This window comes from Mustela nivalis, assembly GCF_964662115.1.
Source record: "Mustela nivalis genome assembly, chromosome: 6".
NCBI lineage: Eukaryota > Metazoa > Chordata > Mammalia > Carnivora > Mustelidae > Mustela > Mustela nivalis.
In genome coordinates this window covers 155,823,106-155,964,141 of record NC_139025.1, presented here as the reverse complement: position 1 = coordinate 155,964,141, position 141,036 = coordinate 155,823,106, and the positions used below count along the sequence as shown (strand labels likewise).

Here is a 141,036-nt window from a genome sequence, read left to right as displayed (position 1 = left end):
CCGCAAGTAACAGCGGTCCTCAGAGAGCACACAGAGAACAAAAGGTCACCTGAACAGGGCGCCTGGGGGCTCAGTGGGGGAAGCCTCTGGCTTCAGCTCAGGTCATCATCTTAGGGTCCTGGGATCGAGTCCCACGTCGGGCTCTCAGCTCAGCAGGGAGCCTGCTTCTCCCTGCCCCCACTGCCTGCCCCTCTGCCTGCTTGTGATCTCTGTCTGTCAAATAAATAAACAAAATCTTTTTTAAAAAGATTTTTAAAAAACAGATCACCTGAAAAAGGCAGGCAGGCATATCTTGGAGTCACTGCAGGTCCAGGTCCAGACGACTGCCAAGAGCCCAACTACCACAGTAAGTGAAAAAAAAAAAAAAAAAGAAAGAAAGAAACTCAGTATCCTCAGGAGAGCTCTGGGAGAAATGGTATCTTAGCAAAAACAGGAGGTTAAGAAAAGAGGGAGCAGCTAGAGAAAGAAACGACTGTTTAACAAATGTTTACATGATAGGTCATTTACCATTTTAACTTTTTCTAAGCGCACAGTCCAGCGGTGTTAATACTACCACCCTGCTGTACAGCCACCACCACCGGCCACCGCCAGAACTCATCTCACCTGGGGAAGGGCAGGTCTGCACCCACGGGACACCAGCCCCCCCACCCAGCCCCAGGCGCCACCCGCTGCTTTCTGTCTGTAGGGGTTCCACAACAACAGGGACCTCCTACAAGGAGAGTCGTGCAGTGTGTGTCCTGTTGTGACAGCTTATTTCTCTAGCACGATGTCCTCAAGGCTTGTCCTTGTTGAAACAGGTGTCAGAATGTCCTTTTCTTTTTTTTAAAGTTTTTATCTGACAGACAAGGATCTCAAGTAGGCAGAGAGGCAGGCAGAGACAGAGGAAGGGAAGCAGGCTCCCTGCTGATGTGGGGCTGGATCCCAGGACCCTGGCATCATGACCTGGGGTGAAGGCAGAGGCTTAACCCACTGAGCCACCCAGGCACCCCAGAATGGCCGTTTTTAATGCTGAAAAATATTCCATTGTGTGTGTGTGCCACATCTGTTGATGAGCACTTGAGTTCTCTCTCCCTTTTGGCAAATGTGAATAATGCTGCTAGGAACACGGGGTATGCAAATACAAAAGAAATAATTTTTGAAATTAAAAAATATACTTGCCACCATAAAACTTCAAATAGATGATTTGGAAAATAAAGCTGGTGAGATTTCCAGAATGTGGAACGCAACATCCAAAAGAAAAATAAACAAGAGGAAAGGTAATACTGAGAGGAGTAACTCAGGAAGTTCAACATCCAATCAGCTGATGTCCCGGAAAGAGAGCAGAGAATCCAGGAACTGATAAAAGCAACATTCCCAGAGCCACGGTTGGCCACGCTGAGGCCCTACATACATCACGCATCACATGGATCCTGGCATTAATACGGGCACAGTCCTGCCCCATCCTTAAAAACCTGGGGGAAAGAGAGAGAGAGAAGCAAGCAGTTGCATAAACTCATGTACAGTTGAACTCCGGAATACACACCCCAAAGGAGGCCATGGAAACTGAGGCCAGGGCAGGGCTTCTGAGACGGGGACACCTGAGCTCAGGGAAGCGGGCAGGAGGGATGGAGGGCTGTCAGGGGCAAAGCCAGGGGGAGCGCATAGAGTCTGAGGATCTACAAGGCCGCGTTCTGGCCTGGACACTACAGGACCTCTTCTTCATAAAGCCATTACTCTCAGGAGCAGACACATACCTGGCTTCTCTAACACAGAGAAAACAGAGACTTCGACAAAATAACAAGATGGACGATTTCATCCCAAATGAAAGAACAAGATCAAGTCATGGCGAGAGATCTAAGAGAAACAGAAGTAATACGCCTAGTGTCGAATATTTTTTTAAAGATTTTATTTATTTGAGAAAGAGAGAGCACAGAGAAGAGTAAGAGGGAGAAGCAGGCTCCCCACTGAGCAGGGACTGGACGCGGGGCTCGATCCCAGCACCCTGCGATCACGACCTGAGCAGAAGGCAGACACTTAACCGACTGAGCCCCCCAGATGCCCCACTGAAGCAGAATTTAAAGCAGAAATCATAAGGATATTCACTGGGCTCGAGAAAAGAAGAGAACACACTGGGGCAGCTGAGTGGCTCAGATGGCTGGGTGCCTGCCTTCAGCTCAGGTCATGATCCTGAGGTCCTGGGATCCAGCCCCACATCAGGCTCCCTGCCCAGTGGTGTGTCTTTCTCCCTTTGCCTCTACCTGTCTCTGCTTCTCATGAGTAAATAAATATAACATTTTTTTAAAAGAATAGATGACATTGGTGAGACCCTTACCACAGAGATGAAAGAGTTAAGAAACAATCACTCAATAATGAAAAATGCAGTAAATGAGATTTGAAACAGACTGGATGCAATGAACTCAAAGAAGGAAGAATCAGAGGAAAAAAACAGTGATATAGATGATACTGAGTGGAAAATAATGGAAATAATGGAAAATAATGAAGTTGAGCAAAAGAGAGAAAGAAGAATTATGGGCCACACGAACAGACACAGGGCACTCTGTGACTGTGTCAAAATCACAGGGGTCTCAGAAGAAGAAGAAGAGAAAAGGGGGCAGGAAAATTATTTGAGGAAATTATAGCCAAAAACTTCCCTAATCTGGGGGAAAGAAACACATATCCAGATCCAGGAGGCACAGAGAACTCCCACTAAAATCAACAAAAACAGGCCAACACCAAGACATATTGTAATTAAATCTGCCAAATATATTAATAAAGAAGAGATCCTAAGAGCAGCAAGACAACAGTCCCTAACTTTCAAGAGAAGACCCATCAAACCAGTGGCAGATCCCCCCACAGACACTTGGCAGACCAGAAAGCAGGGGCACGACACAGTCCATGTGCTGAAAGGGACAAACTGCAGCAAGATGCTATCCTGTAAGGCTGTCACTCAGACTAGAAGAAGAGATAAAGAGCTTTCCAGACAAGCAAAAATGAAGGAGTTCATGACCACCAAACCAGTTGTGCAAGACATATTACAGAGGACTCTCTGAGTGGAAAGGAGAGACCAAAACTGACAAAAACTAGCAAGGACAGCAAATCTCCAGAAACAACGACAAAATAAGTAACAAAACAACACAACATTCCTATCTTTCTGAATCATCACTCTCAATGTATGTGGACTAAATGCTCCAATCCAAAGACACAGGGTATCGGGATGAATTTAAAAAATACAGGACCCATCCATATGCTGTCTACAAGAGACCCATTTTAGACCTAAAGACATCTGCAGATTTAAAGTCGGGGCATGGAGAAACACTGGGCATCAAAAGAAAGCTGGAGTAGCCATACTTGTATCAGACAAACCAGATGACGAAAACGGGCACTATATCATAATAAAGCAGACTTTCCAACAAGAAGACCTAACAACTGTAAACACTTATATCCCTAACTCGACAGCACCAAAATACAGAAATCAATTAATAACAAACACAGAAACTCACTGATAACGATACAGTAATAACGGGGGACTTGAACACCCAACTTAGAGCAATGACCAGATCATGTAAACGGAAGATCAATAAGGAAACAAGGGCCTTGAATGACACATTGGACCAGAGGGACCTCACAGATAGGCTCAGAGCATCCCATCTTAAAGCAACGGAATATGCATTTTTCTCGAGTGCACATGGAAACTTCTCCAGAACAGATCCCACAGTGGGTCACAGATCAGGATTCAACAAGTACAAAAAGACTGATGTCATTTCATGCATATTCTCAGACCACAACACCATGAAACTCAAAGTCAACCACAAGAAAAACTGGGAAGGACCCCAAATACATAGACGTCAAAGAATATCCTACTAAAGAATGAATTGGTGGGGCGCCTGGGTGGCTCAGTGGGTTAAGCCGCTGCCTTCGGCTCAGGTCATGATCTCCGGGTCCTGGGATCGAGCCCCGCATCGGGCTCTCTGCTCAGCAGGGAGCCTGCTTCCTCCTCTCTCTCTGCCTGCCTCTCTGCCTGCTTGTCATCTCTCTCTGTCAAATAAATAAATAAATAAATCTTTAAAAAAAAAAAAAATAAAGAATGAATTGGTTAACCAAGACATTGAAGATGAAATTTTAAAAATACATGGAAACAAATGAAAATTGAAATGAAAGTACAACAGTCCAAAACCTTCGGGACGCAGCAAAGGCGGTCCTAAGAGGGAAGGACGTAGCAACACGAGCCTTGCTCAAAAAACAAGAAAAGTCTCAAATACACAACCTAACCTTACACCTCGAGGAGCTGGAAAAGGAGCAGCATATAAAGCCTGAAGCCAGCAGAGGAAGGGAAATAGTGAAGATTTCAGCAGAAATCAGTGATACGGAAACAAAGAACCCAGTGAAACAGATCAATGAAACCAGGAGGTGGCTCTTTGAAAAAATTATTAAATTTGATAAACCCCCAGCCAGACATACCGAAAAGAAAGAACCCAAATAAGAAAATCATAAATGAGAGAGGACAGATCACAACCAACACCACAGAAATGCAAACTGTGAAAGAAAATTATGAAAAAGTATATGCCAACAAACTGGGCAACTTGGAAGAAATGGACAAATTCCTAGAAACATATAAAACTGAAACAGAAAGAAATAGAAAACCTTAACACACCCACAACCAGCAAAGAAATTGAATCAGTAATCAAAAAATCTCCCAAAAACAGAAGGGCAGGCCAGATGGCTTCCCAGGGGAATTCTACAGACATTTAAATGAGAGTTACTACCTAATCTTTGCAAACTATACCAAAGAATAGAAATGGAAGGGAAATTCTCAAATGCATTTAATGAGAGCAGCATTGCCCTGAGACCAAAACCAAACAAAGACTCCACTAAAAAAGAGAATTACAGGCTAGGGTCTCTGATGAACATGGAAGAAAAATTCTCAGTAAGATGCCAGCAAATTGACCCCAACAGTGCATTAAAAGATCATTCACCTTTTTGACATCGACTACAGAAGCTTCCTTCTAGACACATCTCCTGAGGCAAGGGCAACAAAAGCAAAAACAAACTATCAGAACTTTATCAAAATAAAAAGTTTCTGTACAGCAAATGGAACAGTCAACAAAATCAAAAGACAACCAACGAAACGAGAGAAAATATTTTTGCAAATGACATAACATGAAAAAGGGCTAGCATCAAATTCTATAAAGAACTTATCAAACAATACCAAAGAACAAATAATCCAATCAAGAAATGGGCAGAAGAGATGAACAGACATTTCTTCAAAGAAGACATCCAGATTGCCAACAGACACATGAAAAAGTGCTCCACATCACTCGGCATCAGGGAAATACAAATCAAAACCACGATGAGATACCACCTCACACCAGTCAGAACGGGTAAAATCAACAAGTCAGGAAATGACAGATGCTGGCGAGGATGTGGAGAAAGGGGAACCCTCCTGCACTGTTGGTGGGAATGCAAGCTGGTGCAGCCACTCTGGAAAACAGCATGGAGGTTCCTCAAAAAGCTAACAATAGAGCCACCCTATGACCCAGCAATCGCAGTACTGGGTATTTACCCCAAAGGATACAAAAATAGTAATTCGAAGGGATACATGCACCCCAATGTTTGTAGCAGCAGTGTCCACAACAGCCAAACTGTGGAAAGAGCCCAGATGTCCGTCGACAGAAGAACGGATAATGAAGATGTGGTGTATATATACACAATGGAACACTACGCAGCCATCAGAAAGAATGAAATCTTGCCATTTGCGATGACGTGGATGGAGCGAGAGTATTACGCTGAGTGAAATTAGTCCAAGAGGGACAAATACCGTATGATTTCACTCATATGTGGAATTTAAGAAAGAAAAAAAATGAACATGGAGGTGGGGGAAGAGAGGAAAACCAAGAAATAGACTCTTAACTGTAGAGAACACACTGATGGTTACCAGGGGGAGGGAGGTGCGGAGGGGAGGGGAGACACAGGTGATCAGGAGTCAGGAGGGCACCTGTGATGAGTGCCCGGTGTTACGTAGATAGGTTCAATCACTAAGTTCTACCCTGAAACTAATATTACATGGAATTCAAATGGAAATTGAAATAAAAACAACAAAGAGAAAGGATTATAAATAGTTTCAGTGAGTTAAGTACAGTGGTACTCCCGATGCTTCTACTAGTAGGTTCTACTAGTAGGTTCACAACTACTTATATCTTAAAAGAAGAGGTTACTTGAAAAACATATGCGTGTGCACGTACGTGCCTGCGCAGGTATGACACATGGAGGAAGGCAGGCAGGAAGGGCAGGCAAGGAGGGAGGAAGGCCGGCCTGTGTGGCTGCAGCTACCCAGCGGCCTCACGGGGGTGTGGGGGTGAGTGGTGAGCAGACCTCATGGGCCCCGAGGGTCCAAGGGCAGCAGGAGGCCAGGTCCCAGAAAGAAAGCACGTCCCCAGGGAGACAGGAAATGCTTTCCAATCCTTCTGGACACCAGGACCACGAGAGAAAGAGCCTGCCCGCTGGCTCGGGTCCTGGTGGGGACACCCTGCTCCAAGGGAAAGAGCTAATTTGGCCCACGGTGCTGGGAGCGGCCCCCGAGGGAAGCACAGCCTGAGCCCTCACAGCCTGGGCACAGGCCGTGGGGACATCCGGGCAGGTGTGGCCCCATTCAGTCGGCTGTCGCGCCCCGCCCGAGGTACAACGGACCCCTGTGTTCATTCTGCACACGCAGCCATTCCTTTGGGGTCCGTTTCTAGAAAGGGGATCTCTGGTGCAGAGATGGGAAGTTTTTAGGATTCCCGCCCAACACAGCAGCTGTACATTTCTGGCCCCAGAGGCAGTGTGTCGGCGTCTGTGCCCACCGGCCGGCTGGCCGTCGCTCCCGCGGGTGCAGTTCAGCAAGCTGACCCCAGCGCTGGGGGCTGCACTCCCTCCTCCCACCGCTGTAACGGTCACGGCACTACTAACTGCCCCTGCATTTGCTCGGCCACGCCTGCTGGGGGACGTGTTTCCTTTGTCGGATACACACTGGCCTCGCCCGGTTACCCTTTGTTTAGTGACCTCACGCCGTTTTCCACGCTCGCAACCTTTCACTGTCACATTTTGCTGGTTTTTGCTCTCAATGTTAAGCTTAGGAACTTATAATTATAGAAGTATTTTCTCCTACTTTATTACCTTTCCAGTATCACCTATTACATTCAACTCTTCATCCCATTTGGAATTTGTGTTAGTATGTGGATCGGGAAAAAGAAAACCCTTAATTTTCCAGCCGCATTTATGCACTTCTTACCCTTCTGAAGTACCCCATGTGTCCTATTCTAAATGAAGTATCTTGGGGACCTCGGAATATCACAGCCTCCTCCGTATTCTTTTTCTTTCTTCCAATATTTATTTGACTGTTTTCTCCCGGTTACTCGTAAGTTTTAGAATGAATTAATCAAGTTCACTACTACTCTGCTCCCCTCAAACAATGCCTTCACGTACCGACTGGAACTCACGAATTGACTTGGAGATAACGTCCCACTCACACGTTGTTCTCTGTCCAGCTCCAACACCCCACGTGAGAGCATGTCAAAAAGAACCAAGGTTGGGGCGCCTGGGCGGCGGCTCAGGTCATGATCCCAGGATCCCGGGATCGAGCCTGCATCGGGCTCCCAGCTCCGCAGGAAGCCTGCTTCTCCCTCCCCGACCCCCCTGCTCGTGCTCCCTCCCTCGCTGTGTCTCACTCTGTCAAATAAAGAAATAAAATCTTAAAAAAAAAAATTAACTAAAGACAAAAAATACCAAGGTCAAAGGTGGTGGGTCCGGTAGGCTCCTGTAAGCCCTGTCTCCCTCGACCCGCCCCAGCCTTGAAAGCTGTATGGGGAGGAAGCTGTCCCTCCCTGCATCTTCATGACCCCTGTGCCCTGAGGGCCAGGTCAGACAGCAGGAAGGGCCTCTGCTCAGCTCCCCACCGTGCCACCGGCCGCGGCCTCCGGCCCCCAAGCAACGGACAGCTGCAGACCCTGCACATCGGGGGCTGTAGGGAGAGGGAGGGAGCGTGCCTGCCAGTACCCTAGGGTCCTGACGGCAGGGGTGGGCTTCCCTGGATAGGACAGGAACACAGACGTCTTTATGTCATTGGCAGGACAGAGAGAACGAGATTAAGCAAGGTTTCGAAACACCAGTAGAAGCTGAGTGAGAGGGTCTTTCCCCCGAAGACAACACATCCCAGCTACCCGGACCTCAACCCCTCCATTTCGCTCCTCACTGCCCAGCCCGCTCCGGCCCCACGGCCAAGGCTCTCCTGAAAGCATGGCAGGTGGACCAGCAGCAGCCACCCTCCCCAGAAACCGGTTAGAAACCCCCGGGGCTCACACCTTCCCAAGCGCCCTGTGGGTTGGTGGGGGGCAGCGCTGAGGTGCTGGGAGCGGACTCATCACCAGGGTGTCACCTCTACAAAGACTCTGTGTCCGAAAAGTGTCACTCTCAGAGGTCCCAGGTGGAGTCAAATGCGAGGTGGACGCCGGCTGCAGTGGGGAACAGGCTCCTCAGTAAGAACCACGGCGACGGCGAACGGCGAACGGCTCCCCAGGTCACCGTCAAGCTGTGGAGGTCGCCAGGCATTCCCGGGGCGTGGAGGGGTGAGCTGGGCCCCGGCAGAGAGCAGACTGGCTCGCTGGAGAGGCCAGAAGCCAGCCTCCGTGAGACAGGAGGTCCGTGCCCACAGCAAGGCGCCCACGGGCACAAGGAGAGTGGGGTCACTGCCCTGAATGTCTATGTGCCCGCGGCATGGCTCCCAGGCCCTGGAGAGGGGGTTCTGGGAAGCGGAAGACGCATCAAAGAGGCAGAGAGGATTCGTGTCTGCAAGCTTTCCAGAGTAACTGCCCGCCCAGGAGCAGGGGGCTCGCGGTCTGTCCAGCTCCAGGTTCTGGCTGGAGCACACTGAATTCCCCCGGCAGCTGGGGGCTTTCCCTGGCTGGTCCTGTACACAGGGCCGGGGACACCCCGAGATGTGGCCTTCACGGCTAGAAACTCCACGGTTGTTCAGGTCTTTCCCTGTGGGGACCAGGGGTTGGCACAACCCTCTGTGCCGAGAGTCCGCAGGCTGTATAGGGCAAAGTGGAGGCCCAGATGGAAAGAGGAGTCGGTCGGGGAACCTAAGTGTGGGGGAGACACCATCCAACCCCGAGGCCCCTCACTTTCCCACCTCACCACCGACTCCTCATTCACCTGGTGACCCAAGTCCACGCCCAGGAGCCATCCTTGACCTGCCCTGCCCCCCACCCTCCCACACGTCCAGCCTCCAGCAGAGCCTCCGGGCAGCTCCACACCCGGCCAGTATGTTTCTCCCCACCTCGGCCTCTCCTGTCCAGGCCTGAGCCACCAGCCACTCTAGCCTGGGCTCCCAGGAGCCTCCTGACTGGTCCCCGCCGCCACTTGGGATCCTTAGCAGGATCGTGAAAACGATTACATCGGACCATCGCGATGGAACAACCCTAACCCTCCCGCGTGACTGCGAGGCCTTCCGTGAGCGGTGCTCCGGTCGCGGGTCCGCCTCACCACGCTGTGCGCTGCCCCCCAGGTTCACGCCGTACTCCACGCTAGAGCCCCGTGTGCCGCTCCACCCGCTGGAGCCCCGGGGCCGGCCCTGCCCCCGCTGCCTGGAACACTGCCCCAGCTCCACAGACGCGGCCCCCCGGGTCACAGGGTCTCCGTGCCGGCGCCACCCACAGCGCCTCTCCCTGTCATCATCCCCCGCTCCTGCGCCCCCTGTCTCGGGCCACCCGCCGCCACCGCCATCCCGTCCTCTTCATTCACTCCCTTACCTGCTCCCCACCCCCGAGGACGCGTGAGAGCTGAAGATCTGCGTGTCCTTCCTCCAACCCCAACGCTCGGCCGAGACTGGGACAGTGACCGAGGCAGAGCCAGAGAGCACGTGCTGACCGAGGAGAGAGCCAGGCTTGCTTCTGGCCCCGTGAGGCGCTCTCCCCAAGGCCCACCAGACTGTCCCTAAGATGGGCTGCTCACCACAGCGGCCCAAAGCAATGGGTCAAGATCGCTTCCCGGCTGTCCGCTCCAGATGAATGGACCTGACTTTCCGGGGGAGGGCCGCTGCTTACAGGGCCAAGGCCTGGCTCAAGCCAGGCCCCAGAGGAAGCATCCCCAGTCTGTGGCTAACCACAGGCGCTCCCGGGAGGAGAGTAATGGCCTCCCCGGGTCCCGCTTCATCCGGCGTCCGTGCCTCGCGTGCAGGGAGCCCTTCCGGGCCATCAGACGGGAGGAGAAGGAAAGGCGTTCTGTCTATGGCAGACACAGTTTTCCCAGTGCGACGGGGGGAGGCGTGCCACTGGTCTGTCTCGGAACCTGGAGAACTAGGTTTGTGCCCCAGTTTTGCTGCCTCCTAACCAAGCAGCCCCTGACCTGCTTCATGCACTGTAGACAGAGAGTGACAGGACTCAGACCATGGTTAGTCATACCCTAGTTGTACTTTCGGCATCCCAGGACTAGCAAGGGGACCGGAAACTGAGAAGGCAGCAGCCACCGCGGGGAAAAATGACGCCTGTGTCCCCAACACCAGAAATGCCCAGCCTGTCGCTGCCGGCCGCTGTGGTCTCAGTAAGGCCCCAGTGATGCAGGGGGACCCGCTCGGGCACGCAGACCTCCATCAACCTCCTTTCCGTCCTGACACCTCGGGCTTTATGGGAATAGCCCTGGGACTTCCACGCCAGTTCGGACAAGGCCGCCTCCCTCAGAGCAGGTACAGGGTAAGACCACGTTCCAGACCACACGTCATCACCCACACGTCCACACAACACATGCGTGTTGGGGAGTCTCCCGCTACTCCTCTCGGGAGCCAGAAAGGAAACCAGGGCTACGAACCCGCGCTGGAGGGAGGCTGGGAGTTCGGTCCTGCAGGAGCTGCTGCTTGGAGGGGCCTGTGGGCGTGTGGGCCTGGGGCCAGGGGAGCACTCTAGGGGCGCTGGAATCTTGGGCAGGGTCTCCCAGGGAGGTTGAGAGGACACGTGAAGACGCAAACCACAGGAGCCACGGGAGGCAGCAGCAAACAGCATCCTGGTAGCTCAAGGCATCGGGACAGCCATCCCGCAGGAGAAGAGACACCCCTGCACCCCCCGGGCCGGCTCACAGTGTGGCTGGAAGAGGAGGACCTGGCTCAGCCCCTAAGCCCACATAGCCCACCCTGGCCCAGGTGCCCAGGGAAAGCTGGACAGGCTGTGTGCGGTCAGGTATAAACGTTCAAATACTGATAGGAGACGTATTTCAAGAGCTGAGACCGTACACACTGGGAGTAATCGGGGCAGGCTTCCTGGAGGGCACATGGGAAGTGACCCCTGAATGCCCACGCACGTGTGACACACAGGGACAGAGGAGGCTTTCGGGACAATGTAGGGCAGACACTTGGGACGTAAAGCCGGGTTAGGAGAGTCTGAGACACAGACCCTGAGAGCCGAGATAGCAGGAGTCAGCAGGAGTCAGCATCACCTCGTGGAAGGGAAACCCTCCCGGGAGCACCACCTGCATGCCTGCACACCAAGCGGGACACAAAGAGACGGAAGAGGTGACCAGCCGTCTTCTGAGCTCCTCGCGCCCATCATGGCCCCAGCCCCGTGGTTCCCAGCCTCTTCTCTCACGTGGCGAATCCGTGGTAACTTGCCCGGCACAGGGCCGAAGTTACAAGGACCTGAATCCAAGTCCTCACGCTGTCCCTGCACCACGGCTGCCGTGGGGGCATCGTCCAAGCACCTGCAGAGGCCCCGGGACTATTCTTCACCTGAGCCCCCTCTCTGCCCTCAGGACGGCCCCACACACAGGGACGGGGGCAGGGAGCAGTCTGGAAGCCACAGAGGGCTGGGATGATGATAGAGAAAACCCGCCCCCCCATCCCGCTACGAGACAGGGGAGGGCACCCGGTGTCCAGCCAGCAGCAGGGACTGACCAGGCCCCGGGCCAGATGGAGCCCTCGGACACACCTGGGTGGGGGCTGGCCAGAGCCAGAGGGACGCGCCGCTTCTTGTCTCCCGGCCCTTGGCCCTCGGGTGGGTGGCTGCACACACAAGGTCTCGGGTCTGAGTCCGTGTCCCCAGGCCTGATCTGCATCCCCAAGCCCCAGCACAGAGCCTCAGCTGTGCCCACACGGAGCCCACAGGGGAGAGGGAGCAGGTGCAGGGAGAGGGAAGTGGGGAGGGGCAGGGTCAGAGCAAGGGCCACAGATCCGACAACGGCCACCTGGAGCCCCCGCAGCAGCAGGCTGGCGGGTGGAGGGGCCGTGGGCACAGTGCCTGGCCATCCTGGGGCCTAAGAGCAGCTCCACAAACCCCCACCCCTGACTTTGCTGTAAAATGTGCCAACAAAGACTTGTGAGGACAAAACGCAAGAATGAATCCTAACGTATCCAGCGCCTGGTAGAGGCAGACCACTGTGGCTTCCTCCCCATCTGCCCTAAGAAAGGAGGGTCTCAGACCCCATCCTGTCCCTGAGGCCCCTGCATATGGGCAGGGGGCAGACTCAGAGCTGCCAAGGGGCAGAGAGGAGGGGAGGACATGTCCTGGCCCAGGGCTGGCCATGAAAGCCCTCCCACCCGGAGGGAAGCGCCAGCGTGCAACCTGGCCAGAAAAAGACCCCCTAGATTTATTTGAGGAAGTAGACAGCACACAGCTGGGCCAGGCCACGGGACACAGAGGGCTGAGAAGTCGGAGAAGAGGCCACCAAGAGGTCAGTCTGCAAAGCCACGGACAGCCTGCCATGCAGGACTGCCAAGGGAAGCACCAGGGGGCTCTGTGGGCTGCTGTGACTCCCCGGGTCTGCCCTCCAGCACCGGGTGCTGGGCAGGGCCAGAGCTGGTCAGCAGGGTCAGCAGGCCGGAGGAAGAGCCAAGCCCAAGGCACTGCTCCAGCCATCAGTGAACACAGACCCGGGGCGGCCTTCAGATAGGAACGACGGCCTCCTCTCCCTCCCAGATGGCCTGCGAGCTCCCCTTTCGGCCCGCTCTGCCCCAGAAGCAAACAGAGAAGAGGGTTCTGGAAAACAGAGTTCCACGGGAGTACACGGGCTGGGAGGAGCCCGCACAAAGGTGAGTTCACCAGTGTGTGACCGGCACCTGCTCCGATCCCCGGACTCTGCGCCCTGGAGGAAGCCCAGGCACCCGCTCAGCCGGGGGTCCCAGTGGAGGCTCTAAGTAAAGAGGGGGTCCCGGGTTTGGGTTCCGAGTCTTTTCTGTGGGCCGTTACTCCAACCGCTGCTCCTTTACAGTCCGAAGAAGAGGGTTCGAAATGGCATTCTTCAAAGGACGAATTTAACTCTCCCGCCCCAAGTCTTTCCCCTTCGAATTCGAGAAGGAGGAGACAAGGCTGCCTTCTTACAAAACAGGGAGAGAAGGTCGGTGACCTGCCCTGAGACAGGTGGTCACCTTGAGTCCACGACACCAGGCAGATCTGCATTTCAAACGAACAGTGAGGACACATTTGGTCTACGTATGTCCCGTGTGATACCAGGGTCCCACTTTTGCCAAATTTGACGACCTCCATGCCGGTCGTTTGGAGGAGCCCCGGAGACACCGGAAAGGACAGTACTAGTGGGGGGGGGGGGGGGGCAGTGTGGAGCGAGGGAGCCTGGGGGGTGTGCCCTGGGCAGCACCCCCGCCCTGTGCCAAGAGTGGCCCAGCAGCAGCCGCCCGCCTGCCCCTGTCCCCAGCCCGGCACCGCAGAGAGGTCCCCGGCGGCAGAGCCCTGCAAGGCCCCAGGGCTCTGACCCCCTCCTGCTTCCCTTGAGGCTCTGCCTGCAGGGCTGTCCGGGCTGTCGTCCTGCACAACGCCCCACGGAGGAGACGTTTCACGGGAAGACGGCACCTGTCCGCGTCCTCCCACACACGCCGCTGAAACCCCAAAGAGGGGCCCCTGGGAGGTGAGACGCGTGGGACGGGTCGGGGCCCTGGTGTTGGTTTCTGCCTGACACACGCCCAGGCGGAGCGCGCGAGGCCGGCCACCCGGCCCGCGGACAAGAGCCCGCACGGAAGGCCGTCCTGCCTGACCGCACCCCGACCCCACCGCGGGGACGCGCACCCCGACCCCACCGCGGGGACGCGCGGCCCAGCGGCCCCACAGGACTGTTGCCCCCGCACACCCTCCAGACGTGGCCTCAGCCCGCCCCCAACAAAGGCCTCCCTCCCGGGGCACCCGCGCCCTCAGCCAGGCTGTCCGCGGGGTCCCCGAGGAGGAGGACAAGCGCCCCCCCCAGCCCCGCCGGACCGGGTTTAAGCGCCCGAGCCGGGACCTCGCCGTCCCCCGCACTCAGCACCGCGACAAAACCGCGAGTCCCAAAACCACAGGCGCGCACGTCCAGGACACGCCTCGGGCCTCGCCGCGACGGGAACCCGCGCACGGAGCTGCTCCCGCCGGGCACGGACACGCGGCGACAGCGCTTCCGCCGGGGGGACGCAGGGGACAGGGACGTCGGACGTTCCCCGGCGCGCGTCGGGCCTGCGCGACGACCTGACACCGAACCTACCTTCCTGCCCCCGGGTCCGTCCGTCCTTCCGCGCGTCCGTCGCGTCCTGAGCCCGCGGCGCCACGTGCTCTCCCTGCAGTCGGGTCGGGCGGGCCCGGGCTCCTGCGGCTGCGTGCGCGCGTCCGTCTGCGTGCGGCCGTCTGTGGGCGCGCGAGTACGTGTGCGTGTGCGTCCGTACGTCTATGTGCGTGCGTCCGTGTGCGTGAGTACGTGTCTGTGTGCGTGTGCACGCGGGTACGTGTGCGTATGTCCGTGTCCACATGCGGGAGCCCATGTCCGCGTGCGTGCGTTCGTGCGTATGTGTCCGCGTGCGTGCGTCCAGTGCGTGCGCGAGCGTCCGTGTGCATGCGCGTGTGCGTGAGTCCGTGTCCACATGCGGGAGCCCATGTCCGCGTGCGTGCGTTCGTGCGTATGTGTCCGCGTGCGTGCGTCCAGTGCGTGCGCGAGCGTCCGTGTGCATGCGCGTGTGCGTGCGGCCGTGGCCACGTGCGGGAGCCCATGTCCGCGTGCGTTCGTGCGTATGTGCTCGCGTGCGTGCGTCCAGTGCGTCCGCGAGCGTCCCTGCGCGCACGGACACGCGGACGGGAAAGGCCCGCCGCACCGGGGCTGGAAGCCGGGTTCGGAGCGCGGCCAGCCCAGCGCTGGGAGCGCGGAAGAGGCTGAGCCAGGCAGCGGCCACGGGCCTGCGGACCCTCCCCGGCCCCGGGAAGACCTGGCCAGACCGCGCGGACCGCAGAGTCCGCCGTGTCCACGCGCACGAGAAAGCAGCCCCGGGCGCCGCCGTCCAGCCGCGGCGGATCCTAGGCGGCCCGGCCGGCCGCGGGCTCCCAGCGCGTCAGCCGCGGGCTCCCAGCTCAGCGCCGGCTGTCGGCCTGGCCCGCGGACCCGCACCCAGCAGCGGCCGGCCTCGGCCTCGGCCTCGCGCGGCTCCGTCCACGGCACGTTCCCCGCCCGCCGCGCCCCCGCGCCCGACCGCGGCCTGTCCTAAAGCCTCCGACGGACGGTCCGCAGCAAGTCGCAGGAACCTCCGGCTTCCTCAGAGCCGTATTGGCCTTCGTCCTTTCCTCGGTTGAAGAGATAAAGCACTTTTTTCCTTTTTTGCATTTTTAAAAATTTAACTGCAGTGGGGGCGCCTGGGTGGCTCAGTGGGTTAAAGCCGCTGCCTTCAGCTCAGGTCATGATCTCAGGGTCCTGGGATCGAGCCCCGCATCGGGCTCTCTGCTCAGCGGGGAGCCTGCTTCCTCCTCTCTCTCTGCCTGCCTCTCTGCCTACTTGTGATCCCTCTCTGTCAAATGAATAAATAAAATCTTAAAAGAAAATTTAACTGCAGTGGCGTTACTGTACTGTTGTGGGACTGTCCGGTGTCCCTCCAGCGGTTCGGGATCTCTCATCACAGCACGCGCCCTCCTCCTCCCCATCCCCGGCCTCCCACCCCCACGCCCCGGGGAGAACTGGAGACCAGGAAAGCCCCAGAACCGCTCTCCAAGCTCATGCTTCCTCCTGGCCCCGGCGGCAACTGCTGTGAATTTAGAGTTGATCACTCCTGCGCAGTCTTGACTCCTCTGCGACTTTAGTCTCTATCTTGAAACATGGCTTTATTTTTTATTTTATTTTTTGACAGAAAGAGATCACAAGCAGGCAGAGAGGGAGGAGGAAGCAGACTCCCCGCGAAGCAGAGAGCCCAATGTGGGACTCCATCCCAGGACCCTAGGATCATGACCCAAGCCGAAGGCAGGGTCTTTAACCCCCTGAGCCACCCAGGCGCCCCCTGGTTTTATTTTTTTAATATTTTATTTCATTTGCAGAAAGGAAGTACAAGCGGGGAGCGGAGCAGAGGGAGAAGCAGACTCCCGGCTGATCAGGGAGCCCAGTGCTAGCCTCCATCCCAGGACTATAGGATCGTGACCTGAGCCAGTCAGGCGCTTAATCAACTGACCTCTTCTGTCTTGAATACTTAAATACACTGTGCATATGCCCCCGTAACGTGCACAAGACTGGTACAGAGTATTCAAAACTCACTCCTTCCTCTCACACTATGTGGCAGAAAGAACTTGTGTTACTAACGTAACTCTAGATCAGGGATCAGCAAACCTGCTTTGTAAAAAGGCAGCTAGGAAAGAGTTGAGGCTTTGCCGGCCACACTCGGTCTCTGTCACACATTCTTTGCTGGCTGCTGTTGTGATTTTATGGTCACTTCCTGATGCAGAAACCTTCTTCCTCACTCCACACCGTATGAACGCAGGCGTGGGCCACACTGGGCTCCACGTCCTACGGGAGTGTATGAATCTCCCACAGATCATTCCTCTGGGTTCCTGCAGGTGGAGATCCCAGGGGGTCCAGACAGGATCACACACAGGATTGCGCACATCACGGTGTGAGCGTGTGAACACACATCCAGAGGTGGAAGGGCTGGGCACTGAACACCGTTGTCTTCGACGTCACGAGACGGCACCGGCTTCCCCACAGACGGGCAGCATCCATTTCCTCCGCAGCTCCTATTGAGGCCGAACGTCTGCTCCTCCACCTGCACGCCATACAGGCTTCCTCTCCTGCGAATTACCTGTGTATGGCATATGCCCGTTTTTCTTTTTGGTTCATTGACTTTAAAAAATATTACTGCGCAGGGGCACCTGGCTGGCTGTGTCAGTTGGGCGTTCGCCTCTTGACTTCAGCTCAGGTCATGATCTTGGGGTCGTAGGATCGACCCCTGTATATGGCTCTGGGCTCTGTGGGGAGTCTACTTCTCTCCCTTTGCCCTTCCCCCCCACTGGGAGGCTCTTGCTCTCTCTCAAATAAATCAATGAAATCTTTAAGATATTAATGTGTATAGGAATTCCTTAAATATCCTGCGGTGTATCCTCTGTTGACTATATGAGTTGCTAAGATCTTCTCCCAGTCTGGGCTTTTCTCGAAACTGAATTTGTAGGATGTTTGGTTGGAGAGAAGTTCAAATACTTGCGTGAAGTCGAATCTATCATTTTTCTCTGGGGCTTCTGTTTTTAGCATTTTGTGCTAGATACTGCTTTCTGCCTATTATCTCGGGAAAGTTTGTGTCCTCCTAAAATTCATGTGTGAAGCCCCAGCCTCCAACGTGGTGGTGTTAGGAGGGGTCTTCTGGGAGGTGACCGTCAGGAGGGCGGGGCCACTGTGACTGGGACCAGTGTCCATATGAGAAGAGACCAGAGAGCACTTGCTCCCTCCCTTGCTCTGCTCTCCACCATGTGAGGACACAAAGAGAAGGGGGCTTCCCTAGAAAGAGCTGTCGCCAAGAAGCCACCGGGCTGGCTCCCTGATCTCAGACGTGCAGCCTCTGTCACTGCGAAGAAACAGTTTATCAATAAACAGTGTTTTATCGAAGCCACTCAGTCCTCGTATAGCTGCCGCGTCCGAGACCCCTCCTCAACCACACTGATGCTCTCTTCCATGTCCTCAAAGGTTTTCACGTTTTTCCATTTCACAAGCAGATATTTAATCAGCCTGGCGTTTCTCTCTGATAAGATGTGAGCTGGCGATCTAAGTGTATTTACTTTCCCTAAGGAGAACCCCCCCCATCCCAGCGCCCCACACAGAATATTCTGCCCTTTCCCACTGATCTACAAGGCAACCTCTGTCTCGTTTCAAGTGTCCGGGGGCTGTGGGTCTATTTGTTAACCCTCTCGACAGCACTCCCCTGTCTTAACTTCTACGGCGTTGTGTCCGAGTAATAAACCCCTCTTAGTGAGTTCCATGGAGAATTCCACTGGGATTTGTGTGGGAGATGCATCACATGTATAAATGTGGTGAGAAGTGATGTGTTTGTAATTTGAATCCCCCATTCAGAAATCTGTATGCTTCCGGTTAGATCTTCCTGCGAGTCCCTGAGTGATTTTTATCCCATTCTTCATGAATGCTCTTCTTGATCTTTCTCAGACGTACTCTCGGGGTATTTTGCTATTTCGAATAGAATCTTTTTTTCTGTTACATTTTCTAATTTGGTAATACTCCTGTATATGAATGCTAGTAATTTTTTTACAGTCGACCTTGAATCCAGCAACCCTACTCTCCTACTAACCCTAATAATTTATCTCTTGGAGTTTCTATATTCCCTTGGATTTTCTACACAATCATATCATCTGCAATTTATCTCTTGGAGTTTCTATATTCCCTTGGATTTTCTACACAATCATATCATCTGCAAATAGGGGTAATTTTCCTTTCCAATTTTTTTTTTTTATCAGAGAGAGAAGGGGGAGAGAGCTAGCACAGGCAGACAGAATGGCAGGCAGAGGCAGAGGGAGAAGCAGGCTCCCTGCTGAGCAAGGAGCCCGATGTGGGACTCGATCCCAGGACGCTGGGATCATGACCTGAGCCGAAGGCAGCTGCTCAACCAACTGAGCCACCCAGGTGTCCCTTTCTTTCCAATTCTTAGGGTTTACTTCTTTTCTTTCTTTCTTTTACAGATTGGATCTATAAATTGCTGATGTGAAGAAGTCTGTGACCTAAAACAACATTAATATAATTTAACCTACATTCCCTAAAAACATTGCCAAGCCAGTATAATTTAACCTACCTTCCCTAGGACCTTCAGTGCAATGCTGACTAGAAACCACGCTAGGAAGCACCTTTGTCTAAGTCCTGACTTCACCGAAAACTGCTTCTGAAGTTCTACCATTAAATACGATCACTGCTACATGTTTACTGGGTCAAGGAAGCTAGCCGGCTAATAGTTTGCACTGAATGAGTCATCTGTTAGGGTAAGCATATCCCATTAGTGAGTATCTGATGTTAACTTACTCTTGCGTCCTTGGAATAAACCCTACTTTATCGTGATGCGGTATTTTTTTGTGTACACTGTCGATTCAATTTGGTATTAGCTTATTAGAATTTTTGATTCTTAATAGCTAATAGCAGCTCACATATATCAGGTGATTTGTATGTTCGAGGCACCATTAAGTCGTTTCCATTAATTGTTTCATTTCAATCTAGAAAGCTTAGCGGGAAGGCTATTTCCTCTTTTGAAATATGAGAGAATAAGGGCACGGAAAAGTCAAGTCACTTCCCCAGGGAAATTTGGAGAAAAGCTGCGAGGACCCTAAAAAGTCCTCTTTCTCACTGCATCATCCATCCAGCTGTGCTTACAACACATCGCGCCCCATCATCTCCGGTACTTTCGTGTACGTTACCAGCAAGATATTCTCCGGTAACATGAAAATACAGCCCTCAAAGCAGAAACGAACACCCAGGCGTTACTACCGTCCACCCCTTGGGCCCCGTTCAAGTTTGGCCAGTTGTCCCAACAATGTCCCAACAGCAAAAGGACCCACTGCAGGACCACGTGGGCTGTCTCTTCAGTCTGCTTGGCTTTCATAACCTTGATGTTTTTGAAGACAACAGTTATTCTGTAGAATATCCGTAATTCTGGTGTATCCAACGTACCCTCATGGCTCAGTTCGAGTCCTACATCTTTGGCAGGACTATCCCAGAAGAATCCGAGTTCTTCCTGCCACGTCCCACCAGGCGCTATGCCCTTTGGATCTCCCCCATTCCTGATGGAGTTACTGTCGACCTCGTGGTTAAGGCGGTCTACTAGCTTCCTACTTAGGCTGTAACAAATGACTACAAACGGAGTGGCTTGAAACAACACAACGGGGGTTTTCTTCTCTTACAGGTCTAGAGATCAGAAGTCTGACATTGGTGTGATAAGGATGAAACCAAGGTTATTGGCAGGACTAGTTTCTGCTGAAGGTTCAGAAAGAGAATCCATTCCCTGCCTCTTCTGGCTTCGGGAGGCTGCCTCACTCCAACCTCTGCCTCCCTTTTCATATCACCCCACCCCACCAGGACCCCTGCCTCCCTTAGGTAAGGACCCAGGACCCCATGACCGCAGCATGCCCACCAGAAAAACCTACCCATGCTAACTGCCCTCATTTAATCGTGACTGCAAAGTCCCTTTCACTATATAGGATAACACTGAGAGGCTCCGAAAGGAGGATGTGGACACCCTTGAGGGTCATGCTTCAGCCTACTGTGGGTGACACCTGCCAGGCTTCACACCCTGGAGAGTTAACTCTTTTTCCCCTTGTAATTAGTAACTATTTTGTGGGAAGGTACTTTGAAACTCTGTAGGTAACCCTTTTCTTACCAAACTTCCAATCATATATTTACTCTGATATATGCTTAGTTTATTGTATTCCGAGAGGGTTCATCACTGATGAGCTGTACTTTAATGCTCAAATTGCCCCAGATGTGCTTGGTGGTGCCCCTTCAAGATGGCCCACGTGTCCCTCTGTCCTGTCCCCATCATCCTCCGAGCCAGTCCCTTCCTTTCTGGCCCAGCTGTAGGCTGTTTTGAACGGGTGTTGTATTCTCTCCCTCACGGTCCTCCTGCCCTCACACCTGTGCTCACCTAACTTACAGTTTGGTGGCTGCTTCTGGGAGGGCATTTTTAAGCTGCATCCTCTGGTCTATCAGGGAAAACGTGCACCCCATAAAGCTAGGACCCCAGACAGCAGACCGGCAGCAGGCCTCCCCTGCCAGCTTCCTTTCAGGGACCAAGGTCCATGCAAATGCCCAGCTCCTCGTGGAGTTTAGTCCCCCTTTATCCCAAAGGACCTGCCCCTGCCTTTGGCTTCCAGAGCCCAGCAGGCTCCAAACTTCAGCACCCTCTGCCCACCCCCACCCCCCCCCCCTTGGGATTTCTTCTCTGATTCTGATTCATGGAGATTTTGTTTTTCAGCATGGCTGTAACTTTAATTTACTATATGTATTCTCCCTTTTTATTGTTGCAGTTTGGAGAAGAGGGGACCGCCTGGAACCTAACTTCTCCAAACCATCCTCAAAGGAAAGCCAACAGAGTTCTTTTTTAAAAAAAAGATCTACCCAGACGTATCAGATTGTAGCAAAAAGATGCTAAGGGAGGCGATATGAGAGCAAGACTGAGAATCCTGGGAAGAAGGAGGTCAGTCCCCCAGATCCTGCTTGGTTTCTCCAGGAGAAGTGGAGCTGGAGGGACAGGCTCTGGCCAGATCCCTAAACAGGGATGCCCTGCCCATTGCTGATACCTGTCCAGCGAGGTCCCCAGCCCCCAGGGAAATACTACGGACCTCAGCACCTGGGTAGGTCTACCGGGCTGGAGGGCTGGAGGAGGGCCCTCGTGCCCCCTTGAGTCACCTGAGCTGCCCCCCACCCACCGTCTGCCCAGGTAGCAAGACCCTGGCCGGGAAGGGGAGAGGAGGGTACAGGCAGCCTCCTCCAGGCCCCACCCAATCCCTTCCACTCTGCTGGCTCCCCCAGTTCCCCAAGCTGGGTCAGGAGACCCTGAGCGGGTTACCGCCCCCAGTGCCACCTTGTCTGCCAAGAGCCTAGCCCCACTCCGTCTGTCTCGGTTCCTACTCCCGGCGATGCCCCTCTCATTCGGCAAACCCCGGGGTACGGACCCTCCCCGGGGCACAGCTACGTGCCCGAACAGCGCGGGGACCCTGCGCCAGCGTCTCCGCGTGGCCGGATCCGAGGCTGGGGCGGGCGCAGCGGGCGCAGGTGGGAGCCGGGTGGGGGCGACAGCCCGCGGCCCCGGGTCCCCGAGCCAGCCGGCCCCGCCCCTCCCCGAGTGGGCGGGGCTCAGGACGGCCGCCCCCGCCGGGCCCTCCCGCGGGGCCCTAGCGCCGGTCCGCGCCGCGGTCAGACTCCGAGGGCGGTGCCCGCGCTCCCCGCCCGCTCGCTGCTCGCCGGCACCGGCTGCTCCGATCGCTGGGCTCGCCGCGGCTGCCTCTGCGGCCCCCGCCCGCCATGAGGACTGCGCAGCCCCTGGTCCTTTTCTCCCTAGTTGCCCTTTGCCGGCGCGGTGAGTTCTTTTCGGGACACGAGGGAGGGGCTCCTGTCCGCCGCCGGGCAGCAGCGGCCACAGGTGGGGGGGGGGGGCGCCCCGGGGATGGCCGGAGCGTGTCCCGGCCGGACGGGCGTGGGCAGGGTGAGTCCACCGGCCGAGGCCCCGGGGGCGGCCCAGGGCGGCGGGACTCCGGGGTTTGGGGTGGGGACGGCCTCTCCTCCCTGCGCACCTGCCGGGGCAGCCTCGACCTCTGGGCTCCGCACCCGCGCGAAGGGAAGTCTGCGGGACACCGACGTCAGGAGCCTACAGGCTCCTCACCTGCCAGGTGTGGACGCCCGGGAGCACCCCCGCCGCTCGGCCTGGGAGAGAGGGCTCGGGGCTGCTGGAGATCGGGGAAGCTCAGCCGGGAAGGAAGGAGCTGGCCCAAGTCGCCAGACCCGGGGTGGTTTGCGGTGTGGGGCGGTCCCCTAAGAAACACTCTCAGACACCTCTGTCTCCGGTCCGCCACCGCTGGGGCCGGGCTGGCTGGGACAGACAGCGTGGCTGAGGGTCAGGCCGTGGAGATGAAGCGCCAGTCCCTGACTCCTGGAAGGGAGACCTCGTTGGCCCTTCCCAGGCAGAGTCCCGACGCGATGAGGAGTGCCTTCTCTGGGCCTCAGTTCCTAGCTCCTACTGTCTGGCCCAAGCTTGTCCTCTGAGCCCTGCTTGGCGCAGAAGACCAGGCAGGACTACATCTTCCTCGGACGGGACACACCACTGGGAGGTGCCAGAGGCAGGATTTCAAGGACACCCAAGTTCCTGGAGGGAAAGGACTCCCTCACCAAAGACAGTGTTCCCACACTGTGTGCGTCCTGGCTCTGTCACCACTTGCCGGGTGGCCTCCACCACTTCTCTCCTCGCTCGGGCCTCAGTTTCCCTGTCTGTTCTATAGGAACAGTATGCCCTGCCTACGTCCCTGGGGACTCAGATGTGAGTCCGCTGCAGTGTTTCTTAAGTGTGGTCCCCGGCCGCGGGCATCCGGGGTCAGGGTTACCCCGCACAAACTCTCAGCCTCATGGGACCAGACTCTCCGGAAACAGAGCCTGGGCACCTGCGTTTACCCAAGTACAGGGGTGATTCTTACACATGACTGGTGACCTGTGGGGAGCTTTTTGTAAAAAGTAAAAATCTCGACCTTAAAAAAATCCAGAGCTGCCTTTAATAAACACAAATGCCCTGTCCCTTTCCTCAGTTAAGGACACTCGCCCCAAACCGACAATCACTCTGCCTTCCGGAAGCCGCCCTGCCAGGGCATTCTGTCGTCTTTACCTTCTGCGGTTTGTGTTCCAAACCAGAGCGAACACCTCTTCACTTTTCCAGTACCACATTTTCAGATCACACTTTCCCGACCTGGACACACAGCACAGTGGAGGCCTCGAGCTGTGGCTTCCTCTCAGGTGTGCACCCCTTTCTGCCCCGGAGCTGGTTTTCCAGAGAAGACCTAGGAAGGTCTGCCCAGGCAGGACAGAGGAGGCACAGACCCACAACTCCTCAGAGTCACTGGGTCATGAGTGACCCCTAGTGGTGGCCTCTCTGTTGGACTGTGTTGACCCCAGGGCTGGGACAGAACCAAAAGGCCAGCAGGAGGCTCCTCCCATTCTGGGCCACCCTGGACATGGAGAGGTGACAGGCCCTTATCTTTGGAACCCAGCCGGCCTCACAGGCAGAAAGCAACCACTGTGCATTATTCTGGGCTCCCGCTGCCTTTTCAGAGGGGACAGGAGACCATTCCAGCCCACAGCAGCAGGGCCGGCCAGTCCCACCCCTCGGCCCCCCTCCCCCACACATACACATACAAGTGCGAGCAGGCAACAGTGGGGACACACTTGGCTTTGGTAACGGTACGGACTCAGCAGGACAGTCTCCTTTTGGGGACATTAGCAAGGGCAGGACAGAAAGCACTGGGGTCCAGGAGGGCCTGTCTCTGACCTACTGGGGCTCCTCGAGTAAGTTCATTCCCTCTTGGGTCTTAGTTTCCTTGGTGAGAAACAGGGAACGCACAAAACGGTCTGAGGTTTTCAGGACCCCTAACTCTGGAGCCCAGAGCCTGTCCTCAGCACGAGGAGGGTCCCTCGGGCCGGCTGAATGCCCAGGAGGCAGGACAGCCGAAAGGTGAGCAGCCTGAGTGTCACGGACGGGGCTGCAGGGATGGGGACTCCGGGCTTCCCCTGTCTGAGAGCACCAGGAGGCGCCCTGGCCTCGGAAATGCCAGAGGGGCTGGGTTGAGGGACATGACCCACTTTCTGCCAAATACCTGCGCTGGAGAGGGGCTGTGGGAGGGACCCGGCTCTAGTCCGGAGCCATGGGCTGGCTTCCAGAGAATTCTAACAGCTGGCCTCTGGGAGGGGTCGGGGGACAGAGGAAGAACTCAGAATCTAGGACAGGCATCCAGAGGACCCCTGTGGGCAGCCCCAGGCGGTTGGGGGAGGGGCAGCGGGCAGCAGGTGCGCCGGCCTCGTGTGCAAGGCACTCAGGATCGCATCTGCTCCAGATAGGCAGCGAGTTGGAAAGTGCAGGGAGCTGGCTGGCGTGGGGGTGCCCCTGTGGCCGCGTGCCCAGCCCAGCACCCACACAGGGGGCCACCTCAGACCCCCTTCAGGGCCATTTGGGACTCTCTGGCCCCACCCAGATGGGATTTGGCAAAAAGCCATGCACAGGCCCCTTGGGGAAGGACCCTCAGGGAAGGATATCGCGGGAACCCCACGCCCCACAAGGCCCAGCCCCTCCCCCGCAGCCCCAACCCCTTGGCAGCCTTGGCCTCTGCTCTGGTCCTATCTGCTCTTCGCCCTGCTCTCCTGCCCCGTACCCACTGCCCTAAAGTCCCCTCCCCTGCTGCTGGGCTTTCCTGCCAAGCGACGACCTTGATCTTCCCCAGAGTCTCTTTCCAAGGCGCCACCCCACCTCGGCCCTCAGCAGACTCATTCTCCCAAGACACCAGCTAAACAAGACCGGGTCCCTGCACCTCACAGTCACTCCCAGACGTGTGAAGGGGATGGGGCCAAGACCCACACGCCGCTGGGCAAGATGGCCAGGCCTGTGGGAGCTCAGGAGGCCGGTGCTCATCACGGCCCTGAGCCCACCCCTCTCCTCTAAGCTCCGCACCCGGAGCCACCTGTCAGCTGGACCCCAGCATTGGGGGTCCCAAAGGCCCTTCGCAACTCAGGAAACTCCCCGTGGCCAGTCTGTTCTCTCCCCGTGAACACATCACCCTCCACCCCACTCTGCCCACGAAACCCACGGTGACGGTCCTCCGCCACCACACCGGACGGAAACGGAGGCGGGGGTCCCTTCTGGGGTTCTGCTGGCTGTCATCCCTGAGACCTAACACAGCACCTGGCACAAGGCAGATGGCCCTCTGACGGCTGGTGGCCGTGGGGCAATGCTGGCAGGAGAGAGAGTGCTCTCAGAGACGCAGAAGGAAGACAGTAAAGACGGGCGGGGAGAGGATTCAGGAGCAGAGCGCTGACCGTCTGCGGGACCGGAAGCTTCAGCTTGAGGAGAGCAGGCTGGTGCCGGGGCCCAAGGGCTCTCTCTCCCGCCGGCTCTGAAAGCTGCAGGCAGGGAAGGCCCCGGTGAGGCCACGGCCACTGTCGCACTGTGTGGCACATGGTGGCTGGGCAGAGCCGGGCGGGGCTGCGGGCGTGGGTGGGAGGTCGGTCGGACGGACTCGGAGCACAGAGAGACCGTCAGGCACCCCACTTCTGGACGCAGTGTCTGCGTGGGGGCTGCCCTTCAGCCTAGTGGGCACAGGGGAGGGGTAAGAAGGGGCAGCGCGGGGCAGGACAGACCTCAGCTCTGCCTCGGTCACACAGAGCGGGCCCAGTCCCCCTCTGCTACTCCCGCTGCCCCCGGCCCTGTGTGCCCACTTGCCCCTTCGCGGCCGGCAGTGAGGGCCCAGCGGGTCTGCCTGTGTCTCCCCAGGGGACGGCCGCGTGGCCAATGCGGAGGAGAGGCTCATGGACGACCTTCTGAACAGGACGCGCTACAATAACCTCATCCGGCCGGCCGCCAGCTCAGCCCAGCTCGTCTCCATCCAGCTGCAGCTGTCCCTGGCCCAGCTCATCAGCGTGGTAGGTGCTGGAGGCCCATCTGGGCCACGGGGCTGGGCGGACCTCTGGCTTGGCCCAGGCTTCTGGACACGGTCAGGCCACTCGTCTACTTCTTTCCCATGTGCGTACGTCCACGAGTCACTGAAACTGGGGGCCCGACCGCCTCTGTGCTGTGACCCTTTGGTCCTGGAACACAGTCTGCGCCTCGCGCCCCCTCCTCACTGGGCGAGCCCTGCCTGCTGCGTGCCCACCGGCCCCACCGGTCGGGGCACCGCTGGGGACGGACGGACAGGACTGAGACACAGGAAGGTTCCTAAGTGATAGATCCTGAACAGGGGGGCCGTGGGGTAACAGGTTTGCTCCAGTAGATCAAACCGTTCCCTTAAGACCTATGTGTCTGTGTGTAAATTTTACCACAACTTAAAAAAAGAAAGTTTCTCCGGACACATGCAGGCCCTCAGCACTGCAGATTAGCTTTTCTGTAAGAACAACCAGAAAAGCGGGAACAAAATGCCCCTGTCCCGGGAATCTCCGACCGTCTCGGAGAGCTCAGCCAGGACTCAAGGGACCAGGCTCTGGGAGGGGACCCTCCGTCTACGGCACCTTTCCCCAAATGCGATGGCGGGTGCACGGGAAGAGATGGAGGGGCCAAGGACCTGGGGGTGGCGTGCTGGTGCGAGCGGGGGTCTCGCCGAGCGTCGGGCACTGGCGCAGGGCTGGGGGACACGCACCAGCGTTCGAGCCCCACGGGATGGGGGAGCCTGAAAAGACCACCCATAAAAGTAGAAATGAGTCAAGAACATCTAATCCAGCTCATGGACTAGATGAAGGGGGTCTTCTGCCCCCCTCTAACTGCCTGTCACTCCCGGGGGGCCTGTGGAGGCAGACAGGAGGCCCTGGGTGCGTAGTAAGACAGGATGAGGCAAGAACAGCAAACAATGGACGCAGAGAGGGTCTCCACGCAGGATGATGGAAGATTCCACACCAAGCGCCATTAACGTGGCCCTTTACGCGATTAAAAATAAATCATAAAGAATTTTAACAATGAGTTTTTCTGAATAAGTAAATTTTCTTAAAAGGAAAGTAAGAGCCATCTGTACGTTCGAGACAATTACGATGATGGAAAGTTTGAAGTGCATTGGATGGGGCTAACAGCAGATTAGTAACAGCGGAAGAGAAGGTTAATGGTCTGGAAGAGAGGTCAACAGAAAATGTCCGCACAGACGACAGGGAAGAGGATGGAGAACGCAGAGGAGACTGTAACATGGCCCATGACGGATGAGGGGTTCGAGAGCTGACGGGGAGGGCGGAGGAGGGATGCGGGGGACGCAGGGAAGGCGCGGGCGGGGGGGGGGGGGTTGCAGAGAGCAGCACAGTCCGGGAAGCTGAGAAAAGCCTTTGAAAGCATCGCCTGGCTGCGGAGTAGAGACAGTGGGGGAGGGATGAGGAGGCCTGGGGCAGAGAGGACGACCAGGACCGGCAGGGAGGAGGCCGCCCAGGGAGGAGGAGGCCCAGAGGGGAGGCGACTGCGGTCGTCCGGCTGGGGCTGGCGGATGCTGCCGGCGGCCAGCCGAGACAGGAGCAGCGAGTGGGAGATGCACGCAGGGGGTGGGGGTGGGGGTCCACCTGCAGGACTCCCGGGGGGCTCAGAGAACGGCCCCCAGGCTTCCGGCCGGTGGAGCTGCATGGCTGGGGAGGGGATGTCAGCAGAGGGCCGCATCTGGGCGACAAGCACAAGCTTTGTCCCAGGCACGCGGGGAGGGAAAGAGCTCTGAGCCATCCCGGAAATGGTGGGTCAGTGGCTGGGCACGTGGCCTGAGCCCCCAGCCTTCTGTGTGACTCAGGGGGGTCTGTGCCCAAAGCGCCGACCACCCGGTGAGCGGATATCCCCGTCTCCCTCCCCAGAATGAACGGGAACAGATCATGACCACCAACGTCTGGCTGAAACAGGTAAGTGCCCCCGGGGTCCCGTCAGAGAGGCATCTCTGGGGCCGCCCCCTCCCCTGGGTGGCTGTGGGCCCCTGAGTGACCAGGCCATGCCTGTCTGCCCAGGAGTGGACCGACTACCGCCTGGCCTGGAACAGCTCCCGCTACGAGGGTGTGAACATCCTGAGGATCCCGGCCAAGCGCATCTGGCTCCCAGACATCGTGCTTTACAACAAGTGAGTGGGGAGCAGGAGGGGCGGGCTGGGTGGGCAGCAGGCCTGGCCACTGCAGGTGCTCGGCCCGGAGCCCAGCCCTGGGCCTCATCCGTGTGTCACTCCAGGCAGTCGGGCTGGCAGAGGAGGTGGGCAGAGCCAGCACCTCCATGGCAGGGAGGAGGGGGTACTGAGTCCGGAGAATGCAGGAGAGCGTCACCTGCTCATTTGGGCACAGCAGGGCCCAGGGCCACCATCCTAACCCCGAATCTGGTGCTCCCCTGGCCTCACCCCTGTCTTGCTGGCCTTGATGCTCTCGGTGCTATTTGGGGGGTGGAGGGAGCTCGAGGGTCCCGTGGGGTCGCAGTGCTCCCGGCAGAAGCACAAACCAAGTTCAGGTCCTCACCGGGACTGCTCCCTGGTTTTCTGACCTTGAAGAAATCACTTAACTTCTCTGAGCCTCAGTTTCCCCGTCTGTAAAATGGGGATCGTGACAAAGCCCACGTCCAACGAAGGTGCGGCCCACGGAAGCTCGTCCATGTGAGGGGCGCCCTGTGCCTCACGGCTGCCACGGGAAGTGGGCCTTTCCAGGGAGGGCGCCCAGGGCGGGAGGAGGGCCGGCGGGCCAGCTCGCCACGTCCTCCTGTCTGTGCCCCCAGCGCCGACGGGACCTACGAGGTGTCCCTCTACACCAATGTGGTGGTGCGCGCCAACGGCAGCATCTTCTGGCTGCCGCCCGCCATCTACAAGAGCGCCTGCAAGATCGAGGTGAAGCACTTCCCGTTCGACCAGCAGAACTGCACCCTCAAGTTCCGCTCCTGGACCTACGACCACACGGAGATCGACATGGTGCTCCGGTCGCCCACGGCCAGCATGGACGACTTCACCCCCAGCGGCGAGTGGGACATCGTGGCGCTGCCGGGCCGGCGGACCGTGAACCCGCAGGACCCCAGCTACGTGGACGTGACCTACGACTTCGTCATCCGCCGCAAGCCGCTCTTCTACACCATCAACCTCATCATCCCGTGCGTGCTCATCACCTCGCTGGCCGTCCTGGTCTTCTACCTGCCGTCCGACTGCGGCGAGAAGATGACGCTGTGCATCTCCGTGCTGCTGGCGCTCACCGTCTTCCTGCTGCTCATCTCCAAGATCGTGCCGCCCACCTCCCTGGACGTGCCGCTCATCGGCAAGTACCTCATGTTCACCATGGTGCTCGTCACCTTCTCCATCGTCACCAGCGTGTGCGTGCTCAACGTGCACCACCGCTCGCCTGGCACGCACACCATGGCGCCCTGGGTCCGCCGCTGCTTCCTGCACCGGCTGCCCGCCTTCCTCTTCATGAAGCGCCCGGACGGCGGCCCCTCGAGGACGCCCCCGCCCGGCCGGCCTCGCCTGACCCAGCCCGACGCCACCGGCGCCCCCCACCTCTACGGGGCCTCCATGTACTTCGTGAACCCGGCCTCTGCGGACCCCAAGTCCCCGGCAGGCTCGGGCTCAGCCTCTGGGTCCAGCTCGGATGCAGCAGGCCCAGCCCGGGATTCCCGGCTGAGGTCATTGGGGAGGGGCCGGCAGGACGTGCAGGAGGCTCTGGAGGGCGTCAGCTTCATTGCCCAGCACATGCGGAGTGACGACCAAGACCAGAGCGTAAGTCCCCTTGTCCCCGCCTCCCCAATGCCCGTCCCCCTACCCACAGCTCACTCCCAGGGACACAGCACCCAGACCCTGGGGTGGAGTGTGAAGCCCAAAACTGAGCCGAGTCTCAGTGCAGCTCCAGACATTAGGGAGGAGGATGGAGGTACAAGGAGCCCTTTGGGTTTGTCTTGGGGGCCCCAAAAGCAGCCCTGAGGCAAGGCCCAGGCACAAGCTGGTCACCTGTGGAGCGAGCTCAGGGAGGATGCAGGGACACCAGGAAGGCAGAGCAGGCTGCCTGTGACTGCCTCGGGCTCTGGGGGCTCTGAGGGTCTAGGGGAGCCCACAGCCCTCGGCTCCCACCCCCAGGGCAGAGGGAATCCAGGCGGTCACTCCCGAGCACATCCAGCCTCTTGATGGGACAGAGGAGGGAGGAGCCCCAGGCACCCCTAGCCAGCGGCCGTCACTGGGCGGGAAGATGACCCCAGTCTTGGGGACAAGGCTGGGGAAGGTACTGAGGGCATCTGCCCCTCAGCTCCCCCGGCTCAGAACAGGACAGCTTTGGGGAGTACGGAACCGGCAGTTAGATGGTCTTTGCTCGCAGGGTCATGACGTGGAGTGGGATGACGCCGACAGGTCTGTAAACAGGGGTGACACTTACTGTCACGGGACAAAGCCAGGGGCGCGAACGTGGAGAGTCTCCTGGGTCTCGCAGGCCGGCTGGGGGTCACTGCATGCAGAGCAGGAAGGCCCAGCCTGGAGACGTCCCCGCACGCATCCACACTGGCCAGGATGGCTGTGCCACGGGGTCACGCGTGCTCTCCTTCCAACCCCTCGCGGACCAGGTCTGTCCCCACGCGGCCGGCCAGGAGGAAGGGAGAGCACAGTCTCGCGCTCACCCTCATTTCCGGTGCTTGGCCTGGAGGAACGGGAGGGCATGGAAGCTCCCGCTTCACCCTCCGAGGGAGAGCACGTGACCGACAGGGGGCGGGACCGGAGCTCCTGGGGGGCCACACGCCCGCCTGCCGGTAGCACTGCAGCCCTGGCCTGGCCCCGCAGGACTCAGGGTCTGCGTCTGCCGCAGACTCCAGGACACACTCCAGCTGCAGGAGCGAGGAGCACGGCTCTCGGGGACCCTCCGATTTCGCCTTCTCAAAGACGCTCAGGGTTGTGCTTGCTTTGAAACCCAGCCAGCTGCTCGGCTCAGCTCCACCACCGGGTCCCAGATGCTGATATGCGGTGCGGGGCCCCCGGGCTCCAGGGAATCTCTCGGTGACCGTTCCTGGTCTGGCTCTGGGGCCACCAGGGCCACATCGGAGCACACCCAGGGCACTCTGGGAGCCCCCCCCCCAAGCCCACACTGAAACCCGGACCCCCAGGCTACATGAGCACGTGCCACTGAGAAGCCTGCTGTCCGTGCTCCTGGCCGAGCGACCCCCTGCCCCGAGCGCACTCCTCTAAAGGTCCCGCTTGGGCACTCACAGGCCTCTCCCCGTTTCTGATGCAATTAAATATAAGCCAGGGGGGTCCCCCGTTATTGTGATCACCATTTCCCAGAACTCCAAGCACACACTGGGGGCTCTGCCAGGTCCAGACCTACATCCCGGCCAAGACCCTGAGAACTGTGGCAAGAGGCACCGCCCTATGCAAACCCCACTGCACCTCGGGGAGCCGAGGCTCAGAGATGGTGCTTCCTGGCCCCAGGCCAAGCCACGTGTGTCCACACTGCCTCGCCTGTCCCAGCACTTGCCAGCTGCCCTCCTCGAGCCCAGCGTGTCCCCCTCGGAGCACAGCTACCCCTCCGCCAGCCCAGGCTGCGGCTCAGCTAGCTCCATCACCTGCACTCCCCTCCCCCACCGCGGGATTAAACAGTAAATAGCACACAAATATAAAAAGAGGGGGAAAGACACACACACCAAAGATACAGTCCTCTGAAGCGAAACCCCAGAGAGCCGAGCAGAGGCCGCATGGGGCATGCTGCTAGGGGCCTGCCGATCCCGGTGCCAGGAGCAGGAGGCCTGACACAGGATCGCTCTGGAGGGTCCCGACAAACTGGGTCACTGACATCAGCTCGTCAGCTGCTGCCCAAATTTGCAAGCGCAGAGCCTCTGCTGAGTTTGGGTCGGCCACTGTCCAGCAGGGAGCACAGAGAGAGAGGTCACAGGGGCCTGGGGTGGGGCTGGGTGGAGGATGACACGCCAGGGTGCCCACAGTGGCTCTGGGCAGCGGGGGGCCAGGGAGGCTGGTCTCTGCCCACAGTGTTAGGAAACCAAGCGGATTCTGCCGCTGGGGATGTCCTGCCCCCCCCCACAGCGAGGTGGACCCCGGATCTTCCTTCGGGCAGAGCTCAGGCAGGAGGCTGGGGCTGAAAATGAGAGAAGGGGCCTCGCTGTGGCCTGGTTCTCCAGCCACACTGCCCAGAGTCTGGTGTTGCTGTTACCAGCGTCCTGTCCTGCCTGGAGCCCACGGAGGGGGGGTGTCCTATGACTCTGTGGGTGGGGTGGGGTGGGGCAACAATGCTGGGGGGGGGCAGGGGTCCTATAATGCTGCGGGTGGGGGCGGGGGGTCCACACCAGCCTGGGGGCGCCCTGGCCCCACAGCGACAGCCCCGCACGGGGGAAGGAAAGAGAGCAGGGAGCTCGGGCGCCCGTAACGGCCGCTGTCTGCCCACAGGTCATCGAGGACTGGAAGTACGTGGCCATGGTGGTGGACCGGCTGTTCCTATGGGTGTTCGTGGTCGTGTGTGTGCTCGGGACCGTGGGGCTCTTCCTGCCTCCCCTCTTCCAGACCCACACGCCTTCTGAGGGGCCCTAGGCTGCTCTGTGTGCCCCAGGGCCACAGGGTCGTGCAGTGAGAGGACCTGAGCCCCTCGGCCGTCCACCCTGTCAAACAGCCACAGCCAGGGGAGAGCATGACAGGAGCCAGGGCTGCCCTCACTTAAGGCCTCGGAGGACCTACAGGGAGCCCCAGCAGCAGGGGCTTCAGTGTGACTCTGGCCAGTCTCCTTCCCTGCACCGGGACAAGGACGTGCCAGGAATCTTGCCCCCCCTCAGCCCCACTGTCACCCCATCGCCCTCTGCTACCCTGCCCACAGGCCCCCTGGTCTTCTCTGAGACCCTCACACACTTCAGGATCCTTCCCAGCTCAAAGCCTCTGCACAGGCCATACCTTCCTCCCCCAAGGCCCCCACACTCCTCTGGTGGCTGCAGCACCCCATCCACGCTCCGTCCCAGTGTCATCTCCCTGCCAGGCCTTCCCCAGTCACCCTGCCTTCCTCCAGCCCTCCTGGGGACTGGAGTTCTCCCTGGCTGGTGTGTCTGTTGTCCACCTCTCACCCACTCCGGTGTGAGCTCTGGGACAGCATCAACCCAGTCCTTCAAGTTCACTGCACTGCCCCCAGGGCCTGGGACAGCGCTTGGCACACAGCAGGTGCTTAATAAATGTTGAATGAATGACTGACTCCTGTTCTTTCTTCAAGCTCACACACCCCCCCACCCCAGCAGCTATCCCCGGCTCCCCTTCTGACGAAGGACTCTTGGCCACACTCCCCAGCCAGGACACATGCTCCATATCAAGGCCAGACTGAGCTGTCTCCCTCGCTGATGCTCTGACCGGTCCTCCCACTGGTTCGCCCAGTGCCAGGCACATGACAAGCTCGTAAAATACTCGTGCAATACAGGATTTTTTTTTAATTCCATTGTTTTCAATTATACAATAAAATTGGCTTTTTGTGTTCGTTCTCTGAACATTAACACATGTGTAGATTCGTGTCATGAGGACCCGGGAGAGCTCCATCACCCCAACACCTCCCTTCCAGACAGTCCCTGGGGACCACTGACTGGGTCCCCACCCCAGGGTCTGGTCTCAAGAATGCCACGCCCACAACCACACAGCCCACCGATGGAGAGAGAGCAGCTTTCGTCCCTCAGCATAAGGCCCTTGAGATCCCTGAGGTCGCTACCCCCTGCTGAGCAGTGAGAAGTCCGGCCAGTGAAGGACACATTCAGGCAGTGACCGGTCTGGGGCAGCTGTGATCGGAGCTGCGGTAAAGCACTCAGGGGCTTGGGGTTCTGTGTGATTCTGTGTGATCGAGAGTTTTCACTCCCCTAGAGAGGCGCCCGGGAGTGGAGTCACCAGGCTGCGTGGGGAATGGCGGCTGGACCTCCAGGACCCAGCCAGACGGGGCTGTGGAGCGGCCGGGCCACCCTGCGTCCGCACCAGCAAGCAGCAAGAGCCACTCGGGGCCCTGTCCGCTCGGGCTATGGGTTTATCTCCGCCATCCCCGTAGGTGCCAAGCGCTGAATTAGCCCTGAAGTTGCTTTCCCTGACAGCCAACATTGTGGAACATCTTTTCATGTGATCTTGGGGTTTTTGCCTACGTACATCTTATTTGAGGAAGTGTCTGTTTAACTCCTCTGCTCACTCTTTAAATTGGGTTTTAGTTTTCTTACTGTTGAGATTTTTAAAACTTCATTAAGGTATAACACACCTATTATAACACTCGCCCACTTTACATGTACAGTTCAATGAGTTTTAGTAAGTCTATCACCATAAACACTCGCGTCACCCACACAAGACCCTCACACCTCTCTACTCTGACTTCTGAGTTTTGAGGCTTCTGTATATCTTCTGGATACAAGTCCTTGGTTGTGTGTCCGACTTGCGGTATTTTCCAAATCCAGGAGCTTTTGCCTAGAGAATGAGAACGCCCTAAATGGGCACCTGAGACCCTGGCCCCAGTTCTTACATTTCCTGGGTCCTGCAAAATGCCTCCTTTCGTTTGGGGTTAAGGCGACGCATTCTGAAAGTAATAAAGTCGACTCCCTTGCAGGTGCAGCCCCCCACCGCGAGCAGGTCGTCAGGGAGCTGGATGCTGGGGCGAGGGGTGCTGAGGGAGCAGGGCCGCCGTGGGACGCCCGGGGTGCAGATGCGGCAGCTCCATTTCCAAGCCGCATTCCTTGGTTTCTTTTTCCCCGTGAATCAGGGAGCACTTCAAACCCACGGAGAGGAGCGCGGTCTGGCAAACACGCAGGTCCCCCTCCCGCCTCGACAAGCACCCAGGGGCGGCGGGCCCCGTTTCCGCCTCCCCAAACTATAAGGAAAACACGAACCCCGCGATCACGGCATCACCCCTGGGACCCTTCGCACTTACTCAGCGGCGTCAGGATCCCGCGCTTCGGAGAGTGTGTGGGAGCCTCTCCCGCGGCCCAGCCGCCCCGAGGTCTCCAGCGCGGGGCCCGCTGGACCAGCCCCTCTTCCCATCCCCGCGCGCTCCGGGGGCGCTCGACCCCCGCGGCCGGGAGGCCGCGCACGCCCCGCACGCCCCGCACGCCCCGCCCCTCCGAGCGCCGCCCCAGCCCAGCCTCCGGCGCTCCGCGGGCGGGAGGGGCCAGCGTCCGGCTCCGCGCCCTGCGCCCGGGCGTCCGGCTCTGCGCGGGCGGGCTGCGTCGGGAGCCGCCGCGGAGTCCGCCTGCGCCTCAGCCGCGCGCTCCCCGCGAGCATGGGCGCCCACCCGCGTCGAGCCGGGGTCGCGGGGCCCCCGCTGCTGCTGCTGCTGCCCCTGCTGGTGCTGCCGCCAGGTACCGGCGCGGGACCGGAGGGACGGGCGGGGGGCGCAGAGAAGGGGCGCCGGCCGCGTCGGGGAGCCCGGGTGCCCCTCCGGCCACCCCTCCACCCCGAGTCGTCTGGGCGCGAGCCGGGAGGGCCGGGGTTCGGGCGTCGGCGCCCTGGTCGTCGGTTCCATTGTCTGCCTCCCGCCTACCCCTTCCTTCTAGGAATTTATAAGGAAACTGAGGCCGGTGCCACCTACGGGAGGGGCCATCGCGGGAGGCTGGGGGCCGGCGCGTCCTCCGCTCCCGCGCGCTCGCCTCTCTGCGACCCGGGCCGCGCCTCGCGCCTGGTGCCGGGTCTCTGGGAGGAGGCCGCTGGCCAGAGCCGCACGGAGGAGCGCGCCGCGCTGGAGGGCCTGCGGGCGGCGGGGAGGGCAGGCACATGCCCGGGGCCGGGGGTTCGTCAGGGCTACACCGGGAGTCGGTCAGGGGGGCGCCGTTTCTGTCCCCTTGATGCTGGGGACCCCAGCACTCCGAGTCCCTGTGCTCCTCAGCAGCCCCTGCCTGAGGTCTCTGATGTGTTTGGGAGGGGGCAGAGGGCAAGACCCCATTTCAGGATGCGGGCAAGTTGGGTTAGACGTCCCCAAGGATTCCCCTCCTGCCCTGGCCGCGCTCAGACCTCTAAGTGAGAAGGACAGAGGCTGATTCAAGTCGCCTAGGGTGTGGCCTGGGAACAAAGGGGATCCCCCTGCCCCTTTCAAGGAGGTAAATTTGACCACGCTGGGAAAAGATTGAGATTGGCCATGGGTCTCACTCCGAGATCATGGGAGCCACACAGACACCCAGCTTCTTGGAGGTTTGGTGGGGAAACCCCTAGGGAGTCCTGGGCGGCTGCAGCCTCTTACAGGCTGGGAGGCAGAAGAGGGAGGGGGTGGGGCACGCCCTGAAAAGGCACTGGCCATCTGTCCATCCTGGGAGTGGCTGTAGAGGTGGACTGGACTTGCACTGCCCCCGCCCCATGTGAACACTAGAGTGAGGCCCCTGCCCCGTGTGAACACTGGAGGTAGGGTCGTTGGTGAGCCCTTCTCTGTGCTACCGTGAGCCCTTCACTTGCTGCAACCCTGGGGTGGATGCGGATAAAAAGATGTTTTCTGAGTAAAAGAAGTCAGGTTCAGAGAGATTGAACCCCTTGCCCAAGCTAACACAGCTTCCAAGCAGTCTGGCAGGATTTGCACCAGATCTATCCAAACTCCAGCCCAGGCTTGTGATCATGCTGTCTCCCTGGATGTGTGTGACCTCCTGTGTCTGGAGGGCCTCAGTTTCCCAGTCTGTAACTCGAGGCGCTACAGGGTCCCCGCAGCAGGCGATGAGGGTGCCGGGGTGGGGGGGGGGTGCCGGGGTGGGGTGGGGGGGTCCCTGGCGCAGGGAAACGTGGCACGTCCTTCCCTCAGTGGCCGTGGCCTCCGAGGCCGAGCACCGTCTGTTTGAGCGGCTGTTCGAGGATTACAACGAGATCATCCGGCCAGTGGCCAATGTGTCCGACCCAGTCATCATCCAGTTCGAGGTGTCCATGTCCCAGCTGGTGAAGGTGGTGAGTGCGGGAGCCGCGACTGGGGCGTGTGGTGCGGGGCTTGGTAGAGCCTCTCCCAGAACCAGCCGGGTGTTTGTGTTCAGGCGTCCACTCCTGTCTTTCCTTCTAGGACGAAGTCAACCAGATCATGGAGACCAACCTGTGGCTCAAACAAGTGAGTGAGCGGACCTCGGGCACTGCTGCCCCCTGGTGGTGTCTGCAGTCTCTGCTGCGCCACCCAGAAAAGCCCCAAAATAGGGGTCTCTTCCAGGGCTTGGGGTCACCTGCGCTGCTGCATGGGCCTCCCAGAAGTTGGCCCCTCAAGTCACACATGACAGGTTGTCACCTAGAGGGAGACAGCTCCACAGTCACACAGAGACAGACCTGGGCCCGGAGCCGGCCCCTGACTCCAGGCTAGTGTCCGAGCCCACCTCCTTCCCTTCTTGCCAAAAATCGGTCCTTCGGTAAAATCAGATGATGCTCTTTTCTCTGGTAAAACAGAAACAAGGGCTCTGGATTTTCCTCTTTAGACTGAGGCGAAGGACACAGGCTTCCACAGGCCCCAGGAGGCCTTGTCCAGCTCTGGACAGATAACTCTGGGTTAATGTGGGTTAATGTGGCCATTTGCACGCCCACGCAGGCAGGAGGGTCTGGTGCCCACTGGATACCTGTTCACAGCCTCACCCGTCCTCCCGTCCCCCAGCCTGGGTTCCTGAATGCTCCTTGGGCCCCGGGGGTGTCCCGGCTCCTTCCCCAGAACCTTCAGACACCAACCCCACTTAACCTGGAGTTGGTGGAGGGTTGTGGGTCCTCAGCTCCCTGTTCTTGGGCTGGGGCGGTGCAGACGGGTGTGGAGAAGCTCCTGGAGAGCCAATTCAGGATGTGAACAGCAGGCACTTGCGGCGTGCAGCTGGCCTGCACTAGCGGCCACCCCCGGCCGTCGGTTCGGGGCCGGACGGAGGCGGCCTGCACACACAGCCGGCATGGGCGCCAGAACGGGCTCAGGGACGTGCCTCGGAGGTGCGGGGGAGGGAGGAGACCGTGCGGGTCCTTCCGCTGCCCACCCCGCTTGCCCCCCCAGATCTGGAATGACTACAAGCTGAAGTGGAACCCCTCCGACTACGATGGCGCGGAGTTCATGCGCGTCCCCGCGCAGAAAATCTGGAAGCCAGACATCGTGCTCTACAACAAGTAAGCGCGGGGCGGCCATGTGCCTGAGCCTGGGCCCTGCCCGGGCCCGTGTCCAGAGGGCTTCGCCGATGGGAGAACTCCACGGGGATTTACTGAGCACCTGCTGTATGCCCGGTGCTGGAGCTACCCACCCTGACCCCAGCCCCTTACTGCACCCCGGGGGTGGGTGCAGGAATCACCCATCACCTCCAGGTGTGCAGCTGCCCACCGGAGAGGCAGCCACGGAGGGGACGCAGCCACCGAGGCCCTTGCTAGGACAGCGTCCTTCCAAAGGTCAGGACCCAGGGGAGCCTCACCCTCCCTCCTGACTCCGGGCCCACGGGTTCTCCACCTGCCCCTCATGGCACCTCCAACACCCGCCTCTTTCCCCAAACCTGATGCTCCCGCAGCGAAGCTCTGTTACTGGGCAAGTATGGGCTCCTGCGGTGTGTCCTAGTTCGTTCTCCGCGTGTGGAAAGCAGCATTTCTGCTTCTGTGCTTTTTCTCTGAAGTCCCCACGTTTCAGCCACGAAGCATTTCTCAGAAAAGCACTTGGTACACAGTTCAAAGCATTCTGCATTTAGGTTTTTGTGCCAGATTAGGACAAACTAATATGCTTTAACTACTAGGACTGAAGAAGCTGTATTTTGGCTGAGTCCCATTTTGTGATCTCTGGTGAAGCGAGTTGTCATTGTTGTTTGTTTGTTCTCTTTTCCCAAGGGAATATATCCATAAATTTTTCTTTCATGCAACTTCTATTTGTAAATTTAGTCTGCACGGAACTGGAACACAGGATAAACTCAGCCGGTTTGCAAAGTCTGAGCACCGAGAAAGGGTCCTGGGGCGCTGGCCAGGGTGTGGAGAATTTTTGCTGAGCTGGAATTAAGAAAGTGTGCAGAAATTTTAATCTCATGGTGCGAATGTCAGGGCTGCTTTCTTGCTGGCCATCTCGGGTGAACAGCTGGAGGACGGAGGCCATGAGTCTAACAAGTCTGGTCACCGTGAGCTGCTTCCCATCAGCAGGTAGCGTCAGGAATTCTCCTGGGATCTGGAACTGAAAATAGGTTCTAGAGGAACCCACACAGCTCTTCTCTCTGGGTTACGGCTGGAGTTTCTCAGAACTGGTCCCTCTGTGGAGAGTTTCTCTTCATTTTGACACACGAGCAATGTCTTCTTCGACAAGTTCAGGCCAGAGTTCCCCTGGGGTTTCCTTGTTTTCTGAAGTTCCTTCTCTAACAGGACCCTCAGCACTCGTGGGCACGAGACACCCCACATTCTCACACGTTCCTAACACACTGTAGCCTTTTTGCGTAAAGCTTAACTGGAGGTAAAACCCTTGCCTGCGACCTTCCTCACATCACAGTCTTAAAAACGCTGAGAAGTGTCTCTGTGGAAATCACACGCCTGTCTAAGCGGGCGAAATCCGGTGATTTCGGGTAGACAGCAGGGGCCACTGCCATGCAGAACAGGACCACAACCTGAACCGGGACCGTCCAGGGCGACCGGGGAGCACAGGCCTTGCAGGAGGCTGTTCCCCCAGCTCAGGCACCCGGACACTTCCTCCCTTTGTCTGTGAAGTCCTGTTGTTGGGGAGGCGCGTGGGATAAGTCTCGACTTTCCAAGTCCTGGACGTGAGATGTGTTCCGCTGCTTGATTTTTCACTCCAGGAACTCCGTTTGCACGTGCATCGGAAGTCCACCCATGCTCTGGATGCTTCTCTGGGGTTCCCATTTCTGTCAGACGTCGACCTCAGTCCTGTCCGGGTTCACTCCTGCGACCGCACTTTCGATGCCGTCTTGTTGCTTTTAGGCTTTGCTCCAAAGGCGGTTTTTCTTCTCGTGATTCTTTCTTCAGCTGCCAACTCTGGACACACCTGCTGCTGTCCAGCCGGGTTATTTAACTTCTTCCTGTTACACCGCTCCTTCCGCTTCCGGAGCTCCCTTCCCGCTTCTTGCTGGGCACACCAGACCGTCCATTTCCCCGGCCCCGGGGCCGTCCTTCCGGATGTGCCTTCCCTGCTTGTGATCTGGTCATTCACATTACTCAGTCTCGCACTCCCCTCCCTGTGGCCGTTGTGGAGATAGTGGCTTTGCTGAACTTTGAGGACAGGGTGGGTGGGCGTCTCCTTTCGCCAGCTCGAGAGCGTCTGTGTCAGCAGGCCCCTGGGTCGGAGCGTGGCCCCCGCTGGACACCTGCTTCTCCAACCTATAAACTGCCTTCTCTTCTCCACCTGTTTCTGACCCCATTTAGCTTAGGTCCTACCCTAAGCAGCATTTTTCTGTGTGGGTCTTTGTCCGCTCAGGAGGGAGTTTGGGGAATATCTGAGACTCGAGCCCACACCAGCTCCAATGGCCGTCCCTGCAGACCATCCATGGACCCTGCCCTTCCTTGCTTCTTCCCACAATCGAAGCCATAGGCCCCCTGTTTCACTGCTCCCCTTGCAAAGGATTCAACAGAGAGCAGGGGCCTCTTTCTGGAGGGGCAGGTGCTTCTTGTTGGTTTCTATGTCTGGGGCCCCTGGGACATGAGAACTCCTCTCCCCCGGCCATCACTGCCCCCCAGCTCACCTTAGGGCACGTGGGTGGTTTAGCGACCCCTCACTCGTGCGCCAGGCTCCGGTGGGTCAAGGCCCTGCCGCTAACACTCCACGGGAGCTGCGGTCTGACCGTCAGCGTCCTCTTCACAAAGGCGCTGGACTACAGCAGTGGCTAGGGAGGGCTGGCCAGTGACTGTTCTAGACCTGGGAGTGGGGGCGGTGGTCCCAGCTGCGGTCCCTCTGCCCTCATCACCCAAAAGCAGCCCCAACCACGGACAGTAGACCGCGTGGCTGTCTCCCAGTGGACACGTTCACAGAGAAGGGAGTGGGCCTACACGCCGTGATCCGGAGGCCCCTTTCTGTCCCCATGTTTTGTGGCCCTGGGACGCGGAAAGGAGGTTCTTCTGGGGTCTTTTCAGCCCCCCTGAGCAGGCCCCATGGCTTCTTTGGGAGAATCAGAGTCAGGGCCACGTGGACACTGCCCACCCTTCCTGCCTCCTGCCTGTGTGGAGCTGGAGCAAGGGGGAGCCTGTGAGAACGCGGCGGGTGACCTGGGGCTGAGCATGAATAGAGCCAGCAGGGCACCTGTGGGGCAGACTGGCCGACCCGAGGACGGGGAGGCAGTGGCCTGTGTCCTCCAGAAGCGATGCCGTCACATGCCTTCATGGAGGCAAGGAAGGTGGGACAGAGACCAACAAGACACATCCCTTCTGTGTCCACATGTTCTCACTAAATAACGGAACACAGCTGTCCCCAGACGTTCAAGTGTGTCCTGTTTGTGGCCCTCAGGGCGGACGGGTGTGGCAGCTTCTCCTTCTAGAGGGTATGGATTCCTCCAGTGCAGAACTCAGAACTCGAGTAGACCAGTAGGGCCCCTGGGCGAGGCCGCAGCTCTGACTCTCAGATGCAGGACTCAAGCCCCTGGGGCTCTGTGCGGACAGGTGGGAAGTGCAGAGGTGAAAGGAGAGAACCGGAGAGGCCAGAGAGCAGGAAGGTAAAGGAATCTGTGCACAGGGTCTGAAAGACAAGGCATCAGAACCCGTGACTGTTCGAGCGGAGCGGGGCTGGACGTGTCAGGAGAGCAGGGTCGCAGGCTGCGTCTGGTGTGAGCCCAGCTGTCAGGGCTCCGGGTGGGAGGAGGGGGCCCCCTGCCGTCTCACGGCCCCACTGCCTGGCCCTACACACCCACGTGCACTTAGCAGGTGCGCACTAGAGAATGAGTGTGGGGCTGACGGGTCTAAATCAGAATGAGGAGCAGACATGACCACAGGTGTCCCACCTCAGGGACAACCTTCACCCCATTTCTTTAGAGGGGAAACAATCTCTTTCGGGCCTTTGGAAGCATCTTAGTAAATATCAAGGCAGACTCACAGTTGTGGAGCAAACTAGGGACATGTCCTGGAGTTGGGGGGACACAGGCTTGGGCCGCGGTGTCCCCGTCGGTCAGCGGGTGGTGGCCTGGGCGACCTTCTCTGGTGTGCACTCCTGCCGCATGGTCTCGTATGCAGTTCCCAGCACCCGCTGCCTGTGGTGTGAGAAGCAGGCCCAGGTGAGCACGTGGTCGTGACCCTGGACCGCCCTCCTGTCTCCACAGTGCTGTCGGGGACTTCCAGGTGGATGACAAGACCAAAGCTCTTGTCAAGTACACAGGGGAGGTGACTTGGATCCCGCCCGCCATCTTCAAGAGCTCGTGCAGGATCGACGTGACCTACTTCCCGTTTGACTACCAGAACTGCACCATGAAGTTCGGCTCCTGGTCCTACGACAAGGCCAAGATCGACCTGGTCCTCATCGGCTCCTCCATGAACCTCAAGGACTACTGGGAGAGCGGCGAGTGGGCCATCGTGCAAGCCCCTGGCTACAAGCACGACATCAAGTACAACTGCTGTGAGGAGATCTACCCCGACGTCACGTACTCGCTCTACATCCGCCGCCTGCCGCTCTTCTACACCATCAACCTCATCGTGCCCTGCCTGCTCATCTCCTGCCTCACTGTGCTGGTCTTCTACCTGCCGTCCGACTGTGGCGAGAAGGTCACGCTCTGCATCTCCGTGCTGCTCTCCCTGACCGTGTTCCTCCTGGTCATCACCGAGACCATACCGTCCACCTCGCTGGTCATCCCGCTCATCGGCGAGTACCTGCTGTTCACGATGATCTTCGTCACGCTGTCCATCGTCATCACCGTCTTCGTGCTCAACGTGCACTACCGAACACCCACCACGCACACCATGCCCGCCTGGGTGAAGACCATCTTCCTGCACCTGCTCCCCAAGGTCATGTTCATGACCAGGCCGGCGGGCGGCGAAGGCCCCGGCCAGAATCCAAGGCCGGTCTGCAACGCTGAGCTCTCCAATCTCAACTGCTTCAGCCGCGTGGAGCCCAGAGGCGGCAAGGAAGGCTGTCCCTGCCAGGATGGGACGTGCGGCCAGTGCCACCACCGCAGGATAAAAATCTCGAATTTCAGCGCCAACCTTCCGAGAAGCTCCAGTTCGGAGTCCCTGCATGCCGTGCTGGCCCTTTCGACGCTGTCACCGGAAGTCAGAGAAGCCGTCCAGAGCGTCAGGTACATTGCGGAAAACATGAAAGCACAAAATGACGCCAAAGAGGTAAGAAGCCGTTACTCCCTGGGGTGGATGGGCAGGGTGGGCCTGAGTTTGGCCCGGGGTCAGCGGCTGAGCTCAGACCAGCTTCTCCATGGACCAGGCGGCTGTCCTGGATGGGTGGCGTCACTGCTCCCAGCAGGGGAGCGGCTCCAGAGGTGGGTGGTTGGTGCAGAGAAGAGCTGGAAGCTGGCTTGTGAGCACGTGGCCCCCACGTGGCCCCAGCGCTGAGCTCATATTCACTTCCCTTGCCGACCACGTGCTTGCCCCATTTAGATGTCAGGTGCACACGAGTCTGCATTGCGTGGACACCCGTGTAACCCCGAGCTGAGTAAGGATGTGGGGTGTTCCTGGCGCCCCCTCCCAGGGACCCCCGACCTCCTGATGTCCGTCAGCTTTACCTTCCCTTGGCCTTCATCTAGATGGATTTCCGTGGCACGCACCCTTCCACAGCTGACCTCTTTCATTCAACAAAATGTCTTGGAGGTTTGCTTCCCATGTCACCTGTGCTGCCAACACAGCTTGTCTAGTTCGGGCCTGTTGGGAAGGAAGGCACCACGCGTACTCTCATGCACGTCTTCTCGTGGACACGCGCACCCGCGGCTCTCACTGAGCTCCGCAGGAAGGTATTTTTAACTTCCTTGGTGGGCACCGCGAGGTCCCCCAGGCATTCGGCCAGGGCCATCCCCCCGCCAGGCGGTGTCTGTGCGTTTCTGTGGCTGCACGCCCCTCCCCCAATGCATGTGAACCAGAGCCTTGTTGCCGTTTTCATGAGCTTTTCCCTGCTGAGAAGCGAGTGGGAATCTTTCCCGTTTGTCTTCTCCTGTGAGGGATCCAGGCGACCTCTCCTGCTGGTTGTTTGTCATTGGCTGAGCTCCTGTCTCTTCCGCAGATGTCACACTAGACGTGATGTGAGCATTAGGGGATGTTTTACACGTGCGATAGCACGTGTGTGCTGCTCCCCGACCCTGCGTTTACCCCCAGGGTTGTCAGAATCACACACAATGCTTTTGTAAGAAACTCTGCTTTCACGGGAACGGGCTCTGCCTTGCCTTGCTGAGTCGCAGGGAGCTGATGAACGGGTCGTTCCAGCCCCGGACGCATGGCGAGCAGTTAACACGGGTGCGGAGCGGCTAGAGCCTCTCGTGTTCCTCTCCGAACGCCTGGGACAGTGGAGGAGACAGGAGGGAGCCCGCAGCCGCCGACTGTCCTGCGCCCCACCCGCCTGCACAGCGGTGAGCTCGCCACAGCCACAGCCACCGCGGGGCCTCCTGCTCACCCGTCGTTGAGCCACAAAGTCAAGCTCCCCTTTAACTTCAGCTGAAGCAGCTGCTGGAGCAGAAGTACCTGATCTGTGACAGCCTGTGGCCCCAACACTGACAACCCAGGCAGGCGCGCTCTACCCTTCCCGCATCCGCCTGACACAGCTTCCGTTAACAGAGACCTCATAAGGACTGAAATCTGAGTACTCATACTCAAGCCTCTGTCGAGCTATCAAACTAACTCTCCAGGCACCCAGGGGGCTCCGTCTGTGAAGCGTCTGCCTTCAGCTCAAGGCAGGATCTCAGGGTCTTGGGATCGAGTCCCGCATTGGCCTCTCTGCTCTGCGGGAAGTCTGCTTCCCCCTCTCTCTCTGCTGTTCCCCTACTTGTGCTCTATCTCTAAAACAGATAAAATCTTCAAAAAAAAGAGAAAGGAATTAACTCGATTCCAAAGTTACTAGGCACCATACAAAGTGTTAGAGTGTGACAAGCATCTTTTCTAAAAAAGGACTCTGTTAAAAATTGTTACTAAAAGGGAAATTGCCACTGAAATGCCCAGAAGTTAGCGGCCAGTGGGAGGCACATGCAAGGGGCAACCATGGCTCAGCTCTGCTCATCCGTTGCCACAGGGGCTATAGACCGGCTGTTGGCTCTCCTGTTTCTCCAGAAATGGCAGTAATCTGGCCCACAGGCCACTGCACAGCAGCCTATGAGCGGGCAGTGGGAGCCGGGATGCCCGCCCTGTGCTGAGGACATAAGAGCTGCCTGGAGGGGCCCTCCCTCCCCTGGGTCGTGATCCACAGTTTTCCAGAGAGGCTCCCACTCCCCGGGTCCGTGGATTGGCCTCACCAGTTCTGGGTGCACTCGGCCTCCTCAGAAGCTCACCACAGGGCTGGGCTTCCAGTCTCAGCCGTGCTGGCCCCCATGGCACAGGAAGGCCTGGTGACCCTGGCAAGGAGGCTCCCTTCTCCGAGCCGCTCACGGGGGTCACCGTGTGCTCCCGCTTGTAAGAGGGGCGGTTGTAGTCATCCTCGAGCCTGGGGTCCCTCGGAGGTGCTCTTTGCTGACGGCACAGTTCGCAGCTGGTGGTTGCCTGCTCTCGATCTGGGAGGCGCACCCAGGCCAGGATCCTCTGAGCTGCCAGTCCGCAGACAGCTTGTCTTCTGCCGGCTGGAGACAGACGCACCGTGTGCGTGATGTCATGGCGCAGTGTGGACGGACGCCCCCGCCTTCCAGCGTCTCCCTTCTGATCCGTGCCTTATTCATTCCCGTGTTGTGAGTACTGTCGTGTCAAGGCTCAGTTTCTGCCATCTTATTGTATGTTTTCCATTTATTTTCTTTTTTCCCGGAGTTCATGCTGTGCGCTGTGAAGTCTGAATCGTGGCTGCTTGGAAAGCTGCGTCTTCTGTTTTCCTTCGTTTCGGGGAAGCTGTGCGTCTGAGAGTCAGATCCACAGCATTGCCTGGCGTCCGTGTCTCACCCCCAACTGCTCCCTGCTCCCCTCGGCCCTTCTGCTGCCCAGCCGCCCTGGATGTTACCGGGGCTGCTGCTGGGTGGGGGAGGCGGAGGGGTGGATGCAGTCGGCTTCCCGCACCAGGCTCTCACCCCAGGTGCATCCTGGGGCGTCCTCCTGCCCCTCTCTCCCTGCACCACGTGCCTTCTCCAGGGCTGACAGTGGAAACTTCAGAGGCCTGGGGGCTTCAAAATGTTAAAACTCTCATTTTCAAGGGAGTTTAGCTGGATCGAAAATTCTCGAGTTGAAGTTCTTTTCCTTAAACACTTAGAAGGTACTACTGGTTCAGTGTCACTGGTGAGCAGTTCTCAGTGAGCCTGACCCCATTAGTCTGACTGGCGGATTGCGTGCAGAAGCCTCTGGAATCTATACACCAGGACCGGGGTGTGTGTGCGGGTCTCTCCTAGACCGACATTCTCACCAACTGCTTGCCCCGAACGTCCACCTTCCGTTCTCAGGGGCTCCCAGTTCTCTGTGTCGATTTCTCCCTGTGCTTCCAGCCCCCACCTCTCCCCTCCTGCCCTCCGCCCCCCACCCCGCCTCACCGGTTCCTTCCAGCCTGCCCCCGCACCCCTCCTCACTGGTCCCTCCTCCCTCCTGCCCCCCACCCTTTCTCACAGTCCCTCCCTTCTCCCTGCCCCACTGACCCACCCCACCAGTTCCTTCCTGCCTGCCCCCCCACCCCTCCTCGCAGGTCCCCTCCTGCTCACTGTCCCATCTCTTGGGTCTTTTCCTTGACTTGTCTGTCTCACTTGTTTCTTCTGGGGCCCTGCTCCCTCTACTTCACATTTCCAATACTCTGTCATCTCTGCGGATCTCCTGTTTAGTTTGAATCCTTAACCTGTCATGTGAATTTCCTTTCGAATGGCTAAGTCTGCATATTGAGGTCTGAAAACTCACTTTTTATGGGTCAGCCATCCTTGCAGCTTGTTTGGGCAAGTGCCCACGTGGCCACAGGCCGGATGGACTAGACCACCCTTCAAAGGTGCCTCTTTCCCTCTGCATGACCTCGTCACTTAAGGGACATCTCAACCTCTGGCTTTTCACCTCCACCAGGCTCTCGTCTGCTCCCAAGGAGCCTGCATCTCTGGGCAGGGAGTGGACAGTCTGAAAAGAGGCAGAGCGTTCAGGGAGAAAAGAGCACAGCGCAAAGCTGTCCCCCGCCCACTGTCCTCCACCCGCCCACCCCAGCGCACCCGGGCCAGCCCCTAACCTACAGGCTCCTCTGGCTTCAGGGACATTCCAGGGCCGGCTGGCAGAACAAACCAAGAGTTTGTGCCAGTTCCCCGTTCTGTCTGACGCCTCTTGGTTGTCAGTAGTTCCAAAGTTTCCACGAACCACCCCGCATCATCGTGCCTTCCAGACTTTAACAGACCTAACGCCAGTTTTCAACCCCTCTTTTTGCGGCCCATATGTGTTCCTGGGTGAGACCCACGTCCCCTTCTCCTGCACCAGGCTAAGCCCACCAAGACGTTAGAGGAACATGTGTAGTTGGAGAAGGGTCGGGTGTCTGTTCGGCCTGAATCCCAGCAGGTGTTGTCCACAAAGGACTGTGTGCCCTGGAAGGACCACGTGCCCCACCTCATCTCACCCCGCAAGTCATCGCACTCGCCCCCGAGGGGAGCCCTGTCCTTTTTGATTATTTAAATGCAGTGGATTAACAGAGTGTGTTATTAGTTTCAGAGTTCAGTCTCTTTAACACCCAGCACTCGTAGAAAAGAGAGGGGCCCTACAACCAGCAATCACACTACTGGGCATTTACCCCAAAACCACAGATGGAGTGATCTGAAGGGGCACCTGCACCCCAGTGTTTACAGCAGCGACATCCACAGTAGTCAAAGTATGTAAGAGCCCAGATGTCCAAGACAGATGAATGCATGAACACAACGGAACTTTCCTCAGCCATCAGAAAGGATGAACACTCACGTGTGCATGGACAGGGATGGAACGGGAAGGGATTATGCCAAGCAAAACAAGTCAGTCAGAAGAGTTACAGAATCTCACTGATAGGTGGAATTTAAGGAACAAAACAGATCATACTGGAATAGAGGAAAAAATGAAACAAGATCAAACCAGAGGAGGAGACAAACTGTAAGAGGTTCTTGAACAGGAAACAAACTGAGGGGCGGGGGAGGGGCGGGGGGTGGGGAGAGTCAAGAGGGTGAGTACTGCTCTTACCTGCATGTCACAGACAGAGAAACCAAGGTAAACCGAGGTCACGTAATTGACCCAAATTCTCAGACTCTGGGATTTAAACCAAAGTGTCTCCAAGTCTGTGTTTCCGGCCTCTGCCTTATGACAGCTTTTGGGGGCGTTCGGCTGGCCGAGGGACCAGAGGAATCCGGGGGTCTGTTCTGTATTTGAGGCGCTTACAAACCACAGCCTGGGTCCCGGGAATGCAAACAGAGCATTATGTCTAATTGTAGCTGAGCCTAATGTCTTCAAGAGCACCCCCCGTGCAGCTCACGATGGGAGCGACAGTTCTCGTGCCCCAGCCCATTTCCGTGCACTTAATTCGGTTACTGAATCACATGCTGCTTCTTGATTACGCGATTATTTCTTCAAAATCCACTGATTCATGGGTTCTCTCTTCCTCAATTCAATTACGGCTTCCTTGCTTGCGGAGCCGTCTAGGACTGTAATTAACATGCGGTTCTCCTTCCTGTTTCAAGCCCGAACCGAAGCTGTGTTATATGCAATTAGTCTTGCTCTTTCTTCCGCCTCTTACTTTATTGTCAGCAATTACGTCTGATTTCCAGCCTGTCCCTGTCCGTGGTGCTCAGGCCTTACGGTGGAAGAGGATCTTTGGTTAGCTGGGCCCGGGGAGGGGCCGCGGGGAAGACGCCAGCCTGGCCCTGATGTGCTGGTTTCATGGGCGGAACAGATGCTGAAAGGAAATTAGTATCTAAAACGGGTTAAGAACAGTACTTGGAAGCAATGGTAAGTGATGGTTGGATTGTGTTAGCTTTTCTAACAAGGTCCAGGAGCCCTCCCACAGGCACAGGTCAAAGAACTGGTTTTACCAACCTTATAAATTAGAAGTCAGTTTAGGAAAAAATAGATTATGGGGCATCTAGTGGCTCTGTCAGTGAAGCGTCTGCCTTTGGCTCAGGTCATGATCCCGGGGTCCTGGGATGGAGCCCCACATTGGGCTCCCTGCTCAGTGGGGAGCCTGCTTCTCCCTCTTCCTCTGCCCCTCCCCTTGCTTATGCTGTCTCTCTCTTAAATAAATAAATAAAATCTAAAAAAGAAGAAATAGGTCATGTGTACATTAAGAAATTTCTGTGGGTTTTTTTGTTTTGTTTGTTTAAGTGAGCTCTACACCAAACATGGGGCTTGAACTCACAACCCAGAGATCAAGAGTCCCACGCTCTACCGACTGAGCCGGCCGGGTGCCCCAAGAAGTTCCTGATTTAAAACAGACTCCACATGAGTGTTTCATGCCCATTTCTCGCAGGGCGTGGAGAGAGACTTGGGACTGGTGGATGTCTGCAGACGGTGTTAGGAGCAGGAGCTTTCTTGTGTTGGGAGGTCAGATGGCTTCAGCCGCTGCAACGTGTTGACTCGATGTTCCCACTGGATGTGGGTTCCCTCCACGGCCCTTCGGGCTTTATTTTTTCTGCTTTCCTGATGTGTGTTTCTCATTTTCAGATTCAGGATGACTGGAAGTACGTGGCCATGGTCATTGATCGCATCTTCCTGTGGGTTTTCATCTTGGTGTGCATCCTGGGGACGGCGGGGCTGTTCCTGCAGCCTCTGCTGGCGAGGGACGAGGCATGAGGCCAGCTGATCAGCCTGGGCATGGGGCGCGTTTGTTCCTTCTGGTGGGAAACGTCGCTACCCTAGGATGCAGCCTGTGCCCATCATTGGGAGGCGCCCACTTCAGTGCAGGACCTCCAGCCGTCACCCCCACCTCCAGACCCTCCTCATCCCAGAAACCACGAGCCCCCCGCCCCCTTCCCCAGCACCCCCATGCCACTGTTTGTAGGATTTTGACTGAGGACCCCATATAAGTGAATTATGCAATACTCGTCTTTTTGTGACTGCCTCCTTTCCCTGAGCGTAATGCCCTCCAGGCCCGTCCGCATGGTGGTGGGTGTCTGAATGTCCTTCCTGGTCGCGGCTGAGCAACACTCTGGTGCATGAGCGGATGTTCTGCATATCCGTTCATCCGTCGGTGGACGCCAGGGGCTCCCGCATTTTGGCCATTACAGACAACGCTGCTGTGAATGTGGGTACCCAGGGATCTGTTGGGAGACCCTGCTTCCAGTTCTTTGGGGTAGAGGCCCCGAGGTGGAACTATTCTATTTTTAATTTTTTGAGGAAGCACTGGACGGCTCTCCACGGTGGCCGCACTGTCTCCCACGCCCCTGGGGCTCTGGCTGGCCTCATTGCCATCAGGGCTCACTCCCTGTGCTTTCGACAGCCCCGTCCTCCTGCATGGGAGCCGGGGTCTCACTGCCATTTTGATTCACATTTACGTAATGATGAGGCTGAGCATCTCCTCCCGAGCCTCTCAGCCCTCTGTGCGGCACCTTCGGGAACGTGTCTGCTCAGGTCCTCTTCCACTTGGGGCAGGGTTGTTTGGGTGTTTCAGTCCTTAAGTTCGAGTTCTCTGTGTATCGTGGTTATTAAGCTCCTATATGGCATGTGATGTGCGATATTTTCTCCCCGTCCGCGGGTTGACTTTTCACTCTGTCAATAACATCTTGTAATGCACAGATTTAAATTTTCATGAATTCCACTTTGTCAGTTTTTTGTCACCTATGCTCTTTTGTGTGATATCCCAGAAGTCACATCAAATCCCGCATTGTAAAGAATTCGTCCTGTTGCCTCCAAGAAGTCTTACATTTAGGCTCTTTCTCATGGTTTCTGTCCTCGAGCTACCAGCGTTGGATCTCGCATTTCAAGGCTTACTTATCCCGTTGTCTTCATTTTGTCAGAAGGGATTCATGCAAGAAAAACGTCAAGAGTATTTATTATAGATAAGTGAACATTTAAACTGGCTTTCTGGTAAAGAAACGTCAAAATAGCGGTGCCTGGGTGGCTCAGTGGGTTGGGGCCTCTGCCTTCAGCTCAGGTTATGATCCCAGGGTCCCTGCATCGGGCTCTCTGCTCAGCAGGGAGCCTGCTTCCTCCTCTCTCTCTCTCTCTCTACCTGATTGTGATCTCTGTGAAATAAATAAATAAAATCTTCAAAAAAAATTTAAAAAAAAAAGAAACATCAAACATCACTGCAGCTTTTCTGCAGTGTCGGGCGGTATGCTGTATCAAAGACCGTGTGAAAATGGCCAAACTAGGAAGACTGTCTCCTGCTGGTGGTGGTGGAGGTGTAAGCAAGACCCCGGCATGTCTGTTTAGGTCGGTTCGCAGCAGATTTCCCAAGGCTTCCTTCCCCAGCCCACGGCCCGCTCCAAGTGTTGTGCTCTCTCAGCAGCAGCCCTACCCCCGCTGGCTTTGATCCTGCACCCTGCTCCCCCGCCACCCGGTTCCCAAGATTCTGAGGGTTGTAATTCTACCATGGAGCCCGCTCATGTCCCAGAGCAGCCTGAGTGGCCACTGGGAGAGGTGGCAGCTGTTCCCACGGTCACAGTGGATGGACCTCAGCAATAGCACTTCCCAGCCTTGGCACCAGTGACATTCTGCGTCACTGCACTGGGAGGACTGTCCTGGACATTGTGGGATCTTTAGTGGCCCCCCCGGGGTCTGCCCAGTAGATGCCAGTGACACACCCCCAGTCCCTTGCCGGTTAGGACAACCAAAACTGTCTCAAAAAATGAAGTCTCCCCTCGAGCACAAAACTACCCAATTGAGAACCACTGCTTGAGACAGATTATTTATAAGTGAGTCTCCTGGACCATAGGCCGGAGTCTGGGTGGCCGCTGGTAGGAGACGAGGGTTCACGGAGACCGTTTTGATCTTGCACTAGTCGTTTGGATGTTTAGGCTATGCAAAACAAAACCGACAGAACTGCAGCCCGCGCTGACTTGTGTTTCAGTAAGTCAAATGAAGATCTCTCTAAACTTTACTCATACAAGTTACAAGCAAAAGGAATGCAGACCAGAGAGGAATTAGGGAGTGAACGTGTTAAGCTAGCTAACGGGCAGTTTAAACTTGGCAAACCCAATGTTCACTTGCTGAGGGACACGGAATGTGTGTCCACAGTGAGACAGGGAAGAGCCCATCCGCTCCCGCCTCCAGGGAGCACCGACGCCCTCAGACGGTTACTCACCGTAAACAAGGCATTTGTTCTCTGAGACCCTGGAGTCGTGCATCAAACCCAGGTTCCTGCTCTCCCTGGTCGGTCGCAGCTGAACTGCGACCGGAGAGAGGGAATCTCACTCGTTTACTGGCGACAGCCCATCCGACACGAGAGAGCAGTGAAGGGCTAAGCCCGCACGGCATCTCCCAGCCCTCTCACCTGCAGGGCTCTAGCACTGTTAACTGTTGGGACCAGAGAGAAACCGAAACATTCTGGACACGTAACGATGAGCTTCTGCCTGGTTAGAATCCACCTTTCCCTGCGGGAGATGGTTTCTACTACGATTTGGTATTATCCACAGCAGTTTGGTGTTTTTAAGTTTTAAAACTGAGATTCACTTCATTGTAGAGGACTGATCTAAGGTGAAGGGTACAGAAATGCTACAATTTATGCAGAAGGTGGTTATTGTGGGAAATGTGGACAAGGGGGTCGAAATTATTAAGGAGACACTCGTGCATGTCCGTGGGAGTTGTCTATTGTATGATTTTACAACGGACGGTAAGCTACGAAAATAGTTAATACTGTAATTGTTCAGTTAAAGCATCTAAGAAATAAAAGTAAGCCTTCAAGGAATTCCCGCTTTTCATTTTTTGAAACGTCGGTTCTAGAAAATCAGCATCACACTTAATCGTCACTGCACCAAGTACCTGGCTCATTTACCACCGCCGCGGGCCACCGTGCCAAAGATGAGATGCGCGTAGAGGACAGGGAGATTTAAAATGTGCGCTTTTTACCAAATGCAGAAGTAGCTCTGAAATCCATCTTCAGACACAGTCAAGCAGCGTGCACCCCTGTGACTGCAGCTGGTCTTACTTGCCAGGACCCAAAGGCCGGGTTTGTGCTAGTGCGGTTCAGATACGGGGTCGCTATTTCTAGATCAGATGTTGAGCCGGTGCCTCACTCATGCAGGTGAAGTGTTCCAGTGGGCAATCTAGTAGGGTAGGTAAACCAGTGCTAGCTGCTGTTGGTCTGATCAAACTGGCATCAAATTTCAAGCACAATTTACATTTTCTATGGTGATAGGTACAGAGCTATGTGTGCCTACCAGGGGGAGGCATCACTTGCTTGCCTGTCCGATGTGAACTGGGACTGTTATGTTTGCCCACTTGTGAATAACAGGAACAAAAAGCCCAAGAGATCCAACAACTGAAACCAGAAGAAAAGTCCACAGAAACATCCGATCCAGCACCTGGGCTATGAATTTCCAGTCTTCAACAACCTGTTGCAGAAGAAGAAAAAACACACATAAGTTTAACACGTGACTGAAAGTTGCATAATCAAGATATTACACACTGAGAGGCCAGACCAGCTTCTGCCGCCCACCCCCACGGTGTGACAGTGAAGGACCCTGTGCTCAGAGCTCGGGATGCGTACAGTCTCCACAAGCTTGCAGGACCACTGCACATGCTATTAAATTACAAGTTGATCTGTAATATATTCAAGTGGCATATTTTGACAGATGTTTAGTAAAGTCAGGATATACTATTTGCATATTTATTATAAGATAAACTAAAAAAACCTCTCTGATTCTTTTTCTATAGTTATTTCTGTTACTTACTCTTGCCCAGCAGTGCTTACTTATTTTAATTTGTGAAGAGAGCCCAGCCTGAGGTTGGACTGAGGTTAATGAATTTCAAGCCAAGTTAAAAGTTGCTTCAGAATAATATCTATTGGGCAGTCCCGAATCTTCTTCCCTGCCCCACAAGCTGCATTATTTGGTTTTGGATTCCCTGCGAGCCATTTTAATCCAAGCTCGTGAATTCAGCTCTGCTGGCCTGGACCTCAGTTCATCCCATTTTGCAGCCTAAGCGGGGAGGGAGCTCAGCAGCTCTCAGTGACCTCAGAGGAAGGGCAAGGGGAGACCAGCCCCTGAGCACCAGAAGTTGCCCCTGCCTTCGTGAGGCACGAGGTCCCCTACAGGAGCTCTGCCCCCAGGTGTGGGACAATGTGGACTTCAGGGGGCTATAAACACTCTACTGATTGTCTGAGTCCCCCTGAAAATAAAATCCATTTACTGACTCCAGGGGATGAGTGCTGGTCCTTTCACACAGCCCTTTGCAGATTAAATTCTGTCTCTATTCCAATCATGACTTAACATTTATATGTTTTAAGACTCCATCGATTGCTTCAGACCTCATAAACTCATCATACTAATCATGAAATAGAAACCTTACAAATCCACAAGCATTACACGTTTTTCCGATATCTATGTCCTATACTCCTTCCGGGGGGGAGGGCTGTGATTTTACCAGATTCGCTTTGATGCTTCTTCCCACACCTGCTAGACATTTTTCCATTTAAAGAAGCTTTAGAAATGAGAATTCATATAATTTTAATGGGGCTGTCCCAAGTAAATTCAATTATGAAAATGCTATATTCCTAGCTTTAAAAATATTATACACGAGTAAGAATGGTGGGATGCCTGAGTGGCTCAGTGGGTTAATCCTCTGCCTTTGGCTCAGGTCATGACCCCAGGGTCGTGGGACTGAGTCCCACATCGGGCTCCTTGCTCAGCAGGGAACCTGCTTCTCCCTCTGCCTCTGCCTGCCTCTCTCCCTGCTTGTGCACTCTCTCTGACAAACAAATAAACAAAATCTTTAAAAAAAGAGTAAGAATGGTGACATTGAAATTTGATGTTTTGAAAGTTCAATCTCATATCACATTAGTAGAATGTATTCATGTTCAATTCTAACTTTAAATATTAACCTTAAGTAAGAAGCCAGTGAGAGTTATTTTCCCTAATAAAGTTTGACATGAATTTTTATTTTTAAAAAAAATTAAGCATGTTATTAAGCACTATTACTAAACTTCACATGAACACTTTGGCATATGTGACACCCAAGAATACCTTACTGCTTTTAATTTCACTGATATTCTCTTGTAAATGAACAACAAAAGGATATATTCTAGAAGAAACATCTTGGCTATATTTATAAAGCCTCCATTAGGCTCATTGGTTAAAAAATGAAACAAATTCTGATCAATGATCGTGCCGAGCTGTGCCGACAGATCAGCACAGAATTCAGACACAAAGTTATGGAAGACAGAATTAAAATAATCATGGCAGAATTGTCACTCTTGATAATGATGGAGTGGCCAGGGAGACGGAGAAGCAAGGGGGCAGAGGTGGCCTGATGCTGATATTTTGATGAAGCCAGTTCCAGTAAAGACCTTCTAAGGACAGTGCCCCAACATTTGTGGCCCTCGACATCGGGGTCCCCTCGAGGTCCTGCCATTTACTGCCCCGCACTCAGAACAGAAGCAGCCGTGTACCGCAAACACCACCCGGCACGGACCTCACGGACGTCGTTCTCCTTCGTGACGTGTCTGGTGATGTAGCGGATGGAATCCAGCGCGGCCTCCAGTGGGTTTTGAGAAGACTCTGGTCTCCCAGCGCCCTCGGTCCCCTCTTTCGGAGCAAAGTACCGGTCCACATGGCTTCTCATGCAGAGCAGTTTGGGAAGCTTATGCAGAAAGACCCTGCGGACCCAGGGCGCCATGGCGTCGTGTGTTGAGGAGGAACGGTGGTGGATGTTGATGGCGAAGACGGTGACCATGATGGACAGCGTCACAAAAATCATGGTGAACACCAGGTACTCTCCGATCAGAGGGATCACTTTGGAAGACGAGGGGATGATCTCCTCGATAACCAGCAGGAAGACCGTCAGAGAGACCAGTACAGACGTGCAGAGACAGATCTTCTCCCCTTCGTGGGAAGGGAGATAGAAGACGAGCACGGTTAGGAAGGAGAGGCCGATACAGGGGATGATAAGGAACAAGGTGTAGAAGAGAGGCAGGCGCTTGATTACGAAGGAGTACGTGATGTGTGGGTACCAGCAGGAGCTGTCCGTCCTGTTCCCTTTGCTCCCCGTGGCGCTGACAATCTCCCATTCTCCGTTGTCGAAGAAGTCTCTCTTGTCTACGTCTTGGTCCTCCAAAATGATATCAACCTGTGATCCGTCATAAGTCCAAGAACCAAACTTCATGGAACAGTTTTGGAGATCAAATGGGAAAAACGTGACATCGATAGTACAGGAACTCTTGTAGTTTGCGGGTGGTGTCCAGGTCACCGTGCCGTCATGCCTAACGACAGCTTTTGTGCTGGCCCCCTCGAAACGCCCGTCTGCGCTGAAACACACACATGTACAGGACAGTGAGAGATGAGACAGCCCAAACCCACACTTCACGAGCCTTCTGTGAAAGAAAGCCTGTGCCAAAACACGAGACACTTTGTAGATGAGTGGGCCAGAGACATGGGGACTCTGTTCTAAGTCCATCTTCCTCAAACACGGGACCCTCCGGGAGCCAAACTCCTTCCACATCCTCTCCAAGACTGGCGAGCCAGCTCGACTTCCCAGCATCCTGATTCTTGAGAGGCTGAAAGATCTCACCTGACCTGTGAACTACAACTGGGCTATTTAAACAATCAGAGAGCAGCCAGAGCCCAACTCCACGTGCCTAGACTCCCCCACAGTGCTCTTCCCTCTGTCACAAACACTGGACGCCAGCCTGTGGGCCTCTTGAGCTCTGCCACCCCAGGAACTCACATCCTGGAGAAGTCAACCGACATAAGCTTTCTTTGAAATACTAGTTTCTTGTATCTTAAAACTCATGTGACTTTTGTTAGACTCATGCCTATGCAAACGTGTTTTCAGCTGCCTGGAGTACAGGACACTCCAGGGAGCTATGTCCTGAGAAGGTACACCTTGTTCCCTCTTTACCTGCGGAGAAGCGAGCAAGGAAAGGGTGTCTAAAGACTGGTATTTTTGCATAGTGTTTGCTCTGACTTCATGCCAAATGCCTTCTTGCAAATAGCACAAAGTGTTTTAGGAGAAGCACAAATTTCCAGATTTGCCATGGGTGGTCCTAGAAAACCTGAAACTCGATCCCAGAATTATCCTTTCCCCCAGTGAGAACCATCCTGAAAACACAGTGAGGTAGGATGCCCGTGGAGATGAGTGGACTCAACGCCCCTCATCAAGGGATAATTCCAATGCAGTATTTAAGAAAATTAGAAGCAAAATTTATTTGAACATAAAGTAAAACTTCAACTATTTTTTTGAAAAAATAACCCCCAAATCTGGAAGGTGATCTGGCAGAATCGTAGTCTATTGAATCAGAGGGTAAGTCTGACGTCAGGCTGCCTCGTGGGAAGCCCACTCGGATACAGGCAAACTGTGGGGTCGTGGCCGAGGTTGTAATGCCGGTCCCCGTTTGTCCGTCAACAATGCCACCCGAATGACAGTCAGGATCGATAAAGCACAGCGGCTCAGAGCACGCAGCCAGACACGGAGTGAGTCCACTGTACGTGTCGGCTACTGTGCACGTTGCCTCCAAGTGCAGGGATGATGGGGTTATTATAGGTACCCCCCCCCCTTCCTTACACCTCCCTGGACTTCCCAGAAGCTCTACAAGTCTTAAAAACCAAAGAACACGTTCACAATCAGGAAACAATATACCAAGAAAAGGAGAGGACCCACAGAGCCTACGAGCAGGTTCACAAAAACATAGGATCAAGTCATTTGATCTTAGAGCTAAACAATGTTCCAAGAGAAGAAAAGTTACTAGTGCCTCATAAAAATACAAGTGTTTCCTTTTAAAAACACAAAGTGGTATTTAGAATATAACTTACTTATCAAACAAAACAATGTCTGGAGTCCAGAGAGAGTCTGAAGGGACGCGTATAACTTTTATTCCTCCGTACTCCTCAGGATGCCATCTTAATTTCACGTCCGTCCACTCCTTCAGAACAAAGACAATGGCCTCAATTGCCAATTCCAATGACATCGACGGTCAAGAGTAGTAAAAGCTACACTTTTTACCAAATCCAGAAGTTCTAGACACAGAAAGCGTCTCTGCTCGCCACAGAGAACACTCAGCTCCACATCTTACTTGAGAGCATGGGAGCACAGCCCCCAGTCCTCATGCAACACAGGTGAGGCCCGTGCTCTGCTCGGCACCTCCTCCCCCGCCAGCGACCATGCTCAGGGCTGCAGCCATGGGCATGTAAGGACCAGGTTTAGGCAGACTTTCTCTTTTCCAGCTCTATTGTCATTGGTTGGACTGGTCCCCCTGGATTTATTACACACTCCACAGATATAAAAACCTGTCCAACCTCCACAAAGTGACATTCTGGGATCATGTTAAGACTTGCACCCCCCAAAAAGGAGGCATGCCTTTTAGGAATTAGGGCCAGGGAACTGGTAGTCCATGCTATAATTAGGGATAATAAAGAAAGACTGAAGGGAAGCACACAGCAGCAGCTGAGGACGTAAGTCTGATGGCCCAGAAGACAGAGAAGTCCTTTCTACAAAGGGCTCTGTCTATAAGAGTAACTCATCCCCCATTCCCATCTCACTCCAAGTAAATACCATCATCCCGACACCAGCCCAGGTGCCTACTAAACGCCTCCCACTGCTTCTCTGACCTCTTCTATACACGCCTCCTTCCCCATGGCTCACTCATCCCTACCCATACTGGCTGGCTTGCTCCTCCTGAAACACCCCAGGCACACTCCAGCCACAGGGCCTTTGCACATGCTTGTTCCTCTCTGCCTGGGTCAGTTCTCCCCCAGATACTCATACGGCTTCTTTTTCTTCCTCCAGGTCTTGCTCAAACACTACATTCTTCTCAATGGTTTCCCCGTCCATCCTATTTAAAAGTACATCCCCAAAGATCCCCTTGCCCCCTGTGAACCTTGTCAGCATTCGAGGCACAATACAGCTTCCTTGTTTCTTTCCTCCAACCAAAAGGAAGCTTCCTGATGGCCAGGACTTCTGTCTGTGTTGTTCACTGCTGTTTCCCTGGTGCCCACAACGGTGCCTGGCAGACAGCAACCGCTCCATGAGAACCCCATCGACCCCCACCCTCCTGCATCCTGCCCCGCCCCCAGAAACCCCCTGCTCGTGTTCCTCGGTGCTGTCAATCCTCTGGTCACAGCACCCGGGACCACTCAGGTGACCTTTTGCATTTCATACACACCTGTTTCAACCAGACATTTGTTGTCATTAACTGGTTTTTCTCATCCTAGAAAACAAAAATGTAAACAAGGCTGATTATTTCTAGTACAGAAACAATAATTCTAGAAATAAGAACTTTTATAGTTTTATACAAACACTCCTGTCCGTACAGTCCCTACGTCCTGCTCATGGATGCCATTCTCTGGAAGGGCAGGGTCCTTTTTCAGCCTAACTGCATGTCATTCCCCTCAGGGTGCTCTGTACGTCAGGTACACCGCCATGGCACCCACCGGCATCTCCAACTGAACACACGGGCTCAACTACGCTGTGACCTCAAAGCTGAGACACAGTCCAAGGAACAGGCACAGCATGACTTTACGTCCTTAGCACTAAGAAAGGAAGAAGCTGACTGTGAATTCTTGATAAAGCACACGGTGACCTCGGAAGTGCCACAATGCAGGGAGGGTAGTTCTGTGTCTCCGCTGAGCACAGCTCTGAACCTCCGAGGCAGTGCCGTGAGGACAAGACACTATGCTCGCTGCCCTGCGCGCAACCTCATGAGCTCTCACCACCGGCTCTGCTAGAGAACTGAGTTCTTCAATACTTGTCACTCACACCGCCCTGATGTTGTTTCTTTGCTGAGACCAGCGTTTCACTGAATTCTCAAAGCCCAGCTAAAGTGACATTTCTTCCATTACATTTATGGAAACATCATGGAGCCGAATGGGCCCCTACAAGACCATCGTGATAATCGGCCACAGTATGCGGGATATAACACCAAGTGCAGAGACCCACAGGGCAAGAGGCCATCCCTGGGCTCGGGAGAGGGGACAGGGTTTTAAATGGCTCATGTGCCTGGAGGGCATGCATTCCAACAGCAGCTGAGCACCAGGAGAGAGGAGGAGTTTGGAGGAGGCACCTCCCTTGGGACAAAGACAGGGGTGAAGTCCCTCCCATGGGAATAGCTACCAGGAAACAGCAAGGCCATCCCTCCTGCACTCCTGTTCCAAAGGGCAGTTGTCCTTGATTAAAGCACTGGTGCTGGCAAGGACCTAGAGATTTCATCTACCGTAACCATTCACTCTGCAAGTACAGAAACCAGCGCAGCGAGGCCACTTGCCTAAACACCACCGACCGGTGGGAGAACTGATGTTAGAATTCAAAGCTCCTGAGTTTAAACCCTACCCTACCAGCTCCCCCGTGTGCCCCAGAGTCATACAGCATCCAGAGTAAGGGCTGGTCTCTGTGCCCAAAGTTCTAAACAGAAGCATTAACAGTTGGGAAAGTTCTGGTAAACCTATTACCTATGACCCCATAAAGCAATAGGTCATCTTTGAGAATCTAATGAAAATTATAGACCTTTTCCCCAGAATATGTGAACACACATAAATTTTGTACCATGGGCTAGGACCCAGTCAATACTTCATATCTTCAATACAGATAAAGGAATACCTAAGTTCACAACCAGCCCCAAATGCGGCTGTACAGCCCAACTTAAGGGGACCTAGTTGTCTCCCAAGCATCTCTCTTGCGTTCAGCACTATGCAGAATGTTAAAGACACAAACCCAAGCAAGGACAAGTGCAGGTGTCCTTGTCACCAGGACACAAGTGCCCGTTAGCTACACATAAGTTGAACAGAAAAGTTTCAGGGGCAATAGTTTTTTGTAAGATTTTCTTTATTTGACAGAGAGAGACCCAGCGAGAGAACACAAGCAGTGGGAGAGGGAGAAGCATGCTTCCTGGCGAGTAGGGAGCCCAATGCGGGGCTCGATGCCAGGACCCTGGGATCATGACTTGAGCCGAAGGCAGACCTTAATGACTGAGCCCCCCAGGCGCCCCGCAGGGGCAATCGTGTTCTAACCTGACCGTAAAATTAGCAACTGCCGAGCCAGCCAACCTGGAGATTTCAGAAAGATGAGTGAGCGAGAACACATGGGGAAGAAGGCGGGAATCTGAGCGAACTTCTGGGAGGAATCCCCAAACATGACCACAGACTGAGGGGGGCAGAGCTCAGCGATGACAGGGACGTCTGTGCTCCATGTCCTCACCACACCTCCCCCAGCTCCTGTCCTCCTTCCGTCTTGTCATCGTCATCACTGACCTTACGTGTTCTGGGCTCTTCTCTCAGGAGACAGCTCTTCCCCCAGCTTCCCTGCTTGGCTCATCCTTTCTTCCACCGCCTCCTCCAGATGCTCCTCAAGGATGGCCCCTCCAGCTTCCCCTGCTCGCATGAACACGCATCGGTCCCACATTTTTGACACTCGGCCCTGGGCCAGGCCGTCCCTGAGCCTCCTGTCTACTCACAGAGCCGGGCTTGACTTCCCAAGGGCCTCGGGAACATTTTCTTTTGAACAACCACAAGCACCTGCTATTGGAGTGGGACACGCCATCTCCTCTGCCTGCCGCAGAGCGACGGGTTCAACCTTTCAGCCCTGTTCTTCCTCGTCACCACATGGACCTCACAACCTGCCACCTCCCGCTCTGCTCAGTGCTCCAGTCCGGCGACTCCTGCCACCCGGCCTCCACAGGCCTCCCAAGCTTCTCATCGCCTTCAGTCCTCAAGACCACATATTTAACCATCCTATGGCTCTTCCTAAAGCACAGCTTCGACCACACCTGTGGCCGTCACATCTGTCATCCGCGCAGCCCCTACCGTGCACCAGGCACTGTGCTGGGCTCTGGGACGGACCCAAGGAATGAAGCTCAGCGGGCTTTGAGGGCACCACCCAGAGTGCACGAGTGCCAGCCACCGTGATGGCCACTTGTCAAGAGCAGAGGGCGACGCCAACAGAGGGGACTGTCTTAGGAACTCTGGAAAGATTCCACCATGGGTCAAATAAATTTGGCCTTGAAGGATGAGCGACTTGTTCCAAGAGGCATTAGAAAACTGGCAGGGGGCACAGCACTGTGGCATGTAGGCAACCCCGAGACCCATCAAGCCATCCCAGGGTGGCTCCCAACATTAACCCTTTGATCTCAACAGCTGGACAAATAGGTTCCTGGTCGCTTCTGAGCCCGTGACCACACTGCTCCGTGTTACTTTCCTCTCTGCATGTGCAATCCCGCACTCACCACAAGGCCGGCCCCCTCCTCCATCCTGCTTTCTGTGACGATCTGATTAAAACCCAAGTTCCCAGATTTTTGTGGCCAGTAATGCTGTGTCCTATAGTGACTCCACTTACTTGCTCACAGTCCCAACTAGAAAGAGAGGTCTTTGAGAGCAAGCCCTGCTCACCCTCCTACTTCTTTGTTGTATTTATATTTAAAATCCCCAAGCATAGGGCCAAGCACACAACACAGTCCATATTCACTGATCTTTCTGGAGGCAATTAAAGTGACATATAACAACAGACTTTTTTAAAAATGTGTACTCTGTGGGGCACCTGGGTGGCTCAGTCAGTTAGATGTCTGCCTTCAGCTCAGGTCATGATCCGGGGGTTCTGGGATCGAGCCCTGCATGGGGCTCCCTGCTCAGCGGGGAGCCTGCTTCTCCCTTTTTCTCCCCCTGGTTGTGTTCCCTCTCTCACTGTCTCTCTGTCAAATAAACAAACAAATCCTTAAAATAAATAAATAATAAAATTTTGAGGGGGAAAAAAACAGGAGGAAAAATGGCCTTCCTTATGTCAAAATAGCCAATTTTAAAACATATACCCAGGAAAAACTTGCAAGAAATACAGCAAAATGTTACCACTGGTCATCTCTGGGTCACAGAATCACAGTCAGTTTTTATTTCCCCATCTGTATGTGTTCACACTTTCCAAACTCTCAACAAAAATTATGCATTGCTTCTCTAATTAGGAAATAAAGGCACACCTATAAATGTTGGTGTTCATTCTTCTCTCATGCACACACACACACGGACTATTCTGGGAACACAGCAGGGAAATTATTATTGACTGACATGATCAGAACAAGAAGAAACTAATTTAAAAATTAGTGTGAATTTTGTCCTTTAAGTAGAAAGGATCTCCCGACAATAAAAACAAGTTACAATGGAACAGATACTCCCTGGGTGTCATATGGGAAAGTCTCGGGTAGGTTTTAAGTGTGATACTGAAACAATGATCTGCTGAGAACCCCTCTGGTCCCCAAAATCTACAAATCTACTCTTGGACTTTCTCCTCTTTAAAATGTTGACTTTTTAAAATCATATTTTTAAACAAATGTAATGAGAACCTCCCATATAAAAGGTTTACTGTCCTTGAACTTATTAAAAACAGGCCCATTAAAAAAAAAAAAAAAAAAAAAAACAGGCCCATTAAAATGACCAACAAATGACTTCTAAACGATACGGTATTAGAGAAACAGTGCATTCCTAGGCCTCTCGCGTAGTAGTTCTTCCTCCCTGCTGCATTCCTTCAGGAGTATGACTGTCCCGTCCACCTTTGCCATCCCCGCGGCCTCACACGGTGCCAGGGCCCCCACAATGCCCTCAGGAAGCCCATATGAAATGAAGTATGTCATGATATGCACACCTACCACATCCACTAACTGAGATATCGCAAGGCCAAACTTTATTTTTATTTTGTCATTCAGGTGCTCCACGGGACGGACCCATCTTTCGTAGTCTTGAAACAAATCCTTAAACAAATTGTCTTCATGTTTCGCAACAAAGGATGGTTCAGGTAATCCTGTATAAAAATGTTTAAAAGTTAGTGTATTCACTGGTCTCCCACCAAACACCCCTACTTCAAAGAACATTTGGCTTTTTCAAGGAACCAACCTATCATTTAGACTTTTAACAGAGCTTTTACAGGAAAATATTAATACAGATGTTTATGATCAATATAGGACACTGTGGTTCAGATACATTTCTAGTTAAATCAGATTACTCACATGGAAATGTGCTGAGTTCCCTAGGAAACACTCACTACTTAATACAGAGTATTTTAACAAAAGCTTTTAAGCTTTTAAATAAGTTACTGGAGCTAAAGGGGTTGCTTGTCATAAAATTCAAAACATAGGAAATAGGGGCACCTGGGTGGCTCAGTGGGTTAAGGCCTCTGCCTTCGGCTCAGGTCATGATCTCAGGGTCCTGGAATCAAGCCCCACATCAGGCTCTCTGCTCAGCAGGGAGCCTGCTTCCCCCCCTCCTCTCTCTCTACCTGCCTCTCTGCCTGCCTGTGATCTCTGTCAAATAAATAAAAATAAAAAATCTTAAAAAGAAAACCTAGGAAATAGATACTTTGAAGTTTATTTATATCAACTGTAAATGTAAAACAAACAAGTTTTAACTTACATGATTTTAATATAAAACATATAAACATTGAATAAATTATTCAGATTTGTCATACTTTGTTTGCTATATGTTAATATAAAATTAGCTTACGGCCTAACACTTTAAAAAGAGAGAGAGAGAGAACAAAATTTTAAAGATTTTCAACACTAGCCACAGACTCGTTAGATGTACAGGTCACGGTCATGTTTCTATTTCTACTGAATTTACCTAAGCCTCTCTGAAGAAATGAGAGATTTCAGTGTTATATAGGTCAGAGTCTCTGTTATGGATATGTCAGACGTGTGAAATTCAAGCATGACATTTACTAGGACTCATGATTTTACAAAGAAAAAGCATTTACTTGAACCAAACCATCACTGGCTTATTTATCATTAAGCATGCACGCAGAGATTTATAGTAGCTGGTGATGGTCCTTCTCCAACCTAAACGGTCTGACAGAAAATTAGAGCTTTCATGTTTAAAAGCCGTTAATTTTAGAGCTTCATGTTAAAATAGCATTACCGAACTATTTCTCCTCTCCTAATCCTGTTTAAAATCTTAGCCTCCGAAATACTAAGTTTGTTTAAAAAATAAAAATAACAAACAGAATGTATTTTAATAGCATCTAAGAACCTTTTGCCTTAGGGAAAAAGATACTAGCTTGAATTGCCATCTCAAATCTTGTTTGAAAGAAAGTAGAGTATAAGTTGATAAATTAATTCTAACATTCTACTTAATGATAATCCTTAAGGTACTGCCTGTAGGAACGCCTGGGTGGCTCAGTCAGTTGAAGGTCTACCTTCGGCTCAGGTCATGATCCCAGGGTCCTGGGATTGAGCCCCAGCTTTGGGCTCCCTGCTTGGCAGGAAGTCTGCTTCCCCCTCACCCTCTGCCTGCTGCTCCCCCTGCTTGTGTTCCCTCTCTCACTGTCTCTCTCTCTCTCTGTCAAATAAATAAATAAAATCTTTATAAAAATATATTTTAAAAAAAGATACTGCCTTGTAAATATCTTTATAGTACATCCAATATCAGAAATACCATTTCCTTGACACAATTTTATAGAAACGGGAGGTGCTAAAGTCAGTGCTATTTTTTTAAAGAGTTTATTTATTTATTTATTTATTTGGCAGAGAGACTTATTTTATTTATTTGACAGAGATCACAAGTAGGCAGAGAGGCAGGCAGGGATGGGTGGGGAGCGGGCTCCCTGCTGAGCAGAGAGCCCAATGGGGGGCTCCATCCCAGGACCCTGAGATCATGACCTGAGCTGAAGGCAGAGGTTTAACCCCCTGAGCCACCCAGGGGCCCCTGTCAGCGCTATTTTAGCATAAAACCTTAATCATGCATTCAAATTCTACTTAGAGAATTTTTAGCTGGTTCTAAATGCGTCAAGTTTTTGCTGCTCATAAACCTCAGAATGTTTAGAGGAGAAGACCCAGTGCATTCCCCTCACTTCACAGTGAGGCTGTGGGACTGGAAAGGCCGCTGCTGCCGAGCTAGTTCAGGGAAGAGCCCTGAGGGGCACCAGGGCCCCTCCACCTCTTGCTCTTTCCACCCTAACATTGGCACCTGTGCCAGCTTCAGGAAGTGCTCATTCAGTGCCACATGCCCTGCGCCCTCCAGCCCTGCTGGCATGTGCTCGTTCCTTCAACAAACAGTTCTGGCCGCATGCCCAGAACCGGGAGCACAGGGATAAACAGGGACAGTCCGCCAGGAAGACTGACCACGGTGTACACGGTACTACGAAACTCTCTGGAAGCTGATCAAACCAGAATATTCCTTTTTAGAAGTTGCCCTGAATAGTTAACATTTGCTCATGTATTTCTACTCAAAATAAATAATTTAAATCAGTTGCTTTCAACCTCAGTTCCTTGGAATCCCAGAGCATTTATTTCTCATACTTTATTTCATGCCATTTTTGACTGAGATTGTGTGCTACTTAACATGCGCTATTCTGTGTTGCTTTCCAGTTTTGTCACGTAAGTCTGGGGTCTCCAAAGAAACCTAAACCTCTAGAAGACAGAAATCATTTCTACACTCTGGCAACTTCTACAGTCCTAACTAGGTATAATGCTGATCATGATAGTTACTTATATGTTTTAGTTTTCTTCCCTTCCTGACTTAAAAAAAGAGGGAACTGGCAGAAAACATTTGCAGACCATTTATCTGACAAGGGGTGTATATCTAGAATACACAAATGACCTTTACAAGTCAATCATAAAAAGACCCAATAGCCCAATTTTAAAATGGGTAAGGGATCTGAACATTTCTCTGAAGAAGAAGAGCCAACGAGTGTCTGAAAACATATTCAACACCTTTATCCATCAGAAAAATGCCAACCAAAACTACAATGAAGGCACCTGGCTGGCTGTCAGTGGGACGTGTGACCCTTGATCTTGGGGTCATGAATTCAAGCCCCAAGTTGGCTATAGAGACTACTTAAAAATAAATATTTAAAAAAAAAAACCTACAATGAGTTACCATTCCACACCCAGGGACATGCCTATAATCAAAATCAAAGATTAACTAGTGTCGGTAAGGGTGTGGAGAAACTGGGACCCTCGTACACTTCTGGCAGGAATGGAAAGTGGTGTGGCTGCCTTGGAAAACATCTGTCCGTTCCTCAGAGAGTTAACTACAGGGCTGTGATAGTCCTGGCAATTCCATTCTCGGTACACACCCAAGAGAAATGCAAACAGCCATCCACACAAAACTTGCACACAAATGTTCACAGCAGCCAAAAGGTAGAAACCGCCCAGATGCCCATCAAAGGATAAATGGAGAGATGAAATGTGGAATACCCAAAGGAATATTAATTCGCCACTAAAATGAATGAATCAATGAATGAATGGTGCAGGCTGGAACGTGGGTGAACCTTTTCAATAACACGCTATGTAAAGAAGCCAGTCCCAAAGACTGTGAATTATATGATTCCACTTCCGTGAACTCTCCAGAACAGGCAAATCTAGAGACAGAGTGAGGGAGATTGGTGATTGCCTAGGGAGAGAGCGGTATGGGGGAGGAGGGAGATCATGTTCAAATACCATGTTCAGTGACAGCAGCACTAGCCTGAATATACTAAAATTCTTGGGATCATGCACTTTAAGTAGGTGAGTCATATGGTGTGTGAATGGCATCTTGATAACGCTGTCACTAAAAGGAGAATGTCTTTATGATGGAGCTCACACAAGGAGCTACGTGGGCAACACAGCTCTGATCACCGCTGAGAAAACGTGACAAACAGTGCGGATATAACTGTAGAAAAATGTTATCTGAATAGTCACCCCACAACTGTTCCCTGCAAATAACAAAGATAAAACGAAGTAGGCAATGCTGCCACATTTATGTTCCTTGTTTCTTTGTAATGTTTTATATGTTTCCTAGTAACAGTCTATTTTTTTTAATTAAGACTTCATTCCTCACAACAAATACTAGTGAATTCTACCAATCATTCAAAGAATTATTACCAATCCTTCTCCAACTTTCAAGTTCTTCCAAAAATAGAAGAGGAAGAAACACTTCCAAACTCATTCTATGAGACCAACATTAGCCTGAAACCAAAACCAGACAAGGATGCCGCAGGAAAGAGAATCACAGGCCAACATCCCTGACAAACACAGATGAGATAATCCTCAGCTACACAGCAGCAAACCAAATCACCAACACAATAAAGGATCATTCAACATGATCAAGTGAGATTTACTCCAGGGATGCGAGGACAATCTAACACCCACCCAGCAGTCAGTGGGATACACCACATTAACAACGTGAAGGGTAAAAATCACATGATCATCTCAATGAATGCAGAAAAACACTTGACTGACTTCAATATCCATTGATGACAAAGACTTCCAACAAAGTGGACACCGAGGAAATCCACCTCCACATCATGAAGGCCATGTATGACAAGCCCACAGCTAATGCCATACACAACAGTGAAAAGCTTTCCAGGACCAGGAATATGATACAGATGCTCACCGTCACCACTTTTATTCAACGTAGTATTGGAAGTCCACGCCAGAATAATGAAGCAAGAATAAGAAATAAAACGTGTCTTGGGACACCTGAGTGGCTCAGTCAGGTAAGTATGTGACTCTTGATTTTGGCTCAAGTCATAATCTCAGGGTCCTGGGATCGAGCCCCCATGTAGAGCTCTGTGCTCAGTGGGGAGTCTGCTTGAGATTCTCTCTCCACCCCCTCCCTGTCTCATGCTCACTCTCTATCTAATAAACACATATTTAAAAAAAAAAAGAAGAAGAAGAAGAAGAAAGAAAAGGTATCTAAATCAGAAAGGAAGACATAAAACTATCACTACTTACAGATGACCTGATGTTATATATAGAAAACTCTAAAGACTCCATCAAAAAATGGTTAGAATAAACAAATTCAAAAAGTTGCAGAATACAAAGTCAATATACAAAAATCTGTTACATTTCGGTAACTAATAATGAACCATCAAAAAGAGAAATTAAGTAAATAATCTCATTTACAATTTCATTAACTTATAAGGTTATAAATTTAACCAAGGAAGTTAAAGACCTGCACACTGAAAACTGTAAGATATTATTGGAAGAAGTTGAAGATGAGGGATGCCTGGGTGGCTCGGTTGGACGACTGCCTTCAGCTCGGGTCATGATTCCAGAGTTCCAGGATGGAGTCCCGCATCGGACTCCTACCTCCACAGGGAGTCTGCTTCTCTCTCTGACCTTCTCCTCGCGCATGCTCTCTCTCATTGTCTCTCTCTCAAATAAATAAATAAAATCTTTCAAAAAAAATTGAAGATGATACAAATAAATGGGAAGATATTCCATGCCCATGGCTTATAAGAATCAGTATTGTTGAAATATCCAAATTACCCAAAGCGACCTACAGATTCAGTACAATCCCTATCAAAATTCCAAAGGCATTTTTCACAGAATTAGAATAAACAACCCTAAAACGTGTGTGAAACCACAAAACATTCTGAATAGCCAAAGTAATCTTGAGAAAGAGCAAAAAAGTTGGAAATATTACACTACTTCATTTCAAATTGCATTACAAAACTATAGTAAAATATAATCAAAACAGAGTGGTGTTGGTATAAAAACAGAGATCAGTGGAACAGAAAATACAGCACAGAAATAAATACATGCATATATGATCAATTAATTTATGACAAAGGAGCCAAGAATACACAATGGGGAAAGGACAGTTGGTCATAAATCACATGTGGAGAACTGGACAGCCACATCCAGAAGGAGGATGCTGACACTATCTTACACCACACGCAAACCTAACTCAGAACTGATTGAAGATATGAACAGAAGACCTGAAACCATAAAATCCTAAAATAAGACACAGTAAACTCCTTGCCATTGATCTCAGTAATGATCTTATGCATTCAACACCAAAACCAAAGGCAACAAAAGCAAAAATAAACAAATGGGACTATATCAAAGTAAAAAGCTCCTGCACAGCAAAGGAAACCATCAACAAAATGAAAAGACAGGGGCGCCTGGTGGCTTAGCCGGTTAAGCATCTGACTCTTGGTTTTGGCTCAGGTCATGATCTTGGAGTCGTGAGATCGAGCCCCACAGTGGGGACCACACTCAGTGCAGAGCCTGCATGGAATTCTCTCTCTCCCTCTGCCCCTCCCTGCTAAAATAAATAAATATATCTTTTTAAAAGAATAAAAAAATAACTACTGAATGGGAGAAAATATCTGCAAATCATATATCTGATAAGGGGTTAATATCCAAAATATATAAGGAAGTCCTACAACTCACTAGCAAAACAATCCAGTTTTAAATGGACAGATAATTAGGAACAGACTTTTTCCCAAAGAAGACATACAGATGGCCAAGAGGTACATGAAAAGATGGTCACCATCACTGATTATCAGGGAACTGCAAGTTGAAACCACACTGAGGCATTACCTCACACCCATCAAAATGGCTCTTATAAAAAGAAGTCAAGAATTAACGAGTGTTGGCAAGGATGTGGAGGTAGGGGAGCCCTTGTGCACCACTGCAGCACTGTGGAAAAATTAGTGCAGCCACTGTGGAAAACAGCATGGGGGACCCTCAAGAAATGAAAAGTAGAAATGCCCTAGAACTCCACTTCGGGCATTTATCTGAAGAAAATGAAAAACACTAACTCGACACTAACCCAACTCAACTCAGAAGAAGGAAATCTTGCCGTTTGTGACAACACAAATGGACCTGGAGGGAATTAGACTAAGTCAATGACAGACCATGAGTGATCTCACTTACATATGGAATATTTATTTTCAAAAGCTCGCAAACACAGGGAACAGGTAGCTGGTTGGCAGAGGCAAGAGGGGAACAGGTGGGCAAAGTGGGTAAAGGGGATCAAAAGGCCCAAAACTTCGGTTGTAAAATAGACTTCATGGTGATGTAATACACAGTGAGTACAGGGTAATAGTGTGCTGAATATTTGCAAGTTGCTAAGAAAGTAGATCTTGAAATTTCTCATCAGAAGAAAAAGAATTTAAAGAAGAAAACTATAAGTATATGTGGTAAAGATATTAACTAGACCTACTGTGATGATCACAAAAATAATGTAAAAACCACTTTTAAGAGACTATTTTGTAGAGCGATTCAAGGTTCACAGCAAACTTGAGGGGAAGGTATAGAGATTTTCTATAGACTCCCTGTTCCCCATCAATAGCCCTGATGACAGTGGTACACTTATGTCCATGGATGAACCCAAAGTCCATAATTTACACAATGTTTCACCCCCAGCGTAATGTATTCTCTGTATGGGTAAATGTGTAAGGACATGTACCCACCAGCACGGGACCATCCTCGGGGGTCTCGCTGCCCTCAGCATGCTGGCGCTGTGGCCCTTCATGGCTCCCCGCCCACCACAACCCCGGCAACCATTCATCTGTCTACTGTCGCCACAGCTGCGTCTTAAACAGTCTGTTTTTGAGAACTATCTTGATAAACAGAAAATGACATTGGCTACAGTGTAAATGTCGGTGCCCCCTAAAATTCATGCTGAGCTTCTAAGCTCCCTGGGTGATGGGATCAGTAGAAGGCCTCAGTCCTGAGCGCATGAGAGCGGGGCGCTCACGCACGGAGCTAGCAGCTTATGAAGAAGCCTGCGGACAGAGCCCCCAGCTGCTTCTGCCATGTGGGCAGACCAGGCCAGGAAGAGGGCCCTTCCCAGCCACGGGGACCCTCGCTCTCGTCTCAGACTTCCAGCCTCCCAAGAGTCTGTTGTTGCCAAGCCACCCTGGCGGCCGTAAGTCGTTCCGCAGCCCAAACGACTGGAGACCACGTGTGAGGACTGAACAGTCGCCGCACTGTTCTGCGGCATCAGTGGCGAACGCGCGGGCATCTTTCACAAGTGAAGAGGCTAGAGTGTGAGAGGCTCTCATCGGCCCAGGATCACACAGCAAAGGGCTGGGAGGCCGACCTGGAACTATTTGAAGCCAGATTAATCTCCAAACCCCGGGTTTTTCCTCCTCAAGTGATTCCACCTCCATAGGGTAAGCATGGGTTAGCAGAACTCTACCACTCAAGTAGGCTTCTGGAGGTCATGGAAAGGGAGAGGAGGGGAGTCTTTATGTGTTTAAATGTTAAGCACTAACATACGTACTGATAGAGAGAAACATCTCTTTTCCTTGTCACAGATATGATCCCACCAGGGAGAGGCCTTCCTAAAGTCTGCAGTCCCGGGATCTGATGAAGAAGAACCCTACTGCTCTCAAATGTGGGGAGTAGAGACGTAAAGTATTACTGCCTTTTTGAAAAATACCCTTGTCATATTTTACCCTTGCAAAATTTATCAAAAAGTATATATTCCCTTGGTCCGCCAACCCCACGCCCCACTCCCATAACAATACAGGCACCGACACGTTAGGGCACCCTGGTAAGGACGGTGGCCTCCGTACACACGCTAGCACATATCTGGGAACCACAGAGCCAAAGAGAAAGGGTCACATCCATGACACCCGTGACACAGTCACTCCATGGTGTACAGAGGTGCCAAGACTGCTTGACGGGGAAAGGCCAGTTTCTTCAACAAACAGTGTTGGGAAAACAGGATACCCACACACAAGAGAAGTTGACCCCTAACTGCCCCCCATGCCATATACAAAAATCAACTCAAAAATGGATTTCAAATGTGAGAACTCAAACCGGACAGCCCTGGGAAGAAGACAGGGCAAAAGCTTCCTGACACTGTGCTCTGTGATTTCTTGGTTTTATGACAACAAAAACATGAGCAACAAAATCAGAAATGGACAGATGGGAATACCTCTAACTCAAAAACTTGTCTGCATGGGTAGGGGGTAAGCCTGCTAGTGCCCAAGGGGACACACTTGTAACAAGCCATAAGTAAGCCATGCAAATCCAAAGCACAGTGTGAAGCTTAGAGAAAACAGTACTGCCCGGTAATTACATAACGTGAGCATCACTGCTACAATGGCCGCCCCATTACCATATAGAAATGCCTCAAAGCATCATACTGCACACCTTCAACTTATGCAATGGCACATGTCAAATTCATTCAATAAAAATAAATACCTTTTTAAATTTTAGAAATTAAACATCAGAGGACACAATCAACAGGGAGAAAAGGCAACCTAGGGAATGGGAGAAAATATGTACATATCATATGTCTCATAAGGGGTTAATATCTAAAATAGAAAACAAGTTAACAGCAACAAAAACCAAATAATCCAATTTTTTAAAAATGGGCAAATAGACATTTCTCCGAAGATGACATTAAAGGGGTACCTGGGTGGCTCAGTGGGTTAAAGCCTCTGACTTTGGCTCAGGTCATGATCCCAGGGTCCTGGGAACAAGCCCTGTGTCGGGCTCTCTGCTCAGCAGGGAGCCTGCTTCCTCCTCTCCCTCTGCCTGCCTCTGCCTGTTTGTGATCTCTGTCAAATAAATAAATAATCTTTTAAAAAAATGACATTAAAATGGCAGCAAGCATGTGAGAAGACGCTCACCATCACTGCTCATCAGACAAATGTGAGTCCGAATCACCAGGTGTCACCCACACCCGGTAGGATGGCTACTAGTGAAAAGTAAACAACCCGAAAATGTGTTGCAGGGAATGTGGAGAAGTTGGAGCCCTTGTGCCCTGTCAGGGGAAGGTGAAATGATGCAGTGATGTGGAAAACAGTGCAGAGCTTTCTCAAAAAATTAAAAACAGAATTACGGTATCGTCCACAAATCCCACTTCTGGGCATACACCTCAAAGAAGGAAGAGCAGGGTCTGGAGAGGTGTTTGCACACCCATGTGTGCAGCAGCATCATTCTCAACAGCCAAGACATGGAGGGGCTCAGATGTCCCCCTGCAGATGAAGACGCACAGAACGGGGGATGCACGGCCTGGAACATCACTCAGCCTCCACCAGGAAGGACACTCCGACACCTGCGACGACGTGGACGAGGCCCGAGGACATTGTGCTCAGGGAAATAGGCCAGTCACAAAGACAAACACTGCATGATTCTACTCAGACGAGGTCTCTTGAGTGGTCAACTCACCGAGAAGGAAGTAGAATGTGGTGATGGGGGCAAGGAGGGGGCAGCGGGAGAGTTTCTGTTCCGCGGGTAAAGAGCTTCAGTGGAAGATAAAAACAAAAGTTCCGGGAGATGTGTGCCACAACTATGTGAGTACACTTAACACTCATTACTGAACCACACTCATGGGGACGCCTGGGTGGCTCAGTCAGTCAAACAGCTGCCTTAGGCTCAGGTCATGATCTCAGGATCCTGGGATCAAGTCCCACATTGGGCTCCCCACTCAGCAGGGAGCCTGCTTCTCCCTCTGTCCCTCTCCCAACCCCCTGCATGTGCACTCTCTGTCCCTGAAATAAATAAATAAAATATTTTTAAAAAGTGGTTATAGGGAGCAGTGTGAAGAAGAGACGAGAATGACCCGTGGACCGGCCAAAGCCCGCGCGGCGCTGCATCCCCGCGTCCAGTGCTTACGTCCCGCCGCCGTCACCACCATCCTGGGAGAAAGGCCGAGGGGGATGCTAAAGGAGATAAAGCCAAGGTGAAGGACGAGCCACACAGAAGATCTGCAAAGTTATCTGCTAAACCTGCTCCTCCAAAGCCAGAGCCCAAGTCTAAAAAGGCCCCAGCAAAGGGAGAGAAGGTACCCAAAGGGAAAAAAGGGGAAAGCTGATGCCAGCAAGGATGGGAATAACCCTGCAGAAAACGGAGACGCCAAAACAGACCGGGCACGGAAAGCCGGAGGTGCTGGAGATGCCAAGTGAAGGGTGTGCATCTTTGATAACTGTGTACTTCCGGTGACTGTACAGTTTGAAATACCATTTTTATCAAGTTTTATAAAAATGCAGAGTTTTGTTTTACTTTTTTTTTTTTAAGCTATGTTGATAGCACACAGAACACTTCATTGTTGTTTTGGGGAAGGGCATATGTCACTAATAGAATGTTTCTAAGGCTAGATGGACACAAGGGGAAAAACACCTTTCCCTCCTAGTTTTGAGAAACTTCCTCTTGGATCCCAGGAGGAGGGGTTCCTTGACATTGACACACATGAGCCGCCTGGGCACAAATCCCTTGGTGGTGTGGAAAAAGCTAAAATTCAGTTTTTATGTTCTCCTCTCCCTCTCTGCCTTTAACATAGACTTGACTCCCTTAAACCCAGAGATCTGTTGGAACCTGACCCCCAAGACATGGTTCCCAGTATGTCAGGCAATCTGGACTTGACTAAGTGTCATCACTGAGATGGCATCCCTCGAAAGAGTTCCTTTTTTAGCTCATGGATCTTCAGATAGATAATCCTGCCATTTTCATTTCATTTCCTGAAAGTCAGGGTCAGCTTGTGAAAAGTTGTTAAACAACATGCTAAATGTGAACTGTCCGCCCTCACTCTAAACCTCCCTGCTCCGAGCATCACATGAAGACTGCACTGGGTTTCATAGAGGCTTTCTGATTGTGGTAGTCCATTGAAGAAGGGAGTTTGAAAGCTATTGTATACTGTTAACGATCGTCTGCCCATGTCCTGCCTGAAATACCATGATTGTTTATGAAAAGTATCTTTAATAAAGCTGGATGCAGTTTGAAAAAAAAATGGTTATGGGGGCACCTAGGTGGCTCAGCAGGTTAAGCCTCTGCCTTCAGCTCAGGTCATGATCTCAGGGTCTTGGGATCGAGCCCTGCATCGGGCTCTCTGCTCAGCAGGAAGACTGCTTCCCCCTCTCTCTTCTTGCCTCTCTGCCTACTTGTGATCTCTCTCTGTCAAATAAATTTTAAAAATCTCTTAAACAATTATTTTTTAAAACTCTAATTGAGGGGCGCCTGGGTGGCTCAGTGGGTTGAGCCGCTGCCTTCAGCTCAGGTCATGGTCTCAGGGTCCTGGGATCGAGTCCCGCATCGGGCTCTCTGCTCGGTGGGGAGCCTGCTTCCTCCTCTCTCTCTGTCAAATAAATAAATAAAATCTTTAAAAAATAAAAAAATAAAAACTCTAATTGAAACTATCACATCTAAACTTTCAAACAACAAAAAAAGAAGTTTGTAATAAGTCACATCAAATAAAAACCTGATGAGACACAACCAAAAGCTTATAGGGATTTCCATGTGGTACTGGTAAAGGGAAAAAAGAAACTACAAAAAACCCTATTTTTGTAAAACAATCAAAGATTGAATTTATTTAGCTGTATGATTATATGCGGCAAAGAAAACAGCTACATGTGCGAGATGACCACGCCATAGCTCATGGCTAAGGTCTAATTCTTCAGTAAAAACACTATTTCACTTTTATCCTAATAAATAATTTCTAACATTTACCAAAAATTTGCACTTGGCCTGCGTGGAGAGCACATATTAATTGTGGGCAAGTTTAAGATACCTGTAGCTTGTCTGGAGAGTGTGGCTGCTTGAGAATTACTGTTTAAATTTGGTGTATTTGCCCTCCCCATCACTTCTGTCTACCTCCTTTTCTGACCTTGACTCCTTTTTATCAAGGGGGAAGAGCACATTCTGCCCTTCAAATGCTCAGCTCTGCCTATTCAAGGTACGACTGGGTCAGTGTGCTCGGCTACCTGCAAACGCTTGAAGTCAGAAAATGGCATTGTCAGTATCACAAGGAAACGAACCTCTCAAATCCCCCAAGTTGAAGGGCTGGGGTGAGCACCTGCCCCCTGTAACATCAGGGTGTCTCAGGGTGGAAAAGCCCCGTGCCCGTTTTGTCCTGAGGCGGCTGAGGGACACAGCCCGTGCCTGTGACACGCTCTTATTCTCAGCTCCGTACTCTGTCCTGCACTGACCCAGTCGGGAAGCACATGGTCTCCACCAACTGCTACCTGCGAGTGGGACAGTGTGTGGACGGGCACCCCAGGGCCACCCCAATTACTCGCCCAGCAACGCCCCCCGCCACAGCCCGCAGAGCGGCTCTCAACAGACTCTTCTGATCCATGCCAGAGCTCACAAAACAATCCAAACTAAAACGAACTGCTCTTCTTCCCAATAACAAAATGTACCACGAAGAAGCTAGAAGACGATTCGTGCTGTACGTTCATGCTTTTGTCGGACCAAAAAGCAAATTATCGGAACACACACGGGACAGTAACAGTCCCCACGTGGCGTGCTATTAACATGACATCCAATGTGTCACTTGATGAAGGGGTTTTGTTATTAGTCACTTCTGTTTTCTCTTCACACAGAATAATTTTGTTCCTGGATTTGCAAATTCTTACCTGCAGCAGACATTAAACCCAATCTTGTCACATAGAATTAATCCAACTTGGACTGATGTCTCTGGCATCTTGGTCTCTCTCTGACTTTGGTAACAAAATTTATAAATTTCATACTATGAAGTATTATGTTTATTCAAGGAAATAACTGGTTCACTGTCTTTTGAAAATGTCACAAGTGTGTTCTGGGCTGCCGTTGTTTGACAAAGTCTCACAATAAAATAACCGCAGGCGCTGGGGAACGGATTCCTGAGAGGGTGAGACCTGATTTCCAGGTGATCGTGGTTTTGCTTTCCATCTTTGGGAGCACACGTGACGCCGCTGTATTAGCAGACTGATGGATCACAACACATGCAGACTTAGACTGCATATGCACACATATTTATGGCAAAATTCTGAATTGTACATTACTAGTCACTGTCACTCTTTTAGCCACAGGTCTTTTTTATAGAATGGGATAAAAGCAACACGACAGTAATAAAAAAGTAAAATAAGCCAATGTCAATTAATCATTAAATCATGTTATAATTATATTATGTCATATATTAAATATTTAATTTTATTTAATTTTTATTAAATCATATTAAATAGTGTGATGATTAATTTATTAATCATTAAATTATGTATTAAATATATATATTAAAGTATATTAAAGTAAATAAGTATATTAAAGTACATTAAAGTAAAGTATATTAAATCATGTAATTAAATCATTAAATCAATTAATCAATTAAATCATGTGACAGCTAGCTGAACTTTGTACCATTAACATGTCAGCTAAGACACTCGATTTATTCCGAGCACATTCTTTTGAAGGTAAATATTAAGAACACAATGGGACTTCCAAAGGGGATGAAAAAACATAACTAATCTTACATTTCTAGTTTGCAAACAGTATGCAAAACAATGTAATTCCAGTGCTGGCCACCTACAGATCTGAGAGACACTTGAAGTTTTCAGGACACATTTTCAGAAACACCAGTCCCACAGATGGTCTTTCAAAACTGCTGGCACGGACACATTCAACCCCTGCTTTCACAGAGATTTTCTGTTTGAAGGTACCCAACAATCACTTTTAGAAATTTTTTAGGAGGCTTGTGAAACTGCACTCAGCAATGGAGATCCTAGAAATTCTATTCTGGTTCTCCACATATTTATCCCAGAGAATCCTCAAAAGGTCATTTCCAAGGGCACTGGAACTAAAGTGAACCTAAGAAAAGACTGCTCATGGGGCATCCGAATCTCCCACACAGTCCCCGCCTCTTGTTCTACACCCGAAGGTCCCAACTCTCAGCGACAAGGGACATTTCCCATTCAAGTCATTTAGTGCAACCACACGTAGTTTCAAATACATATAACCCTGCTCCTTAATTTCAGCACGGTGATGAGGGAGGACACTGCAAAGCTGAGAACCTTCACCTGAGAGCTCGGCACCACTCAATCACCGGATAACCTCTGTTGGCCACAATTATCTGGTCTCTGTGAAACACGGACATAGTAAAAGGGACCACAAACTCCACATGGACAAAACCAAACTCGTGACCTTCACCATAATGGTCCCTGACAGTACTGCCCGCTGCAGCCAGTGGGTTCACCATGTGCCTCATTACAATTTTGAAACCTGAGTCATCTTGCACATCCTTTCTCCCTCTCCCGCACAGCCAATCCATCAGTAAAGTGTTGGGCTTACCTCTAAATATTTCCAAATCAATCCATTCCCTACCCCCAAGACTGCCGCCAACCTCACACGAGCTGTCTGCTCCTCTCCTCAGGGTGAGAGCAAGCCTCCTGCCCTAAGCAGACTCCGCGTCGCTTCTCAGTCCCCTCCAGTCGGCTCTCTGTGTGGATACCCAAGCCATCTCTCCAAACACAGATGCAGTGGTACTCCCTTGCTTAAAACTCCTCTATAGCTTTCCTTATGGAAGACAGACCGAATCCTTAAGGTCAAATACTGCCCAGCTTCTTCTGGTGTGACTGTCCCCTTTGCTCTCTGCTCCAGCCATACTGATAGCTCAGCTTCTCAAGCCCACCGCACAGTTCCCTCCAACAAGGAGCACTCCTCTACCCTGCCAGAGATGATCTCCCCTCCTCACCTCCCCTCCTCCTGCTCAGCCTCAGATCCCAGCTCAGGCATCACTTCCTCAAGGCTCTTCCCCACTCCCCAAAGTCTCCACTGGGTTCCTCTGTATAAACCGTGTTCCTTACCTGCCGTGCAATGGTACAATCTTGGCTATATTTGATCCAGGTCTGTCTTCCCCACTGTGGTGTAGACCAAAGGCAGGGGGTGTCTTGTTCACATGACCCCGGCACCTAACAACACGCTGGCACACAAGCGGTGCTCAGTGTGTGGAGCAGATGAAGGAATAAATGGGTCGGCACCCTGCAACAAGTCCCATTTATCTCTAATGATTCAGAATTTTGTCACCAGTTGTGAAGACACTGTCACAGGGATGCAAGAGTTTACTCCTAAGGACTCAAGTCACCAGAAACAGCCTCTTGAAGTTAGAGATCCCACAACCACTGCCTGCACATCAACTGGTTTTGACTAAAACTCCCCCAATAGCCCAACAAAGGTCATCGCCCTGCAGAGGACTCTGGGTGGTGGAACCCAGCAACAGCAGGTGGCGCGAGGGGTCGCATGGGATGCTCTCAACACAGCCACAGTGCGGTGACAGCTCAATGAGAAGCTTTCCTCAAGTCTGTATCCTCTAAAGCTAATAGTAATAATTAGAAAGTCAACCTGTGAAAAGTATCTCAGAAAAACAAAGGGAGCAAAGCAGTGGAGCTTGTTCTAAAAATAGAGTAAGATCCAGACTAAACGCAAATGGGACAATCCTTCCAAAGTAAAGATACACCTAGCAAGGGGGAGACAAAACTGAATACCTAAAAGGTACAAATACGGATAATGCCATGAACATTTTGAAGGATTTAAATTTGGGTTTTACAAATTCCATTTTAACTCTGAATATCATTGCTCTAGAATTGTCTCATGTTGGGAGGAATTAGGAGAATGTGTTATGAAAAACCTTCACTTTCACAATGACTTCACTAAATAGTGAAACCACATACATTTTCCAAAAATGTAACCTTGCTCCTCAATCTTTAGAATGATGAATAGGACACAGAACTACAAAGCTGAGAGCCTTAATCTGAGCACTGGCACTAATTAGCTGTTAGCTTTCATACGCCACAACTTCTAATCTATATGAATAAGGGTATCTGTTGGCAGATGTCTAAAATTGTGAAGTGTATGGCAAAAAAGACTCATCAACTCATTATTCTTAAATATTTTGTGTATATGCATTTTTACATTATAAAACATTAATAAAAGAATACCTTCAGCTTTGATGTCTCGCTGCTACACGGATAAAGTGAAACACAAAGTACGTTATTTTACTAGGTCAGACAGTGCCAACAGTAGCTTAAAATGTTTTTTTAAGGGGCACCTGGCTGGCTCGGTCCATAGGGCATGCAACTCTTGATCTCAGGATTGTGACTTCAAGCCCCACGTTGGGTGTGAGGATTATTTAAAAATAAATTTTAAATTTTAAAAATAAGTAACATTTTTTTAAGGTCTTCTCCACTAAAGTCAGCACACAGCCAAAAAGATAGCTAAGGATTTTAAAAATCTTATCTAGGAAGATAAGATGCAATAGGGCCCTTTACTGGCATTCCTCCAAGATGAAACAGGATTTTCCTATCAAAAAGATAAGGATTTTCTTATCAAAAAGTGAACCAACGGTGTTCTAAAACGAATGACAAGTATTAGCAGTCTTTTGTCAATTCTCACCTTAAGACAAATTAACAGACAACATCTGTCATAATTTTAGCTATCATCCGCAAATTCTTAAATCTTCAGCATCTGCCCCAACCTGGGTATATTAGAGCCTAACGTGGGGTATCTAGTTAAATTCCTTCACTAGCTCAGCCAACATTGAGTGGCTGTTTAATGTGTCAGCGTCCATGCTGGGCACTAACAGTACAGGAGAAAGCACCAGTGCCTGCTTCCTGGGGTACACATGTCCATATTTACTTTCCCTTATATCACAATTGTGAGGTTTGTGGTGTGCGGAGAACACCTCACACTGAACAGCAGTCCCCAATACCGTCAGGTGCACAACCTGCCTATTTGACCATGGCAGCAGTCCTGGAGTCTGACCTGCAAGTTCCTGGCTCTGTGACATGGGCATTTGGGGCTCGGTCATTGTCATGGGGGCTGTCCTGTGCACTACAAGTTTGGCAGCCTCCCTGGCTTCTCCGCACAATGTGACAGCCAAAAATGTCTCCAGTTGTTGCCAAATGCCCCGCATTGGGGGTAGGATGGGGGTTGCAAAACTACCCCAGGCTGAGAACCACTGGTCTAACCTGAGTAGCAGCGGTAGAACTAGGACCCAGGATCATTTTTTGTTTTTTCTCAAAATAATACTTAAATTACAAAAGTAATACATGGGGGTGCCTGGGTGGCTCAGTGGGTTAAAGCCTCTGCCTTCGGCTCAGGTCGTGGTCCCAGGGTCCTGGGATCAAGCCCCACATCAGGCTCTCTGCTCAGCAGGGAGCCTGCTTCCCCCTCTCTCTCTGCCTGCCTCTGCCTGCTTGTGATCTCTCTCTGTCAAATAAATCAATAAAATCTTTTTTAAAAAAAAGTTTTAAAAAAAAAGTAATACATGATCATTGCCAGGATTCAAACCAGAAGCACATTACGAGTAGGAATTCTCCTTCCTCTCTCCCTTCCTCCAAAGGTAACCGCTGTGAAGTTCAACGTATAGACATTTTTAAATACACACACACAAAGAGCAAATGTCTTCCTCTTCGTAAGTTCTGTGACCGCTGTTTGCACGCCATCCTATACGTCAGTATAAGCCTATCCTTCCCCACTCTTCCTTCACATGGTGCGAAGTGGCCTGAGTTATGAGTCTATTATAGTTTAAGCTTTTACCGTTGACGGGCAATCATACAGCCTTCAACCCCGGGTTATTTCTAACCAGGCTACCATGGGGAAAATGCTGTGTCAGCATCCTGCTACATCTATTTTCCACTTATACAAGGATTTCTATGCCACTGACCTAGAACTGCTGAGTCAAGGGTATACATGTTTTAAATTTTGCTGGGTACTGCCTAGAGCCCCTCTTTCTTCGTCACCGGCTGCCACAAGGATGAAATAAGAGAATGCCCCCAATGAGGCTTGCAGAAGTGACCTACAGTGTGTTATGCATCCCCAGTCTGTGACTAAGGCATTACTGGGGCAGTCAATCCACTCTTCCAAGTCTCCTGGTATTGTTTAATTCAGCAGAAAGTGACTTATATTCCGTTTTTCAAAAGAATCTTCTCTGCAGCCATTCTCAGAGGGTTATTTTAAGCAACAGCAAGATCAAGCGCTGAACGTAATCAATTATTTTGCAGAGGAGAAGAAATGTGTTCTGTATCCAACATTCTCAATGTGACAAATGAGTCTGCTTACTGATCACTATTTTAAGGGTTCCGGATAAAATGCAGGGGATTTTTTTCACTCCAGGATTTTCATTACATGTTCTATTGATTCTGAGAACAAAAGTACAGGACAACATTTCTCTGTAAGTGGTAAGCTTTAATAACCCTAACCTAACCTATTTCCGGGACTCTCAGAACACCTGTAGTAAGAAAACGACCTCCAGCCATGCTGAATTTAGGTCCAGTCAATAGTTCTCAAGAAGGGGCACCTTCCCACACAAAAGACAGATTGAGCATCAGCAGATCCAAGCTCGCAGTCTGAATTTAATACCATTAACCTCTCAGCAGGCCAAGAGGGCTCTCTGGAGCTAGAACGTTCACAGCACCCTAACTCAAAACACCCAGTGGGACACAAGGTTGCCTCCGTTCGCGACCATTGGGTGAACTTGGTAAGATTCTGGCAAACATCACCCTTAGAGTTGTTGGATTATAAATGAACACTAGGGCTGGAAGGACAGGCAGATGGAGGGACAGAACTTGTTCTCTGAGTTTCCATCGGTCTTACGTTGTTGGGCTACAGTGCACTCAAAGTTCACTACTATTTCTGTAATTATTGCCATTGGCTCCTCTTGAAAATTCACCCAACTGATATGAAGGAGCGGACGTCTACAAGCGTGCGGTTCAGTGTGGAGCTCCGACAGCGGCATTCGCATGCCTGAGCACCTGTTAGAAACTCGGAATCTTGAGCCGGCCTCCCACTGCTGCACCAGCATCTGCGTCCTCACAACAGCCCTGCGGGTTCCAGGGCACACGGTTTGGAAAGCTGCAGTCTGTAAGACTGACAGTAGTGACGCTCCAGGGGCAGGGGTGAGGGGAACAGCACAGTCCCTTAAGGCACATCTGACTCCGTCTGGAGAGTTTTGGGTGGGTACTACAGGCATCGTGGATAGAGGCCAGAAATGCCACCAAAAGATTTACAATCCACAGGACAGTGTTCCATAACAAAGATTTATCCAGCCCCAGTTTCAGGGGTTGAGAGACCCTGACTTGGAGAAAAAAGTTTTGCCCAATTCCATATAGACATTGTGGATCATAAAATAAAAAGAAATAAAAATAGTATCAAAAGTTTACACCGTGGGGTTCCAGCTCGAGACAGTGATGCATGGGTGCCTGGTGGCTCAAGTCACTGATGGAGGAAGACCCGGAACTCACCTCCTCCCACAAACACCCTGAGTCTACAGCTACATACGGGACCATTTCCTCCTTCAAAAATCTAAAGGCTGGTAGAGTTAGGACTGCACATCAGGCAAATGAAAAAACACCACATCTGGCAGGCAGGACAGACCAGAAATCCCACCCCTGCAGAGCGACCCAAAACCAGGAGAAAACTCAAAACCCAGGGCTGCCCCTCAAGGAGCAAAGCGTTCAAACTCCTCAACCACCTTAACATGTAGAACCTGCAAGTAAGAAATGAGCCCCCAAAACATCTCACTTTGAAAACCAAGAGGGCTCCCATCCTGAGACCTGCGAGATTGTAACAATCTGGAAGACAGCTCTTAACGGGGCTTAGGCACACACACTTACCTACCCCAGCTCAGAAGTAGCCCATCCCCGGGGCTGAAAGTGAGGAAGCCTCACCAGCTGAAAACACTGGCCAAGGGGCAGGCATCCGACGTAACCCTCACACCTGGCATCTACGGGAACTCTCTCCAGGGAGGGAGCCTGCTGGGCGCCAGCATCAAGCTCTCCCGTTGCCATGACCCAGAGCCCCGGTACGTCCACATGAACATGTATCTGGTCTCCTGATTTTTGTGGCCACCTCCCTGGGGGATGCTTCTTGCCTGCCCGGCTCTAAAGGCCAGTGGGGCTTGCGCTGGTTCCATGGGACTGTATCAGTTGGTGCCACACGAAAAGGAGCTCACACCCCTGAGTGTCGCCCTGACTTTTGCAGCTGCTGACAAGGGACAGCTCTTCACCACCTAGTCCTGGTAGCCAGTGGGGCTTGTGCCGGTGGGTCCCACAGGACTGTATCCCCTGGAGAAAGAGTTTGCAAACAGCTACCACCCCCAGAGCACAGCAAGAGGCAACAGACCCAGGAGCTCCGTCTCTCTGCGAAGGAGGCCTACTGGCTCTGGCCTGCAGGGCAGATGTCTAGTTAAACTCTCATCAAGGGACTATGAACTTTTCCAGAGACCTAGAGAGTAGGCGCTCCCTTTGCTTTCTGCCTCTTTCACACTCCAGAGGATCAGGGTCTCCTGGAAGGAGGCTTTACATGTGACTGGTGCCCTGTTTTTTTATATCTGGTGCCCCAGTTTTTGCAGCTGGGCCCAGAGGATGCCCCTTGGTGATACAGTTCTGGAGGTGGCTGGGGAGGGCGGCAGGGTGTTGCATTCCTGGGTCCCATGGGACTGCGGCAATTGAAGAGACAGCTCTAGGCAGGGTGCCACCCCCATGGCACTGCCCAGAGAGAATACTGAGACAGACAGACACACAGCCCCACCTCTCTGTGAAGTCTTTTGTGAAGGTGGCCTCTTTGCCTCTCCCAGAGCTTTGCCCTAAAGGGCGGGCTTCAGGTCTGGCATGCACCTAGAGGACCACGGATGCTCTCAACAAACACAGGCTGTAAACGCCATCATGGTGCTCTCCCTCTGCCCTGCTCCTATTGACCAGTATCTCCCAGGAAAGGGTTTATACACTGGTCTGGAGTCCCGTTTTTTTGCAACTGCTGCCCAGGGGATACTGCCAGATCACCTGGGCAGCAGGGCATTCTCTTGTGGCTCCATGGGACTGTGTATATTTAGCACGCCTTTATATTTTTAAGATTGATTTATTTTAGAGAGAGAACAGGAGGAGGAGAGGAGCATAGGGGAGAGAGAGACAGAATCTCTGGGGCCCAATCTCATGACCCCAAGATCATGACCTGAGTTTTTGAAACCAAGAGTCAGACGCTCAGCCGACCGAGCCACCCAGGCACTCCTATGTTAGCACGCTTTCAAAAGGTGCTACCTGGGGGCATGTGGCTGACTCCGTCAGTAGGATTCTTGATCTTGGGATTGTGAGTTCAGACCCATGCTGAGCCTACTTTGAATGAATGAATGAATGAATGAATGAAAGATAAAAACTGCTACCTAAGGGTAGCTACCTGGCTACCAAACACCCTGAATCCAGGTACTAAATCCTCCCTTATGTATACTGGCAGGTCTTGGCACATCCTCACCTACCAGATGCTATTAAAAATATAACAGGCTACTTGGACGTGCACAGAGGTTTGAGAGACAACAAAGAACTGGGACAGGGCTGAATGACCAGGTTTGCCTTCTATACAGGCCACTCCTTCAAGGCCAGAAGAGGCATTTGTTTCAACTATGGAAACCAACACAGAGAGTCGAGCTAAATGAAGAAAGAGAGGGATATGTTCCAAAGGAAAGAATAAGATAAAACCTCAGGAAAAAACCTTCATGAAATGAAAATAAGTAATTTACCTGAAAACAAATTCAAAGTAATGGTCATAAAGATGCTCCCCAGACTGGGGAGAAGAATAAATGAACACAGCAAGAACTTCAGCAAAGATGTAGAAAACACATGAAGGTACCAAACAGAAGTTAGAGTGAAGACCACAATAACCAAACTGAAAGAGACAGTTAGGAGTTCAACAGCTGATTAGATGAAGGAGAAAAGAGGATCTGTCAGCTTGAAGACAAGGCAATGGAACTCACCCAAACAGAGCAGCAAAAAGAAAAAAGAATTTTTAAAAGTGAGGATAAGTTAAGAGACCTATGGGACAACATCAAATGGACTAACACTCACATCACAGGGCTCCCAGACAGAGCAGAAAAAGCGAGAGATGTAGAAATCTTATTTTAAAAATAATGGCAGAGGAACACCTGGGTGGCACAGTCAGTTAAACCTCCAGTTCTTGGTTTTGGCTCAGGTCATGATCTCTGAGATGTGGGATTGAACCCTGCCTCAGGTTCTGTGCTCAGCGTAGAGTCAGCTTAAGATTCTCTCTGTCCCAAAGGATGAATACCCAACTTTTGTAGCAACATGGATGGGACTGGAAGAGATTATGCTGAGTGAAATAAGTCAAGGAGAGAGAGTCAATTATCATATGGTTTCACTTATTTGTGGAGCATAACAAATAACATGGAGGACATGAGAAGATGGAGAGGAGAAGGGAGTTGGGGGAAATTGGAAGGGGAGGTGAATCACGAGAGACTATGGACTCTGAAAAACAATCTGAGGGGTTTGAAGTGGTGGGGGGGGTGGGAGGTTAGGGTACCAGCTGCTGGGTATTATAGAGGGCACGGATTGCATGGAGCACTGGGTGTGGTGAAAAAATAATGAATACTGTTTTTCTGAAAATAATTGAAAAAAAAAAAAAGAAAGAAACAATGGACCCATCCATGTGCTGCCTGCGAGAGACTCACTTTAGATATAAGGACACACACAGATGGAAAGTGAGGACAGAAGAGATGCCATGAAGACAGAAACTAAAAACACATGGAGCAGCTATACTTCTCTCAGCCTTTAAACAAAGACTGTAATTAAAGACAAATATGGGGCTGCTTGACCAGCTCAGGTGGAGGGCCTGCAACTCTTGATCTCAGGGTTGTGAGTTCGAGCCCCACGATGGGCACAGAGTGTACTTTAAATAAATAAGTGAACAAAAATTTTTTAAAAGACAAACATGGTTGATCCATAACGATAAAGAGGAAAATCCAAAAAAAAAGTATGTGATATTTATTAAGATTCATTCACTCAACTTGGGAGGACCTAAATATACAAAGCAAATATTAACATATCTAAAAGGAGACATAGATAACAATATAATGATAGTAAGAGATTTGAATACCTCACTTACATAAATGGCTAGATCATCTAGACAGAAAAGCAACAAGAAAATATCAGCATTAAAGGACACATTAGACCAGACAGACCTAGATATGTACAGAACATTCTGTCCAAGGCAAAAGAATATATATTCTTCCAGGATAGATCATGTGGCAGGCCACAAACCAAGTCTTAATACATTTAAGACGATTAAAATCATGTCAAGAATCTTTTTTGGGGTGCCTGGGTGGCTCAGTGGGTTAAGCCTCTGCCTTCGGCTCAGGTCATGATCTCAGGGTCCTGGGATCGAGTCCCGCATTGGGCTCTCTGCTCAGCAGGGAGCCTGCTTCCCTTCCTCTCTCTCTGCCTGCCTCTCTGCCTACTTGTGATTTCTGTCAAATAAATAAATAAAATCTTTAAAAAAAAAAAAAAGAATCTTTTCTGACCACAACAGCATGAAACTAGAAATTAATTACCAGAGTAAAACTGGAAAATTCACAAGTATGTAGAGATTAAACAGCACGCTATCAAACAGCTAGTAGGTTGAAGAAGAATTCAAGAGAAATTTTTAAAATGCTGAGAAAAATGAAAATGGAAATATAAATACCAAAACTTGTGGGATGCAGCAAAAAGTTGTAAGAGGGAAGTTCCTAGCTATAAATGTCTATATCAAGAAACAAGAAAAGTCTCAAATAAAAACATAACTTTACACTTCAAGGAGTCAGAAAAAGATGAACAAAGCCTAAAGTTAAAAGGAAGGAAATAATGAAGATCAGAGAAGAAATAAATAAAAAGAGACTAAAAAATAAAGATCAATGAAACAAAGAGCTGATTCCCTGAAAGATATGCAAAACTGATAAACCTTTAGCTAGACTCACCAAGAAAAAAAGAGGACCCAAATAAATAAAATCAGAAATGAAACGGGAAATTTTACGAATGATACCACGGAAATACAAAGGCTCATAAAAGACTATTGCAAGCAGTTACATGTCAACAAACTAGACAACCTAGAACAGATAAATTCCTAGGTACACACAACCTACTGAGACTGAATCATGGTGACATAGAAAATGTGAACAGACTGATAATTAGTAAGAAGATTGAATCGGTAATTTAAAACTTCCAAGAAAAGAAAAATCTAGAACAGTCTCTTCAATAAATTCACTGTGAATTCTACCAATCATTCAAAGAATTATTACCAATCCTTCTCCAACTTTCAAGTTCTTCCAAATATAGAAGTGGAAGAAACACTTCGAACTCATTCTATGAGACCAACTTTAGCCTGAAACCAAAACCAGACAAGGATGCACAGGAGAGAGAATCACAGGCCAACATCCCTGACAAACACAGATTCACTGAGATTGTGTGCTCTTTAACATGCACTGTTCTGTGTTGCTTTCCAGTTTTGTCACGTAAGTCTGGGGTCTCCAAGGAAACCTAAACCTCCAGAAGATAGAAATCATTTCTATGCTCCGGCAACTTCTACAGTCCTAACTAGGTATAATGCTGATCATGATAGTTACTTAATATGTTTTAGTTTTTCTGCCCTTCCTGACTTAAAAAAAGAGGGAACTGGGAGAAAACATTTGCAGACCATTTATCTGACAAGGGGTGTATATCTAGAATACACAAATGACCTTTACAAGTCAATCATAAAAAGACCCAATAAGCCAGTTTTAAAATGGGTAAGGGATCTGAACATTTCTCTGAAGAAGAAGAACCAACGAGTGTCTGAAAACATAGTCAACAACTTTATCCATCAGAAAAACGCCAACCAAAACTACAATGAAGGCACCTGGCTGGCTGTTGGTATGACGTGTGACCCTTGATCTTGGGGTCATGAATTCAAGCCCCAAGTTGGCTATAGAGACTACTTAAAAATAAATAAAATATATTTTTTTAAAAACCTACAATGAGTTACCATTCCACACCCAGGGACATGCCTATAATCAAAATCAAAGATTAACTAGTGTCGGTAAGGATGTGGAGAAACTGGGACCCTCGTACACTCCTGGCGGGAATGGAAGGTGATGTGGCTGCCTTGGAAAACATCTGTCCGTTCCTCAGAGAGTTAACTACAGGGCTGTGATAGTCCTGGCAATTCCATTCTCGGTACACACCCAAGAGAAATGCAAACAGCCATCCACACAAAACTTGCACACAAATGTTCACAGCAGCCAAAAGGTAGAAACCACCCAGATGCCCATCAAAGGATAAATGGAGAGATGAAATGTGGAATACCCAAAGGAATATTAATTCGCCACTAAAATGAATGAATCAATGAATGAATGGTGCAGGCTGGAACGTGGGTGAACCTTTTCAATAACACGCTATGTAAAGAAGCCAGTCCCAAAGACTGTGAATTATATGATTCCACTTCCGTGAACTCTCCAGAACAGGCAAATCTAGAGACAGAGTGAGGGAGATTGGTGATTGCCTAGGGAGAGAGCGGTATGGGGGAGGAGGGAGATCATGTTCAAATACCATGTTCAGTGACAGCAGCACTAGCCTGAATATACTAAAATTCTCGGGATCATGCACTTTAAGTAGGTGAGTCATATGGTGTGTGAATGGCATCTTGATAACGCTGTCACTAAAAGGAGAATGTCTTTATGATGTAGCTCACACAAGGAGCTACGTGGGCAACACAGCTCTGATCACCGCTGAGAAAACGTGACAAACAGTGCGGATATAACTGTAGAAAAATGTTATCTGAATAGTCACCCCACAACTGTTCCCTGCAAATAACAAAGATAAAACGAAGTAGGCAATGCTGCCACATTTATGTTCCTTGTTTCTTTGTAATGTTTTATATGTTTCCTAGTAACAGTCTATTTTTTTTAATTAAGACTTCATTCCTCACAACAAATACTAGTGAATTCTACCAATCATTCAAAGAATTATTACCAATCCTTCTCCAACTTTCAAGTTCTTCCAAAAATAGAAGAGGAAGAAACACTTCCAAACTCATTCTATGAGACCAACATTAGCCTGAAACCAAAACCAGACAAGGATGCCGCAGGAAAGAGAATCACAGGCCAACATCCCTGACAAACACAGATGAGATAATCCTCAGCTACACAGCAGCAAACCAAATCACCAACACAATAAAGGATCATTCAACATGATCAAGTGAGATTTACTCCAGGGATGCGAGGACAATCTAACATCCACCCAGCAGTCAGTGGGATACACCACATTAACAAGGTGAAGGGTAAAAATCACATGATCATCTCAATGAACGCAGAAAAGCACTTGATTGACTTCTATATCCATTGATGACAAAGACTTCCAACAAAGTGGACACTGAGGAAATCCACCTCCACATCATGAAGGCCATGTATGAGAAGCCCACAGCTAATGCCATACACAACAGTGAAAAGCTGAAAAGTTTTCCCAAGATCAGGAGCAAGATAGTGATGCCCACTGTCACCACTTTAATTCAACATAGTACGGGAAGTCTTAGCCAGAGCAATGAAGCAAGAATAAGAAATAAAAGGTATTCACACTGGTAAAGAAGAAGGAAAACTGTCATTATTTCCAGATGACATGATGTTATATATCGAAAACCCTAAAGACTCCACCAAAAAGCTGTTAGAATGAACAAATTTAGTAAAACTGCAGAGTACAAAATCAACATACAAAAAAATCATTGCCTTTCTATAACAGACTATCAGAAAGAGCAAGGTTTTTTAAACCTTCCATTTACAATTGCATAAAAAGAAAAAAATATGCTTAGGAATGAATTTAACCAAGGAGATGAAACACCTATATATTGATAGCTACAAGACATTAAAGAAATGAAAGACAACAATGGAAAAAACAAATGAAAGAATAAAATGGAAAGATATTCCATGCTCATGGATTGAAAGAACACTGTTAAAATGTCCATACTCCCCCAAATGATGTGCAGATTCAATGCAATCCCTATCAAAATTCCAATGGCATTTCTCAAAGAAATAGAGCAAGTAATCCTAAAATTTGTACAGATCCATAAAAAGCCCGAATAGGCAATGCAACCTTGAGAAAGAACAAAGCTGGAGGCATCACGCTCCCGGGTTTCAAACTATATTACAAATCTGTAGTAATTAAAACAGTATATATGGGGCGCCTGGGTGGCTCAGTGGTTTGGGCTGCTGCCTTCGGCTCAGGTCATGATCTCAGGGTCCTGGGATCGAGCCCCGCATCGCATCGGGCTCCCTGCTCCGCAGGAAGCCTGCTTCCCTCTCTCTCTCTCTCTGCCTGCCTGTCTGCCTACTTGTGATCTCTGTCTGTCAAATAAATAAATAAAATCTTAGGGGCGCCTGGGTGGCTCAGTGGGTTGAGCCGCTGCCTTCGGCTCGGGTCATGGTCTCAGGGTCCTGGGATCGAGTCCCGCATCGGGCTCTCTGCTCAGCAGGGAGCCTGCTTCCTCCTCTCTCTCTCTCTCTGCCTGCCTGTCTGCCTACTTGTGATCTCTCTCTGTCAAATAAATAAATAAAATCTTTAAAAAAATAAAAATAAAAATAAATAAAATAAAATCTTAAAAAAAAAAAAACAGTATATATCGCCATAAAACCAGACACATGGATCAGTGGAACAGAATAAAGAGCTCAGAAATAAACCCATGCTTCTGTGGTCAATTAACTTAGGACAAAGGAACCAAGAATATAGGTAGGAAAGGACAGTCTCTTTGATAAATGGTGTTGGGACAACCAGACAGCCACATGCAAAAGAATGAAACCCGACCACTTTCTCACACCAGGCACAAAAATTAACTCAAGACGGTTTATAGACTTGAACGTCAGATCTGAAACCACAGAACTCGTAGAAGAAAACATTGGTGTAAGCTCCTTGACAAAGGTCTTGGCGATAATTTTCCGAATCCAACACCAAAAGCAAAAGCAACAAAAGCAAAAATAAATAAGTTGGACCACATTATCCTAGAAAGCTTGCACACACCAGAGAAAATCACACATGCACAGAGAACAATCTGGATGGACACTACACTACATTGTTAGCAGTGACCAGCTGCTGCTAGGTGTTTTGCATCAAACCTACAAACTCCTGTTAGAAAAAAATATATATTCCGTTCAGAAGGGAAGAAAGAGGTAATAGTGTGGACATGGCAGTGGAGAGCTAGTGTGCCCACATTCCAGGCTCTGCCATAGGGGACAGTGTACAAGTAAGCGGAACTGGACAGGACGACAGAGGAACCCATTTCCTTGAGCGAGAACCAGGCCTGTAAGGCCCAGAGGTGGAGGGAATGTTTTGAAGAGAACTGACCATGCTTTCCTGGCCATTCTGTTATTCTGTCATGGTTCTATTAAAGCCCCTATCACACTTTGGTGTAAATGTTTGTGTTACTGTTAAAATATAGTAGATGACATACTTCAAAAAAAAAAGTGCATGCTATCTTTTTTGTCAGAATTCAAATATTTATATTTAATTGCTCTTTTTACTGGTAAAAGGGTTTTATAGGGCACCTGGGTGGCATAGTTGGTTAAGTGACTGCCTTCGGCTCAGGTCATGATCCTGGAGTCCTGGGATTGAGTCCGACATCGGGCTCCCTGCTTGGCAGGGAGTCTGCTTCTCCCACTGATCTCTCTCATGTTTTCTCTCTCTCTCTCTCTCACTCAAATAAATAAATAAATAAATTTTTTTTTAAAGAGGGTTTTATAATTCTACTTAAGGGGGAAAAAGATAAGTTTTCTGAATCCAACACAGGAGAAACAATATCATGTATTCCCCAAAATGGAAACAGATCCTTGCGCCTGCGTGGCTCAGTGGGTTAAGCCTCTGCCTTCAGCTGGGGTCATGATCTCAGGGTCCTGGGATCAAGTCCAGCCTCGGGCTGTCTGCTCAGCAGGGAGCCTGCTTCCTCCTCTCTCTCTGCCTGCCTCTCCCTCTACTTGTGATTTCTCTCTGTCAAATAAATAAATAAAATCTTTTTTAAAAAGTGTTAGATGAACATTTTAGCTGAAGAGCAGAAAAGGATCGCTAAAGTAATCTCTTCTATCCTACTGTCATTTTAAAACTACACCCATGCTGTTCTGGAGCGTAGACTTCTAGGCAAACAAGTTATAAACTTTTTTCACAACTATTCCAAATTTGCCAACTCAAATTGTTAAGACATGCTTATTGAATATTAACTTAAAATTCCATCTGAGAAAAATAATTTAACTTCTTAAGGGAAAAGACTACTATTAGAAGAAAAATGTTCTGTACTGAAATGACTGTGCTAAAAAGTCATATCCTAATTATAAAAAATTACCTGCTAGATCTAATTTGTAGATTACAGGATGAAAAAAAACTCTATTCTGACGAATGACTGAAAACCTTTCAAAGTTGCTACATTAGTAAGTTGGGCTCACGGGGGACATGCACAGTCGGACCCGGCCTGCCAGGTGCTCACAGGCGAGCTCACAGAGCGCGGCTGGTTAATGTGTAATTTCAAGTACTGCGGAAGGTCTGCCTGAGGACCTGAGGCCTCCAGAGACTCTTGGGGACGCCGTCACAGAAGGAGAGAGGAGGCCACTAGGTGCGTAGTCCTGTTAGCTTCTGAAAACGTGAGTGAGAAGAACGAAAGGTGACAAGAAAAAGAAATCCTTCACAGCGCTTGTTTTCCCTGAAACAACTATTTTACTCCCCTCTTCATGACAGAACTTCTTACCACATATACTAAAAATAAAGTTTCAACCACTTAAACTGTCCCACAGCCGAGACGTATAACTGACCAATGACTGACTCGCGTACTTCGCCGCCCCAATCGTGGTCAGGTCAGTTAAAAAGGCAGGTATTATCTTCATGTACTAATTATTCTCCTTTTTAATTTCTTAATTTATTTTTCATAATCCCTATACCCCGGCTGTGGGTCTCGAACTCGTGACCCCGAGGTCAAGAGTCACCCGCTGTCCCGGCTGAGCCGGCCAGGCGCCCCGTTATCCTTTAGTGCGGACAAAGCTGCCTCTTGAGTCACAAACTCTGCAGTTTCCCGCCGGCCACTAGGTACAGCCGCCGGCGGACTAGACGTCCTTCCTTCCCCTGAGGACTGGTCGCAGAAAACCATAGAAACAAGTGAAAATCCTAAGGTCGTATCGGGGACGCCCGGGGGCGTCGGTCCGGTCCGCCGCGCAGTCCCGGGGTCAGGGGCCCATGCGCCCACCAGCGGGATCGGCCGGCCGCTTCTCTCTCTCCCTCTGCCCCCTCCCCGCTGGCGCTCTCTCTAATCAACGAATAGGATCGTCTGTAAGGAAAATAAAACCGAGTTCAACATAAATATGAAAACGACGAAATGTAATACCAAAGCAATGACGGCTGAAGGGACCGAAGCGTCCGCGGCCGCCCTCTCAGTTAGGGTTAGGGTCAAGCGTCCAGCCGGCGGGCGGCGGCGTCCGAGAGTGCTGGAGGCGGGGCCCAAGCCCCCGCGACACTCGGGAGCCAGCGTGCTCCCCCGTCGCGCACCCCTCCCCCCCCTGTCGCGCCCCCCCCCGTCGCGCACCCCCAGTCGCGCACCTCCGTTGTGCACAGTTTCGCTCTGTTCTCGCGTGACCGCGCACCGCGAGCGCACACGGTCTCGGGGTGGTGGCGCCGCAGCGGGAAGCCACGCGACCCCTCGTTTCACGGTCCGGAGAGGCTACGGCTCCCGCGTCCTGCCCAGAGCGCTCCCCGACGCCCGCGCCACACCGGCCCCAAGCCGCGTCCCAGCTCTTCTCTGCACGACGGAGGACCGCGGCGGTCCGCAGAGCAGGGGCCGGCGGTGGGGCCGCTGACGGGGTCACCCGAGCCCCGAGTCACCGTGCGGCACCGCTGACCCTCCGCGGACACGCGAACTGACATGAACCCCGAAAACGAGGCCCAGGTCCTGAGGAGCTCCCGTGGGCAAAGAGGAAGCAAACGCGACAGAACGTGACGTGCTTCAAGCGCGGGCTTCGGGCCACCCCGGGCCCGCCTGGCTGCGCCACCAGCACCCTGCGCGCCACGCGGGGCACACGGCTGCCGCCGCCCGCGAGCGCTCGCCTCCAGCGCGTCAGGGTGCGGGGCCTGTGGCCCTCGGGTCTGGCCGGCACCGCACCGGCCTCGGGCGCACGACGGAGTCCGGAGACCGCGCGGAGGACAGCGACGGATCCCCGCGGTCCCCGAGGAGGCCGAGCACCGCGGACACGGCGGGGTCGTCGCGCGGCCCCGGGTCGCCGCCTGCCAGCGCCCCAGCGCCTTCGTCACGACGGTCCCGGCACGGGGTCCCCGCGGGAGCGCGAGCCGCCGTCCTTCCCGCGTCCCCACACGCGTCCCGCCTGCGCGGAGCCGCGGGAGCCTCGGGACGCGAAGCCACGGCTCACGGCGGGCGCGGCCAGGTCCCGCCGGCTCCTGACCACCGCGGGCCTCAGCACGGGCTCCCGGGAGCCGCGCACCGGCGCGGACGCGGGCTCGTCCTCCGGCTCCTGCGCCGGGAGCGCGCCGCGGGGCGTCGGGATCCGAGAGAGCCGCCCGGAGTGTCCCCGCGCCCGGAACCTGGAGACGCGCTCTTTGTGCCGCTGCTGCTATCCCCGCCCCAGCGCGGCTCTCGGGGCCACCGGCGGGCAGCGGCCGGCACGGCCCACGGAACGCCTGCCCCGCGGGGCGACGGCGGACGGGGCGGGCGAGCGGCCGCACGCCTGTGCGCTCCGGAGCGACGCGGGCGCGGACGGACGGCCCCGCGGGTCCCAGTGGCCTCTGGGACCCCGAGAGGTGGAGGCCGCGTCCCCGGTGTCCCCCAGCGGTCTCCGGTGACGCGGGTCACGGGACACAGCCCCAAGCGGCCTCCGGGAGTCTGAGCCAACCAGCTGGGCGCGCCGCCTGAACCCCCGCCCGAGCCCGCGGAAGGTCCGAACCGACCTCGGCCCCGAGCCGCTCCGCGCGAGCCGCAGCTGGGGCCCTGCGCGACGCCGCCCCGCGCCCCGGCCCCGCGGGCCTCCCGGGCCCCGACCCCCGCGACCCCCGCCCCTTCTGCGCTCCCCCCGGCCCCCGCCGCCCCGCGCCCCTGACCCTTCTGAGCCGCCCCGCAATCCCGGGACCCCCGGCCGCCCAGCCTCACCTCCAGGCGCGCCGCCCGCCGCGCCGGCCGGGCCCCAGCGCCCCGCGACCAGCTGAAGGAGGAGGAGGAGGCGGAGCGGGCGGGACCCGAGGCCGAGGACCGCGGGCCGGGACCCCCACGCAGACATCGCCCGGCCCCGCGCGGGAACGCCGGCGGCCGCCTGACGACGGCCGCGCGGGAAAGGAACTCGGGCTCCAGCGGGCGGAAACCGGGGAGGGGCAGGAGCCGACGGAGAGCGGACGCCGCTGCGGAGGGGCTGCTCCCCGAGCGCGCCTCAGTCCGGTGCCGGCGCGGCCACCTCAGCCTGCAGGGTTCCCGCCAGCTCGCGGCGCCTGAGGAGACTCCGTGCGCGTGAGGAGGTTCCGGGCGTTTGAGGGGGCTCGCGCGCCGGCCCCGCCCCCTTCCCGCCCCTTCTCATTGGCCCCGCCCCCTCGCCCGTAGCTCCGCCTCCGTTTACCCCAGCCCGCCTTTGGCCTCTCGGCTTAGAAGTTAGCCTAGAGCCAGAGCTCCGCCTTTTCCGCGCCTGACCCCGCCCCTGTCCCCGCCCCTTAACGGGCCGGACTCCGCGCCCCAGTGCGGGTAGTTGCAGCCAAGCCCGCAATCCCGGGAAGGGGGAGGCCGGGCCTGGTGCCGCTGGCCAGTCCCTCATCTGGCCTCCGGCGACGTGGGCAGGCCCCCAGCTACCGGCTCCGGGGGCGGCGGGCCCGCAGTCTGCGCCCCGCCGGCAGGAGGACTACGGCCGAGGAACAGGGGCGCGGGCTGAAGCGCGAGGACGTGGTGGGAGGGACGCCTGTCCGCTCCTCAGTCCCTGAAGCCAAGCGTGGGGACCCGGAGGGCGCCGTCCGGACCCTCCTTCAGGCGCTGGCAGATATGACCCGCAGCCGTCTCTGCGCGGGCCATGCCCCCTGTGTGCCGGACCATGAGCGTCTGTAAGCGGTGCCCCCCCGCTGTGTGCCCCCCCACCGGGTGCCGGACCATGAGCGTCTGTAAGCGGTGCCCCCCGCCGTGTGCCCCCCCACCGGGTGCTGGACCATGAGCGTCTGTAAGCGGTGGCCCCCCCACAGTGTGCCCCCCCACCGGGTGCCGGACCATGAGCGTCTGTAAGCGGTGGCCCCCCCGCCGTGTGCCCCCCCACCGGGTGCCGGACCATGAGCGTCTGTAAGCGGTGCCCCCCCGCCGTGTGCGCCCCCCACCGGGTGCTGGACCATGAGCGTCTGTAAGCGGTGCCCCCCCACAGTGTAGCAGGACCATGAGCGTCTGTCTATAAGCAGTAACCCCACCTCCGTGTGCCCCCCCTTCGAGCCCCCCCCAACCGTGTGCCGGACCATGAGCATCTATAAGCGGTGCCCCCACCACAGTGTAGGGGACCATGAGCGCCTGTCCATAAGCAGTGTCCCACCCCGTGTCCCCGGCCACCAGCATCTGTAAAGACTGATGACTCCATGCAACAGAAATGCAGCCACTGGCCCCGGCAGACTGCTGGTGTGCCATCTGCAATCCCTCCCGACCCTACATTTCATTCTCTGTTCATAATTGATTAGAAAGCTTCGTTTGGCTGAAGAGGTTCAGGCGAACTGACTTTAAACTTGTGTGGCAGAGCGTTTCGCTGATTTTTCACACCTCTAAGACTCCTCATGAGCAGGAATTTCACACCAAGCTCCAGACCCAGAAAGTCTGATAAAAACCCCGGTTGTAAAGAATGTTAAAATGGTTAAGTTCAGGTAAAACTTCTCCCCTCCGTCTAAGTACAGCCAGGAGCATGGAAACAAAGCCCAATGCTGCTGCTCTGCTGGGGCCACAGAGAGGGGTCGGGTGAGTCCCTACTGACACTCCTGCACTGGAAGGAAAGTGTGTGTGGTCCCTTGGCTGCACACTTCTGTTCACTCCGCTCAGCAGATGGGGCGCATAGACTCTCACACAGCTCACCGGAACAGCATCTGAGCAAGGCAAGTGTTACTGCACCTTCACAGCTAGGACTGGAAGCAGTGGCTGAATCATGGCGGGAGGGCACAGGACCTTTCAGGGGGAAACCTGGGTGGCGTCAGCCCCATCAGCAAGCATAATTGCAACTCCCGACCTCTCCCGGGAGTTCTATCAATAACCATGAGAACAGCGGTGATGGACATAGTCTGGGGAAAGGACCACTCGTTGTGATTGCTTGTACGTGAAAGGCATAGTGAGAAATTTGTTGGGCACTTTAAAATCCAAGCAAATAATTATGGAACATAAAGTGTGCATCTTGAATGGCTTTTCTGGAAGGGTATGCACGTCACTCTCAGTTGCTGGCTGCGGTGCCACACCTGACTCTGGTAATAGGCATCGTCAGATCTGCATCCCAGACACACTGCCCTCTGAGCAGAGTGGGGTTCTCGCCCCACATCCCTGCCTGCGGCCATCCTCCTCCACCCCTTCTTGAAATATCCACATCCACCATTTCTTCAGGACCCCCCCTCAAATGCTGCTCACACCATGAAGCACAGCCTGGTGCCTCCCAGCGTTTGCCGCCTCTCTTCTCTCGGGACCCAGAACACTTTTCTCTTGCATTCCTACTTTCCATCTTTTTCTCTCTAAATCTTGTGTCCTCTCCTAGATAATGAGCTCCCAGGCCTAGAATCTACCCACCAGCCAGTCAGTGCCCTGCCACAGAAAGTGGAACTTAATCATCACCACGTTAACCTTGCTAAGGAGTGGGGGGCTGTCATGATCTATGCACTCTTTAAATACACAAGCCCACGTGATCTCAAGCTCTCCAACAAGGGCAGTGTCGTGTCAACCTCGAGCTGTCCTGTCCTCCCTTCTCTCCAAAGGTCCCTGCTCTTCTGCCCACACTCTGTGATGGTGGGCATGGAGGGGTCTCCCACATACTGACATGAGCAGATGCACACTCAGGTGCTGATCTCACCTCAGAGCCCCAGTGTGTCCCCCTGGGTCACTTGCAGGCACTTGGGAAGTCCCAGTCCAGCCTGGCCTCTCCTTCTTCCCAGCTCAGTCCATAGCACCACCATGCAGCGACTTACTCCAACTAAACATGGCATGCTCAGGTCCCCCTGACCCCCACCTCTCTGGGCACATCCAACGCCCCTTCCTGGCTCATCACCTGACTGATCCTTGAACCCGCCCCTGTTCCTCCCTCCCACTGCAGGCATCTCCAGCTTAGCCTGCTGCCCGGCACGCCCCAGCACATTCTGCAGAGGGCAGCCTGAGTGATTGTCTGAACGTGGAAAGCCAAAGCCCAAGTCTGTGCCAGGGCCCTCGGAGTAGCTCGGCTGCCCTCACTAACGCCAGCCTCACCCCTCCCCCTTGCACCTGCCTTCCTGGTGTTCTGGTGTTCCAGGTGCCTGCCCTTTCTCTCTTACCCCCACCTCCCCTGGGGTGTCCGATTCCTGTCACCTCCTGAGAGACAAACTAGCCCTGTGGTCAGGTCCTCCTCTCCCTCTGCACCCTCCCCTCAGCACATGTCACAGTCTGTGTGATGCACGCCCTTCAGTATGCGGTCCCTCCCATAGGACATTTGCTCCCAAAGGCAGCAGCTATGTCCACCTCGGTCACCCGGCTGTGCCCGGCGTTTGGAGCTCCGGTCGAGGCTCAGACCGTTTGCTGGGTGAATGCATGAATGCTGGGGAGTCTGCCCCGGATCTCAGAGCTAGCGAGCCGAAGATGGTGAGCGGGGACTCAAACCCAGGCCTCAGAGACCACCATTCTGAATGAAGGCGCTCTGTGGGCCCCACCCACTCCAATTTTTTTTTTTTTTAAATTCAGTTAATTAACATACAGTGTATTATTGGTTTCAGAGGCAGAGGTCAGGGATTCACCAGTTGCATATAACTCCCAGCACTCATCACCTCATGTGCCCTCCTCAAATGCCCAAACCCCTGCTACCCCAGCCCCCACCTCCAGCAACCCTCCCTTGTGGTTTGTCTCTCTCTCTCTCTGATTTCGTCCTATTTTATTTTCTAAGTGGTGCCTTACAACCTGGAGGCAGGCTCTGCCACCGGCCTGCCGTCGGGAGGCAGAGGGGGTCATCCTCTATGGGGTAGTTATTCTCTGATGTGCTCACCTACAGAGCCCTTAAGCAAAGGGAAACTGGTGCTTTGCAGCCGAAGAGCACGGGGGTTGGGGGGGCGGTCAGAAGTCTGATAACCACAGCCGTCTGGCAGTGGGGTGACCCAAGGTGGCGTCCTGCATACCGACCTTGTTGTGCACTTCCTGCCTTGTAATGGGGTCAGATGAGCCAAACGCAGAGCTGGGCAGATTCTCAAATCTCCCATTCAGCATTTCCATTGTAGTTTGGTGATAAATTCTGCTGTGAGCCTTTAAAATGAAAGCCAAACTGAAAAGTTAATTAAAGATAAAAATGGATGCTGTCAATTTTACTGCTGAAATTAAATACGTTTTCACAGATTAAAGGGAAAAAAAAGCCAGTATTGATAGGGTATTAAAATTCATCCTTCAAGAGAAATGATATAAGACTAAAAGTTCCTTTTTTCAGGGGCTATTTCAATGACTAATCAAAATGTAAAAGGGCAGACGTATTTTCATGTACAAAGCTTCAAGAAAGAAAATTAGTTGGCCATATTTTTATTACACTGTAATAGCTAAGTAGAAGTGCATAAAATCACAGATCACAAAAATATAAACCATATACATATCTGAGCTGTGTCCGGAGAGTTTAATAATAGCAGTTCTTTTTTTTTTTTTAAGATTTTATCTATTTATTTGACAGAGAGATATCACAAGTAGGCAGAGAGGCAGGCAAAGAGAGAGGAAGAAGCAGACTCCCTGCTGAGCAGAGAGCTCGACAGAGGGCTCAATCCCAGGACCCAGGGACCACGACCTGAGCCGAAGGCAGAGGCTTAACCCACTGAGACACCCAGGCGCCCCTAATAATAGCATTTCTATGCCACAATGTCGTAGACCCAATGACCAGAAGAAAAACTCAAGTGGACAAGGAAATGGCAATTCATAAAACAGAGTGAATTACAATGTTATCTGGACAAATATAAGCTCTTCTTACAAATAAAGATACGTTTTCCCCTGAAAAACCCCTGCCCCGGAAACGTCCAGAGCTTTTACATCCAGGAGTGATGAAGCACATCATGGAAGAATTTTTCTTTTAAAACAAACAGAAAGAATACACACGGAGAGATCTGAACCAAATCCCAACACAGCAGTGGTAGTTCCGTGGAGGTTGTAGGTGAGTTAATTAGCTCGATTGTGGTGATACTGTTGCCACACCCACACTTCCTAGACACACGTGTTTTTGCTATCTCGATAAAGCTGCTTCAGGTGCCTGGGTGGCTCAGTGGGTTAAAGCCTCTGTCTTTGGCTTGGGTCATGATCTCAGGGTCCCAGGATTGAGCCCCACATGGAGCTCTCTGCTCGGCGGGGAGCCTGCTTCCTCCTCTCTCTCTGCCTGCCTCTCTGCCTACTTGTGATCTCTGTCTGTCAAATAAATAAATAAAATCTTTAAAAAAAAATAAAGCTGCTAAAGCATAGAGATTTCTATGGTTAAAAAAAGGACGAATATGGATTTCCATACATTTCTTCACCAGATTTGTAATTACTCGCTATGCAAAGCTCAACATTTGTACTAAGTAAACACAACGTAGTATAAATTGTACTGCATTAAGTGACCTGTTCACCAATGGCCCAGTGGTGTAGATTTATAAAGGACATTAAGCCCCTATTTTGATGTCTGCAAGACACCATCGTAAGTGCTTAATTCGGTGCAAAAGGTAGAATTTAAGTATTTTTATCAAACACACAACCCGGACGTCACTCACTTTCTATTCTGGAACTGAGAGATATTCATAGACACTGCCCCATGCATCCAGAGTAAGTTCAAAGGACAAATTATACCACAGGTATAGACCACAGATGCTCCAAAAATTTGTGGCTACACACCCAGCAGCAGAACTGCCATCCCAGAATTTAATTTAACGATTGCCAATTTCATTGTTCCCACTCCAATCAAGGGGTGTTATGAAATTCTGAAACTCACAAAAAGCACATAAAAAATTCAAAATTAAATAGACTTCATTTGTGATTTGTACACAACCGCATAATGCTTTTAGGGAAGGGAGGGTAAGGACACCACACTGGGGCGTTCGTTTGGGAACCTGCTCATTACCCATCTGAACTGACTTAGCAAGGGCCTCCCCCAGCTTCAGTTCCTGTGCAATAGTGACTGATGCCGAGTGTTTTATGGCCGAGAAGCACGACCAGATGGGTATCTTTCCCCAACACAAAGAGTTCCCTCTGAGGGTTAGAGTAATAGATGACATTGATTGTCCCAGAGAATTGATTATCTTTAACCTAATTCCAAGCCACCTGAGCCAGGTCTCCGACGACGGGAAATCATTGGTAACGTCCAGCTCCACAGCTGTGCCCCCGAGACGCGATCTTTCCTTGCTCTTCTAGAACACGCCTGATTAATTTCAGGTGTTTTCAGTCACTTGCACACTGAAGAATGCTTGAGACGCTCTGCGCGCCAAAGGACATCCTGATCCTAGGCTGCGTGTCCTCTCCTTGTCCTCAGGGAACCAGGGCTGAGCTTGCCTGTGGGACTTGGGATACACGTCTGCTCTCCCCAGTGTTCTGTGGGGTAACGAACTGGAAAACAGCAAGATGGCAGCCTACTGGGAGGTACTCGGCCTTTGGTCTTTGGTGTCAAATAAACAGAAGTTTGAATTCTTTCTGTTGCATCTCAGCCATTCGTTCAACAGAAACTTGAGAACCCACCATAGGCCCAGTTCCTGGGACAACACAGCAAACAGGGCAGGATTTACAGCCTAGAGAGGAAGGCAGAGAACGAACAAGACAGTTTCAGCATTTGCTAAGAACTCTTGAGGAAATAGATAGAAAGTGATGGAGGCGCCAGAAAATGCCTTCCTGGGGGGGGGGGGTCTGAGAGGGGAGACAGGGAAAGCACCAGTCACAGCATGGGGAGGGCGGCGGTCCAGATAAAGGGGGGCAGCTCATGTGTGGCTCTACGGGACCAGAGAGGCTTCGTGAGGAAGGACAGAAAGAGGCGTCAAGACGGGGGAACAGGGTGAGGCCGGGAGGGACAGCACAGACTTTCTCCTTGGGACAGCGGAAAGCAGCAACAGGTTTATAGTAAAGATTCTTCTATGATTTGGGTGGGGGTCCTCATACTTTAATTAGAATTTCAAAAGACTCAACAAACTACTCATTTTTTTAAAAGTGGACAAATATTGCCATACCTAGAAAAGCAGGGTTGGCTGAACGGACCCATCTGTGGAAGACTTTCTCTCCCGCTTTTTTGGCGGTGAGGACCGAATCCTCAGCCTGGGATTCTGCACGTCTGGAGACTGGCTTCCGACACCATCCCCGCCTAGCCCTGCTGCTCTTCCAGCGATTGGCACCGTGCCAGACGCCGTCATGGGCTCACGCAGCTTCTGTTCCCACACCTTCCCGTTGGGTGCCGGCTGAGCTGGAGAGAGCTTGGCAGGAAATGCCCGGGAAGCCATTTCTACTCTGGGAGGATCAACGATCACCTCACGATGCAGCCAGACCCCTCCAAGGACCTTCGAGAGGAGGAGAAACGGGTGTGGGACCCGACAGCGGGACTTACCAGCCGCAGCTCCAAGACCTCACTCTGAGCACACAGGATTGTAGGACCACGTAACAACATGTCGTTCCCAGGGCCTTGGAAGCGCTGTGCCCACGAGGGGTGCGAGGGGTCAAGCCTCATGGGCGTCCCAATAAAAGCCTGAAACTCCCTGGTAGGGAGCCATGCATGCAGGGGGACAGGTGTTGGAGGCCCTGAGGAGGCCAGGACAGCCCACACGGGGACAGAGGTGGCAGACCCGGGGGACGGGCACACCTCACACACTTCTCTGAGCCTTGCTTTCCTCAGCCAGAGAACAGAGAGATGCCTCTGAGTCGCCGAGCATGTCCAAGGCCCTCGGCAACGGGGGCTGTACTTGTAAGGAAGGTTTCACAAGGTGACTGTCAGACACAGCAGACATGAAGTCGCTGTCGCAGACCGTCTGCCCCAGAAATGATCGTCTCTGCTCTGTCCCACAGAGAAAGGGTTTTCTAAGGCTTCAAAATCCTTCGGGAAGCAACGAGAAGGGGAAATACCTATTTTAATGTCTTCTTTGAAACTATTTTTCAACGAATGGCCTGTAATTTGCGGCAGTCTACCAGTAGACATACTCAGCATCTCGGCCAGGGAGGGACATGCACAGTGGCCAGCTCTGAGCAAGACTGTACAGGCGATTTTTCATTTAATCTGTTGTGTATTTTGCAAAGCGAGCACATGCTGCTTTATAATCAGAAAAAGTAAGTTACTGGATTGTTCAAGACCCAGGAGACATTTATCCTGGATTCTCCCATTCTGTATGATTTGGAATTTTTCAGAGAATATTATATAAGGCGCCTGGGTATAGAATCAAAGGCTCAGCCTTTCCTAGCGCTAGGTACAAAGGCTGCCAACATGAAAGGAATCCAAAGTCCTCTCCAACCGCGAGCCCTATTTCAACGGAAACTGACGAACTCACAGACATTCACTCGGGCGTCCACGCACTCTCCACTTGTCCTGGTCTCTTTAGGAGAAAATAGGAGAAAGTAGACCCTTTTACAACCCGAGTCACTCGTGTGATTGTCTGGCACGAAGGTGGATTAAAATTTAAACAAGACATGACCCAGCACTTCCACTTGGGGATACGCCCGAGAAACGGAAGCCCAAGTCCACCCAGAGTGTGGGTGTGCGTGTCCACAGCTGCGCTAGCCACAACACCCCGAACGGAGACCACCCTCGCGCATAGTGCGACCCCATGGCAGGTGTCTCTCCACAGTAAGAATAAGGGACTCCTGCCGTTCTTACTCTTATCCTGTAAGCTGTGACCTGCCAACCCGCGCTGGGCTGCGACAAACCATGACATGACCCTCGGTGAGGCGCCGGTCACACAGGGCCACACGGCAGCTTGCTGACTGCACTCTGGGACACGTCCAGGGCGGGCAAATCCGCGTGGACGCAGAGCCAACTGGCGGGTGCCCGGGGCCAGGGGAGCTGGGGTGACGGCCAAGTGCGACGGGGTTTCTGTTTGGGAGAATGAAAGCGTTCTAAACTGGTGTTGGTGGCACAGCCGTGGAGACCAACTAAAGCCACCATGTGTGCATGTCCTGGGGGACTGGGTGGTGCGTAATGTCGCCACAAAGCCCTTACAGAGAAAACGTCACCATTTCGTTGTATCTGATTCTGAATTCATTCAAGAACATTAGTGTGAATGGCAGAATTAAGGTGGCATCGCCAACTGAAATCCTGACTTTTAACAATAGATACCAATTAAATTTTTTATTTTTATATTTTACCAATTCCATTTTTTAAATTGTATACGGTAAAACCACAAATTTACTAGAAGAATGTCCGTATACTTTTTAAAAACCTGTGATTCCGTCAGAGCTCACATACAGGGTAACATTACTGTCAGGTGTACAGTACGGTGATTCGACGCCTCCGTGCACCAGCCATGCTCATCTCAAGTGCCCCCTCCCTCCCCAGCCCGTGTCCCCGACCCCCACCGCCTCCCCTCTGGCTACCAGCCGCATACTACCAACTATTCTGCAGTTAAGAGTCTGTTTCTTGGTTTTTCTTTTTTGTTTATTTTGTTTCTTAAATTCCACATGTGACGAAGACCATACGCTGGTTGTCTCTCTCTGACTGATTTGTTTCACTTGGCTTCACACTCTCTAGTTCCGTCCATGTCGTGGCAAATGGTAAGTATCCGTTCTTTTTGGTGTGTGCGTAATATTCCATTGCGTGTACACAGCACGTCATCTGTTCTGGGCTGCTTCCGTAGTTTGCCTATTGTTGAAAACGCTGCAGTAAACATCAGGGTGCCTGTACCTTTTCCAAGTGTACCGAACATTTATATACTTTGGCGGTGGGGGTGGAGTATCTTTACATGTATCATACCAACAACAAGAAATGTCAAGGACTCACAGCTTTGCCTACAAAAACACAAAAAGCCTCCCATTATCGGCATTAAAAACAAAAATGTAAGTGCTAGGATGAGAAGACCCGGGATGCGGGTGGCAACGAGCTCAGGAACGACTTTCCTAAGGGCCGTGGCGGGAAGCCGGGCAAGGAGATGGGCAGGCAGAGCCCAAGAGAACGCGAATGTCGAGGATCTGGAAGAAAAAGGGCGGAAAGCGTGTGATGTGGGTTCATGGGTTCATAGGTGATGTCACCAAGTTCCTCCCTACGAGGCCAAAACAACAAAAAAAGGTTAGAAAATTTTAGGGGTGGTTCATGAAGCTTTTTAAGAGTTTTATTAATTAGAGAGAATGCCGGCACGAGTGGAGAGGCAGGGAGAATCTGAAGCAGACTCCGCCCTGAGCACGGAGCCCGACGTGGGGCTCCATCCCACAACCGTGAGGGCATGTCTTGAGCTGAAACCAAGGGTCAGAGGCTGCCCCGACGAAGCCTCTGGGGCCCCACTCCTGTTCTTCATGCCTTTGAGCTGCGGGCCAAGTCAGCGGCCCTGGTGCGGCTCCTCTCGCTCCTCGCCCCGGGCAGCTTGCCCCCTCTCTTCTCTTCACCACCGGGACCCTCATCCTTCCTTCCATTTCTGCAGCCTCGAGGCTGGCCTCCCCACCCTGTCTCCTCCCACCTGAGCCGGCGGCTGGCTCGAGTTAGGGTGTACTCATTTCCCGCATTCACTCAAAAATCTGGGCTGCCTGGGGCGCTCAGTGGAGAGTCCGACTCTCAATTTTGGCTCAGGTTGTGATCTCAGGGTCTTGGGATCAAGCCCCGCATGGGAAATCCCTTCTCAGCGGGGAGTCTGCTTCCCCCTCTTTCTCTGCCACCCCCCCATGCTGTCTCTGTCTCTCAAATAAATAAATCATGAAAAGAAATTTAAAAAATAGAGACTCTCTGTGGTTCCTGCATGGCGCAGAGCACAGGCTACGCGATCAGCAAAGCTGTCTTGTCTCTGCACATTTCCAGCCTCATCTCCTGTCCTTAATCGTCTTCCCCTGAGAGCTCGGCTCCAGCTCTGCTCAGCTACAGCCGTTCCAGAAATATGGGAGGCTGTCCCGCTGCCAGGCCCTCTCCCGAGCAGCTCGCGGCCACCGGGGTCCAGCACGTGTCCGCATTAGCGAGTAGATTACAGCCCTGCCCTTCCGGCACAGTAATAACCGGGAACATGTCTTACTCAGCCACAAACTGCCATCACTTAACATTACCAGCAACATGGCAAATAGGAACAGAAATGAATCTACTTTCTGGGTTGTTTTTCTTCTCCAGAACGTGGAATATTTTTGCACTGCTAATGCTTTCATGGACCTTTCGAAGTGCTAGACAGCAGAAATTTGAGTCTTGCTTATTTTCTGATTTAAAAAACCTCCAGAAGTAAAATTATACACAAGAACACCTAAACATTAGTCATTTTTAAAACATGATTTGTAACTCGCCCGAGGGAAATCAACACGATTTCAGCCTGTTAGCTCCTTGGTTCCCTGCTTCTGTCTGTCAGTGCTCCTGCCCCAGCCATGCCCTGACAGGAAGAGCCTGTGTCCAGGTAAGGACTGCTGAGCTACAGCCAGGACGCATCAGCAACACCCTGCAACCCGGAGCCATGAAGACACCACAGAGCAGAATGGGGCCGGGGAGAATCTAGGCTGGATGAAATCTTGGAGCAAGGGAAAAACCAGTTAGGGCAGCCCCTACCCCACCCCCAGGTTTCCGTTTCTCCCCAGCATGAAATTATTTCAACAAAAGGGCCAGGGGCATCTGGCTGGCTCAGTCAGTGGGTGTGTGACTCTCCTCTCTGAACTGTGAGTTCAAAACCCCATATTGGGTGCAGAGAGGACTCAAAACAAAAAACAAAAAACAAAACAAAAAAAACAAACCATACGGGCACCTGGGCAACTCAGTCGGTTAGGCATCTGCCTTCTGCTTGGGTCATGATCCCAGTCCTGGGATCGAGCCCCACCTCAGGCTCCCTGTTCAATAGGGAGGCTGCTTCTCCCTCTGCCTTCCCCAGCTCATGCTCACTCTGTCAAATAGATAAAATCCTTAAATACATATATTATTTATTTATTTTTTAAAAGGTATGTTGAGATTTTTCCATCATTAGGTTGGAGTCCTGAATCTTTGTTCTGGATGTTGCAGGAAAATGTGCTAGGACCCTGGCCTCTGCGGTTCTCTTAACTTTAGGGAAGTACTCAAGGGGTGGTCAGGACACAGAAAACCCACCAGTTCTACTACCTGGACTGGAAGGCCGTGGATTTCAGGATTTCACTCCGGCATATCAAGGACCACTGTTCCCTCAGTCCTTAGTATCTGAGGCCTAATATGTGCCCCTTTCTGTTCTCAGTGCGGGGACACAGCTGTTTGAGTCCCAGCTCTGCACAGTAAGCACATGTGCCAGGGGGTGAGGGCTTGGAGAAACATGGCCACAGGGAAAGGGAGGAGGCGTGTGCAGGGGAGTGGCTGCTCCTTCTGGGGACATGGCCCAAACAAGGGGACACTGAACATGGGCAGGGGGCCGGGGGGAGGGTGGGCAATGCAGACACTCCCAGGGCAGAGTAGTCTCAAGGCAGAAGGACAGGCAGGCACAAAGACCCTGGGGTGGAAGAGGCTCGGTTATTTCAAGAAACAAGCAGCTCATTCAGACGAGCACCTGGTGGAGGAAGGAGCCGTAGGGCCCCTTGTGAACCAGAGTGAAGCGGCTGTCCCCATGCAGGAAGAGCGGCCCAGCCATGGCCTGTACTGAGAACTGCTCTGGCTGCCGTGTCAAGGACAGACTGAAGGGAAGACCTGGCACAAGGCTGTCCGAACAGCCCGTGTGAGAGGCTCTCGTGGCCAACGCCTGCACCCTGGGTCTGGTCTGGAGACAGGCACCTCCCTTCTCCATCTACCTCCCCTTCTGGGCAGAGCGAGACCCAAAGGATCACGTGGCCCCACGGAGCCGACCATCACCACTTAGATTCTGCGTCTGCAGATTTGCCTGTCACCCCAAGCCAGCACGGGCGGGACCTTCGTGGTCCCTATGGACGGGCCCAGCCAGCTTCAGAGTGGAACCCTGCCTCATTTCAGCCTGTGCACCAACAGCACTCTTTTGGTCTATTTTATGCCTATTTTCCCCATCTTTGTGCTATTGGTGATCCCACCTAAACTTGGGGCCAAAGTGCCTGCTGATGTCCCCCCATGGAGGAGATGGAAGGGTCAGATGGCAGGTTACAGCTGCTGGCCATGAGCCCAGACAATGAATTACCGATACACATTGATAAGATGTCTTTAAACAGAAACACACACAAAACAAGGCCACATGTTGACCGGTTGGTGCAAGCGTGGCCAGCAGCTCAGGATCCTGGCCTGATACTCGTTCCCCCCAGGCCACGGATCAGCATTTGCTCATCCGGTGCTCAGGACAATGTGACAGAACACAGCTACTGGGAGTAACAGGAACCAGCTGTCTAGAGCAAAAGCCATCTGGATTAAAGAACCACAAAGGGGCGCCTGGGTGGCTCAGTGGGTTAAGCATCCACCTTTGGCTTAGGTCATGATCCTGGGGTCTTGGGATCAAGCCCCGAATCGGGCTCTCTGCTCAGTGGGGAGCCTGCTTCTCCATCTCCCACTGCCTACTGCTCCCCTGCTTCTGCCTCTGTCAAACAAATAAAATCTTAAAATAAACAACAACAGAACACTATGTCAGAGGGTCTTGGGAACAGCCCTTGGCAGGAAGGCCAGCAGTGGGGCTGGCACACACCGCCCCTGCTGCCCACACCTACTGGCTGGGGCCCTGTGTGTTCCAACAAGCTGGGCGTGTGCTTCTCATGGGCCCTCAAGCCTGAGAAGTCCCCGGGGAGCTCTGGTGTCTCCCACACCCAGGCTGTGGGGTGCAGGCGGGCCGGCCGGGGCCACAGTCAGGGGAACGCAGCTCTGGAGCTTCTGGCAAAGGGGGCTCCATCACAAGGACAGCTGGACTCAGCAGTGGAGCTCCCTCTGGTCGATGTAAACTGTCCCCTCTTTGGTTCCTCTCTTCCACTGCTGCCTTTGCATCTCAGCGCGGGCTGTGGGCAGCCTGTCCCAGTGTCAGGACCCTCACCTTGCCTTGCCCATCCCCACCCCCGGCTCCAGCCCAGCCCTTGCCTTCGTCCTCACACACATCCCTGTGGACAGAGCCTCTGTGAGAAGAGCAGGGGGCGGGATTCCAGGATGTAAGCCCCGCAGACAGGAGGACATGGGAAAGGGACACTGCGGGGGACCCTTCCCACAGGGCGCTTGGAAACTGCTGTTGGCAGAGTGGGGGGGTGGGTACGCGGGGTTTCACTGTCACATCTTCCACACGTCACTAACTCCTCACAGACGTGTACGTTCACACAGGCGTGTGCACACACTTCCAGTCCAGGTTGAACCCATCCACACCGGGGACAGCATGAGGCCCTGCGTCCCTGGATTCTACCCCGCAGGCACCTAGACAAAGACTCTCTGTTCTGCTCCCAGTGGAAGGGGGACAACAGCAAAGCAAACCCCGACTGCGCCACGCCCCCCTTCCCATTTATGAAGTTAGCACCACGTCAGCTGTCCCCGCGCACGGACGCCACACACACGGGCCGCCACAGCGCACCTAGATCACGGGCAGACCACGGCCTCTGCCGATCCCGGGGCTGTCGCGACTCCTGCCACAGACACTGTCTTCCTTCACCTCCGCCATTCTTTCCACGTTTTATTACCCAAAACAAGGAGGGGCGAGGGCGTCCACGACCAGCAGTCCACCGCGGTGCAGGGTTCAACTGGACAGAGACGGCGAGGACCTGACGCAGCTGGTGCCACCCTCGTCTCCCCGCACAGGCGAAAACAAGCGAGGGCTTTCTCAGGGTGGGAAGGAGGACAGCGAGGGCCCTGAAGTGACCCCACGAGAGCTACGGAACCCCTGGGTCCTCCTATTTGTCCTTCTCCTTCTGCTCTTTCTCTTTCTTCTCCCGCTCGGCTTTCGCTTCCTCCTCCTCGTGATTTTTGATCAACTGCTCCACCTCCTTCTGTTTGAGGACTCTGATGACCGTCTTCCCGCTCTCTCTGGTCAGGGTGGCGATCTCCACTGCAAGGAAGCATACGCGGTTACAGGCAGATGCCCTCGGCGAATGGCTCCCAGTCCCAGCTCCCCCGGAGCCCAGGCCCAGCACTACGCCGACTCCCGCTCCCACAGCGAACAATACCTTCCCTCACCTTCCCTCCTGTCCGGATCCCAGCGACACACACACACACGCCCCTACCGACAGGTCCCTCACCAATCCTGACCTCCGACTCGGCAATCTGTCACTTTCCTTCAAAGAGCACACCCACCTCTTGCTCTAGCTGGCCTGCCATTAGCTGCGACACCAGCAGGAGCCTCCATGTCCTCCACGGAGCCCCTGAAGGCACAGAGTCTCTAACCAGTAATCCCATGCCTTTTTCATGGACTCTGGAAAGCTCTTCAAAACGAAGGCATGAAAAGCAGCTTCCATGACCACAGACAAGCAAAGTAAACTGACACCAAAGGAGAAGGAGTTTTTTGAGCAGGGGAAACAGAGTACTGCCTCCCTGAAATGAGGGAGAAGAACACGACAGGACAGTCTGCAAGTCGACTGCATTTTCTAAGGAACACCAGGGGCCCAAGTATCCTAAACTAAATCATTCCATTAACTGACCCTAATTTTTGAAAACCTTATGTAGAAATAGTTTTATAGGATCACAGAGCTAAACTAAATCAAGTACTTAAAACTGCAAACATGGGAAACAGAAGAGACCAGTGGGTTTAAAGAAGAGAGGATACCCCCTTTCGTGCAAATGTCATCCCTCGGACACACACCATGCGGATGAGCACGTAAGCACATGCCCGTGATCGTCCGCACACACATACAGAGCAGGCTGTCGAGAAACTGATCAGTTAAGAACTAAAAGCACGGGACGCCTGGGTGGCTCAGTTGGTTAAGCAGCTGCCTTCGGCTCAGGTCATGATCCCAGCGTCCTGGGATCGAGTCCCACATCAGGCTCCTTACTCAGCAGGGAGCCTGCTTCTCCCTCTGCCTCTGCCTGCCATTCTGTCTGCCTGTGCTCGCTCTCTCCCCTTCTCTCTCTCTGATAAATAAATAAAATCTTTAAAAAAAAAAAAAAAAAAAAAAAACTAAAAGCACAACTCAGATCTCTAACCGGGGACACTGAGAACATTCAGCCCCAAGCCCTCACGCTCAGAACACAGTGTGGGATTACGGTCAAGGCACCGAACCTCACAAAGGCTTAGCATCCTCGCTTAGGAAACAGGTCTAACGCCGCTCAATTCATTAAGGCTGCGGTGTCAACGAACTCGGACATGTCAGGGTAAACACAGGAGCTGCTCAATGGCTTCTCGCACTCAAGTGAGCCCGTTAGGAGTGAACGCCAATTACCTTTTTCAGCTGACAGTTTACTCACATCCATGGTCTTATTGAGGACTTTGATAGCTAAAGCAAGTGCGGACTTCAAAGTCATTTCTCCTTCTTTGTAGTCTTGTTTTAACATTGAAACGGCTGCCTGTAAGACATTAAGGAGAATCAACAAAGAATTTCCTTTAAATTCCTGCACTTTTTTGGAATATGGATTGGTCAGAAGAGAAACCACTGAATCACTGTGGGCACTATAACCAACACGCACAACCCTAATGGCAGGGAGGGGAGAGACGGCGTGGGGTGACAAGGGGGTCTGGAACCTGGACCTCCCCAGGCCTGCAAGGGGTCTGTGATAGCAGTCAAGGGGTCTGAGAACTAGGATATGAAAAATAACTACGACTGTTTCCACTTCTCACTGAAAACTGGCGTTTCCTTTCGTTACAAAGGTAGACGGGAAGTCCCGGGAGTATCAGCGGTGCTTGCGAGCTCCTCATCAGCAAGATCAAAGATGCTCTGCTGTCACGTCAGGGTTGCGGCAGCTATTTTAGAATAGTTTGTACTCACGGCCACTGGAAAATTATGGTGGTTCTTAGATCTTTTGCTCAATTTCACTGCAGCACAAAAGTACTCACAGCACTGTTGTTCCCAATGCACGTGGCTTTCCATCCTCCGTAGTTCCCACTGGGGTCGCTCTGGTAGAGCTGAAAGCCGTAGTGCTTATCCCAGCCGATGTAGAGCAACGAAACACCAAAGGGACGTTTTCCTTTAACAGCAACAGCAAACAGCCAAACATGTCAGCAATCTGAGTCCGGGATCGCTATGGTTCCCTGAGCCCAGGAGGGGACCACAGCCTCTCTGTGGAGTGAAGCATTCAAAAACTGCTTTGTTTTCTGAGCATCACAGATAAGCGCCAGCCAAAATGCCACTTTTGTCTCTAGGATTTGGGCACAGCCAGAAAAAGGAATAAAGACACAGAAGACTGGTGCTGAATTTCATTATTATGTAGAAAGCAATTTGTTTCCAGATTTGAAAATGGCATTATGGCCTTCCAGCAGTCTATTAATAAGACATACGACAATCTACACAGCGGAAGCCAGTTAATTCACGAAGCAGGAATTTATGCAAAATGTTTTATTTCATTTTCAATTTCTTTTTAGCATCTCAAAAAGGTTATTGTTCATAAAATGGTTTAACTTTGGAATACAATGTTCAAAAAACTCAGTACCTCCAAACTGTGTATACGCTTGTTTGATGTCACACAGCGCTGTGACCAGCTGCTCACAAGGAATCGGCTCCTGGTACTGTAATAAATACCTGCGACAAAGAAACTGGCATATTAACAGTTTTCTCTAAAACACAGATACGCTTAAGCAAACAAATATACCCTCTGGAAATACATCTGTGCCACAGGGACAGTTACTTGTGATTCCAAGAGGTGAGGAGAGCATGGCCGACTGGGATATGCTTAGAGGAAGTAACATGGTAAAACCTTAGTCTAAGAAAACTTGAATTTTCCAGGAATACATTTTTTAATGACTCGGACCTTTGCACAAATGACTCCTCCTTAGAAATACGGCCACTAATGCAGGTACCTGCACCAATGCTATTTACAAGCATACCTTTGAGCAATGAGCCGCAGCTCATTAGTGAGAACGTTCGCATCGGAAGTGATCCCTGCCACGCTGCAGGCCATGTCCCTTGAGAAAAGGAAGACAGGGATCGGTAAGCAGGGAGAGGTCTGCAAGTTCGGTCAGAAACGCACCACCCTTGCTCCAAAGCACTGACAGAAGTTTCATCTTTACAGACTTTCAACCAGATGTCATTCCACATGAAAACTAAACAAATGCACTCATGAATTCCCCAACAGATGTATTTACCATCACCACCCTGTGAACAGGCAAGGGAATACCATGAAGAAGCTAAAGTAAATCCCAAGACTCATCAACAAAGGCAAGAGAGGTCTTACCAGATAGGGAGACAGGCTGCTCTGTGCCCTCCTCCCTCCTGAGGCCTGGCCTGATGGGAGGTGAAGGGGAGGGCACCCAAGGGCCTTTTCTAAGGCTGCCTAGAAGCCCAGGGCTAGGCTCACATGAAGGGGACAGCTGTACCTTTGCCCTCGTCCCCTGGTCTGCCCTGGCTCTCCCACAGACTCGAGAGCCTCTGTCCTGCCTGGCAAGCCTGAGACAGTGACACTGTAGAGGGGACAGCACTCCTTCGGACAAGCCCATCAGAGAAGCCCAGTCAGTAGCAGCGCCTGGCCCACCACTGAGGAGACGGACCAATCAGCAAGCCTTGCTCGCTGCCAGCTGCCAAGTCCCACACACCGCACCGTCACCGAGGGTACAGGGCTCAGCTGAAATGTCCCCACACCTCCGGGAGGCCTGTGGTTTGGTAAGAGTCAGTGCAATTCCACAGAATTCCAGAGCCCACTCTGAGCAATGCTTGGAGGGCCTGCTACAAGCTGCACACTGTGCTGGTTTGTCTGTGTTTATTTCATTTCACTAAACTGCCGTAACTACTCCAATAGGCTGAGACCCAGAGACGTTAAATAATCGGTGTAGGGTCACACAGCTTCTAAATGCACCCAAATCTGTGGGACTACCAAGCCTGAGTCCTATCAATACACAACTCCGGTTCCCCACAGAAGGCTTGACTCTGCGCTTCAAGAGGGTAACACGAGGTCTGGGGCTCGAGGAGGTTTCAGACAAGACAAATTAAAAGCAGAAATTCTCAGAGGTAAAAACCGTTCTCTTCAATTCTACCATGATACACAGAATAGCTCTCCCAACATGTGTGCAATATCACTGCGTGAGAAAGTGAGACACTTAACACACCGTTCCCTAAGATCCCACTTACTCATTCAGTTTATAAATTTTTTCAGAAAAAAAGACTTCATCAAGAAGCTTGTGGATGTTGCGTCTCTCTGCTGCAAGCAAAACACCATCGTTCGCTAGAATCCCCAAGCAGGTGCCTGCGTGCCCAATAGCTTCCATGGCGTACTCCACCTGGTACAGGCGACCTACAAGACACCAGCAGTGAGTACCCAGCAGCACGGCCCCCAGCGAGTCAGTCACACCACTGGCAGGACACACACAAGAGCCTCACTTTCACCCTTGATGAGGCACCCAACCAATCTGGTGGCCAGAATCAGCCCCAAGTACAAAAACGATGAACTTAGCAAAGGATTAAAAAAAAAGTTCCTACGGGGCGCCTGGGTGGCTCAGTAGATTGAGCCGCTGCCTTTGGCTCAGGTCATGATCTCAGTGTCCTGGGATCGAGCCCCGCATCGGGCTCTTTGCTCAGCGGGAGCCTGCTTCTCTCTCTCTCTCTGCCTGACGCTCCACCTACTTGTGATCTTTCTCTCTGTCAAATAAATAAATAAAATCTTTAAAAAAAAAAAAAAAGTTCCTACATAGGGGTGCCTGGCTGGCTCAGTCAGTAGAGCATGGGACTCCTGTTGTGCAGACATTACTTATATAATAAAACTTAAAAAAAAAAATTCTGGTGCGCCTGGGTGGCTCAGTGGGTTAAGCCTCTGCCTTCGGCTCAGGTCATGATCTCAGGGTCCTGGGATCGAGCCCCACATCGGGCTCTCTGCTCAGCAGGGAGCCTGCTTCCCCCTCTCTCTCCACCTGCCTCTCTGCCTACTTGTAGTCTCTGCCTGCCAAATAAATAAATAAAATCTTTAAAAAAAGAAAAAAAAATCTATTGGACCCCCCCCCCATTTTAGTTCAAACTCTACAGACATTTTTATTTATTTATTTATTTGAGAGAGAGACAGTGAGAGAGAGCATGAGAGGCGGGAAGGTCAGAGGGAGAAGCCGACTCCCCATGGAGCTGGGAGCCCGATGCGGGACTCAATACCAGGACTCCAGGACCGTGACTTGAGCCGAAGGCGGTTGTTTAACCAACTGAGCCACCCAGGCGCCCCACAGACATTTTTTAATTTGAGATAGCTTAAACAGTTTCGATTTTACCTTCTGGGGAAAATATGGTAGTCCTGGAGTCATATCTTCGAGACTGCAAAGGAAAAACAGGCAAGTGAGTCCTGCCCAGCAGAAGTCAGTCCACGAACCGTCTTATGAAACACCCTGGCGTGCAAAGCTCAGTGTGTGGGAGGGACTGACAGGGAAGAAGACCCCGTCGCAGCTCTTCTACCTTCCGTCCCCTTTCCTCATGCCAGTCTAGAGGCACAAGCAATAGCATTTATCAGGCAACAGCTCACAGGCATGCGTAGCAACTCACCATGTTTTCTGAACTTCACGTAATTCCTGTAAGAAGAAAGTAAGATCATTATTAAAATGAAACTTGCAATTTAAGGAGCACTTCCTGACTTAAAAAGAAAAATCTGTTTTGTTCACTCCCTTCACTCATCTAATGTCCGCAATGCAGCAGGCACAAGGCCAGATGCTGGAATCCCAAAACAGGGAACACCACTCCCTCCCCTGCAGAGCTTACAATCTGGTACTCTGGTGAGGGAGGCAGACACCATTGTTTTTTGAGAAACAATTACCAAAAATAAAAATAAAAATAAATGAGTTCAAGTTAGACATAGGAGAGACAAATACGCCTGGGCCTAAGAGGAAGGACACGGGGAGATGGGGAGAGCAGCCCAGGCAGAGGAGAACGCCTGCTCAATGGTAAGAGACACACTGCTGAACTTAAAATAAACCGGAAAGAGCTGGAGAGGTAGGCATGCACACCGATGCGCGCAAGCCTTGAACGCCGAGTGAAGAGGCTGAGGCTTTCTTTCTCCAGAATGATGTGGAGTCCCAACCTAGAGGAGGTAGGGGACTGGTGATCCTGTTATTCCTGCAGAAGCCAACAATGGGGCTCAGTGCAATTTAGTGTAAATGCTAAACTTCAGACTGCAAAGCCCATTTTCCTAAATTCCAGAAACTGAGAAGCAAGCTTAGAGAGATAAGCTAGAAATCCAAGCCAGACCCTAGCCCTGAAAGCCCCCCAACCCAAGTAAAAACTGCCAATGTTCTCTCTCGGGCAATGTGGCTCACGGCAAGACTGTGGGCCACAGGGTCACAGGAACTGGATGACATTTAGGAAGATCACTGTAGCTGAGGAGAGCACGAGGAAAGGTAACCAGTTAGGAGGCTGTACACCTGTCAGCATGGGAAAGGGAAGGACAGCCCTGAGCACAAGCCCCACTGCGCACCTCCGGTGCACTTCCAGCAGGGCAACTTTGGGGTACCCACCCTCCCAAGTGACACCCCCATCCCAGCTGTACAACCCCCACCCTGGCCCCAGCCCCAGAGTGCGCACCAAACCCCCACCCCAGTCCCGACTGGGCAGAGCTCGCTGGATGCGGAGCCCAATCCCCAACTGGGACCCGAGCACTAGATCTCAGCTCAGACCCCAGCCTCCGCCCCGACCATCGCAGCGCCTGATCCAAGCTCCGACCCCAGCCCCGCCCCGACGTGCGCACTAGGTCCAAGCCTGGACCCAGGCCCGACCCGCGCGCTAAATCCCAGCTCGAATCCGCCCCGGCCCCCGCCCCGGCCCCGACATGCGCTCTAGATCCAAGCTGGGACCCCAGCACCACCCCGACGTGAGCACTAGCTCCAAGCTTGGACCCCGACCCGACCCGCGCGCTAGATGCCAGCTCGAACCCCGGCCCCGGCCCCGGCCCGGCCCGGCCCCGACGTGCGCACTAGCTCCAAGCTTGGACCCTGGTCCCGACGAGAGCGCCAGATCCCAGCTCTCACCGCGGCCCCGACCCCGACGGGAGCGACAGTCAAGCTGTCGCTGGACGCGGCCCCAAGGAACGCGCTAGAACCAAGCTGAGACCCCAGTCCCGGCGCCGACGAGAGCGCTAGATCCAGCTCGGACGCCGCCCCGGCCCCGGCCCCGACCCAGACGCGCGCCCCGCAGCCGAGCCCCACGACCGCCGGCCTGTCGCCGAGGAAGCGGGTGCAGAGTCATGGCACCCTGGGCGCCTTGGTGGCGGCCGCAGGCCGAGACGGCTCTGCGAGGTTCACGAGCCCCGGCCGCGGGGAGGGCTGCCACCCTTCCGCGGGTGCCCAGGGGCAGAAGCTCACCAGCGGGACACGGAAGAGTGGAGACGGCCACCGAGACTCTTCACGAGGAAAAACACCCGCCGCCACCGCCACGGCCGAGCAGCCGCTGTCAATATGGCGCCGGCGCGTGCGCAGAGCACGGGGGCGGGGCCGCCGCTGGCCCGGAAGTCCGGGGGCGGGGCCGGAGCTGATCCGGAAGTCCGGGGGCGGGGCCGAAGCTGACGGCTACAGCAGGCGCGCGGGGGCCGCTGGCTTCTCCTCGCGCTCGGTTCCGCGAAGGCCCGGGGTCTTGTGCCCCGGCGGCGCCGGGAGCCCCCCGCGCCCCCCGGTGGCCACGCACCTTCGGGTCGGAAGGGCCCCGGGCGAGGACGCTGTGCTCCGGAAGGGGCCGTCCTCCGCGCGGACCCTGTGACGGGTGCCGGCCCCGGGCCCTTCCCCGGCCGCTTCCCCGACACTCCGCGGGCTGGTCGCGTGGGGCGTCCCGCCGGCGGCCGCGCGCTGCTCCGCGGGGCCGGCCCCGAGCTCGTCAGATGCGCTGCGTCCCGCCTGCGGGGCTCTGCCCCCCGCTCTCACTGCGGGCACACGGAGCGGGCCGCGACGGGCTCACGCACCCCCGGCGGGGCCCACCCTGGTCTCAGCCTCTTCCCCGCTCGGCCCGCCCGAGGTAGGGCCCTGCCGACCAGCAGCGCGCACAGCGCTCGGCCCGGCCGACCCCGTCTGCGGTCTGTCCGGTGCCGCCCTCTGCCCTGCTCCCGGCGGCTCCCGCCCTCCCGTCCACCACCCAGCGTTGGTGCGTTAACTTGCCCTGGGCCGCACGGTTGGCCAGATCGGGGTTAAGACGGAGTCATGGGCTTACAGTCCCCTCCAAGGACAGCCTCAGAGGGCAGGGGCTCCGGGCTCTTCAGGTGGATGGAAAATTACTCCTGGGGGACTGGACTCTGAAGGAGGCAGCCTGGGTATGAGCCGTATGAGGCCTCTGCTGTCTCTCTTGCTTCCCGGGCACAGGGCCCCTCGCCGGTGGGTCACTATGCGTTCTCAGGCCCAAGAGAGAGGCAGAAGGTCAGGTCGACGGAAGAAAGAGCTGGTGAGACAAAAGAGCAGAAGGAGAACGAGTTTGATCAGTTTGGGGGACAGAGCAGTTGAGTGTGAGCGGAATGAAGGAGACAGCAAAGGAAGGGAAGGAGGAGAGACACCATGCCGATCCGTAGATACCTCCAACGCCAGAGTTTTTTCCCTGTAGGTCACAGGGAGCATTAAAGCGATGCTTTAGGATGATGAGGCCTCACATGTTCCTTTTACAGTGTGGTATGGATGCTTCCCATTCCGAGGTCCCGTGTCCCCTCGCCTTGAATCCCCTGGGGCTGTGACTATGGCAGAAGTCATATGCTGTGACTTCCAGCGGTTGGTCATAAAACATGATAGATTGCTGTCTTGTCCTCTTGGGATGCTCCTTCTTAGAATGTGGAGAGGTGTTCTGCCGCCAGCCTAGACGAGGTCCCAGCATCCCCTGCCAGATACGTGAGTGAAGTTTACTGCTGATATCCTCAGTCACTGATTTTCCCCCAATCCCAAGATCACAGAGGCCCAAGCGTTTGGGGAGCAGAGACCAGCTGCCCTGGTGCCTGAGTTTCTATCTGCAGAATCCATGAGATGCTAATGACTGAGACTTAAGCCACTAAGTTTTTGGTGAAATTGTCACACGGCAATATGCAGATGGAGTTTTTAATCTGTCTCTAAAAGGATGGAGCTAGGTTGGAGAGCTTAAGGATAAGAATACCAGAAAGTAAGGTGCTTCTGTAGCCTGGAGGGGACAAGAGACTGGACAGAAAAAGCAAGAGCAGAGTCTTTGCTGTGCATTTGGTATTGATCCTCGAATCTAGAACTGGGTTTTCCCCTCCGTGGATGAAAGGACCAGGGATTGGCTCTTGTAGAAATGCATTTATTCCAGCAGTTTATTAAGGGGGTGCCAGGGGCCTGGCATGGAGCTAACAACAGAAAATGAATACTATTCGATTTATGCCATCAAAGACATGGTTGTTGTTGTTGTTGTTGTTTTGAGTTTATCTATTTTTTTAAAAATTTCTACATCCAATGTGGGGCTCAAACTCATGACCCCGAGATCAAGAGTCACAGGCTCCACCGACTGAGCCGGCCAGGCAGCCCTATGCCACCAGAGTTTAAAACTACAGGAAACTGACTGGAGATAAGCAAGGACGGACACCAAGTAGTACACTATAAACGCAAGCCTGTACATACTTAAACATCAAGATCATGGCCAGCAACATCTGCATTAGGAACTCGGTGAAGGAGAACCCATGTTTGCAGGAGCAATTAAGAAGGAGATCGGTAGAGTTTCGTGGTTCAAGAGAACGAACAGTGGTCTGGGAGTGAAATCCACAATTCCGTTCCTTTTTCTGGTCCCCAATTTCTGGAATGGTCAAGCTAGATTAAAAAAAAAAAAAATTGGGGCGCGTGGCTGGCTCAGTCGGTTTGATGTTGGTGTTGAGGGCTCAAGCCTCAAGTTGGGGGGAGAGGTTACTTTTAAAAAATAATGATGAAATCTTTATTAAAAATATATACAATGCCTTAAATTTCAGAAGCATAAGTGTTTTCATGTGAGTGATCTCGTTTGATTCTAACACAGATGTGTTCACATGTGCATGCACGGAGGGTGAGAGAAGGGAGGACTGGGACCCGGCTCTGTAAGCAAATTCTTCTGTAAGAAAATGGGGATTAATCACAGCACTACTTCCTCATGGGTTTGTTGTGGAGATTAAATGAGACAATGCATGTAAAATACTGTGATATAATAAATATAGGTTTGGGTTTCCTTCTGCTCTAAAACCCTCGTAATCCCCTGAATGGTAGAGTAAGAGGAGTGTCTTTGTTATTCATCATAAATCCCTACCAACCACACCTGAATTTCGTCTCATGAGTCCACTCCACAGACGGAGAAGCGATGGCTGTTCACAAACACGGAAAAAGACAAGCCTGAATGGCCAGGCCTGGAGACTTGAGATCTCCTGGAGAACAGACAAACCCACAAGAATAAGAAAAGCCATTTACTGAATTGCACGAAGGAAGACGTGAAGAGAAATCAGTGAAGAAGACCGTGGTATCATGCACGTCAGTGTGCAGGGAGCTGCGGTTTGCAGACATCACATGTTCATATGAAAAGGACCACAAAGGAGAGCAATTTTGCAGTATCTACTGAGAGACCCTCTTAGTCTCAAGCTGAAAACGAAGTGATGTTCGGGCCCCTCACTCAGGAGTCTGCGGCCTTGCCCGGAGGTCTCCCTTGGCTTCTGGGCAGGTCCAGTACCATCCAGGCCCAGTTTCAACTGCTGCCCTCTCAAGCATGTGAACCCTTCTTCTTACGAACACTGCTGCCTCTTAGTCTGTGCCTTCTCACACCTTTCTCATAGCATATGTTCATTTGCAAATATCTTTGGAAACCATGAGGAAAGCGCTGTATTAAAAAAGGGACAAGAGAAAAAAATAGTTTGACGTAGTCTCTGCCCTCCAAGAGCTCCCACGTGATAGCCATAATCCATGATACCAAGTGACGTGCCACAACGAAGACAGAGCACAGTGGGGTTTCAGCAAAGCGGGGGGACGGGAGGAGGCTTCACGGAACTGGGGCTATGTTAACCAGGTCCCTGTGTTACACCCAATTATTTAAAATACGTGAATCTATCCAAACACGTGTGTTCCTTTTAACGTTCAGCACAGTCACTGAGCTCAGGGCTGGATAGTCCTTGAGAGATGATCTGAGTCAAAACCACCCTTCTGCATGTTCTACCCATGAGGCAAGCTGGACCCCAGAGGGACGCACCTGCTTGCGGGCACTTGCATACAATGTAAATAGCGGTCCTGAGATCGCTTGAAGGCCTTCGTGGTTCCACAGGCTGGTCTCTTCCACGAGTTCATTTCTCACCGAACAGGAAAAACCTTCATGGAATTTGATTTGGTCCCCTTGGGTTTTCCACGATCGGAGCTCACGTGAAGGTTCCCTGAGTCACATGGAGACCCCCGAGTCATAGGACCTGGCAGTTTCAAACCAGATTTCCTCCACAGCCTTCCGGCCCATGTCAAGCATCTCTTGCAAGCGCTTCCAGCCGGTTTTCGCAGTGATCATGAGATAGTCCTTGTTCTCTGGGTGTAGCTGGCAAGAGTGCGCCGCGATGACCAGGGACTGGCAAAAGCGCCCACACACGAGCAGAAACAAGGCGCTCCTCTCCACGGGTGTCAGCGGGATGACGCTCTCAAAGCCTGCAAGGACGTGACCTCCCACATGCAGCGGACTCTTGCTCTCAATCATCATGTACATGATGGTGATGGCCACTTCGAACACGTAGTAGCCGTAGCTCATGTCACCGAAGTCCAGAATGCCAGACACGTGGTACACGGCATCACCAAAGGCTGACTTGCTGGGCTCCACTAAAATATTATGGTCATTAAGATCTCCATGATTGACACCTACAAGGAGAAAAATCAAGCCATGGGCAAACATGAAATTCCCAGCTCCTTCTATGCCCGTTTCCTGTTCCTGGGGCATCACCACTCAGCTGTGACAAGCAGTCCAGAGGGAGAGTCAAACCCTATTTTGCCTGAAATAAAAGAATTTTCTCTGAAAGGGAAAAAAAAGCAGTTAATTTTAGTGGTTGTATTTGCTTTACTTCTGATCAGTATGAGGCTAGAGGATGCAGGCTGGCCGCTGCAAACACCTGGTTCTGACTGCTAGCAGAATGAACGGAGAGTGTTCAAAAGGAATATACGTATATTCACATTATCGTACGAAACAAAGGGTCCTAACGGAGACTGGCTGACTCGTCAGTGGAGTGTACAACTCTTGATTTTGGGGTTGTGAATTCAAGCCCCGTGTTGGACGTAGAGAGGGCTTAAAAAATAAATTTTTTAAAAAGGAAAAATAATAAGAAAAAGCCAAGAGTCCTAGAATGGGCCAGATGTGTCTTTATTTTAATCTAGGATTTCTAAAAAAAAAAAAAAGAAGTCTGATGACAAATAATTGTGAGTTGTCTCAGTCCTTTGATTACTAGATTAGACACAGATATCTCAAGTCAGTACCAGTCAAAGTGGGGGTCTGTGGTCACTGATGGTCCACAAACTCTCACTAGTGTGTATGAGATAAAAACAGACATTGAGCATGTTTAGAAAAGACTGAGAGTGTTTATAGCAATTTGTCATCTAAGAGTGTGATCGTGCATGTCATTAAGAATACAGACCAGGTTGGTGTTACCGGACTCCCACAGTCGGTCGTGTGCAGTGCAGGGTGTGACCCAGACACAAATGGCAGGACCACGCAGCAGGCGCTGGGGAAAAACCACACTTGTCTTTCCTCAGGAACAGTCTGAGAAATTCTGATTTAAAACCCTGGCTAAGGATTAGGGAGACACAGGGACGTCCAGGAGCATGAAGCGGTGAGTCACGTACTTTCCCGTAAGTGCGTGATAGAAAGTAAAATCCACTCCTGAGTACGATGCCGATTTCTTCTAGGTGACTTGGGATCACGTAACTCGTGCTTAAGTAATTTAGCCCAGTGGGTGACATGCAGAAACAATGAACATTTTTGTAAACCACAGATTCTGAACTACACATCTGTGAAACTGGGACGCATGATACAATGGACGCCATGTCACAGTCTCATTGGCAAGGTTTCTTCCTCCTCAGAGGTGAAGGAATGGTACATCTTATGCAATCAAATGGGATTTTAGAACCACTGAGTTACGTTTCTTCAAGCATGCAATCTGTACTTAAGCAAGCATTTTATTGCTTCTATCCCTTGTCTACTGGCCTATCAAAAAATGATAGAGCTATTCAATGCCTGGGGGGAAAATGACAAAAGTTGTCGAATTTGAGAATTAAAGAAAGAGAAGGCATTCTGATCAAGATGGCAGAGTGAGTGAGTTCTCTGATAAGCCTCCTGTGTATAATATACATAGTAATGACGAAAATAAGAAGAGAAAATATAGAGCCAACCTCAAGAACAAGATCGACTTATATACTAAAACACAGAACAGAAATGCAGTGAGCAGGAACGCAGCCTCGGGTCTGTGGACGGTGTTCCAGGTCGGCAATGTGCTTTACCCCTTAGGGGAACAGGAACTGGACGTGCTGCCTGCTGGGTGTGGGAGAAGGCTCACCACAGGACATGAAAGGCCGTGACGTGACATGACGTGAAAGGGAAAAACCATCCGAACTCACAAAAGGATGGCAAGTCTGCTCTCAACCCACTGCTCACATGGCCAGGTCCAGAGAGCAGGAGGACAGAGCAGCCATTCTGGTTACCAGAGTCTTCAGTTCAGTTTTGAGTTAGTTTCTTTTTTTAAGATTTTTTGTTTTTTAAATCCTCTCTACACCCAACATGGGGCTTGAACTCACCACCCTGAGATCAAGAGTCATGTGTTCTATGGACTCAGCTGGCCGGAGGCCCCTCAAATGAGCTTCTTTTGGCTCTTGCTCATGGTGCCTGATTTCCTTGCGTGCTGATATACAGTATGTTCTCTGGACACAAGGTAGTGACTCTAGAAAAATAACTGGAAGAACTTCTAGGAGGCAGGTGATAGGGGCTGACAAGTGCGCTTACGGTGATGAGCGCTGAGTCATACGTGGAAATGGTGCATCACTGTATCGTACAGCTGAACTAATGTGACACTGTATGGTAACTATATGGGAACAAAAAATAATGTAAAACACTTTTTAATTTAAAAAGAACTTCTAGGGGTGCCTGAGTGGCTCAGTGGGTTAAAGCCTCTGCCTTCAGCTCAGGTCATGATCTCAGGGTCCTGGGATCCTGCCCCACATCGGGCTCTCTGCTCAGCAGGGAGCCTGCTTCCCCCCACCCCTCTCTCTCTGCTTATTTGTGATCTCTGTCTGTCAAATAAAGAAATAAAAATCTTAAAAAAAAAAAAAAGAACTTCTAAAACTGGAAAACATAATGAGAGAAGAATGCAGTGGGTGGCTATAACAGACTAGACATAACTTAAGAAAGAATCAATAAACTAGAGGACATGGTAGAGAAATATCTAAAATGCAGCATAGGCACAGAAAAATACGAAACACACACACACACACACACACACACACACACACATGAGAAGGGACACACAGGATACTCAGAAGAGTGAACATGAACTAAACGGGAGCCCAAAAGGAGGAAAGAGAATGGGGCTGGGCAAGAAGCTCCCACACCTGATGAAAGACAATATCCATATACAGGTTTGAGAAACCCAAGCATATTAAGAAAAAAATCATTTAAGAAAAAGAGAACATCCTACAAGAACCCCAAAGGGAAAAAGGCAGGTGGTCTTCAAAGGCTGCAGACCAACAGTTGACCTCTCAGCAGGAATGGAGAAGCTAGGAGAGAGTGGAACCTAAAATCCCAAAACCCCAAAACCTAGAGTCCTATAGGCTGTGAAAATATCCTTCAAGGATGAAGAGAAAACAAAAGCATTTTCAGACAGGTGACATCAGAGAGTTCACCGTTAGAGAACCAGACTGGAGAACATGCTAGGGAATGTGTTCTAGGTGGAAACAAAATGAGGCCAGGCAGGAAGCTTGAGGCTGGAGGAGAGAAAACCAACACACAAGTAAATGTAAACAAACCTGACTATGAAACAACAGTAGCTTGTCTTCTGGAGGCCCCAAGTATGTTCACCACGCTTACCAAATCAGTGGCTTATAAGCCAGGACAGACATAAATGCACTCAAGGTATCTTTAGGTCCCTATGTTGTCTGGGATCACACGACACTTTGATGAGTCAGGGTCATATATGACGGAATACAGCTCCCAAACTTCTGGACAGAAAGAAATACAGGCACGAAAAGAATGACCTCCAAAACGATGACGTCAAAAGAAGAGGAGTAGAAGAAAAGAAAGAACTGGAACAGACAGGATCGCACAACTGTACGGTATCCCAGGGAGCGGACACTGAGGCAGAGTAAAGAGAGAAACTGTATTGACGAAAGCTTCAGCTCGCTAGTAAGGTAACAATCCTAATTTTATGTGCACGTTGCCTGAAAATACACAAAGCACACTTTGACAGAGAGACACAAAAAGTACAGGAAATCCACAATCACAGTGAGAGACTTAAAGTACACTTGTCAATAATTGTTAGAACACACAGACAAAAATATCCGTAAATAGAGAATTTAGACAACAGGGCGACGAGCTTGACCGACTAACATATACATAACTGCACCCAACAACCACAGAACACACTTTCTTTTTCAGCACACACGGACTATTTTTTAACTTTACCAAATGCGGCTTCATCGAGTAAATCTTAACAAATTTGGGAGTCCTGAAGTCACGTAAAGCTGCTCTGTCCCACACGGTAGTCGTCGGCCATGTGACGTCATTCACAGTCGTTCAGATTAAATAAAACGAGGCTCTGGCTCCTTAGTGGTACCAGCCCCACTGCAGCTGCTCCGTGGCGGCTAGAAGCTACTGCGATGGACCACGTGGACACAGAGCACTTCCACCAGTGAAGAAGCTCTCCCAGGCAGCGCCAATGGGTCCCGTGCTCCCCACCCACAGTGCAGCTACAGGAGAAATCCACATCAGAAGGGTACTAAGAACCATCTTCTACAGATCTCTGTAAGTGCAGAGACGGGCCCATGATTAGATTCCTTGCTCTTCAAAGTGTAACATAAACAAGTGTAAAAAAGTGTAAAAAAGCTATCCTACCTATTTCCTCCAAATTTATATGGAGATTCCATCCAAACCTAACTAAAATCTTAACAAAAATTTGTAAAAATATGACACGCTGATTCCAAAATTGATATGTACTTAAAGTAAAAAGAACCCAAAATAGCCAAGATCCTCTTATGAGAGAAGAAGAAGGTGTTCTTGGCCACAGAAGGTGGCCATGTTCTACCTGCTACAAGACCTTAAAAGTTTAAAAAATTAAGATAGTGTGGTAATCTTTAGAAACACCCACAAATATTCCAGCTACGTTCCCTCCAGGCACATGCTGGGTTGCACTTCTCTGCTCCTCAAGAAGTTGTGTGTGGCCAGGTGACTTTCTGGCCCTTTGAACTGAACAGAAGCGACATCACTTCAGGGCAGAGATGCAAGAGACACGTACCGTGTCCAGCTTCCCCTTCCCCAGCTACAGCAGCACTCCGACCCACGCATCTCGGTCCCAGCGTGAGAGTCCGCAGAGCAGAACCCAAGACAGTCCACGCTGGACAGGCCGCTGGAGTCAGAAGTAGCTCTGCTACCACAGTGCACAGTACCCAGTACCCTACGGGCCACTTGTCACTGCAGCATAACCCTGCCGAGCTGACACACAATGCGGTGCTGGAGCAGAGAAGGGCAAAGGGAACAGGCACAGAGAGCCCCCAGGCATTTGGTTTATAGCAGAGGTGGTACTGTGAAGCCAAGCGAGTAAGGATGGCTTTTTATTTTTTATTTATTTATTTATTTATTTATTTTTTTTTTAAGATTTTATTTATTTGACAGACAGAGATCACAAGTAGGCAGAGGAGGCAGAGATAGAGAGGAGGAAGCAGGCTCCCTGCCGAGCAGAGAGCCCGATGCGGGACTCGATCCCAGGACCCTGAGATCATGACCTGAGCCGAAGGCAGCGGCTTAACCCACTGAGCCACCCAGGTTCCCAAGGATGGCTTTTTAATAAATGCTGGAGAAAAAGTTACCAACCACAAGAAAAATTTACAGCATATGTAAATTTCAGACAGTTTATAAACAGTTTATATAGAGATTTCAGACAGTTTATATAATGAAGGGGAAAAACTGTAACACTTTAGTAAGATAATGCAGGAGAATATCTTCGGGACCACAAGGTACGGAAAAATGTCTGCCCAAGGCACAAAACACTAACCAAGGAGCAGAAGACGGATATACCTGAAACCAAGAAATTCAGGACCATTGATCAAAACACATCATAGAGAAAGCAAAAAGGCAGAATGGAACAAAATATTTGCAACACATATAACCAACAAAGGAACTGTATCCAGGAACTATCTGGAACCTCTAAAATCAATGAGAAGGAAATCCCAGTTGAAAAACTGACTAAAGACTTGACGAGGCACTTCACGAAAGAGTTTATCCAAATGGCCAATACATGGGGAACTGCAGAGCAAAACCGAAGGAATCGCTGTTTCCTACGGGACTGGCGAGGGTCAGACTGTGAGGACACCATGGGTGGGGAGCGGTGGACACGCGCAGCCTCTGCTAACAGCAGCGCACAGGCACCCCGGAAAGCCGTGTGCCGGCGTCTCGTCACGCGGCAGGTAGACCTGTCCTATGGCCCAGCAGTCCTACCTCAGTGCGTGTGGGGCCGCGCACCCGGTAACAGAGACGAGAACTGAGGGTAGTGAGGACCGGCGGAGCAGTAAAGCTGGGAAAGTGAAACGGGAACCAGGAGAATCTGAGCGCATGTGAAGCGTGTGACAAAGAACAAAGTTAAGGCTGCCAACTCCCAGGTTTTCGGCGAGATCAGCGAGTGGATGGTGGATACCATTTTCACGACGTGAAGCTGAGCGGAGGGTGCTGGTTTGATGGGGGAAGTCAACTCTGTTTTTATCTACGGCCTTGCGCTATGTTTACACAAAGTAAACGCTGCGGATGGAGTTGTGACGGCCCCCCACAGCCGACACGTTGAAGCCCACCGGCCAGCGTGGTGGTGTTTGGAGCTGGGGGTCTTTGGGAGGTAATGGGGTTTAGATGCACCATGAGGGTGGGGCCCTCATGGAGGGATTAGTGCCCTTCTAAGAAGAGACACTGAGGGAGAGCGCAGCGCTCTCTGTCCACCACGTGGGGACGCGGAGAGAAGGTGGCTGGGCCTGGGAAAGAAACGGAGCGTGCTGGTACCTGGACCTCACATCTCCAGCCTCCAGAACCGTAGGAAGCCCCCCACCTCGTCTCCATACCTTGTGACGGCAGCCAGAGCTGGGCCCTACTGAAAGCAGAGGCAGGAGGGAGGCTGCTGCCTTCATCAGGCTTGCTGCAAGTGCCCCTTCCTGCCGGGTCCTCCGACCCGTGCTTCATGCCCCGTCAAAGGCTGCTTCCACCTGGAGAAACTGTCGCCCACATCCATAAGGAGGTACACACTAGCATGCTCACTGGAACCCCACGACAGAACAACAACAAAAACCAACCTAAAATTCCTTCGACAAGAGAAGAGACTCAAAATAGCACGGTACATTGAAATAAAGGGTGGTGCATACCTGAGTAGTAAGGGATACTACTCAGCACAACAATGGGCGAAATGCGCTAGAACTACCCATAGGAAATGATCAGTCGGACGGAGAAAAGCAGGTGGCAGAACTTGAAGACCATCTGATAGCATCTAACAGTGGAAAACATGCAGAATGTCACAGCCCCTCATTTATGAACCCGTATGTTGTGAGTACGAATTCAGTAGGGAGGGGAAGGTGTGATCCCGTAAGGTCTGGAGAGGATCTCAAATGTGGCAATTTTAAGAGAGGTAGAAGTACTGTTCTTTAAAGCACCAGGGGCAAGCTCGGCCACATTCTGAGACTTGGTGAAACTGAGTCGTATGCCCACGCTCTTCTGAGGCTCTCAACATGCCAGTGTAAACAGCAAGGAACACACTTCCGCGATCGGGGGTACTCACACTCTCGGAAGTGACATAGTTTGGGCAGGATCTCGTCCTTGAACAGCTGGATGACCTGTACAACAATCTCCCGCTTTCGGCTCTGGCCCAAGGCGTCCAGGTACTTCTCCAGAAGGGGGACGTTTTTCAGATTCCAAATGAAGTTCTCCCGACGAAGATGACTTAACTTCGGGTGACGGAATTTCTAAACGGAAGACAAGGAACACTGAGAGTCTGGACAGGTAGAGCAGCCACGAGGGAGGGCTGGTGGGCGAGAGACCGCCCTCCCAGGCTCCGTCCAAGGGGCCCGCAGCGCCCCCGCGCTCACCGACACACTCCGTTAACCCCCCACACGGGCACACCTGACCAGGAGTCGTCGTTCTGAGGGCACGACCCTATCTCAGCCGTAGCTGAGGGGGACTTCCTGGAGCCCCCGGCGGGAGCTGGAGGCCGGGAGAAAGAACTCTGCTGACCCCGACGGCCTGTCCCCCACCGCGACCTGTCTGACCTCACCTTCTACTATGTTCACGGACTCTCCTGCAGCCACAGTGGCCTCCCGGGGGGCAGGACCGCACCTGCACACCCCCACCTCACGGCCTCTGCGTTCCCTGCTCCCCCGGACACACAGCCAGGCCGTGAACGTCCACCAGCTCCTTCTGCGGGAGGCCCCCCGGCCACTGCACCCGAAACGTCAGCCCCCTCCGGTCCTGCCTGCCCCTCCCGCGCTGATGTCTTCCCCGCGAGCCCACAGCACGTGCAGCTACCGCTCTCCGGAGCTCACCCTCTGGCCTTACTCTCCAGCCTCATGGGAACGGAAGCTCCTGCAAGGGCCGCACTCCGGGTTGGTCCGTCTGCTCACTCCACATTCCCGCACCTACCACGGTGCCCGGTTCACAGAACACGCGGCTCCAGCGACCGTTGCTGAATAAATGAATGTTCCCAGGATAGAAAATTCTAGAATTCCAGGGCCTTTAGCCTTGGGCCACTCTATATGGAATTCGAAACAGCTCTGCCCATCACTGCACAGAAGGGGAAACTGAGTCCAGGATAACGAGGGAAGTCACTACTCGTGGGCTGAGGGGGTGCTGAGGGGCCTTCTGTCTGTTGGGCGTGACGTCTCAAGCGAGACAGCCCTGTCGAGGGCAGCCCAGGAGACAGGCCTCCGTCAGCAGCACGTGGACCAGCCCGTGGAACGTATGCTGGGTTTTGGATTTTATTCTACTTCTTTAAAAACATTCCTCTTAGTGGATTTTGCCATCCACTCTTGAGGCCTGGAGTTTGGACCCCCCAGGCTACACTGTCACCACCACAGACTTGCTAAGTAGCCTCGGTCAGAGCACCTCTCACGGGGGTGCTCTGCGGGCGTTTGAAGCGGCTCTGCGAGCTTCCTGGTGCCGAGCTGAGCTGTCTCTGCCCCCTGTCCCCGACCCTGGTTCCAGTGATGACGTCGGGCCGTCTCCTACCTGACCGGCTGCCGCACAGTCCCAGACGGCAGTCCTGCCCCCCAGAGTGTCCTCCTGGCAGAGTCAAGCTCGCCAGTGCCCAGTTACCCTCACGGGACACGGTTGGACCCTCCTGATGGCGTGACGTGCCAAGGGCCACTCCCGGTCACAGGAACGTTCAGCATGACAATGCTGCTAGAAGCCATGCCCCTGGGGGACAGGACGGCAGGTACGAGTGGACAAGGTACAGGAGAGAAAGAACGCTGACCCTGTTCGGAACACTGGAAAGTTTACCGGGCATTCTTCTTCCTTTTCGTTGTAAAGAGCACAACAGACGGAGCCATGGTCCACCCGGGGAGGGCTCTGGGCCGGCTCCTAAAACAGGGTGCTGCCGGCCACGCACCCCAAGGGAAAGGGCCCGGGCTCCAGCAGGAGGAGCGGGACAGGACCTGGCCCCAAGGTCAGACACAGCAGGGGCTCAACAGGCTCTTCCACTTAATATTGCAGATGTTTCCTTCGCAGTAAAATCCGAGTGCCAGCACCAGCCGCGCAGTCATTTGACGAACGAAGACCGGAAAGAATAGAATGAATTAAGACCTCACACCTAACGGGTGCCCGGTACAGGTTCACCGAGCGTGAGCGTCGCAGCTCCGGCTCCTGGGCGTCCGAGCCAGAGTTCAGGGGCCACGGCATGACTATGTTAAATGCAAACATCCCAGGGGAGGGGCACAGGCTGTCAGATGGGAAAACCAGCCAGACCTCACCTCCCCGGCCTACCAGACACGCCTGCACGGCACACGGGGACAGAAGGCACACAGGAAGTCTCCCGCTCAGCCCCAGGGGCTCTGGGACAGAGGACATGGGACCCTCCTCCGTCCCACGGCTGGGGTGCCCCGGCCCTTCTCTCACTGAGCTCCCACTAAGGCTCCGTGACTCTTCTAAAGCAGCAGCCACAGGGAAGGACACCGGGAGCCATGGGGGGGCACAGTGTGAGGTCTGCGGAGGCTGGCGAGCTTTCCCCAGCGGCACAGGGCTCCCTCGTGACCGACGTCAGGAGAGACTGCTGTCCTGTGTGCAATGCCGGGTCCCAGCACACATGTTAGAGCCCGTGTCTTCCTCAGCCCCTCCGTGTCCCATCGCAGAACATTAAATCAATCACCAAATCCGGCCGGCTCCGTCTCCAACATGTATCTTGAACCTTCTGTGGGTTCCGGCCCTCAGTCAGCCTCTCTCTGATGCTTCCTTCGCTTCCTAGACACGCTCCGCCCACTCCGGCTCTCTGCCAGCCTGTCCGCCGCACTGGTCCACGGAGTGCCGCAATGTCGCGATCTGTGCCCGTTTGAAGACCCTCCAGGCGAGGGCACATGAGGTGACGAGCGCGGCCGTCACATGTGACTGATGAATCCCTGACCTCTACCTCTGAAGCCAATAATACATCACATCTTAACTTAAACTAAAAAAAAAAACCAAAAACCCAGGAAGTAAAAATAAAAGCCCTCCAAGCTTCCTAAACCCTTTCGTGTCTTACACGACAGTGTATCTCATAATCTGACAAGCATCCATCTCCAATTTTGTCCCCATCTTGTTCTCTCGGCAACCAGCTGCCTTGTGGTGAGGACGCAGGGCTGTCCTAGGAACGAGAGCCCACGTGGAGGAGAACCACAGAGCCCCCGGCCCAGCACCCTGCTGAGTGCGGCTGCACGTGGGGCCCCATCCACACCCCGACCCACAGACACATGAGAAATAAATCCACGTCTGAAGGCATCAGTTTGGAGATGGTCTGTTACGGGGCATAGGTGGCCAGGACGCTGCTCGGCGAGGCCAGCGACAGGAGGCTGGAGTTCAGAAGTCGCAAGAGGAGCGAGGGATCGTTTATGTGCAGCTTGGGAAGAGAGGGGTCCAGGGGGCATTTCCCAGAGGGCGGCGCCCGAGCCACGTGCTGAAGGACGCGTGGGAGTCTGGCTGCACGGGGAAGGGTCCCGGTGGCTCGGAAAGTGGCACGTGCGAAGATGCACGCGAAGCTGCGTGAGACAGAGTGGCCCGTCGGGGATCCACGAGGAGTGATGGGGAGAAGGACGAACGGACGGACGGACGGACGGACGGAGGCCCTGTGGGGACGCAGGCAGGACGGGGCATGCAGGGCCTCACACGGGGACCTTGGCCTCCACATCGAAGCAGCAAGAAGCCACTGACAGGCTCCGTGGTTGGATTTGTAGTTGTAGAAAGTAACTCTGAATCGGCACAAAGAGTAAATCGGAGAAGGAGCCTGACCACAGGGAGGCAACCGTAGTGAGTGAGGACAGTCATGGTGGGGGCGGGGCGGCCGGGCCACAGAGGCGCGTGGCCTGTGGCATAAGCAGGACTCAGCGGGGGGTCCTGGAGGTGTTTTCCTCATGCAGACCACGGCGCAGACCACCTCTGAGGCGCAGACCACCTCTGAGCGTGCGTGCCGCGCCCCCCCCCCCCCCCCCGCCCCCAGCACATTCCTCTGGGACGGGCGAGCCCGTCCTCTTCTCCCCGAGCCGGGCACGGCCGAGGGGCACGTACACACGTGCTGTGGGCGGCTGCAGGGCACACTCGTCATTCACAGTACCATTTCCACCACCACACAGACACACGTCCGCCCAGGCCTCCGGCTCCCGCAGCAGCTCGCTCGCTGGCCGGACAGTGTGGGGCCCACTCTGCAAATACGGACAGTCTTCCGGGAGCGGCACCAAGAGTGTAGGGGCCGCCTGGAAACGCAGGCAATTCTGCCCACACTCCCGCGAGGCGCAGGGCTGGCGGAAAGAGGCCTCACGGTCAAGAAGTGCCCATAGCAGCGGCCCTAGTCCCTCCTAACAGCCCACAGGCGGCACTGGGAGGAGAAAGGGAGTCTGGCCCTGGGTTTGTTAACTGAAACAGACCACAACTCAACAAGTACGCAGGTCCTAGAAGCAAGCAAAGCCCCACGTCCTACCTGCAGGGTCTCATCCAGTTTGCCGGCGAGCCTCCCGACCTCGTACAGCAGCTGGGGGCTGCTGGGGACCTCGGCCACAGGCGTCCCCGGGAGGTAGGACAGCAGCCTCAGCAGGTAGCCTGCGACTCCAGAGCTGCCATCTGCATGGACGCAAGCACATGCCGTCACGTCTCAGGGAGATGACCGGGGCTGTCCTGCTCGGTCATTACGACCAGGAGAACCACAGATGTCACAGGAAAGGAGCAACACACAGGCTTCACGGGGTCCACACGACGGGTGGACGGACCTGAGGGTCCCAGAGCCAGCCACGCACACATGACTGTTCGGTGGCCCCAGGATTCAGAGGACGTGCAGGACTGGGAAGCGGGGTGCCCCAGGTCACCTGTGACCCTGAGATCAAGACCCTGGGATCACGACCTGAGCCCCCAGGTGCCCCCGTCAAGTCCTTTCTGAGGGGAAGAGTTACAGCAGATCCTGTGAATCAGAGCCCCCGATCTCCACTCTGGGGAGGCTGCATGTCCCCCAAGCCTATACCCGGAGCCATTAGCCCATTCCCAGTGTTTCTACTTGGAGCTCAAATGCAGTAACGTATGTGGATGCGGTGACGGCGAGCGGGCGGGCTCTTACCTACAGACACGAGAGAGCTGAGGTGGCCTCCCGCAGTGGGATGCACGGAGGCCGTCGGGAAGCCAGCGGCTCTCAGGAACATGCTGACGTGACTCTGCACTTCAATCAGCTCTGGGCTCCTGCTGGACTCGGCGTTGCTTATCTTAAGGACGTACTCTGTCGGCTCATCTGCGGCATCTTTGGCACTTGAAATGTACACGTGAAAGTTCTGGTCATCATAGCTGGGAAGTGGCCGGATCTTGGAAACTTTTAACCCAAATAACGATTCCACTAACGCAGAGGCTTGTGCGTCACTGAAAGTCGGTTTCGCAAGAGCCTGGGGTTGCTGATCGTCTCCGTGTGACATTACGTCTCGGGAAAACAGACCAACTAGGAAGAGGACACACAATGAACACATTTACTTAAGTGATTTTTCTTAAGACAGACCCATCATGCTGCTCACTCCTGATTCTATATATTTTATTAATTTTCACTCGTAAAGATGAAAAATTAAATTTGTAAACGGGATAAAGAAAGAGGTGTTTGGGCAGGTGAATAAATATCCTTGCATCATAGATGACTTTCACACTCACCTCGCAGACAGGAGGGAGGAAAGCCCCTGGCACGCCCTAGTCCCATTCCTGGCTGAGGTCGCGACAGGAGGAGCACAGGAGAAGCAGAAACTGAGGTCACGACAGGAGGAGCACTTTGCCGAGACACACCAAGACCCCGGACCCATGCTATTGTCCCTTTGACAGAGGGGACAGCTTGGGGCTAAAACATAAGTTCAGATCCAGGGATCTTACTCTGTTGCCCACCAGTTCCACTGAATCATAACCTCACCGTCCAGCTCACCATGCACACTTCCAGTCCAGAAGCATGGGCTGGTGTGCGAGGCACGGTGTGAGCCCTGGAGGACACGCGCAGATGCCCCAGGGCGCTCCGGGACATGAGGCATGTCAGCTCACGGTCACAAACACCCTCCCAGTCCGACACTCAGAAGCTGCTCAGGACATCAAGTCACAAGGCAGTAAGTACCAAACTGAACTAAGCACACCCCTGGCGTGTATGAATTAACACTGAACTCAGTTGACCTTTACATTGCAAAGAATCACTTTTCTACAGCCAAGCAGAATAAGGGCTGGAAGTAAACATGAGGAGCAGTTCCACAAGGCTGCCCAGCTGGCTCAGGGCGTAGAGCGTGTGACTCCTGATCTCAGGGCTGTAAGTTTGATCCCCATGCTGGGTACAGCGATTACTTAAAAATAAAATCTAGGGGGGCCTGGGTGGCTCCATCAGTTACGTGTCTGACTCTTGATCTCAGCTTACGTCTTGATCTCACAGTCGTGAGTTGCAACCCCATGTTGGGCTCCACATTGGGTATGGAGCTTACTTAAAAAAAAAAAAAAAACCACTATGGGGCGCCTGGATGGCTCATGGATTAAGCCTCTGCCTTCGGCTCAGGTCCTGATCTCAGGGTCCTGGGATGGAGTCCCGCATCGGGCTCTCTGCTCAGCGGGGAGCCTGCTTCCCCCTCTCTCCCTGCCTGCCTCTCTGCCTACTTGTGATCTCTGTCTAATAAATAAATAATATCTTTAAAAAAAAAAAAACTGCACACACTTGGCATCCCTCAAAAGCATCTACGTGACACAGATACCACAGAGAAGAGCTTCTGAACAGCCTTCAGGAACCAAATGTTTGAGTTCCATGTATCCTCACTTCCCTTTTTTTCCAAAATAGCTTTCTTCCAACGCCCCCTTCATACTAAGCTGTAGGTAACGAGTAACATCTGCGGGTGGGCTGCGTTTCAGGCATGATCCTGATGGCAGTTCAAGGGATGGCGTCATACAAGAAGCATCTCAAGAAGAGCAAGCTTTCATCTACAGAAACTGGAACAGCTGTCGCTTCTGGAGGGCTCTCTGGAGGGCCATGTCTAGATCTCGACGATGCTTGGTTTACACGGATACATATATCCGCCCAAACTTGAAACTTAAGGATAAGATCTGTGGGTCTCACTCCTTGTAAATTTAACCTTAAAAAAAAAAGTCCCTGTGAGAGACTGGCAAGGACAAGGGGCTGAGGGTGGGGCCTTAGGACCTTCTCGGAGCTCCCCAGATCACACTATGCCCACGAACGTCTAATCACTTCGGATCTATGAAAGCCAGAGCTCACCTCACTCCAGTGAGGAGACGGGGATAAAATTCAGAGAGGCACACTGGGGCTCTCCCATAGGAAACCCTCCCCACCACAGTCCCAAGTCTATGCCTGATGACTCAAGTGATGACAAGAATTTTAGCCTAGGGACTTCTGGGTGCACAGCTCAAGCCATGGTCCTGGGGTCCTGGGATCAAGTCCCACATCGGGCTCCTTGCTCAGCAGAGAGCCTACTTCTCCTTCTGCCCACTGCTCCCTCTGTGTCAAATGAATAAAATCTTAAAAAAAAAAAAAAAAAAAGAATACCCGCCTTAAATGCCATTCTCTTCCTCCCTGCCTTTCTATAGATCCTCTTTCCAAAGTGACTTCTCTCCCCTCAGAAGCCTGCAGCCAGCCGCTCCCGCCACGGGCCAGTTTCTACCACCTGTCACAGTCACTGTGTTCTTGCCAATCACTTTCCATGTTTGCTTTCTGACCAGAGTATTTGCTTTCCAGGCTTGTTCACTAAGATGCTGTGACAAAGCCTGAATGGGGTTTCAAAACATAATCCTTGCACCTGAAACTTGTGGGAACCAACATATCCTATCACATTGTATGGGGCTTTAAGACTTCACAGAAAATTTTAACATTCCTTCTGGAGGTGTATAAACTGATATAAGGCCAGTAGTAAGAATACTTGAAGTTCAAAATACTTGCAAGGTTTAAACCCAACATGAATTGGATTCACAGTTTTTTAACTCCTAAAGCGTTAAGGATGTCAGAGTAATTCTGAATTTGATATGAAGTACAAACCCTTAAAGAGAAAAGGAACCTAGGAGGCAAGTGGGGAAGGCCTGTCTCCCTTCCAGCCTAGAAAATGTTCCCAGACCTTCGTCCAACAGGGCTGGCGCCGCTGAAGGCGCCGCAGTGTTGGCAGCTCTCGCTGTCAAAAGACGATCTGGTACAAAAAGGAGCTGAGCTGATCCCGTGTATTTTACCTACACAGTAAAAAAACCCCGAGGGCAGAAAGTTGCTCTGTTGCAAGAAACAAAGCATCATTAATCCCAGCAGCACGGCTGAGCCTCGGAAAGGGCGCACTGGTCACATCTCCGCTAAGTAGGGATTGGACAGGTCCACCCTGAGAGTCCCTGGCAGCTCTGACTTCCTATGCTTCTCCGGTTCTTTCTTTCCGAGCTGAAGATTGCCTTTCTTTGTACACAAGGACTCAGACGATGACAGTAACGGCACCGACCATCAGCTCCTCAAAGTCAGTGAGCACAAGGAAAGAGACACGTTCATCAGTGGTGTGTGCCCTGATGTCTGTGGTGTGTAGAGGGACAAGGAAGAGAATCCAAATCCCGGAGGAGGTCCGGCTACACTTGAGGCCGGAGGGCTTTACCAAGGGACTGAGAAAGCATCCAGGGAGCAGACGTTCTCCAACCCCGCTCGCAGCCCGTGAATCCCACACACTTTGTCCCACACCCGGGGGTCTGGACTTTCAACCCTGCACTGTGCTGAGACACCCTGGTGGAAACCCAGTTAGTTATTCTGGGTTCTCCCCGCTCCAGGCCAGATGGACAAAGTCTGGTTAGACTCGACTCAGGACGCCCTGCACAGTGCCCTTCTCCCGCGATTCCCCTGCTCCGACCTCGCCGGGTGCAGAGTGGGGTCATGCCCAGGGAACATCGGTGACCCCTGTGCCCAGCCCAGGGCCCCACAGTGGGCGGCTGCGGGCTTTGGAGGTCCTCCTGCTGGAGCACGGGGTGGGGGGCGGGGAGTGGGGTGCTCCAGGACCGGGCAGGGGCTGGCGACCCCAGAGGCAAGAACACAAGGAGGTGGGGGCTCATGGGTCAGGGGGCTGCGGCCCGGACCCCGTCCCCACCCACGGCCGCCCCTCCGCCCGGTCCCCAGGCCACTGCGGGAGAGTCGCACCACAGTCCCCCCGGTGCACCCCCAGTGCTGTCGGGGCGGTCCCCGCTCTCCCCTGCCGGCTCACCCGCAGCGACCCGTGATCCCGAGGCGACACGGCTCTCCAGCGGCTCTCGATCCTGCAGCGGCCCCAGCCAGCCAGAGCTCGCGAGCCCCGACTTCTGATTGGCCCCTCGCTAACCCGCGCCGCCAATCAGCGTACAGTACTGGGGGGCGAGGCTGGGCCGCGACCGACCCTCCCCGGCCGGCGGGATCGGCTCCTGATTGGCTTTCCGCAACCATGCCCCGCCCCCACCTCGGTGGTCCCTCCACTCAGAATCCGTCATCCCCACGTAATTGGGCTTCTTGTTTCTGATTGGTTCTTCGCGACCCCGCCCCGCCCACTCCAGAAGGGCCCCTGCAGTTCCGTGCAGATCCCGCGGCGGCTCCGCCGGCGGCTGCCCCAGGGTTCAGCACGTCCCGCTGCCGCTGGAGCCTGGTCCCCGGGGCCGCCTTCGCCCGCGAGGAGGCCCGAAGAGGCTGGGCCCACACGCCCCCGCCGCGCCTGGCCGCCGCACCTCCGAGCGGCCCCTCGCTCCCAGGCCCGCGGGCCGAGCAGCACCCGGGGGCAGGGGGCGCCAGGGCGGCCGGGGAGACCCCCACTGCAGGAAACCGCCGGGTGCGCGCCGGGCGGGTGTCCCCGGGCCCGGGGGGCCAGGCAGGACTTCCCGGCGGGCCGGAGCTGACCCACGACGCGGTGTCCGTGGTTCTGTCGGGGCCCCTTTGTCCCCTTGCAGGTACATGACCCCCCAGGTACCGCAGCCCCTCCCCTGCAGGTACACGACCCCCCCCGCGGGTACAGCAGCCCCTCCCCCTGCAGGTACACGACCCCCCCGCGGATACAGCAGCCCCTCCCCCTGCAGGTACACGACCCCCCCGAGGGTACAGCAGCCCCTCCCCCTGCAGGTACACGACCCCCCCCGCGGGTACAGCAGCCCCTCCCCCTGCAGGTACACGACCCCCCCGAGGGTACAGCAGCCCCTCCCCCTGCAGGTACACGACCCCCCCGCGGATACAGCAGCCCCTCCCCCTGCAGGTACACGACCCCCCCGCGGGTACAGCAGCCCCTCCCCCTGCAGGTACAGGAACCCCCCCCCATGGGTACAGCACCCCCACACACACACCCCCACTCCCCGACACCTGGAGGTTCCCCAGGCCCCTGT

At 52.6% G+C, this 141,036-nt stretch overlaps 5 protein-coding genes and 1 pseudogene across 9 annotated transcripts; 3 read left to right on the top strand and 3 right to left on the bottom strand.

Annotated features, from left to right (window-relative positions):
• The first annotated feature begins 22,116 nt into the window (after positions 1-22,116).
• Positions 22,117-33,559, top strand: CHRNB4 (cholinergic receptor nicotinic beta 4 subunit). The gene is made up of 6 exons (XM_082736330.1): positions 22,117-22,279; positions 26,225-26,373; positions 28,258-28,302; positions 28,405-28,514; positions 29,150-30,134; positions 32,793-33,559. The coding sequence occupies exons 1-6, from the start codon at positions 22,225-22,227 to the stop codon at positions 32,931-32,933; spliced, it is 1,485 nt and encodes a 494-aa protein (XP_082592456.1). The 5' UTR covers positions 22,117-22,224; the 3' UTR covers positions 32,934-33,559.
• A 1,976-nt stretch (positions 33,560-35,535) lies between these two features.
• CHRNA3 (cholinergic receptor nicotinic alpha 3 subunit) lies at positions 35,536-51,063 on the top strand. The gene is made up of 6 exons (XM_082736530.1): positions 35,536-35,698; positions 37,120-37,259; positions 37,369-37,413; positions 38,320-38,429; positions 42,539-43,550; positions 49,971-51,063. Exons 1-6 carry the CDS (start codon positions 35,620-35,622, stop codon positions 50,097-50,099), a joined length of 1,515 nt encoding a protein of 504 aa, XP_082592656.1. The 5' UTR covers positions 35,536-35,619; the 3' UTR covers positions 50,100-51,063.
• A 1,212-nt stretch (positions 51,064-52,275) lies between these two features.
• CHRNA5 (cholinergic receptor nicotinic alpha 5 subunit) lies at positions 52,276-97,113 on the bottom strand. 4 transcript variants are annotated; one of them, XM_082736531.1, is made up of 6 exons: positions 96,754-97,113; positions 64,021-64,172; positions 59,563-59,607; positions 58,214-58,323; positions 55,878-56,709; positions 52,276-53,800 (listed from the first exon to the last, which is right to left on the bottom strand). In XM_082736531.1, exons 1-6 carry the CDS (start codon positions 96,878-96,880, stop codon positions 53,639-53,641), a joined length of 1,428 nt encoding a protein of 475 aa, XP_082592657.1. In that variant the 5' UTR covers positions 96,881-97,113; the 3' UTR covers positions 52,276-53,638. The 4 variants fall into 4 exon arrangements, with proteins under 4 accessions (XP_082592657.1, XP_082592660.1, XP_082592658.1 ...); XM_082736534.1 differs by lacking the exon at positions 96,754-97,113 and adding an exon at positions 82,903-82,977; XM_082736532.1 differs by lacking the exon at positions 64,021-64,172 and having other exon boundaries at positions 96,754-96,768.
• LOC309866204 (non-histone chromosomal protein HMG-17 pseudogene) lies at positions 74,646-75,080 on the top strand (annotated as a pseudogene). The gene has a single exon. The product of its transcript is annotated as a non-histone chromosomal protein HMG-17 pseudogene (transcript).
• A 14,329-nt stretch (positions 97,114-111,442) lies between the features above and the next one.
• PSMA4 (proteasome 20S subunit alpha 4) lies at positions 111,443-119,349 on the bottom strand. The gene is made up of 9 exons (XM_082736526.1): positions 119,187-119,349; positions 117,379-117,404; positions 117,111-117,153; positions 115,990-116,152; positions 114,753-114,830; positions 114,359-114,447; positions 113,766-113,896; positions 113,155-113,278; positions 111,443-111,827 (listed from the first exon to the last, which is right to left on the bottom strand). Exons 2-9 carry the CDS (start codon positions 117,379-117,381, stop codon positions 111,673-111,675), a joined length of 786 nt encoding a protein of 261 aa, XP_082592652.1. The 5' UTR covers positions 117,382-117,404; positions 119,187-119,349; the 3' UTR covers positions 111,443-111,672.
• Positions 119,350-121,088: 1,739 nt separating this feature from the next.
• On the bottom strand, positions 121,089-139,982 carry HYKK (hydroxylysine kinase). Its single transcript, XM_082736529.1, is given in 6 exon segments — positions 121,089-123,191; positions 123,193-123,644; positions 130,790-130,973; positions 135,167-135,306; positions 135,794-136,162; positions 139,902-139,982. Coding segments are annotated over 5 exon segments (1,215 nt in total). The 5' UTR covers positions 136,140-136,162; positions 139,902-139,982; the 3' UTR covers positions 121,089-123,098.
• Between the last annotated feature and the right edge of the window lie 1,054 nt (positions 139,983-141,036).

Excerpts from the sequence above, each read along its gene's own strand:
- CHRNA3 (XM_082736530.1), top strand. The coding sequence starts at position 35,620 with ATGGGCGCCCACCCGCGTCGAGCCGGGGTCGCGGGGCCCCCGCTGCTG. Across the intron at positions 37,260-37,368 it reads TGTCCCAGCTGGTGAAGGTG|GACGAAGTCAACCAGATCAT; the intron begins GTGAGTGCGGGA and ends CTTTCCTTCTAG. Across the intron at positions 37,414-38,319 it reads CCAACCTGTGGCTCAAACAA|ATCTGGAATGACTACAAGCT; the intron begins GTGAGTGAGCGG and ends TTGCCCCCCCAG.
- PSMA4 (XM_082736526.1), bottom strand. Across the intron at positions 113,897-114,358 it reads AGCGTATACACAGTTTGGAG|GAAAACGTCCCTTTGGTGTT; the intron begins GTACTGAGTTTT and ends TTGCTGTTAAAG. Across the intron at positions 111,828-113,154 it reads TAAACTGTCAGCTGAAAAAG|TGGAGATCGCCACCCTGACC; the intron begins GTAATTGGCGTT and ends GCTTCCTTGCAG.
- CHRNA5 (XM_082736531.1), bottom strand. The coding sequence starts at position 96,880 with ATGTCTGCGTGGGGGTCCCGGCCCGCGGTCCTCGGCCTCGGGTCCCGC. Across the intron at positions 59,608-64,020 it reads TATCTCAGTTAGTGGATGTG|GATGAGAAAAACCAGTTAAT; the intron begins GTAGGTGTGCAT and ends TTTGTTTTCTAG. Across the intron at positions 58,324-59,562 it reads CAAATGTCTGGTTGAAACAG|GAGTGGACGGACGTGAAATT; the intron begins GTGTGTATGAAA and ends TTTGTTCTGAAG.
- CHRNB4 (XM_082736330.1), top strand. The coding sequence starts at position 22,225 with ATGAGGACTGCGCAGCCCCTGGTCCTTTTCTCCCTAGTTGCCCTTTGC. Across the intron at positions 28,515-29,149 it reads GACATCGTGCTTTACAACAA|CGCCGACGGGACCTACGAGG; the intron begins GTGAGTGGGGAG and ends CTGTGCCCCCAG. Across the intron at positions 30,135-32,792 it reads GTGACGACCAAGACCAGAGC|GTCATCGAGGACTGGAAGTA; the intron begins GTAAGTCCCCTT and ends GTCTGCCCACAG.